The sequence below is a fragment of the Prunus persica genome, chromosome G7 (assembly GCF_000346465.2).
Source record: "Prunus persica cultivar Lovell chromosome G7, Prunus_persica_NCBIv2, whole genome shotgun sequence".
Lineage (NCBI taxonomy): Eukaryota > Viridiplantae > Streptophyta > Magnoliopsida > Rosales > Rosaceae > Prunus > Prunus persica.
The window spans coordinates 21,570,532-21,693,613 of NC_034015.1; the positions used below are offsets into that span (position 1 = coordinate 21,570,532).

Genomic DNA, 123,082 nt, shown 5'->3' on the forward strand with positions numbered 1-123,082 from the left:
ATAGTCATATGCCACAACATGTGCCCGATCCAAATTCCTCTTCATAGATTCAATAGGGTAACTCAACGATTCGAAAGCAGGCAAATAACGAACCGCCATTGTCAATATCAAGCGTGACTGATCACTAGAGTTTCTTGACTCAGAATTCACAGCAGCCCCTCACTCATCCAATAGCTTTCCCATGTTGATCATATCAGACGAATTTAACACACATTAGGCATCATCAGTACAATTAATTAATGATGAAAAACATGATTGGGAAGCTTTTAAATGCTTAGTTGAATACATACCTGCATCTGAAAGAGTCCAATTGACAATCGTTTTTGGAAAGCCAATCAGTGATCCCAGAATCCCGGGTGGCTATACTATTTTTTAGAATCATTAATAAAACATAGCCGCCCGGCGATACTATCTTTTTAAAAATCAGAAAACTAAGGTATAGCCGGGCGGCTGTACTATTTCAATATACAAAGGCCCCGAATAGAGAAACGTGTCAAAATATGTATAGCCGGGCGGCTATACTATTTTTCAAAAAACCCGGCATGGCCGGTCGGCTATACTATTTATAAAAAACACGCGTATAGCCGGGCGGCTATACTATATTTTTGAAAAAAAGAGGACCCGCCCAGCAGTAAGGAGCCCACGTGTCAAAATAAGTACCGCCGCCCGGCTCTGCCATTGTTTGGAATAAAACCGAGTACAGCCGTCCGGCTATACTATTTTTAAAAACAAAAATAGTAAAAACCAAGTTGTAAAAAAAAAAAGGGGAAAACCCGCTAGCGGATAGGCGGCCATGTGTCAAAATACGTATAGCCGCGAGGCTATACTATTTTTAGAAACATCAATAAAATCGAGCATAGCCGCATGGTAATACTATTTTTTCCAAAAAAACGTAGTATAGCCGTACGGCTATACTATTTATATAGAAAAAACGGAAAAACCGAGTTGGCCTAGGCGGGTCTGGGCGTCTGGGCCGGGCTTTAAATAAAACCTCACGCTGCCTCTCTCTCCTCTGAGCCGTCGCCTCCTTCGCTCTCTCCCTCCCTCCCTCCCTCTCTCTCTCTTTCTCTCACGACAGACGGCCACCACCAGGCCTCCACCCAAGACGACCACCACCGGGCCGCGACCTGCGACCCGCTCGACGCCCGCGACCTGCGGAGGGATATGGAGAGGACGTTGAGTTTCAGTCCGAGAACAAGAGAGTGTTGGAGAGGAGGATTTTCAGGGGTTGGATAAGATAAAAAGAGAACGGAGTTACTATCAGTGTTCGTTATCGCTAATTTAAACCAGAAACAAGCTGTCTATATATAAATTAATATACTGCATATAAGGCCATGGAGTGCGTTCTGAGGACAGAGTGGCTAGGCATAGGAGGACGCGACATTAAGAACATCCTCAAACATTAAGAATTCTCTGATTGAAAACTGCAGGCTGCAGCCTCTGGATGCAACAAATTCTAGCTTCCCAGACATTCACAATCCATACAAAAGTCAATTGAACTAATATAAAAATTGACATGTTTCTTCCAGAAATTCATCTGCATGCTATCCCATTAAGCCAACATTCGGCTCAGATATTTTAAAAAGGATATATATATATATATATAAATTAGATGCCTTAATGATTTTCAATTTGCATGATTATTTGCATGATTATTTAAAAGGATGATTTCTGAATGAAGATGTGAAAAATCGATGGTTTGGATTGTTGGAAAAAATTTGGCACCAAGTGTACTAGTTTTAGCCGTGCGGCTATACTATTTTGAAAAAATAGAAAAAAATCTGGTATAGCCGCGGGGCTATACTGTTTTGTAAGAAATATTAATAATATAGCCGCTCGGCTATACTATTTTAAAAAAATTCAGGAAAACCGAGTATAGCCCGCAAAATAAGTGTAGCCGCGCGGCTATACTATTGATATGCATAAAAAAGGACCTCATTGCGGTAGGTATAGCCGTTCGGCTATAATATGTTTTTAAAAAAAAAGCAGGAAAACTGAGTATAGCCGCTCGGCTAGACTATACATATAAATAAAGACCCGCCTTGCGAATAGAGGTCCACGTGTCAAAATCAGTATAGCTGCACGGCGATACGATTTTGAAAAACAGGAAAAACTGTGAAATTATGACTGCCGTCTGCAGGCTTTGCCTTCAACAATTCTAGCTTTTCGAAAGGAAAGTCAATCTAATTTGAACCAATAACAAATTGATATGTTTCTTACAGAGATTCTTCTGCGTGCTGTCCAATTAAGTCAATGATCGGCTTAGATACTTAATTAAAAGAAAAAAAAAGAAAAAAAAAAAAGAACCGGCTCAGATATGCATTTTGCCTCAGTAACAGCTACGTCTTTGTGGCGTGATCAACATTAGTGCTTTGTCTCTTACTTGTTCTAAACCCATCTTTCATGCTAGGACCAAGCACATCGAGTTGGATTATCACTTCGTGAGAGAAGGGAATTGGTCACTAGTAGTTGTAAATCTTTTCAAGTTCAATGTGTTTGTCCTCAAGATGAGATTGCAGATGTGTACTCAACAAGGCTCAAGACACAGTGCTTTTTTCGCTTCCACTCCCTTCAGCTTGAGGGGGAGCAGTGTAAGTAATATGTTTGTCTAAGATCTGTCCAAATAAGCCAACGAACGGCTTACATACTTGAGGTCAAAAAAGGACCGGCTCAGATACAAAAACTATATATAGTAGTACCTTGTTCTTCTTGTACAAAAATATAACTGCCAAGAGTGTATTTTCAGGGTAGGCTTGGGTTTTAAGAACATGTTCCTTCTTACTTGAAGAACTTTTTGGCTCTTCTTTTATATTTTGTTTCCTTGTCCAAGGAAGTGAAAAATGGGCTTGACTTGGTGCAGCTTGGAATTTTGGATTCAACAAGGCGCGCTGAAGCTTTGTAGCCCAATTTCGCAAATTATTTTTTTTCTCATCCACACAAAATTTCCCAAAATCATTCGTTCGTCCAGATTAAGAAAATAAGAATTCACGGCAACATGTTATTGTTTATTTGGCCTCATTAGCCTTATTGCAAGTAAGGTATTACATTTGCATATATAGATCTAATCCTCATTTTCTCATCCCCAAGTAGTTGAAGCTGCAAGAACAATAGTAAAAACATATGTAGTTAATACATCAGAACATCCATTTGTTAATATACAATAATTCCAATAGAGTTAAATATATTTCTACTTAGGATTTACCAACCTGTTTGAGAAAGAGCCCAGTTATTGTCGTCACCACTGACTTGCCATGAGAAGTAACCAAGAAGCCCCTTTTGCTTAGCATATGAAACCTTGGCAGAGATACTCTGTGTGTCGTCATAGCCAATCCATGTTGTCCCAGAGTAGCAGTAGTTTGTAACAACCGTCGCATTGTACACTGTCTGTGTCCCATTCTGGCTTATGAAGTCCAGTATGTCCTTGTAGTTTATGCTCCCATCTGTCCTAATAGCCGGTCCATCAGCCGGTCCATCAGCCGGAGCAAAAAGGCCATGCTCATCAGCATTCAGCAAACGCCATGCATACCCATAAAATGGAAGGCCCAGCGCTATCTTATCCGCACCCAAACCTGCCTCAACCCAAGATGTGATGCCAGCATCCCCATTAACCTGGCTAGCGGTTGCGTTGTATAATGCAGCCGGTGGTCCAGTTCTGTCTCTGCTTGAGTTCCAAGCAGAGCCATAGAAGTCATAAGCCATTACATTGATCCAGTCCAAACTGTTTGATATGGACTCAATGGGGTAATTTATGGTATAGTAATCTGCAGAGCGAAATACTGCAGCGGCTAAAAGCAATTCGGTGTTGCCAGATGTCTGGGACTCATTGGCCACAGCAGCTCGCAGCTCAGTGAGAAGGGTGCCAAAGTTGGTCATGTGAGTGGTGGTGTCCGGGTACTCCCAATCAAGGTCAATACCATGGAAGTTGTAGGACCTGGCTAAGTTAATGGAGGAGTCAATGAATGATTTTCGCCTGCTGGGTTGGCTTGCCATTGAAGCAAAGGTGTCTGCAATAGTATCATTGCCTCCTCCACCAATGGACAAGAGGGTTTTCACAGAAGGGTTTTTTTGTTGGACTGTTTGTGTGAAGCTCGAGAATTGGGCTGAGTTTGAGGAAGTAACGGTGACTTGGTAAGTATTGGGATCAAGATCAGCAAATGCACAGAAAAGATTAGTGAAAAGGCTGGAATCTATGCTGGATGCTGGAAATCCGCTGTCCCAATACCAGTAAGCGCCTTTAACCACAGTTTGGCCGGAAGAGACATTGAATTGGATAAGGAAAAGGAGGGTGGAAAGGAGAAATATTTGAAGGGTTTTGGTTTTCGAAGACATTGAAGCAAATTAAGGAGGAATGATCTTTGTTTGCTAGCTATGATTGATATGAAGATCAGCTTCTGCGAGCTATACATACATATAAATAAAAATAGTCGAATATTGAAGATCTGAACTTTGGAAGAGACTTCCATTGGAGACTTTTGCTGATTTATGTCTTGGTGATGACATATGTAGCTTGAAAGTTTAGATATATTGAAACTGATTGTGGTCTAAAATGTCAGCTTGAAATTATCCAAAAGTAAAGAAGGTAAGTGGATCTTTTAAGACAGATAAAATATTTATCTCTAGAAGCCATCCAATAGTAAATGCTGTTACTAGCAACTTCTCCCCTGTTCACATCTGGTTATTAGAGTAACTCAATCTAGGCCTTAGATTACTTTGCGCTTTGTGTGGAACCGTCAAGACCAGGTACACAACATACTAATTGGAGAAAGACTTTTCTACTTGTGATATTGATATGTCAACATCTGCTAACAACCTATAACTCGGTGAGAGAGACCCAATATTTTCATTTTATGGAGACAATTTCACCATTGACCGTAATTTCATTTATGATGCCAGCAAGTTTGGTGTACAGTTATGTGGAGATTATTACTTTACAATTCTTCTGTTGGTTGGATATGCAAAAAGTTGTCTTGATTGCTCAACACCCTTAATTTGTGCCTGTTGACTGGTAGTTTTTCAATGTCAACTCTACACTATATAATTCAGCGGTACGTCATGTCATGCGTAACAAGAATCGAATCTCTTCATCCTAAGAAGAAGAAGTGAAGTCTTAATGCATTTCTTTCTAAGTTCAGCCATCAGCCATCATCCATCTGCTCTAAAGCATCAGCTTCCTATCCATACTCCATGGTATTCAAATTTTCAAGTGTACTACTAGTCCTCCTTTTCTTCCATTTTCTTGTTGCTTTTAGACTGCAAAGCTCAGAGGCACAATCTTGGATCAAAGCAGCATACTGGTATTCTGGCAGTGAATTCCCCATTGCTGACATAAACTCTGCGCTTTTTACTCACCTTATTTACTCATTTGCCGGTCTTAATTCATCATCCTATGAGCTCTCCCTCTCCTCTGACTCTGAGGAGCAGGATCAGGTGCAGCACTACTCCACCTTCTCATCCACGGCCAAGCAAAAGAACCCATCAGTCACCACCCTCATCTCCATTGGGGGTGGAAACGCAGACTACTCAGTCTTTTCAACACTTGTCAGTAATTCTTCTCACAGAAAGACCTTCATTGATTCTTCAATAAAGATTGCAAGGCTTTATGGCTTCCAAGGCCTAGACCTTTGCTGGGTTTCAGCTAACACAAGCGCGGACATGACCAACATGGGAAATTTGTTTCAAGAGTGGCGAGCTGCTGTCAAATCTGAGGCTGCAAATTCTAGCCAGGCGCAGCTGATTTTGACAGCAGCCGTTCAATACAAACCAGATTTGGAGTCCTTTTCTTTTCCGGTTGAATCCATTCGGAACAACTTGAATTGGGTACATGTAATGGCCTATGACTATTATGGGCCTCAGTGGACTAATTTCACCGGCGCTCATGCAGCTCTGTATGATCCATCAAGTGATGCTAGCACAGATTATGGTATCAAGGCATGGATTGGTAAGGGATTATCTGCTTCCAAATTGGTTTTGGGCTTGCCTTTCTATGGCTATGCTTGGAAACTTGTGAATCCTAGGGACAATGGTATTGGTGCACCAGCAACAGGTCCAGCCATTACAGAGGATGGATCCATGAGCTACAAGGATATCAAGGGTTACATTCAGAGATATGGGGCTGATATAATCTACAATGCTACGTATGTAGTTAAGTACTGCATAATTGGATCATCTTGGATTGGTTTTGATGATGCTCAAGTTGTCAAAATAAAAGTTTCTTATGCTAAGGAGCAGAGTTTGCTTGGATACTTTGTCTGGCAGGTTTCCCATGATGACAACTGGGTGCTTTCTCTTGCAGCTGCAGGTAGGAATTGAAGCTCAATAATTATGCATGGTACTCCACTTGATGAACTCATTTTCTCTGCATATTCCACCATGACAAGTTAATTTCATTACTCCCATCCCATCTAACGAGATCAGATTGGTTATTGTTGATTGGTCACTTTACAAAAGAGAAAGTCTGCTAATGCAATACTTTAGTGTCTATTGAAGTTTCTTGTAAATAAAAGTCAGAAATTAAAGTATGAGCTGATATTGAAAACAGAAAATATGATTCGCTGTCAAAATTGCATTGCCTTCTCAGCCATTTAGCAGTCAAGAGAGGAGAATAAAATAATTGGTTTCTGCTGAAAATGAAATGAAGATAACCAATATAATTCCTTACTGCAAATTAATGAACAAGATACCCATATAAGTCACCGTCCAATAGAAGACTTGGAGTTTTACTTTGGAAAATTCAACCATCGCCTTATTTATATTTCCCCTGTAATGAAGGTTTGCTCATGCATTCTTCCCTAACTGTTACATTGAATTATATATGCTGATCACAGCTACAGCTCAAGAGCGTGCAAGCAGTGGACAAAAAAAGCGGCGACTTCTTATAATCATTTTGACTACAACAGCTTCAGTTGTTCTCATATTAGGCTCCGTCATGTGTTACTTCCGCATGAGAATGTTCAAGTCAAAAGGTATATAGCTTTATTCTTATTTTTGTTCGGCCTGAAAGTATTGAAGCATTAACTATTCACCTCTTTGAATATGTATTTTGGATTTTTGTATTATCTATAACTCTTTTTTTGAACGAACGTACTATCTATAACTATGGAGGAAGAATTGGATCTTAAAGCTCTTCTGCCAATTCTTTGGCAAAAGCAGCTAAAGAATCAGAATCCAGGGCAAATTATATAGCAGACCCAGCTGGAACTTTTAATAGCAATGTACCTAATCTGCAAGTCTTTGGCATTGCTGTAATTGAGGAGGCAACAGAAGGATTTTCAATTGAAAATAAGCTTGGAGAGGGTGGTTATGGTCCAGTTTATAAGGTAAACTTTTATAATGGGGCATATCATGGCACCAGCTTGTCCTCATTAAACATGCTAACCATGAGTGTCTACATAACTTGCTAGGGTGTATTGCCAAATGGACAAGAAATAGCTGTGAAAAAACTTTCAAAAGCTTCAACTCAAGGATTCGAGGAATTCAAGAACGAGGTCATGCTTACAGCAAAACTACAACACGTTAATCTTGTCAGGGTTTTGGGATTCTGCATCGAACACCATGAACAAATGCTGATTTATGAGTACATGCCAAAGAAAAGCTTGGATCTCTACCTCTTTGGTAAGTCAATATGAGATTTCGCTGCCTTCATGCAAAAGATGACAGTCCACTAGTTCCTGGTGGTTTCACTTCCTTGTGCCACACAGCTTTAAGCTGAACATAGTGTAAGCTTGTAAGGGATGTCCTATGGTGTCTCTACTATTCCATGCATTTTTTAGTATATTTCAATGCAGAACTGATAGGACAGCATATGTTTCAATGTAGATCCTATCAGAAGGTATCAACTAGATTGGAGAAAACGTGTTAGCATTATTGAAGGGGTTACTCAGGGACTTCTTTATCTCCAAGAATACTCAAGATTGACAATAATCCATCGAGATCTGAAAGCTAGCAACATTTTACTTGATGAGGAGATGAGGCCTAAGATCTCAGATTTTGGCATGGCTAGAATTTTCACAAAAGATGAACAAGAGGCAAACACAAGCCGGATCGTTGGAACATAGTAACTCTATTTCCTAATAAAGCTAATTTTTTAATTGAGCTGTCTATTATTGGATACTTTGGTAAGTAATCTTCTAAATCATTATGTGCAGTGGCTATGTACCTCCTGAATATGTTAAAAAAGGTCTATACTCCACGAAATCAGATGTTTATAGCTTTGGAGTTCTCCTTGTACAGATCATAAGTGGCAAGAAGAATGCCGCTTTCTATGGTCCAAATGAAGACTTAAACCTTCTAGAATACGTAAGTTACTTCAATAAGCACAGTTAGATCAGAATTAATATTTTCTTCAGCTTTGCTAAGAATTAAATCTTCACGTTTCAATTACATGGTGGGGAACATTCAATAATTTCAGGCATATGAACTTTGGAAAGAAGGCAAAGGGATGGAGTTTATGGATCCTTCACTTGATGATACACATTCATTATGTAAATTGATGAGATGCTTGCAGATTGCTCTCCTATGTGTTCAAGAAAAGGCAAATGATAGGCCTTCCATGTTGGAAATTTCTTCGATGCTACAGAGTGAAAATGCTGTAATGGAAAAACCGAAAATGCCAGCTTTTTCAAAAAGAAATGAAGACAAAGAAACTAATCCTGCACCGCGGCTAGAAGTGTGTTCCATTGATGATTCAACAATCTCAGAGGTTGTAGGCCGATGAGTGGTGGTATATGCTCAGTGCTTTGTAAAACAAATTTCAATCAGATTTTCAATTCTTTTTCCTTTTACTCTTAGGCATAACCGCTCTGCCACTAGTCAAACTATTCTTAGAATTTATTAGTCATGTATTTCCTAGTAAGTTATTAGGTGTATATTACATTAATGCAGTCTACTTACTACAAAGTTGGTAAGGGGAAGAGGTCCCTCGGGTCACACTACAATGTTGCAGTAGGTTTCTTTAGTTTAGGCATGAAGTGAACCAATTATGAGTTTGGGGTGGTTCTGTTCTGTTCATCTATGAGTCTACCAATGGAAGTTTATTATGTGCTGCGAGTTTTACTGATGTTTCTTTATCTACCAATGTAATTGTTTACTGTAAATGTAACCTGATTATGAAGAATAAGATACCCATAAAACCTGTCACCATCCAATACGAAAACTTGAACTTTTGTGTGGAAAATTCATTTATATTTCCCCTGCACTAGAAGGTTGGCAGCTCAATGTCAATACTAGAAAACAATGAGCTCACTCACACAACTTTATTAATTATTAACAAAAGAAACACACAGACAAACATCTTACTACAAACTTTACAAAGCGAGAGCTCCAGGCTAGCAGTACAATGAGTTGACAACTTCCAACATCTCTATGGCATCTCTATGCATATTATATTCTCACAGCTTACTGAGCTTTACACGTTTCACCTCTTAAAAAAGAAATTTTGATTTTTCTATTATCTGTACTATATGAATGCATGATGAAGCATTGCATCTTATTAAAGAATACAAATCGCCTCCGATTAGGCTAAATACAAATGGCACTACATCTTGATCTTCCTATTGATAGGAAAAGTAGCTAGTGTAGTGTCCCTAATATGCTCCCCATGCGCATTAAGCTGCAAACAAATTTGACATTCACATTAGGCATCAGTAAAGTACAATTAATTAACGATCAACTATATATACAAATACAAGAACACGAAAGGGGTTGTTCTCAATGTCATATATACCTGCTTGTGAAAGAGTCCAATTCACATCGATGCCAACATTCCATGCAAAGTAGCCAACTAGTCCCTTTTCTTTAGGGTATGAAACTTCGGTAGTGATACTCTGCGTATCATCATAACCAATCCAAGTTTTTCCAGTGTAGGAATAATCCATAACAAGTGTGGAATTAAACACAGTTGGTGCACCATTCTCAGTTATATATGCCTTGATCAGGTTGTAACCGGCTGACCTGTCCGGCGGCACTGCCATTCCTTCGGCTGGTGCATAAATACCATGCTGATTTGGGTCTGTTAGGTTCCATGCATAGCCATAAAATGGAAGGCCAAATGCAATTTTTTTTGGAGGCATACCTGCCTGAAGCCAAGCAGTGATCCCAGAATCCCCACTGATAGGACTGATTGGGTTGTACAGGGAAGCAGGGGGTCCTGTTACATTGGGAGACCAACTAGGGGCAAAAAAGCTATATGACATCATATTGATCCAGTCCAAGTTGTTTTTTATGGACTGAATGGGGTGCAACAATGAGTCGTAAGTTGCAGAGTAGTAGACCGCTGCCACTAGAAGCAATGGGGGCTTGCCAAATGTCTTGGTCATTGGTCACCCCGCCTCGCCACTCTGCAAGAAGGGTGCCAAAATTGGCCGTGGCTGGGAACTCCCAGTCAATGTCAAGGCCATGGAAGTTATAAGACCTGGAAATGTTTATGGAGGAATCGATGAATGTTTTGCGGGAGCTTGGTTGGCTAGCCATTGAAGCAAAAGCTGCCCTACTGGAAGCTGATGCTCCACCTATTGATAAAAGGGTTTTGACAAAAGGGTTTCTTTGTTGGACTGTGCGTGTGAAGTTGGAGAATTGGGGTTGGTCTTGAGGGGAAATGATGACTTGGTTGGTTTTGTACCAGTAACCTGCTTTAATAACATTGCCAGCTGCAGCTGCAGAAATAATGTGGACAAGTAAAAACAAGGAGGGCCAGAAGCAAAAAAATAATGATTGGGTTTTAGAATCCATTGAGACTGAGTTGTAGAATGATTTGCTGCAGCAGCTTGAGTGGCATCCTTTATAGCTGGATTCCTCTAGTATTCTAATGGCTAGACTCATAAGTTTGAACTTGAAATTAAGTTGATAGTCGTAAGAAATGAACCCACTAGTTCTATTAAACTAGACGGTTGATATACAAACTAAACTATAGGCGTTGAATTTAAAACATATATGCCACTGATATCTCATCTATCAAGCTGCCGGCCGTTGGTTTAACACAAAAGTATTTGTGTGGCCTGCCTGCGCGCGGACATTAGCAAAATTGCATGTATACAGTTTGAGGCTTTGCAACGTCTGCACAGAACTGATTAGTGAAGAAGACAAGTTAACATTCTCCTTGACCAATATTCTAACTGAGTCTCAGCAGCAGCATTAGGATTTCTTTTTGAACCAGGAATTAATTTGAATGGGTCGCTTTAGGCTTTGCATTAGAATGATAATTTAACAGGAAACAAGCTTTATATATTAGCAACATGTAATTAATATAATGACTGCCAACCGCCAAGAATGTATTTCAGAGCCCAGAATACAAAACAAAAAAGACTTTAGACAGAGGCCGCGGTTAAGTAACCATAATTAATAGTGACACTTAACCCAAGTATGTCCTCATCTGCAAAAGTACCAACTGGCAAAAACATCGAGGGTATTATTGGGTTTTCACGTTTCATTTGTGAGCTTATTTCTTTCTTCTCTTTCTTTATAGAAACAGAAAGAAACAAAGTGCCTTATCAAAAACAAAGAAAGAAACAAAGTGGAAATGAATAGCATACACGATGTGTTTTAATCTGAACCCTGTATGAAGTCTAGAATTGGCAGAAGAAGGGCTCCAGGAAAATTGTCTCTTGGCTTGCCATCGCTTTCGTGGCAAGACAAACTTTTCAAAGAATTTACATTTCACAAAAAGTTCGGTGGCAAAAGTGTTCCATTCCATGCCACGTTCGTCTTCTTCAACTTAATCCAGAGACTTGCTTGTGGCATATGATTACTCCATTTCACACACACCCTCCTCATCCTGCTGATTTATTATATTTAGAAAAGAAAAAAACAAGAGCTTGATTGATTGGTTTGGCTGCAATGCAATCTCCATTAATCTGTCTAGTCCAATATCATGATTTTCCTGCAAATGTAAACAAGGCAGCCATGCAGAGTTACGGCCAAACTGGGGCCGCCACTGTAAAATATCTGCTTAGATCACGTACGTACACGGAAGGTAAGTGGTCTCATATAAAGTATGTTAAGAATACACACAGTCCCACATTGGATACTTAACAAAATATAAAGTCTCATATAATAAATGGCTCCGCTCCTAATAACATCGAGACCCTCCACACCTTCTAAATAGGTGGTGAAGTTGGAGACAATATCGATGTTGAGTACTGATTATCATCTTCAATTATCTTCAATGTCTTAGCTTTCTTCTCTCTTTTTAATTAACTAGCTTTATATCCATGGGATCAAAAAACGTCACCCACCTTTTCCTCTTCATCTGCCTTATTTCGTCTCAGTTTTATTGTTGTTTCTCTGCACAAACTGGGATCAGAGCTGGTTACTGGTATGTCGATAGCGAGTCCCCGATACCTGACATAAACTCTGCCTTGTTCACTCATCTTATTTGTGCCTATGCTGATATAAATTCATCCACCTACCAGCTCTCCATCCCTTCCTCTCAGGAGCCATCCTTCTCCAGCTTCACCGGTATCGTCCAGCGCAAAAACCCATCAGTTATAACACTCCTGTCCATCTGGAATGGACTAGCTGCAACAAATCAATCAATTTTGGGGGAGAAAGCTAACTCTTCAGTCTTGTCCTCAATGGCCAGCAATCCTTCTAACAGAAAGTCTTTCATTGAATCTTCAATCAAAACAGCAAGGCTTTATGGCTTTCAAGGTATCGACTTGCTTTGGCTTTGGCCTAGGACAACCTCTGATATGATCAACATGGGAAAGCTATTGGATGAGTGGGGGGCTGCTGTGAATTCTGAGTCAAGAAACTCTAGTGATCAGTCACGCTTGATATTGACAATGGCGGTTCGTTATCTGCCTGCTTTCGAATCATTGAGTTACCCGATTGAATCTATGAAAAGGAATTTGGATTGGGCACATGTTGTGGCATATGACTATCATCTACCTGCTAAGGAGAATGTTACTGGTGCTCATGCTGCTTTATATGACCCGTCAAGCCATGTTAACACCAACTACGGTATAAAGCAATGGCTAAACAACTCATTTCCTGCTAGCAAACTGGTTTTGGGTTTGCCTTACCATGGCTATGCGTGGACACTTGTGAACCCCAAAGACAATAATGGAATTGGGGCACCTGCAGCCGGAAAAGCTGAGACGAAAGATGGATCCATGAGCTATAAATACATCAAGTGGTACATTAGAAGCTACGGAGCTCCCATAATGTATAATGCTACTTATGTTGTGAATTATTGTATCATAGGATCGAATTGGATTGGTTTTGATGATTTGGAAGCTGTCAGAACTAAGATTGCATATGTGAAGGAGAAGAAGCTACTTGGTACCAATGTGTTTCGAGTCACCAATGATGACAATTGGGCGCTTTCTCAGGCAGGTTGGCCAAAGTGATTTTTGATGCTATGTTGTTGACATGTCATAGAACTCAATTTTATATACTGAAGGAAGTTGAATTTTGACAGCAGGCTATCTGCCTAAATCAACTTATTTTCTAATGGAGATCCCTTTATTCTACTTCTAACTGGTTTAGTAAATGACAGTTCAAGAGGAAGAAAATGATCAAGAAAACAGGCGGCGGTTATTGCTTGTAGTTTTGCTTCCAATTACTTTGATCATAATCCTCATAGCCTTCGTGGTGTGTTACTTACAAAGAAAATTGTTGAAGACAAAAGGTGATTTTTCTCACTGTTGTTGTTTGTTTCGAATAGCAATTAGACAAAGATAAAACCTCTTTTCGAATTTACATCAAGAGTTTTGCATTTGCATTTTCACTTTTTATATTTTTTCCTTCTGGTTTCAGGGATGATTATTCGTGGGAATTCAAGGTCTACTAGTACATCAGATATTAACAGTGATCCACCAACTCTGCAAGCATTCAGTTTTTCGAATATCAAAGCAGCAACAAATAACTTCTCAAGTGAAAACAAGCTTGGAGAGGGAGGGTTTGGTCCTGTTTACATGGTAATATTTGCTACCTTATCTAACATAAGTTTACACTGTGGGAACTGGGATTTAAAACTTGTGGTTGTATGTGTGCCCTTGTGTATAATCTGCTGCTACTTTTAAAACAATGAGATGTATATCAATAAAAAACTCTTTCCCTGAACTACCCCATTCCTACTTTCCTGCTACCAAGAAAAGGGAACAAAAAAAACTTTAGGCTTAAAGCTGTGTCTATGATAATTGGCTACTAATTCCCCTCATGCTGAACCAAAAGCTTATCAACAACTGAAAGCAGAGTCACCTTCACCTCGTGTTAATTAAGTGGTACATTCTGGTGAACAGTGAGAGTGATACCATTTGTAGATTCATCTTTTGATCAGATATATATCTGGATTTTCTTTTTACTAAACCTTGCTAACTTAACTAACCATGGTTTTCTTCAATTTTTTCAAGGGTAAATTGCGAGGAGGACAGGAAATCGCAGTGAAAAGACTTTCGAAAACGTCAACTCAAGGACTTGAGGAATTTAGAAATGAGGTTACACTTACTGCAAGACTACAGCATGTAAATCTAGTTCGAGTTCTTGGATTTTGCACTGAGAAGGAAGAAAAAATGCTGATCTACGAGTACATGCCCAACAAAAGCTTGGACTTCTACCTTTTTGGTCTGTAATTTTTCATGCTTCCTGTTATGGTTGAGAGTGCAGGCTAGCATAACACAATACTTTTGCATTCTGTAAGTTTCAGTGGGTCTTAACATCTCCTCTAAGAGGTAAAGATGGGGGGGTTAAACTCATTGAAACTCTCCAAATAGTTAGACAAGCGTATTCTTGAGGAACACTAGTGTATATTAAGCTAAAAAAATCACTTGTTAAGCCATCTAAGCTTACGGTGCAGAAACCTGTTACTTTTAATTTGTCTGTCTCTTGCTCCTTCGCCTACCTCATTGGTCCTGAATTTGAAATCTTGCAGATCCTACCAGACGGTATCTTCTAGACTGGACAAAGCGTGTGCACATCATTGAAGGGGTTACCCAAGGACTCCTATATCTTCAAGAATACTCCAATTTTACAATTATTCACCGAGATCTGAAAGGTAGCAACATTTTACTTGACCATGAAATGAATGCTAAGATATCAGATTTTGGAATGGCTAAACTTTTCAGAAAAGATGGACTTGTAGCAAACACAAAGCGGATTGTTGGAACATAGTAAGTAAACTGCCTCTTTTTGGTTATTCACACACACATGATCATTTCCTTTAATACTACTTGTGGTATGCAATGCAGTGGCTATGTTCCTCCTGAATATGTAAAAAAAGGTATATACTCTACAAAGTACGACGTCTACAGCTTTGGGGTTCTACTTTTGCAAATGATTAGTGGAAGGAGGAGCACATGTTACTATGGTCCAAACGAAAGCTTGCACCTCTTGCAATATGTAAGTTCCATAGCTGTCTCTGATTCTATCACCAGTACTGGAAACTATTACTTAGATCTAAACTATATATGAAGTGACATTCAAACTCTTTCAGGCATATCTATCATGGAAAGAGGACAAAGGAAGGGAATTTATTGATCCATCACTGGATGATTCTTCTTCTTCTTGCAAATTATTGAGATGCTTGCAAGTGGCTCTATTATGTGTCCAGGAAAATCCAGAGGATAGGCCTACAATGTTGGAAGTTTATTCCATGCTCAAAACTGACATTGAACCCGTTCCTACTCCTACGAAGATGGCTTTCTCAGGACATGGAATTGTGGAAAACACATCAACACCGCAGCAAGGAAGTTGTTCAGTTAATGATGCACAAATTTCCGAATTGCAACCCCGATGAAATTGCAGGCTCAGAATAGGAGACATTAGTTTTTCATTTTCAGTGGTTGAGTTCTTAGGCTCAAGAATGTGGGTGGTCGTATATACTCTATGAAGTATACAAGATTTTAGCAACTTTGGATTCTTCATCTGGAGGCCTACATGTTCTAAACATTACAATATTTGGTTGAATTAAAAATTTGCAATTCCTGTGCAGAGAGAAGGGAGGGAACTGCTGAGGCAAGTCATTTGAACATTGAACTAGTGGTTAGGCTTAGACCAAGGGGAGGATATGCCAAATTTTTTGTTTTGTTTGTACGAAATTCTTTTATACAACAATAACAAAAACTGCAGGGAAAAAAATTCAAATCCAGCCTGCATTATTCCCAGACAAACGCAACTGAACATGAAAAACAACAGAATAACATGTCCACTCAGAGCCCCGTTCCAAAAGAAAACCACCACCAAATGAGAAGTATTAGCATTTTTGTCAGAAGTTAAAGGGGTAAGAAATGGCCTCTTCTAACAACAACCTTCATCATTGATTCATTGATTTCGACAGTTATAAAAATTAGTGACAGCAATTAAGTTAAGACAAGTGGTTTAAAGTAACAATATATGTTATGTAGTCGTTCTAAGGTTGGTTTTAAAAACCATTTGCTTGTGAAGCCTGTGTTGTTATGATTGGAGCTACTGCTTACTCGTGACTTCCCTGTCCAAGCATTGATCATCTCCACAAGCATACATTCTCTTGACCAATATTCTAACTGAGTCTCAGCAGCAGCACTGCAGCAGCATTAGGATTTCTTTTTTAACCAAGAATTAATTTGAAAGGGTCGCTTCTCGCATTAGACTTTACATTAGAATGATAATTTAACAGGAAACAAGCTTTTTATATTAGCAACATGGAATTAATATAATGACTGCCAACCGCCAAGAATGTATTTAAAGGCCGGTTTTAAGTAACCATAATTAATTAGTGACACTACCAGAAAATGGGCACAAGCCACGGTTCGTTTAGCCACAGTGAGCCGACTATATTCATTGGTGTTCTAATGGGCGCAATTACTGTATATATTAAAAACGGGATATAGAATATTAGGTCCAGGAAATCAACATTTCACATCGTCACACTCATAAATATTGGGCGCATATCTTTCGTGAGGCAAAGTTTTGTATGATTGTCAGAATATTAGGTTCCTTAACCGTAATGCAATTTGCTTTGACATTTAAGAAGAGAGAAAAAAGTTTGGTGGCAAAAGTTTTCCATGTCTCATCTTCAACTTTAATCTTTTATGCCAGAAAAAGAGGATCACTTTTCCTTGGGAATTTCTAGAGACTTATGGTAAAAGTATAACAATGTTGAGAAAATTAGAGTACACGACTCTAATATAGAATGGTTGGAGACAAAATAAGTAAATAGATTACTTGTATTAGACTCATAAAATATTTCAACAAGACAAGTCTCAAAGGAAAGATCAACTCTTACAAGCGCTCTTTCTCACTTTCTAATTTTCTAGAATTATCTTGCAAATTGATCCAAGTGTTGCTGACTTTACATAGTCGGTGAAGACTTCTCCACCTTTCTAGATTTCTCCAAATGAACAATATCATTTCAGTGAGTTGGGCATCTATTTACCTTGGGCTTGGTTAATGTGTTGGGATGGTAATGATGTTTTAAGAGGAACTCTAGCGAGGAGCCCAAGCCTGGGGTTGGGGGGAGCCCAAGCCAAAAAGTGAGTTCTAGCGGGCCACTTTTGCCCGGGCGGGGGTGGGTCCCACGAAGATGGGCTGGCCCGAAGGTAGCTCGAGCCTGGGGAGAGCTGATGTCAACGTGCGGTTCAAATTTTTTTTTACTGTTGGTGCGTGCATTGCACGCGCCAACAGTAAAAAAAAATTTGAACTCATATGCACTGACGTCAGCCCTGTGCTCCGCCAACGGCTAGAAGACACGTGTCGTCGTCTGGGCGCTCTGATCGCCTTCTTTCCTCCAATCCAACAGTTGGCCTTTTTTTGCTATAAAATTATGAAGAAAAAAAAAATTCAAAATTTTTTAAAAAAATACCAAAAAATTATGGATTTTATTTTTTTTCTCTATAAATACCAACCAATACTCTTCACTTTTAACACCAAATCCTCATACTTTTTCTTCTCCTTCAACTATTATTCACTTTCTACTCAATATTTTTTTCACTTTTAAGTTTTATTTTTCTTTATCATCTTATGGCTTCTTCTATCAAAACCAGAGGGGCATGGAGCATCATGGAAGATGTTTTGTTATGTGAGTGGTATGAGTTGAGCCTCTGGTTTTATAGAAAAATTTAGGCAGATAGAGATGACATGTGGGGCGATTTTATAGGGTGAAAATCTTGTCTGAAATTTGAAATTTGAAATTTATCTGAAATTTGAAACCGAAAATCTTATTCGAAAATTTTATCCGATTATGAGATATGAATTTTATAATAAATATTGACACGTACAAATCCAAAAATCTTATCCGAAAATATTATCCAAATTCATTGTTTATAAAAAAATTTGTGAAAAAAAAAAAATGAATAGTATTTGCCATTTGTCATGGCAACGGGTGAAAACACACATTGCTGTTTGCAAGGGCAGCCACTATTCACGTTATTAGTAGCTGCCCTAGCCCCCCCTTTGTCATGGCAAAGGGCAAATGGATGAAGTTGCTCTAATAAGTGTAGCTTGCGGCATCCTGATTTATGGTTAGAAAGAGAAGGAGGGCTTGAGTTTGAGCGATTGGTTTGGCTGGTGGATGGTGCGCTCGCTTAATCCAAATATTACGACATTAATTTGTCCAGTATGTATCATGGTCCATGGTGGGTGCTCATCGTTCACTTCACAAGAACTTAATGCAGAGGTTAGGCCGAACCTGCTTAGATCAAAGCCCTTGCACAATTACGTATAAGGAACGGTGGGTAAGTGGTCTCTCACTCTCATTTATTATTGAGGTTTTGCAAAATGGCACTGAAGATTTTGTTTCCACTGTCCACAAGACATGCTGCAAGTCACACTGAAAAATCTGCCCATATCCTGCACTGCACATGCTGATGATGTTGGAAAAAAAAGAAGGTATAATTGCTATATTTTACATAGAAATTTAGAAATAATCATTCAATTCATGCTTAGAAAATTAATGCATGTTGTTTTTCTTTTTTCGGCCGGGGCGGTCCACGAAAGGAACTTTTGGTCCTTCTTCTTTGGAGTGTGTGGCGGGCCACCACCAAGCCTCGAATTTGGGCTCGAATTGAATGTGAGTAGATGGATGTATTGCGCTTCTAACTACTGATCAAACGATTGATCGGCCAAGCAAGGAACCTCCTCTTGGCCTAGATTCTTTCACTTCCTCGGGCTCAAGGATAGTTAGGTTTCGTACGGATGATTTTGTGATTTTTAGGGTTTTAAGTAAAAATTATGCAATTAAATCAAATGTGCGTATAAACGTAAAGACAATAATTGAAATGCGATAAAATAAATCAAAGAGATAAATAAAGCAAGAACGAAATAAAAGCGATAAGAACGATAAAATAAAAAATAAACTTGAAATTAAACTTAATTGAAGTGCAATAACAATGAAAGGTAAAGCAATCGAAATAAACTTGAATTTAAATGACAAGAAATATAAATTGAACAACAATTTAAACGACAAGAAAGATATAAACTCACACTAGAAAAAGGAAGAACTCACTACACTAGGTGCTTGAAAAGTAAAATCCTAAGTCCAGGAAAAGAAAAGTGCGAGACGAAAGATAAGTTTGTTTGTATGATGTTGTGTGTCTTCTGCCTTCGTTTGGTGAGGTTTATATAGGGCTTCTGTCAGCCCATGGGCTGGCCATTGAATAGCCAAATGTCAACTCTTTTAAAACTCTTTCCTTGAATTCGTGGGATCACATTGGTGGAAATATTATGATTGCTTGATTCTCTCATGTTTTGGAATATGCTGAACTATCATCAATCTCCTTGATTTGTTTCCTTGTGAGGCCTCCATTCACATGCACATTGACCTCCAGAAATCTTGTGCGTGAATCCGTGGCTTGGGCCTTGACCTCCGAGATTTCATCTTGGCATCTGGTGGAACCTCGTGCCCCTTGAGTTTTTAGAATTCTAGAGTTGGCTGACCATCCGCCAAGGTGGGTGGTATGGGAGCTCCAAATATTTGGATGTTGGGCTTAGCCCTACGTTGGACTATATTCAAATATTTGAATATTGGGAACTCAGCGGACATACCTCCCGCTGAACTTCAACTTCCCTGACCCGACTTTACTTGCCCAAGTGTTGAGAGGAGGGCGCCAAGGTGCTCAAGGAGAAAATTCGCCCTAGCCCAACTTTTTGTAAGAGGAGTGGCCGACCAAGGTATTCAAGGAGTGCCCGGCCCAACTTTTTGAGAAGGAAGCATTCGGCCACTTTTGTAAGAATATGCCCGGCTACTTTTGCAAGGATATGCCCGACCACTTTTGCAAAGGGAAGCGCCCGACCATATTTTTGAAAAGGCACCACGACCTTTGAAGAAAACACATCGGCCGCATTTTTGAGAAGGCACCATAGCCTTTGAAGAAAAGACCTCGACCACCTTTTTGAGAAAGCACTTTGGCCGCTAGGAATTCTTTGGCCGCTAGGAATTCTCGGCCGCTAAAAATTCTTCGGCCTCTAGGAATTCTTCGGCCGCTAGGAATTCTTTGGTCGCTAAGAATTCTCGGCCGCTAGGAATTCTCGGCCGCTAGGAATTCTCCGGCCGCTAGGAATTCTCCGGCTATTAGGAATTCTTCTATCGCTAGGAATTCTGGGCCGCTAAGAATTCTTCCTTGGCAAATTGGGTGAATTTTGACCACCCCCAAACACATGCTTACAAACATACACAATGAAAAATCACATAATATGGATTAGAAGAACCTGAATAATTGAGTCGAGGCAAATGTTGGACACTTTGACCTTAAGACGAATTACGCCCCACACAGGTGCTTATGGTTACTAGCACTCACCTCCCAGGATACAACGACTCATGTCCTTGTGAAAGAAGCACTACAATTCACAAAGTACTCTTTGAACTAGATTATGTAGGAAACCCTCTCACAAACCATAATCATTGACTATACAAAGACTCTGAATTCAAATGGATAAACATTGACTGAATTAATTACCTTATTAATTTCAGGAAGACTACTCTATTTATAGATACTAAAGAACCCTTTCCAAAAGGGTCGTATGTCCTGGTATCTAAAGTTGGTCTCCCTAGCATGACCAACTCATGCATCCATTGAATAAACAGGTGCTTTGATACCTCTTCCTAGAAATTGACAAAGGACACCATGGTTAAATGAACTCTATTAATTTCCATTCAAATAGAAAAATTAATATTAGTTAATATTAAATTTCCAACAATGATGCCATGTATATATATATGTATTAGTACGTAGTAGTAGAAACTAGTCATCTTGTAAGAGGAAAAATCAAACTAGCTTTTTATGTCCATGTCCATGGGATCAAAAAATATCACTCCCCTTATCCTCTTCATCATCTTCCTTATTTCATCTCAATTTTATTCTTGTTCCTCCGCACAAACTTGGATCAGAGCTGGTTACTGGTACGCCGGTAGCGAGTCTCCCATACCTGACATCAACTCTGCCTTGTTCACTCATCTTATTTGTGCTTCTGCTGCTCTGAATTCCTCCACCTACCAGCTCTCCATCCCTTTCTCTCAAGAGCCATCCTTCTCCATCTTCACAGGTGTCGTCAAGCGCAAAAACCCATCAGTCATAACACTCCTATCCATCTGGAATGGACAAGCTGCAACAGCTCAATCAATTTTGGGTCAGAAAGTTAACTATTCAGTCTTGTCCTCAATGGTCAACAAACCTTCTAACAGAAAGTCTTTCATTGAGTCTTCAATCAAAACAGCAAGGCTTTATGGCTTCCAAGGTATAGACTTGCTTTGGCTTTGGCCAAACACAGCCTCTGATATGATCAACATGGCAAAATTATTCGATGAGTGGCGAGCTGCTGTGAATTCTGAGTCAAGAAACTCCAGTGATCAGTCACGGTTGATATTGACAATGGCCATTCGTTATTTGCCTGCTTTCGAATCGTTGAGTTACCCGATTGAATCTATGAAGAGGAACTTGGATTGGGCACATGTTATTGCATATGACTATCATCTGCCTTCTAAGGAGAATGTCACTGGTGCTCATGCTGCTTTATATGACCCGTCAAGCCATGTTAACACCGACTATGGTATAAAGCAATGGCTAAACAACTCATTTCCTGCTAGCAAACTGGTTTTGGGTTTGCCTTACCATGGCTATGCGTGGACACTTGTGCACCCCAAAGACAATAATGGAGTTGGGGCACCTGCAGCCGGCACAGCTGAGACGAAAGACGGATCCATGAGCTATACGTACATCAAGCGGTACATTCGAAGCTACAGAGCTCCCATGGTGTACAATGCTACTTATGTTGTGAACTATTGCATCATAGGGTCGAGTTGGATTGGTTTTGATGATGTGGAAGCTATCAGAACTAAGATTGCATATGTCAAGGAGAAGAAGCTACTTGGTACCAATGTGTTTCAAGTCACCAATGATGACGATTGGGCGCTTTCTCGGGCAGGTTGGCCAAAGTGATTTTTTATGCTTTGTTTTTGACATGGCATAAAACTCAATTTTATATCCTGAAGGAAGTTGAATTTTGACAGCAGGCTATCTGCATAAATCGACTTATTTTCTAATGGAGATCCATTTATTCTACTTCTAACTGGTTTAGTAAATGACAGTTCAAGAGGAAGAAAATGATCAAGAAAATAAGCGGCGGTTATTGCTTATAGTTTTGCTTCCAATTACTTTGATCATAATCCTCATAGCCTTCGTGGTGTGTTACGTACAAAGAAAATTGTTGAAGACAAAAGGTTATTTTTCTCACTGTTAGTGTTTGTTTCGAATAGCAATTAGACAAAGATAAATTCTCTTTTCAAATTTACATCAAGAGTTTTGCTATTGCATTTTCACCTTCTTTTTTTTCCTTCTGGTTTCAGGGATGATTATTTTTGGGAATTCAAGGTCTACTAGTACATCCGATCTTAACAGTGATCCTCCAACTCTGCAAGCATTCAGCTTTTCGAATATCAAAGCGGCAACAAATAACTTCTCAAGTGAAAACAAGCTTGGAGAGGGTGGGTTTGGTCCTGTATACATGGTAATATTTGCTACCTTATCTAACATAAGTTTACACTGTGGGAACTGGGATTTAAAACTTGTGGTTGTATGTGTGCCCTTGTGTATAATCTGCTGCTACTTTTAAAACAATGAGATGTATATCGATAAAAAAAATCTTTCCCTGAACTACCCCATTCCTACTTTCCTGCTACCAAGAAAAGGGAACAAAAAAACTTTAGGCTTAAAGCTGTGTCTATGATAATTGGCTACTAATTCCCCTCATGCTGAACCAAAAGCTTATCAACAACTGAAAGCAGAGTCACCCTCACCTTGTGTTAATTAAGTGATACATTCTGGTGAACAGTGAGAGTGATACCATTTGTATAGATTCATCTTTTGATCAGATATAAATCTGGATTTTCTTTTTACTAAACCATGCTAGCTTAACTAACGGTTTTCTTCAATTTTTCAAGGGTAAATTGCGAGGAGGACAGGAAATCGCAGTGAAAAGACTTTCGAAAACGTCAACTCAAGGACTTGAGGAATTTAAAAATGAGGTTACACTTACTGCAAGACTACAACATGTAAATCTAGTTCGAGTTCTTGGATTTTGCACTGAGAAGGAAGAAAAAATGCTGATCTACGAGTACATGCCCAACAAAAGCTTGGACTTCTACCTTTTTGGTCTGTAATTTTTCATGCTTCCTGTTACGGTTGAGAGTGCAGGCTAGCATAACACAATACTTTTGCATTCTGTAAGTTTCAGTGGGTCTTAACATCTCCTCTAAGAGGTAAACATGGGGGGTGTTAAACTCATTGAAACTCTCCAAATAGTTAGACAAGCATATTCTTGAGGACTGAACCAACACTAATGTATATTAAGCTAACAAAAATCACTTGTTAAGCCATCTAAGCTTATGGTGCAGAAACCTTGACTTTTAATTTGTCTCTCTTGCTCCTTTGCCTACCTCATTGGTCCTGAATTTGATATCTTGCAGATCCTACCAGACGGTATCTTCTAGACTGGACAAAGCATGTGCACATCATTGAAGGGGTTACCCAAGGACTCCTATATCTTCAAGAATACTCCAATTTTACAATTATTCACCGAGATCTGAAAGGTAGCAACATTTTACTTGACCACGAAATGAATGCTAAGATATCAGATTTTGGAATGGCTAAACTTTTCAGAAAAGATGAACTTGAAGCAAACACAAGCCGGATTGTTGGAACATAGTAAGTAAACTGCCTCTTTTTGGTTATTCACACACACATGCTCATATCCTCTAATACTTGTGGTGGTATGCAATGCAGTGGCTATGTTCCTCCTGAATATGTAAGAAAAGGTATATACTCTACGAAGTATGACGTCTACAGCTTTGGGGTTCTACTTTTACAAATGATTAGTGGAAGGAGGAGCACATGTTACTATGGTCCAAACGAAAGCTTACACCTCTTGCAATATGTAAGTTCCATAGCTGTCTATCATTCTATCACCACTAATGTAAACTATTACTTAGATCTAAACTATATATGAAGTAACTTTCAAACTATTTCAGGCATATCTATCATGGAAGGAGGACAAAGGAAGAGAATTTATTGATCCATCACTGGATGATTCTTCTTCTTCTTGTAAATTATCGAGATGCTTGCAAGTAGCTCTATTATGTGTCCAGGAAAATCCGGAGGATAGGCCTACAATGTTGGAAGTTTATTCCATGCTCAAAACTGATACTGAACCCATTCCCACTCCTACAAAGATGGCTTTCTCAGGAAATAGAAGTATGGAAAACATATCTACATCGCAGCAAGGAAGTTGTTCAGTTAATAATGCAGAAATTTCCGAGTTGCAACCCCGATGAAATTGCAGGCTCAGAATAGGAGACATTAGTTTTTCAATTTCAATGGTTGAGTTCTTAGGCTCAAGAATGTGGGTCGTCATATACTCTATGAAGTATACAAGATTTTAGCAACTTTGGATTCTTCATCTGGAGGCCTACATGCCGTAAACATTACAATATTTTGTTAAATTAAAAATTTGCAATTCATTTGCAGAGAGAAGGGAGGGAACTGGTGATGAGGAAGTCATTTGAACATTGAACTAGTGGTTAGGCTTAGACCAAGGGGAGGATACGCCAAATTTTTTGTTTTGTTTGTACGAAATTCTTTTATACAACAAAAACAAAAACTGCAGGAAAAAAAATTCATTGTGAGTTTATTTATTTTTATCTTTCTTTTAAGAAAAGCCTAGAATACACTATGTTTCTTTCCGAATGAAGTCCAGACTTGGCAGGAAAAGTATCTCTTGGCTTGCCATCGCTTAAGTGGGCAGACAAACTTTTCCAAGAATTCACATTTCACAAAAAGTTTGGTGGAAAAACTGTTCCATTCCATGCCACATCTTCTTCAACTTAATCTAATTATTGAGCTTTTGCAAAATGATACTGTCTACAGGACTTCTTTGAAGCTGTCTTTGACCAAAAACAAAGGGTGTGTGGATTTGAACTCAGCACAAGCTCTACGGGATTTTATTACCACACTGTAGGGACGCAATTAAACGTAGTTTACCTTCTTGACCTGGACAGACATAATCATATATTAGCTCCAAAACATGATTGGTTTAGTGTCAGTTGTTCTCACATTTCTATACTCTAGAAAGAAGATTTCAATTTGAATTTGGAGTCTGCTTTAGCAGATAACTGATGTTCAATAGTCATCTGCCCGCCCATATCCTGCACTGCACATGATGCGCCATGTATATGTATTAGCAGAAGCAATGATCGACAAACTGCTAGGCGGTAGGCGGGTGGCAGGACGGGGCCTAGCGCCTAGAGGAATAATAGGGCGCCTAGGCGTTTCTTTTTAAAAAAAAAAAAATTGTATTATAAATTATAAATTTATACCAAAATCATGCAAAATAAAAGGGTATATAAATTATAAAGTACCATAATTGATACTAGCCTCTCTGCACGCGCTTCCGCGCTTGCGAGAGGTTTTTTTAAAAAAATAAGTAAATTTATTTTAGAATTAAAAAAGATAATGAGTTAGTTGTGTTCCATAAAAATAGGATCCATTATCTGCCTTTTCTTTTTCTTTTAATTTTTTTAAATATGAAAAAGTGTGAATTTACCATATTATCCTCATTTAATTAATAATTTGAATTCTTAATGTTTGCATTAACCAAGGGCATTTTCTGGTATTTTGAATGTTTCACCATTCTCTGTCTTTTGCTTTATATATATAGATTAGCCCATTGGCACATGCTCACGCATGTGCCAATTGGTTTTTTTTATTTATTTTTAGAATTAAGAAAAGATAATATGAGTAGTTATGTTCCATAAAAATAGGACATATTATCTGATTTTGTTTTTAATTTTAATTTTAATTTTTTAATATAAAAAATTTAAATTTACTATATTATCCTCATTTAATTAATAATTTTAATTCTTAATATTTGAATTAACCAATAGCATTTTCTGGTATTTTGAATGTTTCACCATTCTCTGTCTTTTGCTTTATATATATAGATAAAACATGGGAAAAACCTAGGAGGCAACGGCTCAAAGGAGAGAGAGGCAGCGTGCTTGAAGTCCGGAAAAAGAAAATTTTTATAATTAAAAAAAAGGACACGACCCGCCTAGGCCTATTTTCGAACAGGGTCATCTTGTAGGAGGAAAATCAAACTAGCTTTATTTGCATGGGATCAAAAAACATCACCCACCTTTTCCTTTTCCTCTTCATCTTCCTTATCGTCTCAATTTTATTGTTGTTTCTCTGCACAAACTTGGATCAGAGCTGGTTACTGGTATGTCGCTAGCGAGTCCCGAATACCTGACATAAACTCTGCCTTGTTCACTCATCTTATTTGTGCTTCTGCTGATCTAAATTCCTCCACCTACCAGCTCTCCATCCCTTCCTCTTAGGAGACATCCTTCTCCAAATTCACCGGTGTCGTCATCAAGCGCAAAAACCCATCAGTCATAACACTCCCTGCAGCAAATCGATCAATTTTGTGTGAGAAAGCTAACACTCCCAATCAGTCATAATACTCGGTTTTTTCTGCTTTTTTAAAAATGGTATAGCCGATCGGCTATACCTGTTTGACACGTGGCGACCAACCGCAATAAGGGTTATTTTATACATATAAATAGTATAGCCGCCCGGCTATACTGGGTTTTGGGATTTCTTTGAAAAATAGTACAGCCGCCCGGCTATACTGGGTTTTGGGATTTCTTTAAAAATAGTACAGCCGCTCGGCTATACCCGGTCGGCAATACAGTTTTAGAAACGTGGGCCCCTAATCGCAAGGCGGGTCTTTTTTTTATTTATATAAATAGTATAGCCGAACGGCTATACTAGGTTTTTCTGAAATTTTGTTAAAATCGTATAGCCGGACGGCTATACTCTGTTTTAGTAATGTTTCTTACAAAATAGTATAGCCGAGCGGCTATACCCATTTGTTCTCTTCTTTTTTTTATAAATAGTATAGCCGCGCGGCTAAAACGAGTACACGTGGTGCCAAATTTTTTTCAACAATCCAAACCATCGATTTTTCACATCTTCATTTAGAGATCATCCTTGCAAAAAATCATTAAGGCATCTAATTGAGACCAACAAAATCAATGAACACGGTGTTTCAAGAAAGTACTTAGATTTCAATCATTTAATTGAGTTGTCAAATGATATCGGATTCAAGTAATTTTTTGTAAAGATAATCTTTGAATGGATATCTATAAAATAGACGGTTTGGATTAGTGAAATACAATGTGGAGTGAGCCCTATAAGAGTGTCCCTTAATGGAAGCTATATATATATATATATATCCTTTTTAAAATATCTGAGCCGGATGTTGGCTTAATGGGATAGCATGCAGATGAATTTCTGGAAGAAACATGTCAATTTTTATATTAGTTCAATTGACTTTTGTATGGATTGTGAATGTCTGGGAAGCTAGAATTTGTTGCATCCAGAGGCTGCAGCCTGCAGTTTTCAATCAGAGAATTCTTAATGTTTGAGGATGTTCTTAATGTCGCGTCCTCCTATGCCTAGCCACTCTGTCCTCAGAACGCACTCCATGGCCTTATATGCAGTATATTAATTTATATATAGACAGCTTGTTTCTGGTTTAATTAGTATATTCTACTCTAAAGTCTAAAATGAACCATTCTGATCTGATCAAATCCCAAGTGGTGTTAAATAAATAAAAAAGAATGTAAAGTTAACAGATGTCAGCCGACCAGTCAGCTTAGCCAATGCACGTTTGCACTTGATGCATGTTATACCTGACAGATAAGTATTCACGGAACAAAATAGAAGAAGAAGAAAAAAAAACTTATCAAAGTGAAACCAGCCGTTAGATTAGAATACAAGATAAATCCACCTATAAGAATTAAGCATATACCAATGGATTCTAAAAGCTTCAATTCAAGCTGCAGAAAATCATTGTAGAAGAACTCAATCAATGGGTTCTAAAACACAAATCACTACCTTTCTTCTTGGCCACCCTGTTTTCCCTTGTCCAAGCTGTTGCCCCAAATGGTACAGTTAAAGCAGGTTACTGGTCTAGTGGCATCCCATTTCCGGCTGATGCCAGATCATCATGGTATATTTGCACCAGCCAATGGAATGGCAGTACCGTCAGATGGCGCGCTAGGTATATTTGTACAGCTGTGACACCAACTGTGATCAATTCCACACTTGTTATGGACTATACCTTCTCTGGGAAGACTTGGATTGGTTATGATGATACGCAGAGTATCACTACCAAAGTCTCATATGCTAAGGGCAAGGGACTAGTTGGCTACTTTGCATGGAACTTTGGCCTCGATTTCAATTGGACTCTTTCACAAGCAGGCAGGTATATATTTATATGACACCAACCCTCTTTCATGTTCTATTAATTTTGTGCTAACTCCTCATGTGAGTGTTAAATTTGTTTGCAGCTTAATACGCTTGGGAAGCTTAGGGACGGACAACTTTTCCTGCCAGAAGATCATGTGATTTTACATCCTCCTCTCCACTGTAAAGACCAATTAGCTGATGCTACACTACTCAAAGCAGAAATGGCATGCCATTTGTATTCCTGATTTAGGCCAATTACCTAGAGAGAGAGAGTAAAATAAAATAAAATAAAGACCCGTTCCAACATTTTGTTTTGTTTTGTTTTTTAAATTAGCGATAACGAACACCGATAATAACTCCGTTCTCTTTTTATCTTATCCAACCCCTGAAAATCCTCCTCTCCATATCCCTCCAAGACTCTCTCGTTATCGGACTGAAACTCAACATCCTCTCCATATTTCTCTGCAGGTCGCGGCCCGGTGGTGGTCGTCGTGGGTGGAGGCCTGGTGGTGGTGGTCTGTCGTGAGAGAGAGAGAGAGAGAGAGAGAGCGAAGGAGGCGACGGCTCAGAGGAGAGAGAGGCAGTGTGAGGTTCTATTTAAAGCCTGCAAAAAAAACCTGACTCGCCCAGGCGCCCAGACCCGCCTAAGCCGATTTTTCGAAGACAGTTTTTGACAATAAACTAAAACTCAGTTTTTTGGTATACAAATAGTATAGCTGCCCGGCTATACTTGGTTTTATTGATGTTTCAAAAAAAATAGTATAGCCGCACGGCTATACCTATTTCGACACGTGGCCTTCTATCCGCTAGGATGGTTTCTTTTTTTAAAAAATAGTATAGCCGGACGGCTATACTCGGTTTTTCCTTTTTTTGCTTTTAAAAACAGTATAGCCGTTCGGCTATACTCTTTATTCGGTTTTATTCCAAAAATAGTATAGCCGACCGGCTGTACTTGTTTTGACACGTAGGCTCTTTAAAGATGGGCGGCCCCTTTTTAAAAAAAAAATATAGTATAGCCGTGCGGCTATACGTATGTTGATACGTGGCCCCTCTTCGATATGCGGTGGGCTCCTTGCTGCTGGACGGGACCTTTTTTTCTTTTAAAAAAAGTATAGCCGCGCGGCTATACGCGTGTTTTTTATAAATAGTATAGCCGCCTGGCTCTACCGGTTTTTCTGTTTTTTTTTAAAAATAGTATAGCGTCTCGGCTATAAGCATTTTGACACGTTTCGCTATGCAGGTCCTTTTTGTATATGTAAATAGTATAGCCGTCCGGCGATACTCTGCGTTATTCTGATTTTTTTAAAATAGTATAGCCGGGCGGCCATACTTATTTTGACACATGGCACCTAATCACTAGGTGGTCATCGCTTTTTTATTTAAAAATAGTATAGCCGCTCGGCTATACGCAGATGATTCTAAAAAATAGTATAGGCACCCGGGATTCTGGGATCACTGATTGGCTTCAGGCAGGTGTGCCTCCAAAAACGATTGCATTTTGCACCAGCCAGTGGAATGGCAGTACCACCGGATGGATCAGCGGGTTACAACCTAATCAAGGCATATATAGCTGAGAATGGTGCACCAACTGTGTTTAATTCTACACTTGTTATGGACTATTCCTATACTGGGAAGACTTGGATTGGTTATGATGATAGGCAGAGTATCACTACCAAAGTTTTGTATGCTAAGCGAAAAGGACTACTGGGATCCATGTCCATGTCAATTGGACTCTTTCAGATGCAGGTATGTATTCAACTAAGCATTTAAAAGCTTCCCAATCATGTTTTTCATCATTATTAATTGTACTGATGATGCCTAATGTGTGTTAAATTTGTTTGCAGCTTCATGCGCATGGGGAGCATAGGGCCACTACTTTTCCTACCAGAAGATGATGTGATTTGCTTTCTCCACAATCAGACCAAATGCTGATGCTAATTAGGCAGAAAGAAGACATTTCATTCATTTGGTATTCAGCCAAATCAGGCCAGTTACCTATTGTTCTCCATCAACAAACATATTAATGATAAAGTTGTAATCCCATTCGCATTTGTTTTTCTTTCTTCTTTTCCTTTTTTATGATAACGAGTAGTGGAAAATAGCAGAACATGGCTGAAAAATATCCTCGTGTGATGAGAAAATGATTTGAGATAGATCAACAATTACTTGAATGAGTTGGTTTTGCACTTGCATCAACTAGGTTGATATAATTCTGATTCTGAGCCCAAGATAGTTTGTTTAATTTAATATTTGATTTTGAATTTCCGGTGAAAACACGGCTAGGCTAGCGACATGCATTTTTTAAGTTGGAATCGAAGTCTACATGACATTAATGGAAGAATAAACAGAAATTGGAAATCTTATTGTTTATCTGGTCGATTAGTCTTATTGCAAGTAACAGCTCTATCTGGATACAGAGCGTGGGCTTATTTTATGTAATTAACCAACCCTAAAACGTAGATGTATCATATCAGCAGTAACTGTAATCTTTGTGCTCATCCCCATGTGCTTGAAGCTGCAAGAAGGAAAAACAAAAAAAATCATATAGTTAAATCAATCAACAGTAATTAGTGCCACTAAACAAATAGTTATCGTCTTGTTCAGCCAAAAACTACACAACCACATATTGTATTATTGAATTTAGAAGAATTAAATTCATATATATTATGCAAATTACTGGTGTTGTTACTAACCTGTTTGAGAAAGAGCCCAATTACTGTTGTCAGCACCAACATGCCACGCAAAGTAACCAAGAAGCCCTTTTGTTACCTTGGCATATGAAACCTTTGCAGAGATGCTCTGCGTATCATCATAACCAATCCATGTTGTTCCTGAGTAGCAATAGTTTGTAACAACCGTGGCATTGTACACTGTTTGTGCCCCATTCTGGCTTATGAAATTTCTTATTTGGTTGTAGCCTTGATCCCCGTATTGCCCTATAGCCGATCCATTAGCAGGAGCATAAAGGCCATGGTTATTCGCGTTCAATAAACGCCATGCGTAGCCATAAAAGGGAAGGCCTAGCACTATCTTTTTGGCAGCCAAACCTGCTTGAATCCAGGATGTGATACCAGCATTCCCGCTAACCTGACTGTTGTACAATGCTGCAGGTGGTCCGGTGTTGTTTGGGGACCAACCAGGGCCGTAGAAGTCATAAGCCATGACATTGATCCAGTCTAAACTGTTTGATATGGCCTGGAAGGGGTAATTTATGGTGTAGTAATCTGCAGAGCGAAAGACAGCGGCGGCTAAAAGCAAAGCAGTCTTGCCAGAGGCCTTGGACTCATTGGCCACGGCAGCTCGCCACTCGGTGAGAAGGCTGCCCAAGTTGGTCATCTCAGTGGTGGAGGATGGATATTCCCAGTCGAGGTCCAGGCCGTGGAAGTTGTAAGACCTTGCTAACGTGATGGAGGAGTTAATGAATGATTTGCGCCGGCTGGCTTGGCTGGCCATTGCCGCAAAGGTTGCTGGATTAGCATTTCCTCCGCCAATGGATAAGAGGGTTTTCACTGCAGGGTTGTTTTTTTGTACTGTTTGTGTGAAGCTTGAGAAGGGGGCTGAGTTTGAGGAAGAAACGGTGACTTGGTAAGTGTCGGAATTAAGATCAGCAAATGCGCAAAATAGATGAGTGAAAAGGCTGGAATTTATGCTGGAGGCTGGGAAGCCACTGTCAGGAAACCAGTAAGCGCCCTTAACCACAGTTTGGCCGGTTGAGAAGCTGAGTTGGGCAAGGAAAATGAGACCCGAAAGAAGGATCAATGGAAGTGTTAACTTGGAAGACATTGCAGCAAATGGATGAAAGAGGAAATGGTTCTTGCTTGCTGATTGTTATGACGATCTTTTATGTGTATATATACACACAACACAACACAAGATGATGCAAAGTTGCGTGTAAAATTATATATTGGACTTTGGACTTTGGACTTTGGACTTTGGAGAAAGAAAGTTGCATTAAGAGACTTTTGTGCGGTGCTATTGGCGTAGATTGCCAAACATATCAAGTTCTTGAGTTTTGACTAATTTTTGCCGATTGGTAATGACGTATGTAGTGTATAAACATCAAATACATTGGTAAGAAACTGATTCTTATCCACAATGTGAACATCTTTATTCATCCAAAAGTAGGAGTTAGAGGGATCTTAACTTATAAGATATAGTTGACATCTCCTAAGTTGCTATTTATAACCCTTATAAATTATAATGGCCTACTTGAAAGATTGGACTTTAGACTGGCATCCCTTCTGGTTAGGGAGGTCCAAAACCCAAATGTTGTAGTCCATGGTGCTATTATGTACACATTTGCTTCTTCTGCAAGGGGTTATAATTCAAGTGATTAGGATGTACCCCTTCTCCATTCAAAGTTCTACGTTCCTTCTTCAATATTACTTGTATTAAAAAAATTAAAATTAAAATTAAATAATTGCTTTTTCTTTTGTGTTTCTTTAAACATGTGAAAGTCCACCCCAAAAAAAAAAAGCACGTGAAGTACATGATAACGTGCACGTGCAGTATGTGCTCCTAATCGGTTGGACCCACAAATAAATCCAACGGTTCCAAAAGATTGCCGCTGCCACGTGAACGATCGATCTCACGGATTCAACAATTAAGTTGACGTTGGTACACGCGGGAGAGATAGCGAGACTAGACTCTAGAGAGGTAATGCTAAGCACGTTGGTACACGCTCCCACCGTGTGTTCTCCCTCCGGTTCGCCTCCCAACCCTTTGTCCAAGCACATCGCCACACGCGCCTCCATGGCCACCGCCTCAGCTCGTAGCTCAGCTCGAATAGCAATTGTCGGCGACGTCGTAAGGCTCTCTCTTTCTTTCTGTATGTGTGTGGATTTTTGAAACCGTGCCCTGGCCTGCTGATTCTTTTTATAGACAAATTCGTTTTGTTTGCTTCTCAAATTTCACCTTTTTATTATTATTTTGGCTTCTGAAGCATGATCAGTGGAATCTAGAAGAAGATACGAAGGCACTTGAACTGCTGCAGGTGTGCATTTCCCTCTATATTTTCTTCTACTGTAAAAGATATAATCTTTAGTTATTTGGGAGATAAATATATAGAGTAAATTTCGTGGTTAACTTTAGAAGGAGTTTGATTTTGATTTGCCTTGGCTTGGCTAAGGCTGTGCTGGAGTTATGTTTAGCTAAGCTTTTTAAGATGTATTAGCATTTGTTTGGCCAAGCTCGAGTTTGAGCTGAAATTTGAGGTTTCAGAGTCTTTTTACAAGTAGAAACTTTGAACTAAAATTGGACAGGATTTGTAGGTATTGAAAGTTTGTAGTTTGGGGCACTATTATACACGCCCGTCTGCAATCACGAGCAGCACTTGTTTGAATGCTTGAAATATAAGTTCTTTTTTGTTATTGATTTTGTGTTTCTTGTTGTAGTTATACACTTTTTTTTTTTACGTTTTTATCAAAAAGTTGTATTTCCTACAAAGAAATCTAATATGAGTTTATAACTTTATTGAACTGCAGCCCGATTTGGTTCTTTTTACAGGCAGGTTCCATTCTCCCTGACTATTCATCTACCTATTGTTTTTCGGTGCTTCTCACTTTCGATTTTCAGCTCCTTCACTTTCTTTTGTTTCCGCATTGGTTACTAAGCTACTTTAGCATATACAAAAGAGATCTCGGTTCATGGTTGACATCGCACCGGCACACACCACATTTGTCATTTGCATGTTTGATAAATTCATGACATGCCCTTAAGTGTTGTAAAGGTTAAGATAAATAAGTTATCAGAAAAAAACTAAATCAAATTTAGACACTTAGCCATCTGTGATCTAAATTGATTTCTTGTTTCTGCATTAGCGTAGTCGGTTATTTGTTTTATGTAAACCTATAGTTGGTCTGTTTTTGTTCAGGTGATTTTGGTGAAGAGAACGTTGAACTCGTTCAGAGCGTTGCAAAGCTCGGATTTGCTAAAGCAGTTATTCTGGGAAACCATGATGCCTGGCATACAAAACAGTTTTCTGGAAAGTAAGTTCTGGATAGTGTTTCCATATGTTTGAATAGTCTTTAATTCTTAATTCATGTAGTCACACAGCCTAGTATAGTCAAGCATGTAACTATTAATATGGTGAGTTTAGAGTGTACCTCAACTGATCTATCTATCCCTTCACTCCCGCCCCACCCCTATTCTGTCTGCCTCTGCATCATCAAGAATGTTGATGTAATTCTAATTCCGAGTTTATGATAATCTGGTTAATTTGATATTTTAATTTTGAATATCAGGAAAAAAGATGGCGTTCAACTTCAGCTAGAATGGTGAGCTTGTCTTATCTTCATGATTGTCAAACATTCTGAAATTACCATTTGTGTTACATCTTTTTTTATCAGTTATTACTTGTCATTCACATTAAAAGATAGTATTTTTCCTGTTATACTACATTTATATCAATTCAATGAATTCGCAGTTGCATACAGATGTCATGGTTGCCAATGAAATATTTTATTGTTTTAATTGTTTTTCCTTGTTTTGCAATGCGTTGAAAATGTTAGAGTGCAGAATGTATCCGACACAAGTTTTTCAATCATGCTCTTTATGATTTTCCTTTTAAAAACCAAATTCCCCAGAATTTGAGGATTCTTTTGCATACGCTAATGCCAACTATAGTATTCCAGTCCTTTTCATAGATTGGTGAAGATTGTGTCATATTGATTGGCTTTCAAAGTTAATTTCCAACTGCTTCCAGGGAACCAAAAGAAGCTCAAATTTGGTCAGAGGAGAGATTTTAGTTTGACATGAGATGATATCGCTAGTAAACCAGGCTGAAATGGACATTAATGAACAAAATCAGGTCAAACAGTTCCAACAGTCCTAAATGATGGAACGTTGGGTGACCGAATTATTTACATTTGGAAGGCCACATGTTATTCTTACGTTGTTGCAGCTGCAAGTTAATTGTGTTGTTAAGTGATAATACTTGTAATGCTCAGTCTTGGCGAGGAGCATGTAGCTTATCGGCGTTTGGACTTTCCTTTGGTAAAACTGAGCGTTGTTGGTGGGCGACCGTTTTCTTGTGGGGGACAGCAGTTGTTTCGGGCAAAGCTTCTGTCTGCGAGGTGTGTAATGGTTTTAGCAGCTGTTGATTAAACATGAAACTAGAGTTTTATCAATTTTCTTGGCCTCTTATCCAAAAATTGTAACCATTTTTCATGATACTATGTATGGGTCACATATATGATGGAAAATTCATCAGAAAAACATTGTGTTCTCCTCAATGATGGCCTAAATTATGTGTTGAAACAACCTTTTAGGTATGGGGTCCAAGACATGGATGGAAGTGCTAAGAGAATATGCAAAGCAGCTTTGGGTGCTCCAGAGGACCATTTAGTCATACTTCTTGCACATAATGGCCCCACAGGTTTATCAGTCTGCTCTGCTGAAATAAATCGTAATCTGGCATTTTAGGGAAATTTTGTTACTTCATGTAAATGCAAATTTCTGAGTTCACTATTTGTGCAGGTCTTGGTTCTAACTCGGATGACATATGCGGAAAAGATTGGGTGTATGGAGGCGGAGACCATGGTGACCCAGGTAATAATTAAGCTATTGACTCTACATTGGTGTGCATCTCTACGTTTAGGTTGCCAACCCCATAAAGGCATGATCCGAACTTCTTCAGTGAATCACTGAAAGGGTTTGTGTTATTTTTGTAAACTTAGTTTTACACGTTAAATTGATGTCACTTCCTACTGGGTCTTTTGGGTTGCTGCATGTGACTGGTGACTCGACGAATCTAAGAGTCTGGTTATGGAAAGGAGGCGAGTTACGTCCTTCGTGTGATTTGTTCATCTATATTAAGATGTAATAACATGAACACTTGTTCTTCTGGTGCAGATCTAGCACAAGCTCTGTCCCTCTTAAAAGAGACGGGAAAAATCTGTGGCCCATTGGTAGTGTTTGGTCACATGCATAAACAGCTAGCAGATGGAAATGGTCTTCGGAAAATGATAGTGGTTGGAGCTGACAACACTATATACCTGAATGGGGCCATTGTTCCGAGGGTTAAGAGACTAAATGATGAATTCGTGAATAAAGAACCCCATCTTTCAACACCAGAGTCCTGTGGCACCATCCGTGCCTTCACTATAGTGGAGATTGTGGACGGAGCAGTAGATAAAATTGTTGAAAGTTGGGTTTCAGTTGTCGGCGATAGGATCACATTGGAAGAGGAGCACATGTTATTCAACAGCGCCCATTAGATTTCTCTGGTTTTGATTTTAGTATTATCCATATTTGTATGTATGGAAGTAGGTTATCTGTCCACAATGTCCTGAGTTAAAGGAAAATAGTTGTTTAACACTGTTGGATGTATATGCTATTAGGTTTCCAAACAAAACAAATCAAGTTTGTATGAACATGAAACTCATTTCTATAAAATCTTACTTATGTCTCAATTTCATTAAAAATAATCAAAGCAAGCACAAGCACAGGAGCATTGGCATTCTATTGCTATTTAGTTTGCCAAACTTGATCAAATTCAATGTTGGATGATGTTGGTTGGCGCTCAATGACCTTTTCAGTCTGAGAGTTCCTCAACGTGCCAAAACTAGTTGTTCTTCCCAATGCAAGTAATGAAAAACTGACCTGTATGGATTTTACCTTTTGTGGACCCCTTGTGTTATAATTTCAGTAGATTATTGAGGGAGGCAAGGCAAATGTATGATGTGGTTGGTAAAGAATCTCAAGCCGTGCCTTTTGGTTGCCTGAGATAACCAATTTTTCGCTGATTTGATGGCCACCATTAGCAAAGGAACCTTTTGTTTCCCCTTTGATCTGTTAATCAAACTTAATTAACTTGAAAACTGATCAACCATTTCATAAATTTCCTCAATTTTGCAATTATTTCAAGCAAGTGATGGCACAGAACACAAATGATGCTCTTTCTTCTTTATTTTTTTCGTTTGTTTTCTTATCAACATCTTATTATTGCATTTCTCCCTTTTCCCTTTGCTTAGTGCACATTTTCCAAGCAATCTTTGCTTTATTGACCCAAATTTCTTTTCCTTGGTTAGTGCACAGAATTAAGACTTACCCTAAACCTTTGGCTGTACTATTCACTTTACTTATTGACTGTTATTGGTCCAAAATCACTCAATTACTCATAATTTGTCAACTTCAGTCCTAATCATAGTCAACTAACCATAGGGATTAACTTCAATGAGATGATAATTATCAAATTTGTAAAAGGAGGCCATATTATTGCGATATATAAATACATCTTTCAGTTCATTGATTTGGTCCCCCAAGCTTAAAGCACAAGGTCCCCTACTCTACTGCTAAAGGCCAGTCAACTCATTTCTTGATGACATCCCCCAGCTGGGCCATTTCAATTCAAAGAAACTATTATCATTGTGCAGAGCAGGACCCAGCAAAAAATAAGAAATACATTTATCTCATCTCAAACTCACAATTAAGTTATTAACCATTAATTTTTTTCTCTAAATGCTTTTAAAAATTCTGAAATTTCTATGTTTGATCTAAAGGTTTTTACTTTTTTTTTTTTTTTTTTGTTTATCTGGAAATACACAGAAGTAGCTATTATTGGACCTACTCCATAATCACCTAAAGCAAGTTTGCCCTGTGAATTGAAAATGGGAAAATTCCCCCTGACTAGTTTGCCTTGTACCAATCATTAGATTATAATAATTTCAAGAGTCAGTAATAACAACTACAATCCTAGCTGAATACACCCCTAAATCCCAAAATTTCCCAACTTTCCACTTGTGATCTTCCCCTGTTTAGGCAAATCAATTTAGACCCCAAAAAAAAAAAAAAGGCTTAACCAAACTGTGAACTGATTTTCTTTTAGATTTATAATAAAATGACAGATGTAACATATGCTCCTTTTTATATAATAATACACAGAAAAAATTTAGTTGCAAATTTGCAATGGGAATAACACCATTTTGATATTTCCGATCAATAATTCTATGTTACATAGAAATATTATTATATGTGTCATAACGTTATTAGTCGAGAATAACAAAAGAATGTTATTTCCGTTTCATAAAAGTCTTCCTCGATTCTGCATATATAGGTTATAATTCTAGGAACATAATTGATTTTGGATCTAAAACTAATAATAAGTGAGGAAAATGGGGGTTAAGTGGGTAATTTGGGTCAAAGCTTGTGGGGCGGGGCAGTTGTGAATTGACTGAATAAGAGAAAGGCAAACCAACCCAAGTGTCATATATTTTTTTGGCAAAACATTGGCTCAACAAAGCAAGCAAAATGAGGAATGTCAGACTCTGACATTTCTGCTCAACTTCTCCCTTTCTTCGAAGATCCTCGACAGTCTTTGACCGAATCTCGCCCGTCCATCCGTCCACTTCCTTGTGATCTTCCCCTTCCCTTGTTATTTCTCGAAGAAAAAACGTTTTTCTTTAATTATAAAATACATAAATACATAACCAATTTTTGGTCGAATAAATACATAATTAACCACGGTTTATATATCATGTATATAGAGATTTTGTTTTACCAAATAATTTAACATGAAACATTACTGACCTAAGTCATAAATATTTTTGCTTTTATTTAGGATTTATGGTTAATTCAGATGTGTTAATTTAATATATATTTTTCCTTACGTAAACAGTGATTATGAATAATCTAGTTTTGCAGCTGAAGGGTGAATAACTGAAAGTCATGAATTAATGATAATTATTTAATTTAATTATGTGAAAGTAGTGAATTCAACCGTCTTTATCAGTTTTTGAATTCAACCAATTTTCATTGATGTCCACAATTTATGTTGAGGGGCAAATATGACATTTGATATCTAGTTTTCCTGTCGAGAAGTTGTAACTTGTACATAACACATACATACGAATCACATCATCAACCAACCTCTTGTTTCTTGTTATTTACAAAATAACAACATACCTTTAAGTTATTCCCTTAGAGATAATAAAACTAAACTAAATTAAAGTATATACTTACAATAATAATAATCCTAATCATGATTCAAATTATTATTAATTATTAATTATTAATTATAATACGAGAGAGAGAGAGAGAGAGAGAGAGAGAGAGAGAGAGAGAGAGAAGAAGAAGAGAATACACGAGACAAGAGGAGATACAATAATAAGATGAAATGTGCGGATTCTGTGTTGAGATTCTCAGAGTGTTTCATCTTTGTTCCTCTCCAACAACATCATTTCCAGCTCACCCGCTTAGATCGGATCTATTTTCTGCCACCCCCCCCTGCCCTCCTCTTTCACCTTTAATTTCATCTGACGCCACCTGCTTTGCCTTTCCATCATCCCCAGTAAAAAAATTCACACAAACCAAAACCCCCACCCCACCCCTCAAAAAATTAAACACCAAAAAGAAACAAGGGAAACCCCATTATTGGTTTTGGCTTTTAATTTCATAATGAACAACAACAACACAACCAAGCTCAGATAAAAAGGATTAAAAAAACTCAACCCCCCCACCATTTTAGCCTGAGCTCTGTTTCATGCCTGAACCACATATCCCAATTGGTGATCTGTGTTAATGGGCAATGTAACGTCGGGTGTGGCTGCAAAGTTTGCATTTTTCCCTCCAGACCCACCCACCTATGATGTGCACAAAGACGACGGTGGTAAGCTTGTGTTCTCGGGAGTTACAGCTGACAAGAACATGGAAGTGCATTTGCTTGATACAAAAGCAGGGAACAAGATCGTTGCCACGTTTTGGAAGCACCCTTTTGCCAGGTTCACGCTTCTCTACTCGCATGGTAATGCTGCTGACTTGGGTCAGATGCACGAGCTCTTCATTGAGCTCAGGGCTCACCTGCGTGTCAATATTATGAGGTATTAATTATATTCTATTTCTCCTTCATTTTTCCCTTTTTTTTTCCTTCTTCTTCTTGTGTTGCTTTGCTTTTTGCTTGTTTTGGAAATCTATTCTGGATTTTGATGGGTCGGCTTGGTTTTTTATTAATCTGAAATGGGCCTTTTGGTTTTGGCCAATCTGTCATTTGCAAGGTAGTTTCTCCTTTTTTTGCTTACAAAAAAATATTGATTGAACACCCCTCATACAGTATCTTGAATTTGTTATTGGTTCCAAATTTTCAGTTTATTGATTATTTTCCTCGTTTTGTTTGGATTGATTTCTGAATTTGGATGAAATATGAACGGTCATGTGCTTGTTTCATTTGTTTCTCTGCATATCCGGGGATCATTTCAGCTTTTAAAGTTTGATTAATGGCAGGCTTAAAGCTGCCGGCATCATAATCTTTTCATGTTCGTTCCGTTTGGCGTGAGCCTGACTCCTTCAAAAAGAGACCAAACAGAAAATTATCTGTAATCCTAGTATTCTATTTGAAATTTCAACATGGGTTTTTCTGGTAAACAATGGAGGCGAGTACAAACTCATAGATACTTGTTTAAGCTTTAAATTTTTGATTGGTCATGGAGCTTTAAATTTTTAATTTCATTTTTTGGTGGGGTTTGGGAGTTGGAATGGATGCATAGGATGAGAATGTTACTGTGCCAGCATTTATTACGTACTTGAGAGTACATTATTTATTTATTATTTGTAAAATATGGTCAAGCAGCCAATGAGAATCTTTGAATGTAACATTTAAAAAAAAAGAGAAAAAAAGTCAGGAACTTTGAATGTAACACGCAGGCAGCTGATATGCTATGAGTTTTCTGATGCTCTGTGCTGCAGTAGTTATGAACCCTCCCGTATTATTTACGTCAGATATTTTTCTTTGTGGCAGCTATGACTATTCAGGATATGGAGCATCAGCTGGTAAGGTAAGTGTTAAGTAATCTATGAAGTTGGTTTGCACTAAAAGTTTCTCTTTGATTTGAAAGTTTAGTGCAGGCTCTGAAATATGACATTACAGAACTATAGGATTTATTTTATTTAAAATCTCAAATTTACATCCGTTTGTCAATCTATTGACCTGCATTGAATTGCAAACTCTATGACTGAAAAGTGTTAATGTTGGTAAATTTTTAGCCATCTGAGTTCAACACATATTATGACATAGAAGCTGTGTACGATTGTTTAAAGAACGACTACGAAATAAGACAAGAGGATTTGATACTGTATGGCCAATCTGTTGGAAGCGGACCAACACTGCACTTGGGTTCTCGCTTACAGAAACTGAGAGCCGTTGTTCTTCATAGTGCCATCCTGTCAGGCATACGAGTCTTGTATCCCGTCAAGTTGACGTTTTGGTTTGACATTTTCAAAGTAAGCTCTTCTTTGAATCTCTTATTCTGTTACAGAGCTCAGTTTATTGAACTTGTACTGAAAATCCCTCTGCAATATTTTCAGAATATAGACAAAATACGGCACGTCAACTGTACGGTTTTAGTTATACATGTAAGTAGTTATTCCCTTCACTTATTTTGTTTGAGTACCATTCTTTTAGAATTCAATGTATTTGTGTTGTGGTTCTATTGTTTTCTCCTCCCTCCTCACCTTTTTCTCAACTTCTGTTTGATGAAAAACATTAAAGAGTCGTAACTTAAGAATGAAAAGCTATTTTGTTATCAACTAAACTGAACAACATTTTTCTTTGGATTTGAATAAGTAAGTTTCATCTGTCCAAAAAGAAAGGAAGAAAGGAAGAAAAAATAAATAAATACTAGAGCTGGCTTAATTCATATGCTTTTGTTGCTTGTTTCCTCAACCAGACTAATGTCAGTTGCCATTTGGAAAGGACTGGTAAAAGATTCTTTTCTGGTAGTTCATAAAGAGGCCAGGAAGCCTGGAATTGATCCTACATGTGAAGTTTCCTTGTTAAATAATGGAAATTTGGATACAAAATAGTAAACTCCTACAGGAACTACCAAATATTACAATTATACGTATTTCACATTAATGGATACTTTTATAAAATGATTTTAAGAAGTGAAAAACTTATCAAAAACATTGTCATAGAGAAAGTAGATTTTATATCAGTATCAAGAACCTGTTGTGATTAGTGAAAGGAAAAATTACAGTTAGACACCTCCTTTGGATTTAATTCCTAACAAAAGGCTGTAACTTTAACAATTACAACAATTAATATGTGTAATCCTAAACATGCAATTGAAAGATCTTACACTTGTGGTTTTATTCAGATTCCCTTTGTTCTCGTATGAATGGTTGCTTCTGATTTGATTGATCGATATGCTGCCATTGGTGATGCATGTTTAAACGGACTATTTTGCAGGGAACAGATGATGAAATTGTTGATTGGTCCCATGGAAAGCGTTTATGGGAACTTTCCAAGGAAAAGTATGATCCCTTATGGGTCAAGGGTGGAGGCCACTGCAATCTCGAAACATATCCCGAGTACATTAAGCACTTACGCAAATTCATAAATGCAATGGAGAAACTTTCGCTCGCTAAACAAACGAAGAAACAACTCACTTCTAACCTAAGTATCACAGAAGTAAAACACAACAAGTGCTTGAGATTTGGAAAAAAATAGCTGGTTTTCTTGATATCAGTTGAGAAGTAGCGAATGGAAACAGATAGTTCCACTGCATTGTCACCCCGTCTACACGAATAGCTATGATTGCTTTGGCAGCAACGTAGCTATCCAGCCTGGTATTTTTCTTGGTAGAGGAACAGATAGGAGGAATCATACCTAGAATGTTTGATCCAGATCTAGTTCAGTTCAGATGACCATTTTTTGAGATGGGGAATGAACTTACATGTACAATTTCTAGAGGTTTGGTTCCTGATCTGGGGTTTCTTGTACAATTTAAAAAACTGAGCTCTATCTCTATGTAAAGAGACTATCATCAATTTCAGTTGAGAAAATACATGGGTTGCTTTGATTTACAATCCAAATCATCTGTTTTTTAAGTCTACATTCATAGATCATTCTTGTAAAAAATTACACAAATTGGAAACCGTTTCGACATCTAATTGTATCCTACAAAATAAATGAACATGGTGCTTCAAGAAAGTATTAAAATTTCAATAATTAAATTGAGTAGTCAAATGATATCAGATTCAAGTTATTTTTTTGTAGAGATGATCTTTAAATGAATATCTATAAAATAGATGGTTTGAATTAGTAAAATACAATATGAAATGGGTCATACAAGAGTGTCCCTCAATAGAAGCTCATTGTAATATATATATATATATATATATACATAGGGAGATTCTTCAATAAGTATTTTATGTTAAGGATTTGTAACATATTTCTAATATTGGCCATTGCATTCGTTAAATGTGTTGGTAGTTTTTTAAATGCAATCCAACGCCCAAAATTAAAAGTATATAACTAATTTTTAACTTAAATGCTTATTGGAGAATGTCCCTATACATATATAATTAGTTAGCTTTGATTTGACTTTTTCTCTTCAAAACAATTTTAATAAGCCTGCTGCATCAGTTGTTGTAGCATGTTTTATGCACTCAAGTACTAATAAGACATAAATAATTACTATTTAGACTTTGCTAAAGCTGAACCATGAAGGAAGGGTCAATCCAATAGTGGTAGCATATGGAAACTAGGAGAGGTGGAAGCATATATGTACTTTAAATGGCAGACCATATTAAAATAGCATGTTTCTCAAGTGGTTCTTGCATTGCACATCACTGATAAAAGAATTTGGGCTGCATTCTTAGAAAAAAAAATATATATATTTAAAAAATTAAAAAAGGTTGGTATCAAACAATTTGGCTATGTTCATGACCTCTTGTTCTTTTTTTTAGTCTCGAATTGGTTAATCGCTTTAAATTTAGTACATCGCATTGCATTTACATGTAGTCGCAGTTGTTGCAGCAGCTGCATTCTACTGAGATTGAACAAATGTTTGAAATGAATCAATTCCACATTATGAGGTTATTCATTTAGTCATTATTGTTATTATTATTAATATAACGAATACTCATTACTACTGATTGCTAATTTCTGAGTGAATGATATGATAGCCTTTTCCCAATTTAAACCCTAAATAAATAAAGTCAATGGGAAATTGAATAAATCCACTCCTTGAGCTCAGCTGCTCTGAGGTCACGTGACCTTTAACGCCAGAGGCCCGTAACCATCAAATCAACCATGTGAGCAGCGGAGCCCACATGAGCTTATGTAATTTTGATTCCTAATTTATTTATTCATGTACTCTCTCTCTCTCTCTCTCTCATATCCTGGGACCGACGTGTCGTATCTCGTGAAGGCTGCATTTCTTTCTGGTTCTGGTCTTCAGGGGTCCCTGGAATCTAAACCGGGTCCCACCGAGGACTCAGTCTCCCAATGAGAATCCGAAACGTGGCATCGTCCTAACACATACTGAGATGGCTTCGGTTGTGTGCTATTTTTTGGCACTTATTTAGATCAAAGTCTGAGACTCTCTTTCTGGAAATGTGAAATACACGCTCCTCCTAGTAATAAGTAATAAATAATAATACCCAATTATACGTTAATTATACTCCACCCTTTATTATGAACACAAAAATAGTGCCCCCGCGATACTCAAAGGAGGAAACACATTGTAAAATAAGAGCTATAATCACGCGCTTTTTAAAAACCAATTAGGAATTTTTGCGGGTAGATACAATTAATTTACCAAAAACAGAAAATTTAAGGATAATTTGCATTAAATGCCCAAGAAATTAGGGCACTCGGTATAGATGTGTCAAAGTAACCTATACAGAATGTCCTCTGACTTACCATAATAATACCCCAAATCCGACGGACCGTTTTACCCGCCATTTCCATTAGAAGCTTACTTATCAGAGGGGTTGCTGCTGCTAAAACCAGTAATAACCCTAAGATGCATTTCAAAAATTTCACTTTGACTGAACAAGATGCCAAAAAAAAACATTCATGAATTGGTGATTAAATATTAAATGCCAAAATGATAGGGTCCATTGACCTGTTATGGACATTATATACATATATATGTTACAAACAGAGAGATGAGATAAGAGGAAAGAGTTTATCTAATTAAAAAAAAGGGACACAGCTTGAGAGAGAAGACAAGCTTTGTATTATAAAATCCATTAAAGATAAAAGCTTGAAGACAAGGACGCAGAAGAGAGAGAAGAACAAACAATTCTGAAAGAGAGAGAGAGAGACTTTCACTTAAAATACTAAAAAGATTTCTGTTTTGTTGGGTTGAACTCTTCACTCTGTTCTTCTGGCCATCACCATCATTGTCCGTTTCTACAGCTTTTACTTCTACCCACATTCTCTCTCTCTAGCCACTCTCTTAGTTTTTTGTTTTTTATTTTTATCCGTCTCCATTTCTTCTTCTGGTTAATCTCTGTTTTCTCCTCACGCTCTTTAAAGTTGTTGATTCACTATGACTGTGAAGGCCCAGAGGGGAGGTTTGATTGGTGAGGATGGGGCTATGGACCGTTTCCCGGTGGGTATGCGTGTCCTGGCTGTTGACGACAATCCAATTTGTCTCAGATTATTGGAGGGGCTCCTTCAGAATTGCCAGTATCAAGGTTTGTTTCTTCTCCTCGTATCGTTTTTCCCTTGGAGGAATTTGCATTTAGTTTTCTTCAAGTTCTAGTCAATTTGTTCTAACAAATTGTGTGTGTGTGTGTGTGCGCGCGCGACTGTGAAGTATAATGTAAATTCCGTTCTTTAATTTTGAATTAGTTTGTTTATCTAGATATAAAAGAAGAAGTAGCTTGTTAAACTCAAACTATGCATAGTCTCGGGTAGAAAAACTATGCGAAGTCTTAATTTCCTGTTCATAAACTGTTTATTCAAGTTTTCGTCAGGCTCTTTCCACTGTTTTACTAAATGGGCTCTGAAAATATCCGCTTAAATCCAGTAGAGGTTAAAGTTTGGTACTGGAATCGTTTACGTGATTTCTGGTTTTTGCAGTTACTACGACCACTCAGGCAGTCGAGGCACTGCTAATGTTGAGGGAAAGCAGAAATAGGTTTGACCTGGTGATCACTGATGTAAGTATGCCAGACATGGATGGCTTTAAGCTACTTGAGCTCTTAGGGCTGGAAATGGACCTACCTGTGATTAGTAAGCATGAACTTATCCTGGATCCTCGGACATAAAATACAACTTTTTTACTCTTGTTAGAATTGGATTTAAGTGCAAGTGAAAAAAATAATTTGAGTTTTCTTTGGTATCTGTTACACTTCTGGCTTTTATTTTAATACTAAAAAACCTGCTTAGGCCCCATTTCAAGTTGAGCAGTAGATAGTGATTGTTGAAGAAGTGGGAGATGAATTGGTTACTAACATCATTTTTGTGTTGTAAAATGGTCCCAGTGTTGTCAGGACATAGTGATAAAGAGCTTGTAATGAAGGGAATCTCCCATGGTGCTTGTGACTATCTGTTGAAGCCTGTTCGAAAGGAAGAGCTCACGAATATCTGGCAACATGTAATCCGAAGAAAGAAGTTCGACTCCAAGGACCAAAACAAGTCGTCCAGTCAAGACAAGGCTTGCCATGAAACCGAAGGGGGACAGGGGGTTTCACCAGCAGGCAGCTCAGATCAGAATGGAAAATTCAATAGAAAAAGAAAGGACCAAAATGAAGATGAGGAAGAAGAATATGAAGATGATGAACATGAGAATGAGGACCCATCCACCCAAAAGAAGCCTCGGGTAGTTTGGTCGAAAGAGCTGCACGGAAAGTTTGTTGCAGCTGTACATCAGTTGGGACTTGAAAGTGAGTCATCTGCTCCAGAGAAGTGATGTGTTGCTTTTGTTATACAGATTATCTTCTTGACTAATGTTTCTTCCCCCTTCTTCCTTAATCTATATGCAGGGGCTGTTCCTAAGAAAATTCTTGACCTGATGAATGTTCAAGGACTCACGAGGGAAAATGTGGCCAGCCATCTGCAGGTACATATTTCCTTTGCCTTACTTTTAGAATAACTTTACTACCATGTAACTTTGCTGCAAGAATTCTGGAATTCAAAATCAAATATTTTTTTCGACCCAGGAATAATCTGTATTTTCATATACATGTGATTTAATAATATATGTATATAAATGCGATGTTGTAATCACCATCAAACACTTAGCATGAAATATCTGGAAACAACTCAAGGAATCATTCTAGTGAGAGAAGTGATTGCGATAATGTTCTATTCTAGCTATTCTTTAATATTTTAACACTATGACTTCTTTTGGGCTTGTCAGAAAACTAGGTTTTGCAACCACGCTTATGCTCTCACTTTGTGTTGCAGAAATATAGGCTCTGCCTCAAAAGACTCAGCAGTACTGCAACCCAACAAGCTAGCATGGTTGCTGCTTTTGGGGGGAAAGATTCCTCTTACATCCGCATGGGTGCACTAGATGGATTTGGAGATCTACGGTCCTTAGCTGGATCACGAAGACTCTCAAATGCCACTTTATCACCATACGCACCAGGTGGGATGCTTGGTAGATTAAACTCCCCGGCTGGTTTGAGCATACGAGGAATTACTTCTTCTGGTCTGGTCCAACCTGGTCACTCCCAAAACTTGAGCAACTCTATTAGTAATCTTGTAAAGCTCCAGCCAGCTCTGCCTGCAAACCAAAGTCCAAATTTGTATGAATCAATTCCAACATCATTAGAACTCAATCAATTGCAGCAGGGCAAACATACTGCTCACATTGGAGAGTCCAGTCCCAATAATGATCCAACAAGTTATTCAGTACCCTCTAGCTTTCCAGACACAAGTGTGTCTGTTAGCTCAATTCATTCTGATTCCATTACTTCAAGCAATCCTTTGATATTACACAGGAATCCACAACAAGCATTTGGTATGGGAGTATTTGGAAATCGGTCTTCTCTTAGTTTGGCTTCATTGAATCCAGAATCTTTTGACATTGGAATCTCCTCCAATTTTCTGGATGACAATCGATGTAGTGAAAGTTGGCAGGTTGCAGTTCAGTTATCTAAGTTTCCATCGAATGATTTGCCAATGAGCGAGCCTTTCGATCATGGTCAATTGCATGCGAATAACTTGGGTCTTTCTTCTACCAGGCCTCAAATTGGGAACAGTCCAAATGATTTTTCGTCTTTAAGTGTTCTTCCAGGTCCTGCTGAGGAATTAAGAGGAAATGTGTGGAACCAAGAAGGCTTGATTGGAGATGTTGTGCCAACCATGGATTGCACACCAAAGCAAAGGTGGGAAGAACATAAGCGAGATTACAAGCACAACTTGAATCTAACTTTCAGTGCCACAAATCCCACGGTTTCTGCTAATGTTATTGTGAGTCCCCTAAGCCAGAGTTTGGACCAAAGTGATGCAGTCTGCAGTAAAAAGATGAATTCATCTTTATTTGACCAGTTAAATGGGGCCACTCCAACTGTCATGCAGCTCAGTGAGGTTGAGAAATCTGCCATGGGAACAAAGATGAAGCCCAGTGAGGACTACCTGTGGGAGCAAACAAAGTCGCATGATGGTTTAGTTCAAAATAGTTATGAATCGTTGAATGATATCATGGGTGCGATAATGAAAGGGGTATGATTAAAAAACTGCTTATAACAAGGCCGTTCCATTATTGATTTGTTCTCTTATTTTGGCAAAGTCATATTGAAGTGGGTATTAGATCTTATATCCTTATTGATATATGCAATATCGTTTTTCCTTTGTTGAGAAAGGATTAAGATAGGCCATGTTGGAGTTAAAAAGAAGATCTCATTTTTGACAGTAGAAGCTCTATAATTTGATGTTGAATATGGTCTAGTCTATACATTGCATTATGTCTTGCATCTTGTCTAGAATTAATGTATCTATTTTGATTCATGGAAGTCTGTTAAATAAGCAGTAATTTACATGGCACAAATTTTGAAAGGCGCATTTATTTTAGTAGTAATAGATTTGGTCTATTTTCGTTTATTTTTTTTCCTCTCTATGTATCATTATGTGGTAGAGGAATTGCTGGAGAGTGGAGAATGTCTAAATATGCAGACTGTATATAGAGATATAACCTAAATTACGTTTTTGTGCTTGTTTAAGTGTCGTGTCCTATCCATATTAACATGTTCTGTTTTGTGTTTGCTTTGGGAAGTTGAATAATTACTATTTATCTCATTATAGAAAGAATACCTGGTTTCTGTTACACCTTATTTTCAGTGTCTCTTATCTGTCTTGTATATTTGTACTTTTTATTTCTCCTCCTCTTCAACAGTATATAATATGAAGACTGTTGTACAGGGACAAAACGAGAATATGCTAATGGATGGAGAGTTTTGGATTTGATGCTTAGTCTCTAGGATCATGTATATGATCAGCCTACACTAGTGCTAATTCCTGCCGGAGATAATGGTGGCAGCATCGCCGCAGTTTACTCCTGCTCTATGAGAAACTTGTATCATTATGTAATTTCTTCATCTCTCTCGTGTAGTTTTTCTTCCCATCTTCTACTCATGTTCTGTTGCCAACTTTAATGTCCTTGCAAGTTGCAAACAGCAAACTCGCATCTTTTCAGTTCTTTCTTCTGTTTGGAGTAATGGGCTAATGGCATAATAAGTTGTCAACTTTCTGTATATCATTTTTTCATATTTTCTTCCTTGTTTCCTTTTACAATTATTTACGATGAAATAACGGACTCTTTAGCTTTATGATTGTTAAATATCTTACTGTTTTTGGGGCCTTTCTTGTTGATACTTGGTCAAATCTGCACTTGCCCATTTAATAAGGAACCCGAAAATGAGATTCTGGTTGCAATGGAAAGCGACGCTCAAAGGTTCCATTATTTTTCTTGTTTTGGCATAGGAATGGTGAGGTTTCTAAAATATAACATTTGCCAGGTGGTCCCTGCCTCTACAGTATCAAATAACAAGTTCTGGATGAAGAAGATAAAAGAACTTGAAAATTTCCAAAATAGAATTAAATTCCTAATTTTCATTCTCTTTTCAGCGTCACTTTTGAAAGCAAATAGAACATTAAACATCTCAAATCAACAAACACAAATGATTTCTGTGATGGCTGCCGCGGTTGACATAGGAGAGACCCAACTTAAGCATTTGATTCAGTCTAGCTCGGTGAGCTGAGCTCTCCTTTCTGCAGCTCTCTTCCTAATAAATATTCCCCACCTTAAAGCGGCTTTGAGCTTAAGCCATCCAACTACAGCCTTTCCTGAGCTCTTTGCTTGCTCCTTCCTGAATGACTGGCCTATCTGAGGCTCATACTGTACACTGTAATTGTAACAAGCTTCATCAGAAGCACCAAAACCCGCTCCTGCTCCTACACCGACTCCCATACTAAATGTCTTGAGCAGTCTTTGCATGTCATCACTCTCCAACATCTCTGAACTCCTGAAACGGATTTCATCAGCCACGAAATCTTCCAATCCACTCACGTTGTTTGGCCGTGACCAATCTCCTGAAAAATGTGAACCTCCAACTGGCATGTAACCCATGCTGCCAGATAATGCTGCTGGTTCTGGGTTATTAAATTTAATCAATGCTGTTTGATCGGACCTCACAAATGGAAATTCAATGTACTGAGGGACTGATGGGTGGTTATTTTCTGTTTGGAACTGTTCGCCGAATTGAGAGGTATACTGCTGCATATTCTGAGTAGCTGCAGAATGGTTGTCTATAGCATAATTGTTGTGGTCGGCCAGAGTCACAGGTGCAGCTGAGGCTTTCGTAACCTTTTTGTTGCTGACAAGAGAGTGTAAGACTTTTCCATCATATTCTATGACTTGATGCCAATTATCATATGCTCTCTTCACCAGAGAATCCACTGAAACCTGCATGTAGAGCTCCAAATGGGTGAGCTATGTTTGAAGAGATAAGTAATTATCACAGCATTTCCCAATAGTTAAAAACATCCAACCTTCTGACTCTGGGTAAGCGACTCCAAAGGAAGAAACTGCCCATCAGCAATAAGGCCTCTGAGCTCATAAATATGGTTGAAAACAACACCAGTGCTGTGAGTTTGATCAGTGTAGTAAACATAGAGCTTCCCACCCAAGACACAAGTTTTTGCATGCTCCACTGTATTTTCCCACATCCTATTGGACATCCCACTCCCAAGCATCTATATTTTGAAATTTAGAAGTAAGAATACCAGAAAAGCAAGGGAGAAGGGTGTTTAAATATAAATGCAAGAGATGCTTACGCTTCTTAATTTCTGTGGGTCCTTGACAAGAAGGCGAAGAAAGTCTTCAACAGTTACAATCTCAGCCTTAATCAGTTTTTTGTGCAGAGCTCCATCCTTTGCTATTCTATCCAATCTCCAAACTTCGTCATGCAAAGCCGGTGGGTAGTGTTTCTTGTACACTACAAATGGCAGAAACAGTGACTTCATTAAGACAAGCTTTAAAGGTATTTTGTAATACATATAAAGGAATAACGGCATATCAGACTCAAGGTACACTAACCAAAATGTATGACACTGCAAGTTAGGAAGATATATGCAAGAATCCAAAATGACCAAGAAGTTTATGTCATCAATCCTAATAATGACGAGAGGAATGCATTCTGAGTCTGATCAACTAATACTGGGTTATGCTCTCTGCCCCAGGCAGACATAGTGGCTCCTGGACCCCCTAACTTGATTAGCATATGTACTGCAGACTGTTCTATCATAAGTAAATGCTAAAATGACAAACTTCAGAAAACTCACATTCTCCCCTGTGATCTTTAACAGAAAAAGCATCTGTTTTAGCCTCACAAATACGAATGCCCTCACAATATCCAGGGGAAATCTTAACACCAAGCCTGAATTTCCTGCTCCTTGTCCAGCTAGAATTGTCAGTGAAGGTAAGATCTCCAAGAGTACCTACCCCTTCCTTGAGAGTAATTTGTAGATCCCCTGTCAAAAGTGGCCTTTTCCCCTCACGTTCCTTTACTTCATGGTTTTCAAAGTGTTCTTTGGTCCAAATATCATCAGCTTCCTCATTAAAGTCACCTTCCAACACCACAACATTCAGTTTTGCAGCTGATTCAGGCCCTGTTTGCAAAACAGTGCCTGTGCTGTGGTCTAGCAAGACAACATGAATTGCTGCTCCTTGCTCTCCTTCAACCTTTGCACCTGTGAACAGATGAGGAGGCATTCTTGTTTTGAATTGTAGTTGCAGAGTTCTTCCTTCTGGGCCCTGTATTCTTGGTGGTGGAGACCTGCAGTATTTTGGAAAGTGCAAACAATGAATTTGATACGGCTTCCCACCCCAACCTTCCAACCAACACACCATTACAGAGAAAGAAAGAAACAAAACATGATAATTTACGAAAATCTGAAGAAGAAAGCATAACATCTGCTTTAAATATTTTTAAATTCTAATTAGAACCGTAGTCTAGGACTCTCAAAATGAACCAAGGAGACAATATTATGGTTGAAACAAACCTTCCAGCCAGTTCAGCATGGTCTAACTTTGTCAAAGCACGCTCCACTTCTTCACTAACCTGTTACTCAAAAAGAATTTCAGAATGATCAAAAGGATGCTAACTTACTGCAAACAATGCACGGTTTTACATATGACTGAAGGCAATGTTTTGAAGAAAGTATAGCCAGGAAATACTACGTGTCACAGATTTTTTTCGGCATTATCGATGGCAGGATACTAACAACTTAATGTGCTTTCTTTGTTTAAATTAGTGGGAAAAGTAAAACACACGGAAAGCCATACTAGGCAGAAAGTGACTTTGCAGGAAAAATAAAAATGAAATGCTATAATTCATTGTTTTGGAAAGGTGGGAAAGGGAAGAAAACAATGATTTGCTATCCCAGAAGGGACTGATCATTATCTGAGTGCAGCTAGTTTCAACGTCAACTCTACTCTAATATGCGAAGAGTGACAATCTGACTCACAATTCTGCGGAGAAGAGGCTCCAAAGATGAGCAAAGTCTTTGCAAGCTATCTACCTTCAAAGATTCAACAATTACACTGCAAATAATGAACTGTATAAACAATAGTCTTTAAAGAAAATGATATTGAACGCTTGCATAGAGATTGTTCAACAGGGGAGTGTAAATGCAAAATAAGTCAGCCTAAACATTCTTACAATTGAATTAGCACCTACCCTTTAATTAGCAGAAACAAGTCATAAAATCCAAATATCAAAGTAGGAAATAAAAACCTTGCCAAAGCGGGCAATCTCTGCTTCTTTGGCTCTGGCGAGTGGCCTTCTTCTGCATCATCATCCAATTCCACGCCCTCTTCATACCCTCTCTTCTCCACCCTCATGCTTCCTGAACTTTCCATTTCAGAAACTTATCCAACCCTAGCCGCTATAACTCTTTAAAAAATACTTCCCAAACTTGGAAACCCAAGATGGATCAAAGTATATCCACGTATACAGTCACAGAAGCTTCATAGACTGAAGAACTCAATCAAAACCTATTAAGCGTCAAGTTTTCAGACCCCAAACGACAATTATGTTTTTTTTGGTTTTCCTCCCTGATCTAGGTATTAATTGAAAAGATGTATTTGTTGAGTTTTTGGTGGATCTACATCGTTTTCTTTCCTACTTTTATATTATATTTGATCTAAAAAAGATTATAATAATGGGTTTGCATGTTAAAATATTATTGCCCCTTAAAATAATTCAACGTCATAGCCTCACAGCTGGGGTTGGATGTGCCTTGTGAGTGCATGAACGTTGAAAGTCCGTCCGAACCGCGTCATTTGGTGCAACTTTTGGATTTGTGATATATTATATATTAATATTTATATATGTATCAGTCCTTATATATGTATCAGTCCTTTGACCATCATTATGTTTTGTGTGTGTTGTGTGGAAGGATAAACATCATGCAACAAATGGCGGTGAGGCAGTGAGAGCCGTTGATTACTTGATTTTGCGTAAAGATGGATGAGGAAGTCAATGGCTTGCTGTCAGTGTCACCTGCGCCGACAGAAAAGACCATTTATGAGTTCACTGCGAAACACATGTTCAAGTAATTTGAGGTTTCCTTTGGTTTTGCTAATAGCTGTGGAACCCATGTTCTTGGCATATTGTGTCGAGTCCAAAATTTCTTCACCTTCAAGATTTTGTTTTGTTTGCTCAAATATAATTGATGACTTGAGTGGCTTGAGTAGTCATAACACTTGATGCTGACATATGATATGCAAGTATATTCTCAAACACCACTTTATTCATCAAGAAAGTATAACTTGGGATGAGATTGCTTTTCCATTCATTTATGTGATGTACATACAGGAGTAATCTGTAATAAGAATTCAACTCCTTATTTTGATTCCCATTACGAATTAGTAAACATTGATTCCCATTACGGATTAGTAAACATGTTAGCATATTCTCAAACATTAGTTTTCTGTGATCTATGGAGGCCACCAAAACCCTTGCATTAATTAATGCACTGGCAGATTGTAAACATCATCTCATTGTAGTAAAATGGGAAAAGGGATCCTTAACATTTTGTTTATGAAGTAAAATCTGATATCTATATGCCATTTGTGGGCAATACAAGTACAACTACATTTGGAAGAGAGAGAGAGAGAGAGAGAGAAAAGAGGGATCATTTTTGCTGTAACAGGGGAAGGAACAATCCAGGCAATTTTGCTTGGTTGTATGTATAAATACCGCAGAGAAAGACGAATCAGTAGTTGAACTGAACCGAACAACTTGCAATCCGGTTTTACAAACTATAGCCCTTCCCAACCCATTTGACGGGCTCGTCTTTCCCACAACAAAGTCACCTTTCTCTCCTTGATAAACAATGCCTGAGCACGCTCTCTTGCCTCCTCACAAGTTTCTGTTGCAGCATTGCACTTTTCTGCTTCTTTCTGGTACTGAGAAGCCACCCTCTTTGCTTCAGCAAATGTGATGTTCATGTGTCGGGTGTGCTCTGCAGCAACAGCCTCTTGCAACTTCAATTCCTCTGTTAAAAGGTCCACAAACTGCTTCTCCATTTCCTGCTTGAGATCTGGGTCATTACTTCCACAATCTGTTCATCAACAAAAATAATTACAGACCCATGTACCTATACATAGTTCGCAATAAACAACTGGGGAAGGCATTTCCCAGAAGCAGTGGATGAAAGCTTATAATGGCTATTAAATATTTGTTAACAGGTTCTACTGACCTTGTTGCCAAGCTAATACTAATGAATGTAATAAAGGAAAAGGATAACACAATGAGTTGAACGATAGGATGCATTCTAACCTGTGACTGAGAGATTGGCCAATCCTGCAAAAGAATAACAAAAACCAAACCATGACATATGTTATTATAGGAGTAAAAATGAACTCTCAGATTACAATAATTGAAAGAAGATAGGGAAATCGATAGCAAAATCTCAGATTTTGCATGCAGTTTAACAGCAGCAATAGATTTTCCCAGATTCAATATACACAAATCAATACTCATTGCTAGCATATTTGAGAATCATTATATGTTGAAACGAGACTTTCCAGCTCCCAGGAGTAAAATCCGAAACATGGTTAACAATGTCTGAGTGCAGAACTGGTTTATGTTGCCACAAAATGAGCACATTGTGGATTCATAAACTCAGATCAGAAAGACTTCATACACCCCATAGCAATTTTAAAGAGTGCACATATGATATGCAGGTAGTGCTGTATTTCCTTTCAAGCACCATAGGATAACAGAATAAAGACACAGTATAACAGTGCACGTAAAGACAAAACAAGGCAAGATCTCAACTTTACTCAAAACTCAATCAAACAAGAATTACCCAACAAAAGAGAACAGCTCGGGAAAAAAACAATAACACCAGATCAATGCCACAAACCCATCAAAAGGGAAATTATAATTTCACTCTATTCAGCTTAAAATCAGACACAATAAGAAAAAAAAAAAAAAAAAGTAAATCTAAACCTGAATTGGGTTCCACTGCCCACATATATTCCCAACACATAGGCAGCTCCAAATCAAAAATTAGCAATAAGAAGGATTTAAACCCCAAATTGATGACATGGGTAACCATAAGTTTCATTCCAATCAAGAAAAAATCACACTTTCAAAAGAACCCAGAAACGAAACATAAGAAATCAGAAATCAAAGCGACAAGAAACCCATATTGAGAAAGGAGAGGGAGAGTGATACCAGGAGCAATCTTGAGAAGGGACAAAGGAGGAGGGCAATCACAGTTGCAGGTAGGGCAAGAAGTTTTAGAATCCCCCAACCTTATACTCTTCTTGAACCTCCAATACAAGGCCGGACCACATACCCCCAATGCTGAAACTACTGCAAACACCACCAAACAACATCTCAAACAAGTAGCAGATCGCCTTGACATCTCTCTCTCTCTCTCTCTCTCTCTCTATTTGTTTTTCCTTTGTTAGTGTGTCACTGTATTTGGGGAAAGCGAGATCTAACTTGGAATCTATGACTGCTAGTTTTGTTAAAGCAAAACTGTAATTTGAAGAAGTCAGTGGCTCCCCATTAATGAGCTGTAATCATGAAAAATAATGATACAGTGGCAGAGGTGTTAAGTTTAGTTTGGTAAAGAACCTCTGTTTTTCACTCTAGTCAAAGCAATTATTACAAGATCTAGTGTAACTGTATGAGTGAACGAAAGCAACACATATTCTTTAACTTCTTAATTCTTATAAAAAAAAACCTTAGATTTCGTCCAAAATTAAAAAAAAAAACTTAGATAATGCGGGCCTGTTGTAAGCTTTTCCTTTGTGGGCTTTTAGTCTCTCGGACTTTCATGATGAAAGATTATTTCACCCAGTCCAGAAACCAAACTTGTGTTGAATTGCATGTGTTCAGAACCAGGCCCATGCGTAAGGTTGAGGTCTTTCCATCCTCCATGGAGAAACGGCAGTGAGTATGGGCCGATCACTAATTACATTTCCTATCGATTGATCTTTTTTTTCTTTCTTTTTTTTTCTTTTTTTGGGAGATAATTGATCACTTGATCTTATCAGTTACAAGGATACAACGCATGTGTGGTCCATGATTTAAGAAGTGACTGGGGCTCGAGATTTGACGCCCTTTGTGTCAACCCCACTCCTTTGATTTTGATATTTGATCTACAATTCTTGGTTTCACAAGGCAATGACAATGACAGCTTAATGCTTCTTAGCAAGATTGCTTTTCTTTCAAGCTACTACCACAAGTTGCTTTTTCTTCCTCCCCAAGCTTGATGTTGTCTTCAAATCAAAACAGAAATTTCTACCTCCATATTTCCGGAAGGGGAAAGGGAAAAACAAAACCCGACCGCAATGTGTGGCAAGTTCAACCATTCACGCCCTACACGTGTAAGGCCGAGAAAGCCCCACGTCGCTCATTTAAGTTTTTGGCCCCAAACAAAAGCCATTAAGCTGGAGCCACCTCCACACCTTATCAACAGGCCACAAACATAATAAAACCCCCAAAAACTCTCCCATTCTGGTCACTCCACTTTCTCGAAGCCTAGAAACCATAAGAAACAATGGCGAAGAAAACCATGGATGTGGTGAAGGGTCTGGATTTGCAGAGGTACATGGGGCGCTGGTACGAGATAGCCTCATTTCCGTCAAGGTTTCAGCCCAAGAACGGAGAGAACACGAGGGCTACCTACACTCTGAGAGATGATGGGACTGTGAACGTGCTCAATGAGACTTGGTCTGATGGAAAAAGAAGCTCCATAGAGGGCACTGCATACAAGGCCGACCCCTCCAGCGAAGAGGCCAAACTCAAAGTGAAATTCTACGTTCCTCCATTTTTGCCCATCATCCCTGTTGTTGGTGATTACTGGGTTTTGTTTATTGATGAGGATTATCAGTATGCTTTGATTGGCCAGCCTAGCAGGAATTACCTTTGGGTAATTTTTTTATTTTATTAAAATTACCTTTGGAGATTTGTTGTGCTTTGTCTGTATTTGGATTTAACTTTTCTTCTTTTTGCTTTTTGGGGGTTGGGGAATTTGATCAGATATTAAGCAGGCAGCCTCGTCTTGATGATGAAATTTACAACCAGCTAGTTCAAAGGGCCAAGGATGAGGAATATGATGTTAGCAAACTCCACAAGACACCGCAGAGTGAGACTCCACCGGAAGGAGAAGAAGGCCCCAAAGACACCAAGGGCATCTGGTGGTTCAAATCCCTCCTGGGAAAGTAGACAGTTTCTGATAGCAATAGCATATTTGGGGTTTGAGGATGTGTAGGTATTTGTAATAAGAAACACTAAAAACCCATTTTGGCAACATCAGTCAAGACTAGGGGGTGTCGTTTGTTAATTTGTGTATGTTTTAGTAGTTGTTTGTTGTAGAGTCGAGACTGTTTCTGTGTGTATGCGATGAACTCTGAAGAAGCCAATTAGTATTGAAAAAATTCCTTCTGTTTGGTCCTATGTAATTTGTACCTGTGGATTTTGAATGATATTTTGATGAGATCACTCTTTACTTAAAATTTTCTGTCGGTTTGATTTTTATGAGCTTCTGCAAGGTAGGAGGACAAAAAGGAAGGTACATCTCTTGAGAGAGTCGTCTTTTTCCGTTCGTTCTTATCAACATTTTATCCGTATGGAGGACCATGTCGACACGTATCTATCTCTGGTCACATGGATATTTGTTCGGTGGAGCCGAGGCCGAGGCAAATCAGGACGATATAGAGATTCTGACAGGATCTTAATCACTTGATCACTTGAAATGCGACCAGATCAACATCATAACAGCGCCCTCGTCCTGCAATGGACTTTCAGTCATCCAAGTAGAACTCATCATCCATAAACATTCTGGACCTTTCACTTATGTGCGATATAACTCAGAATTCTTTTCTATCCTCCAAAATCTGAAAGCAATGACATATATATTTTATAAAATTGTAATGAGAATATCACATACACCCAGGCAGATGCGCAAACTCGTGTTTCCAAACAGAAACAATATTTAATGCTATAATAGCAGGAGACCTCTATAAATATTTGGTTTCCCTTCTTTGATACCTAGGAAAATGAGGAAAATCCACACAATTCTACCAAGCAAACAATTGACAAATGTTATGAACATATTACAATCATCAAATTGTAATCCATCAACTTCAGCACCATATCAAGGGATTGTCATTGCAGGATTGCTACTCGCCTCAGAAGCTTACAATATGGTACAACACTGATTGGCCTGTTTTGCCTGCTTGTAGAACATCTGTTTCAAAAACCACCGTCATCATCTTCTCACATTAAAAACAAACTTTAATTCCAAATTTCAAGAGGCAAATATTGTGGTTTAACATATTTTTGTTTGCATCGGGAATCACAAATCCATAATCTCTTCCTCACCAAATAATTAAAAAGAACAATGGAAAAAAAAAGGTTGTAATCAGTCATGATATGTGTGTGTTCCACACCCAAGACAGATTGGCAAAAACAAATTATAGTGTGTGTTCCACACCCAAGACAGATTGGCAAAAACAAATTATAATACATGAACCTAATCTTCAAACTAAGGCAAAATTAAGTGGGATCTTCCTAGCATCATGTCGTTGGGCAATAATGGTATTTTTCCAATGTTAAACAACGATGCCTTCCCATGATTGGCAGTGTATCTCAGTGCTATTTAACACCATAATATTTGTGGCAGGCAAAATAACATATTGCATTATCTCACACCTAGACACACCAAAAAGTTGTGTTCTATCAACTTATCTTGATATTGAAAGATCCCAAAGCCCTTGACATCACATTTCAAATTATAGGTAATTAACATGACACGGGCTTACACACATATGAAGATCAAATGTACTATGAGAGAGTGTGCAGTGGCAAATTCATAGTCGTTCACAATAATTGTCTGTACCTGCGATGCTGCACTAAGATCTGAACTCTTCTCAACTAAACTGTCAAGTCTCTCACCTCGTGCAAGCACACTATCAATGGTCTTATGCTGAACCAAGGAAAGAAACAACAAATAAGCCGGGTGAGAAATGTAGGAGATGACCAATAAGCAACGGCATATACTGAACAAAGATAAATTTATAACACAAAAGATATCTCCAACTCATTTCAGGAAAAAAATTTCAGCAGATAAGGCCCATGAGGGTATTCAGTTGAAGATCTTCTTTTGGCCATCACTAAACAAAACAAATATGCCAAGTTGGAGGTTCCACTTAAATGCAAAAGAATATTTACAACAAACAAACAGACGTACTGAATCCACCAATAAAAAGTTTATAAAAACAGACACGACAAAAATATGTTGAACAAAATGTAACTGAAATAGTGCACTATACTCACAAGGATAATTTTTGTTTCATCTAATTCCCTCTGAATTTTCAACAACTTATCAGCCTCTGCAGGGTCCTGAAAATTGAAAATAAAGAAAGAAGAAAGCAGCTTCAGTTATAACTCATGAAACTTCATCTGTTTTGTCGATTCAGAAAACATAATCTTGATTAACCATATGTTGCCTTATGACTCCAGATAAACAAACGAGGGCAACAACAGATTAACAGACACACCTGGAACTTGGTCAGGGCCTCACCCAAATAGGGCCATGTTTGTGTGCTGTCCTGTTGTGCAGTCCTCCAAGAATCACCAAATTTTTTCTGATATTCATCTAGCACCTGCCAATCGCAGGAATCAATCAGATATTTGATGAGACAAACATGAAACAAGCTTGGAGCACTATATTTAAGGTAGTCCATGAAACCAATTATGCAAAAACCTCAGGCACAACTAATTACAAATCAAAGCCAATTGGATCTCAATTTCTCACTAGGGTACCACTTAAGCTGAAGCAACTAGCCATCACAAAAATATGGGAAGCAAGGTATGGCAAATGAAGGGATTATTCAAAGTATGAATACACTTATGCTCCTAGAAAAGGTACATATTGTGTTACCTGGTTGAGCAAAGAAAATGCACTTCGGACAGGATAGTGGTCATCCATGAAGCCCAGCGCACAAAGACCATTGCTGTTGTAAGCATGCACCTTATACTCTATGAAGAAACAACACAAAGAAATTCAGAGTTTATAAAAGCATACTGAAACTCCGACAAAAGATAAACAAGAAGAACAAGAACTTAAATGAGCGTCTAAGAAACACATTCAAAATTATAACAGTAATAACCCTGAGAGCAAGACAATCTGTGCCCTATGTTTTAGTGACCTTATTTACAGAAATTTCTAGTAAAAACGTGCCAACAAGCTCCAATAAACAATTGCATCTGATGCCGAATGAAATTGGGGCAATGCAAATTCAAGCCTCAAATTCTATAATCACCACAAAAGTCTACAGAAAACCCGAAATTTGCAATTGCAACAAAATTCTGTAACCCTAAATCCAGGGAAAAAATATACAAACAAACAATATCACACAAAGACAAGAGAGTTGAAAACTCCGGAAAACCGAGATCCCAAATCAAACCAGATTAATCAGCTAAGGATTTAAAACGCAAGTTAGAATGATCAGAGCTTTCATCAAATTGGGAAAAATTATTAATATCGTATATAGCGCATAGAACACCTAAAGAGTTGAAAACAAAAGTGACTGCAAGGGGGATCCGCGAAAAATAGGGGACCCGAACCGAAAGAAATAACGGACCTTCATGCTTGACGGACTGACGTTGTCCGGATGGGGTCCGTTTGGCAACGGTGCGACCGACGAAGACGATGAACTCCTTGACGCTGGACCTCTGGAAGTAGCCGAAGTGACTGGTATCGGAGGCGTTGGCCAGAATGATCGGGTCGGATTCGTCCGGGTTGCACTTGAGGACCAGCAAGGCCGTGATCTTCATCTTTCTTCTCTGTTTCTCTGATTCTCTGTCCCTCTGTTACTCTGTATAAAAGATCTATTGGGGTTCGGAGGCTTCTTGTCACAGAGAGTCTGAAGTCTGGTGTTTGATTTGGGGATTCGGATCGTGGAGAGGTGAAGAAAGGGAAAGTAAAGAATTGTGTTCTAGCAAGAAACGGGTAGGGATCCAGTGCATTTAAAGAATCTTTGGATACGGTGCAATTAGGTCGGCATCGCCGTGCACTTGTATGACTTAATATAAGCCTTATCCTTTTCCTCAAACAAACCCCTAAATTATTTATTTTTTTAGAAAATATACTTTATTAAAAAAAAATAAACACTATAAGAATGTATAAAAAAAAATTTAAATTTAAATTTATAATATGTATGCCTTATACTTTTGCTTTGCTCCCCACACCATGCTCCATATAAAATCCAACTCATTTGGACCGCCTTTAAATCAATTCCTTATTCCCATGGCCAACAATTTTTAATTCCTTATGCTTTTTAGAAATTTAAATTCCATATGCTTTTATAAAATTTTGAATTCCTTATGCTCATCTAAAGATATATCTCTTTATGGTTAACGGGTCTAGTCCATTAAAAATTAGCATTAATTTGCAGACTAGTGATCTTAAATTCAAACCCTTATAAGACCATAGTAGTTTGAGCGAGAATCCATCTCTCTAACAGCTTAGACTATTACTTTCTCTTTATAAGAAATGCTAATCTTCGTTACATTTTACATTAGAAGTGTATATAATGTATATAGTTATTTACAAGTGTGACCGCTTTATCTTGATAGTAATTATAGCCATTTTTAAAATCAATTAAGAGGAATTTAAATCGCAAACCTAGTACAACATTGAAAATATAAGTAACACTGATACAAGATCAGAAGCACATTGGGCCTAAGAGGGGCACATGCCTCCTCCCAAACCAATTCCCTTGTTTTTCATTTGTTATTTTATATATATACTTAATGGAGTCTAGTTACAAAATTGCTCTCAAAACAAGAATCTCATATCCCTCTTTATTCTTTTCTCACTTATTATGGAGAATAATTTTTTTTTAAACTCTCTTTCATCCCTTAACACGTGTTCTTCTCTCTATCTCTCTCTCTCTTCTCTCTCTCTCTCTCTCTCTCTCTCTCTCTCTCTCTCTCTCTCAAATTTCCTATAAATATTATAATGAGTTATTATTGAAATATGAAATGAAACAAACTAATGAAATAGAGTTTTGTGACAAGTTAGACTCCCAAAAAGAAAAAAGATACTTGACTTGTCTAAGGTGCCCTACTGTCAACAACTCATGGTTCGCCTGTATATGAAGGTTTAGTACTTGTAGTTAGACAATGACAGTAATCCTGTTAGAGGACTCAAATTTGAAAAAAAAAATCCCCTTAATTTTGACTTGTGCTCTTATATATTTGTTAATTAAAGGTCCATATTGTTGTTGCTCGCATGATCGATAACACACTTGCAAGAAAATGGGATAACATTGTTTTGCTATTTCCAGTCAATAACGCTATGATACGTGTGATAACTTTTTCACATGTCATATCGTTATTCGCCAAAAATAGCAAACTAGTGATATCCCGTTACAACCAAGTTTTTTTACACGCGATTGGATAATTGTGAAAGACAGTGTTAGGTGTAACTGGTTATCCTATTGAAGATTACTCCCGTTAGATCTTAACCATTATGGCATTATGAATGAATGAATTCAATTTGGTTTTATAACAAACTTCTGAAACAATAGTGAAGCAGCAGTAGAATATCTGGAACTGGAATTCATGCAAACCGTGTCTGAAACGCCTAATTATAGAAAAGCGGGGGTTTCAAAAAACCGTTAAGGCTTTTAAGGTTACAGATGCCTGGTTTCCCGCGAAAGAAATACAAAGCCAACTCCATCAGTCTACAAAAATAGTAAATACAGGAATTGACCCAAAAACTAAAAACGGTTCTCCTTTAATAGTTATTCCTGGGCTGCTATTAATGCGAGAAATCTGTGCGGAGTAAATTGGTAAAAAAGGAAAGAAGAGCCCCTGTTGGGCTTAAGGCTTTTGTTGATGCCTTTGGGGGTAAATTAAATTCATCATCTCACACCTTTTTTTTTTCCCTTTGCCCCCCCCCTACCCCCCCTACCACCACTTCTTTTTCTTCTCCATCACATTCCCTTGATAGTTTTCAAGAAACTTGACAGGGAGTGCCTGATTCCTCCAGAAGTAAGTTCTTTTGGGTTTCTTCTAATTTTCTCTTCTTTTTTTTCTTCTTTCAATGTTGTTTATGTTAAGAAAAGATCATCTGTTTGAGGCAGGCATTCTCTAAACTTTAATTAAGACAATAAATATTTTTTTGTTCTGTTTGATGATATGAATTCTCACCTACGAATTCAATTAGGAAAAATGTGAACATATAAACACACATATTCGACAATCTCTTTCTCTCTGTTTTGTTTTTCCTATTATGTTCTGCATTTGATAAACTAACTGTTGGAATCTGCAACAGAGTCAGAAGAGATGATCAGGTGTTTGCTTTTCATATCCTTGTTGATCCACGCAACTTTAGCAGCGAAAGCACCAAATGCAGCAGCGGAAGCACCAAATGCAGGACAGAAGGCCCCTGCGGGGTCTCCAACGAAGAAATGGCTGACTTTAAATGGTAATAACACCTTTTTGTTTACTATTTGGAGCTAACGAATTGGCCATTTCAAAACGAAAACGAAAACAAAATCAATAAAAGAATTCTTCAACCAAAAGTTGATCTACGCTGCAAAAAAGAAAAAAGAAAAAAGAAAAAAAAGGGCAAGAAATTGGGCTTCTCAGAAGTTTCATTTGAGTGAATAAGGCCAATCTCAAGAAATAATTTGATAACTTGATATTAACTGAACCGAATTATGAGAGGAAACAACAAGGTTTCTTCAACATTTGCAGGAATGTCTAAACGTCTTTGACTTCTATGTTAACTATAACTAGTATCAAGTCAGTGTAATGACTTTCTGCAACTCATGATTTTACCTGCAGGACAAGAGCCCCTCGTTATAGCTCGTGGCGGGTTTTCGGGACTTTTTCCTGAATCCAGCACCTATGCGATTGACATGGCAAAGTCTCAAAGTTTGCCAGGGTACGCTTTCTTCTGCAATCTGCAGTTAACGAAAGATAGCGTTGGAATATGCCTGTCGAACATTCTGCTTGATAATACAACAACTATATCTATGTTCTACCCTAAAGACCAAAAGACTTACAATGTGAATGGGAAGGATATTCGTGGCTGGTTTGCTTTGGATTTTACAGCTGATCAGCTGTTAAACAATGTATCACGTAAGTTACTAATCAAGTAGACAACAACATTTATGGGTTAAGGTGACTAGTAATCATGCTTCGTTTTCTTGTGTTGTTCAATTCTTTTACAGTGACTCAAAACATTTTTTCCCGACCAAGTTACTTCGATGGTACTCTGCCAATAGCTACTGTTGAGGATGCTTTAGGAATTAAACCAGACAAATTCTGGCTGAACGTTCCGGTATCTCCGTATCCCTTTCTATACCACCAATGAGTTATTTTTGTAGAGTTGTTCTTCATCAGTCATAAATCATTTTCATTTTCATAATAAATGGTTTTGGTGTTTGGTTTGCTGTCTGTGGCATACAGTATGATACATTTTATAGCCAACACAAAATCAGTATGGCATCATTTGTTGAAAAGGTAATCAGATTTCCGTCTATGAATTATATCTCATCTCCTGAGATTGGTTTCTTGAAAACCGTAAGTGCAAAAGTGAACAAAGGGAGGACAAAGCTCATCTTCCAGTTCCTAGATCCTGAAGAAACTGAACCCACAACCAAACAAAAGTACAGCGCACTTGTGAAGAATCTTGAGATGATCAAGTCAGTTGCCGCTGGAATCCTTGTCCCAAAAGAATACATATGGCCGGTCAATAAGAACAACTATTTGGAGGCTGCCACTACACTCGTGACTGAGGCTCACAAACAAGGGCTAGAAGTACATGCTTCTGGTTTCGCAAATGACATCGTGCTCCCTTATAATTACAGTTTTGATCCAACAGCTGAGTACCTGCAGTTTGTAGATCAGCCAAACTTTTCTGTTGATGGGGTGCTTACAGATTTCCCTCCTACCGCATCCGAAACCATCGGTGAGATATCAGCCTTTACTTATCTTTCATTCAATTTAATAGCACCTACTTGACAGACATTCATTTCACAAAACAAATGTTGGATTTCTGCCCCAATTAACCTGCCAATGCTTTCCTGGTGCAGCATGCTTTGCACAGAACAATAATAGTACCAAGCCTAAAAAAGGTAAGAATATTCTAGTAACTTTTGTACGCCAACAGTTGTGTTGTGAATCCTGTAATATTGTTGTTAGGAAGTTTCTTATAGAATTTTTGACTTTGCAGGACTTCCTTTGATCATAACAAGAAATGGAGCAAGTGGGACCTATCCTGGCTGCACAGACCTTGCTTATAAGCAAGCAGTAGATGATGGGGCTGACATAATAGATTGCTCAGTTCAACTGTCAAGTGATGGAGTTGCCTTCTGCTTAGATACCATAGACCTCAACTCAGGCACTAATGCATTATCTCAGTTCATGACCAAGAGTGAGACTATCCCTGAACTTCAAGCAGAAGCTGGAGTCTTCTCATTCCAGCTCTCATGGCATGAGATTCAGAGCTTGAAACGTAAGCTTCTTTACTTCAAAATCTGATATTGCTAGTAAGTAGCAAGCTTCTGAAAATCCCACCCCATCCCGTTAACGGTTCATCTTGGCTCTTTTTATTTCAGCTCAAATACAAAGCCCGTACGGAACTAAGGAAAAAGTATATAGAAACCCAGCTAACAAGGACGTGGGTAAACTGGTGACCCTCTCTGACTTCCTGGAGTTTTCTAAGACAAAGGCAGTTACTGGAATCTTGATAAACATTGAGGCAAGACTTTTAATAGTTTCAGTCATTTTGATTCTCAAACTCTTCTTATTATATATTCATTTTTGCTGAAAGTTAACGATGTTGTGGGATGAATTGTCAGAATGCTGCGTACCTAGCATCAAAGGCAGGTCTGGACATTGTGAAAACTGTAACCTCTGCCTTGAGCAATGCCACATTTGACAAGCAATCCACTCAGCAAGTGTTGATCAAATCAGATGACACTTCAGTGCTGTCCAAGTTCAAAGATGTGAAAACATACAGAAGGGTGCTCAACATTAAGGAGAAAATAAGTGATGCAACCAAGGCATCCGTGGATGAGATCAAGAAGTTTGCAGACGCAGTAACTGTCACCAAAGATTCCATTGTCAAAATCAGTGATTACTTCATTTCGGGGAAAACGAACGTTGTCAAGGAAATGAAGGCCGCAAACATCTCAGTGTATGTCCATTGGCTGAAGAATGAGTTCGTCAGTCTCATGTTTGATTATTTCTCCGACCCCATCATAGAGATTGCATCATATGTTCTAGACTACCAAGTTGATGGCATCGTCACCGATTTCCCAGCAACTGCTAACAAATATATGAGTAAGTATTATTGGTATAGTAGTGTTATTTTTCTGTTTAGTTACCTAATAAAACCACCCTCACAACAAGTTTTGACATGAACTTGCAGGGTGCCCATGTAATGATATGGACCCCAAAGCCAATATCCCATATCCCATTTTACCAGTGGAACCTGGTTCTTTGCTGGGTTTGGTAGTCCCCGAGGCATTGTCACCAGCACAAGCCCCAAGCCCAGCTCTTCAAGCTTCCAATGTCGCTGACCCCCCCCTTCCTGAAGTGGTGAAGAAAAGCGACACCAGCCCACCACCCTCCAGCAGTAGCTCTGATTCAACTGATTCCGGCTCCAAATCGACACCTGCTCCTGGATCTCCTGAAAAGTCAAGTGCTTTCGCAAATGCTGCCAATCTTTGTCTTTCCTTAGTTGCCATAGTGGTTCTCGCTTTGCTGGCAAATTAAGTAACCTTGGCCTTGAGCTTCTAAGATTACGTGAGTCTGTAATATACTTGCATAATTTATATAGTATAGTAAATATCGCAAATTAGACAGATTTATTCTGACTAGTTAAATTTATATCAATTCAATTATGTTGTTTTCAAGATTCCATTCAATTCATACCTACCAGTCAATCAACTCAAACCAACAACACTAATCTGATTTTTTTCATTAACCATATCCCTTACCCTTATTAAGATCAACTTGATATCAAGTAAAGGTCAAAATTTTATTACATCATTGGATCAGGTTGAGCATTTAACATGGTAAAAGGTATAAACTTCTACCAAGGGTTATGGGTCGCTCGCTCTTAATTTTCCAAGCAAAATTTAAAAATAAAAATAAAAACAGGGGAAAAATAATAATATTCGATCAAATATGGAAATCAATGAAGAGACAACGAGGCTCAGATTCGCCTTTTTTCAGACAAAAGAGGAAGGAAACGCAGCCTTCCATGGCTGCGACCACGGGCGCCACCTGTGGATGAAAGGACAGAATAGTCATTTTCACCGACAGATCAACCGGGTCGCCCCGCCAAGGAAACCGGGTCACCATTTCCACGGTCTGGTTTTACAGAAGCTATAAATATCATCACCGCCTCTTGACTTTCGGTAACTATTACAGAGAGAGAGAGAGAGAGTGAGAAAAGAAGAAGAAGAAGAAGAAGATGATGATGATGATGAGGAAGAGGGAGAGAGAGAGAGGGCTGTTTGGTTGCATCGCATGTAACATAAGGTTGGGTGAAAATCATCGGCTCCGCTGACATTCAGAGAGGGGGCAACCAACCCTCAGGAACACCCCAAACGGCCTCCCTGAGAGCAAAGCCTCATTCTTAAACTAATGAGCCTTAAACCCTAACCCTCTGCTGCCTCAGGCCTATTTTATAATGCTCCGGACTTGAGGGAAGGGTATTTTGGTCAGTCTGGTATCATGAAACTTTCTGAGACACGAGATATTTGGACTCAATTTGTCTTTGGGTTTTCATAATTTTAACTTGAGAAGAAGTTGCAAAACAGTGCTATTTCTGTTATATACAAAATTTTCTCCTTATTTTACCTACTTATTTGGCCCCTATTTTGGATAATATAGATTAAGTTGGGTATTTGTTATTTCTTTTTAAATTTCAGATTCGTCCCGTCTTGTAACCGAAAGAAAAAAGTTGGTAACTGGTATGAGAGTCCAGAATTTAACATGCATAATAAATATGCAAAAACGTTTTGTTACCATTAACTATAGAAATCGGAAGTCCATAATTTGCATTTGGCAATGGCTTAGAATCTTCTACTGAACACCACTAACAGGACTTCTCAATCTCATAATCTCAATGACAAAATTTTTTCCTTGTCCATTGAAATTCAAAAATCCGAACGATCAAGCATATCTACCAGAGTCATCCTCCTTGGGAACCTAGGTGGCAGCCTCAAATACATGGCATCTTCAATCTCAATTGGCTGATGTGTTGCCACAATCACAATTCCACCTTTCTTCCTATGCTCTGCAATGATATATTCAAGCAACTTCAGCCCCTCAGTGTCCAAAGCAACAGAAGGCTCATCAAGCAACCAGATTGGCCTATCCATTGCCAGCAACCTCGCGAGCTGCAGCCTTTTCCGCTGCCCCATAGACAGCATTCTTGCTTTCTCCTTTGCCAGTCTCCCAAGCCCCATCAGCTCCAAAGCTGGCATTGAATTCCCCTGCTTGCCTTCAAGAACTTCAAACCACTGAACATTGTCCAGAACTGTGAACTTCTCCTTCACAGCATCTTTAAGGGAGAGCCAGTTAAGTTGAAGCTTGTACTGGTGGAAAACACCTGAATCTGTGATGTCATGGCCGTTCCACAGGACCTGACCAGCTGAAGGACGAGAAAATCCAGCCAACATACGCAGGAAGGTAGTCTTGCCTGAGCCATTAGTGCCCATCAGTACAAGTGCTCCACCATCATGAATGGAGGCATTTACATGTCTCAAGATTTGTTGGGCATTCCTCATGCAAGAGACATTGTCGAGAAGGAGACGGGGAAGCGGGGGCTTTCTGAGAGACATCAGGGTCTATGAAACAGGAAAACTGCAGCTAATGCTAGACTATCAAAGAACTTTTGAAGTGTTTATTATCTGCAGTTGATGTTCAAGTGTTTATTATAGCTGTAATCAGAAAATTTCTCTAAGAAAGTTAAGGAAAATAAGGAGAGGAGAGTTATACTTGGAATCAACGGATGAAGCAAAAGAACATGTTGAAAATCAAAACTCAAGGTTTAATTTTTCTCTGAACAAAACTAAAATCAAACTGTAATTGCATCAGGAGGAACGGAGCAAATTTGAATGCAATGCAGTATCGTCATAGAAAGTTTTAACCCAAATGAAAAGAAGAAAATCCATTGCAAACTTTCCTGAACGATTTGATTACTATATCGTCTGAATAAAATGCAAAAATCAAGAGAAACGCGATCCACATATGGATTGGCATAACAAAACACAAGCATCTGGGTATTATCCATAATCATGCAGACAGATTCACTGGGAAAACAAATAAAAACACATCAGAATTCTCATTGAATCAAACACAAACAGAGGCAAACAAGACAGACTGAAGCACAATATGTTATCTAATTAAATAGAAAAGTTAATTGAATAATTAAATTTCATAAAGTCACACAATTTTGCAAAATTAAACAAAGCGGCGAGGTCAAAAAGGGTTTTTATTTTTATTTTATTTTTATTTTTATTTGAATAATAAAAACCCCATTTGGGATTGATGTTCATATTGGGTATGACAGTAACGGATTCAAAAAGTCAAAAGAGCCAAGCAGATGTGAGGCAGACGCTGATGAAAAGGAAGAGCAGCTGGTGCAAGCAGAAGGAAAAATTGAACTCAAATCAACTCAACCTATAACTTTCATTTTGTAATATTTTTCACACTTCTTTCTGCCAGAAAGAAAGTAAACAATTCCATGAAAAACTAAAGAAACTAAAAAGGATGACTTACCGGCGATAGCTCAGTGAGTCAGTGCTGGCGAAACAGTCACAGATGGGGATTCATTTTATCTAATTACCATTTGAACACCAGCCAGAGATCATGAATTCGAAAGAGGAAAATCAAAGTTACAGAGAATGTGCAATACCCAGAAACCAAAACACATTAAAATTGCAAAAACTTATCAAAGAATAAGACTTTATACTATTAAGTGAGAAGTGAAACCTGGTTGCTGGAGCGTCAAGGTAAGCTTCGTCGTGAGTGAGATCAGATGCGACGATAAGTAATTGTAAAGAAAGAAGGGAGGGAGAGAGCTGAAAACAAATGGGGTCTGATTTGAGTTTGGGTTAATTTGGGTGGTATGGCTATCGGGTGGGTCTCTCTAGTTGGGTAATATCCATTTAACTTTTTCACCAAAAAATACTTCTATAATCTTTTGGGCTTTTTTTGTTTAATTGCACTTTACTTTTTCACAAAAAAATAAATACAATTTATTTCCTATTCTCTCGTTGATAAATTTAACAAGTTATGATTTGATGTGATACTGGTCTTGGTCATAAATTTTTCATCTTTTTTTGTTTGTTTAATAACTAGCGATTAGCATTTTTCTCTGTGCTGTGATTTTTTTATTTTTTTATTTTTTTATAGAATCTCTGTGCCTACGATTCAAAATTATGATATTTTTTTCTGTAATCGCTATTTTTTAACAACCTGGGTTTCCATTAATCTGCTTAGTACTAAAGCGAGGCGATAGAGTATATGTGAAAAAGCAAAGAAAAAGGAGGAGGAGGCGGCTTATAGAAAGCAGAAATTGTAAAGGAGACTTCAATAGAATAGTAATGAAAGGAAAGAAATTGCAATTGTCATTCGGCCTGCCGTTTACAAAAGGCACATTACATATTTATAGTTGCAAACAAGGAAACCTAGATGATTGGTCCTCTTGAACACAATTTACATGATCTCCTTACCCCTCTGATGGAGTACAGATTTATGCACAACTTCCCCACCTGAGCTAACAAAGTAGGTTACCTGCAGCCCAAAATAAGGAAAGAACAAATGTATCAAACATGATAAACAAGGGATACCTTTTTAATAAAATAAAGCTGTAATGAAACAGCACAAGAAATGAATACCCACAATCTCTAGTGTGCTGACTCTATGAAGAAGAAACCCATCCTCCATTTGGCCCGTGTTCCCAAGGTAGCTCAGGCTGTGTCGTCGGACACTGCTAGCACAACCCTGCGCACTTAAGTATGCATTCTGGAGAATAACATGTATTGGTGAGGAGAGGACTTGGGAGTCAGATTTGGCATTTTAATTGGAATCGGTGCAGAAATAAGGTATTAGTGAATACCAAAAAAAAAAAAATCTTACCACTTCAAATTTCATAAAAATAAGTTGTAGAGACTCAAAAACTTTCTTTGCTCCCATTCCCTCCTCACCATCTTCACAAATAGCCAATGGGTGGAATCCAACGACTATGCGCCTATATGGCAATACAAGCCAGTTAGACATTGGAAGATTAGTTATCACTTTCTGAAAAAAAAAAATCTCAAGGAGCGAGGCTAATTGGAAACCCATTCTTAAAGTCATATCTTCTATACTGCAGAAATTCCAGTTCATGTAAGCATCAGAATGAAAACCAAAATTTTAGAGTTGGATTGCAAAAATAACAGCTTCAAAACAGAAACAATATGAGTCATGAAATATCAATTATCAGAAAACACCAAAATTGAAAGAACATTTCACAATTTCTTCAAGCTTTTTTGTGTTTTTAAGATATTGCTAGCACATAAGATCAGAAAAGCCAAGAACATAAATCAACTACAAATAGCAGGGCCAAACAACTAATTAATTTTACCAGTTACTACTGGTTGCTTCTAGTGTCCTTTTCAGCCAATGTAACTGATTGTTTCCGAACCCACCTAATGATCCGGTGCCCTTCACGTTGAAAATAAGTTCAAGTAAGAAAGTAGAACAAAAAGCTACATATATACAGCAACCGTGTATAAATATATAAATAGATGATAATATACATATATATATATATATATATATCAACCCTTGGATGAACTGCCAGTCAAGAAAAGAAGGAAATCTATACAGGACATCTTTATATGACTTGAAGAAAAAAATAAAGATAAAAAAAACTCCTAAGTCATTAAACAGACAAACAGCTTAGAAAGCTTACACAAAATAGGATCGGATAGATAAAATTGAAAAACAAAATAGTACATACCTGTAACAATCCAGTATCCACCACAATGACATCTAAGGTTTTCTCGTAAGGTAAATTGATCTTCTTTTGGAAGTAACCTCCTCCGTGTCTTTCTGAAACTCTAGTGGTGTACCTACAAGTGCTACTATTCATGCCTTAACCAGGAAAAAATAAACAACAGTGCAAACAGCATAGCTGAACCTCAGACTCGGCAATAAGAACATTATATTAGATTAATGTACCCAATTCAAAGAATATTACATAGAGGATAGCATACCAGGGAAGTTTCAGTGATGAGAAAAGCAGGGTACCCTGTAAAAGAATATATCCACCATTGTTACCAACAGTTGAAAGGAACAACTTCTAGTCTTCAACAATTGTAATCTATCAACTTTATCCATTTTGTTGAAGTACATAGTGTTAAGAGTATGTAGATCTAGGATTGTGACAAGTGTCACTTAGTCATTGACTGATGCAGACTAGAAGTTGGTCCTTTGAATCAGAAAGAGCCTTATAAAGCTTAACTCTCTGTATTGTATGGTAATCTGAGAAATAATACATAAAAGTTCATCTTCTTCTTAATTGTCTCTCTATTTCAGTTTCGTTAACATGGTATCAAGAGCCAACAGAGAGTTAAGCTTTATAAGGCTCTAACTGATTACAACAGCTTACTAACTAATTCTAACATCAGTCAATGACTAAGTAACACTTGTCACAATCCTAGATCTACATACTCTAACACATAGAATATACCTCCATTTATGATTAATCCCATCATATTAAGATTCTTAAAAGATCCTTCTTCCATGTTGAGAGATACATACTTACAATAATCAAGCAGAATGGTGGCTTTGCAGCTCAAATGTTTTGAGGAAAAAAACAACCTTACATTCTGCATGAGCGGATCATCTTTCCCAAGATCACTAATGTCCACCACGAACTTTGCCTTGTACTTCTTTACCACCTTCTCCATCTTTATCAACAAGAAGAACCACAATTAATCCAGGGAAAATATTGTCAAGGCCCTCACAACTCTGCTCACTTAAAGTAATCAAAGGAAAAAGTGGAAACAAGATTCCTCTGCAAACAATATCATAGTACTACTCCCACAGAAACAGAGGTAACTATCCGGCCATTCAGCTGAGCCTTTCATTTAGCACCAAAACAAAACCACACATGTATAACGTAGATTATTTCCTTCAAGTTTCCCCATATTTCCTAACATTAACAACAATCATATCCGCCAAGATAGCATTAGGGGAGATAAAAATCTTCGCTTTATAGAATATAGGCCAAATTCCTTACTTTGATTATTCAAGAAGCATTATAACTTAAGAAACTGACCTGTTTGAGAAGATGGGTCTGTTGATTGAGAGGTCTGAAGCCCCCTCCAACGCTAATAAAGTAAAGATCAAGGGGTCTCGTCCCATTTGTACCATGGTACATAGGCTTCTGAGGCTGACCCAGTTGAAAAGCAAGGTAGAGACTAAAGCACAAACATGCCTGCGCCACCAAAGTAGGAACCCAAGAGGGTTTTTCCATTCGATAACAATCTCACTCACTGCCTCTCTTTCTGCTCGGTAAGATTAAGCTAGTACAGATCTGAATATTGTTGATGAACCTGCACTGCACATGATGTGCACGCACTTCACTGTGAGTCTCGGGAAAACCACACAAAATGACTTGATTTTGAGGGTATATATATTCCATTTCCATTTATTTTCAGCATCTAAAGTTTATCCTATGCTATATTGATGCTGACATATACTCCATTATTCATTATTGATGATGAACACGTCTTAAGATTCTGTGAAGGTTCCAACCTAAGAAGTTTCGATGATGAACACGTCTTAAGATGATGTGAGATTTGAGAAGTTTCGTCTGTGTCTCGGTATTATTTATTAAAGAGCATCTACAATCATGTTATTTATTTTTTAGTTAAAATTTAGCTAAAAATATATAAAAGTTATTTTAGAAACTTTTTATAAAATTTGAACTCTAATCATATTTCCTAGTTTAGAGAGTCATAAATACCATAATTATTTTTTAATTCAATATAATTGGTCCATCTCTATACAAAATAATATAAAAAAATAATTTACATTAATTAAAAGTTTAAAATATGCATAAAACAAAGCAACATTAAATTATAGGGAACCATCAGGAGTTCTTTTTCTCTCCTTAGATTTAGGATCTCTTAGAACATCAATAATCATGCTCTCTATTTTTTAGTTAAAATTTAGCTAAAAACACTATAAAGCTATTTTAGGAGCTCTTTATAAAATTTCAACTTCAACCATACTCCCTAGTTTAAAGAGTCATAAATATTTTTAATAAATTTTAATTCAAATTTTGAATAAAGTGTAGACACAAAAGCAATAATAAAAAATAGTTGGCATTAAATAAATACTTAAAATAATATTAAATATAGAAGCATTTAATTATACGGAGTCATTAGGAGTACTTTCTCTCTCCTCAGATTTAGGAGCTCATAGAGCTCTCCATATTTTAGGAGCTGAATAGGAAGCATAGTTGGAGGTGGGTTTTTCAATTCCTCCCTAAATTTTAGCTAAGGAGGTGGTTTAGAGAGCCCATTGTGGATGCTCTTAAGTATCTCCAGCTGATATGTCAAATTGTCACATGGACATAAAATGACAAAAATTGAATGTTAAAATTCCTCCAATCGAATAGTCAAATCCTACATGAATTTGAAGATTAGAAGAGATATATCAAAAATAACATATCAAAAAGCTTGATGTCAAATATTATTTTAATATTTTTTTAGTCATGAACCCCACTATCATTTACTCTCTTTTAAAACTTTATGTATCATATGAGCCCCATTGTTTTTAAAAATATAATAAAATAATATGGTATTGGTTGGGCATTGCGGGTGGAGTTCAATTTTTTTAGAAGTATCAAATTGTCATATAAGCAATCAAATTCAAATTTGATATCTCCATTAGAAGTTTCCATATTTTAAGAGATGGATAGGAAGTATAGTTAAAGTTGTATTTTTTCAATTTATCTAAAAATGTGATTTAAAGAACCCATTGGAGATGCTCTATCCATTATCATCCTAAACAATTTCACAGCGTTCCTAAAATACTAGGTCGGGTCATCCTTAGTTGTTAGGGTCCCACGTAAAACCAATGGGTTTCCAAGCGAGGTTCTTTCTTTTTTGGTCAATCGTCAAAGTACTTTTGTGAAAGAAAAAAAATATTCCCCCTTCTTTTTGGGTGCTAAGGAGGGCTTTTGTGAAGTTTTTAGCCTAGAACTTAGGACACATGACCCATTTTGATTCGAACTCAGAACGACAAAACAGTGAAGGGCAATCCAAATCACCAATTGCAGCATCAATTTAACATTCAAAAACGATGAACATATAAAGAAAAACCAAGCAAAGGATCCGAATCCTATATGTATATATGGAACAGATGGTGACACAAAAGGAAGAATAACAGTGCTCCTTCATGCAACTAACACAGAAGCACTGGGACACCATAACACGTACAAGAAGAGATTTATGTAATTTAGAATAATACTACTAATTATTCCTTTTTCTATTGTTCAATTAACTTTCTACTAATCCGTTGTTCTTAAAACTCACTTGTTCCAAAAATACAAATGGGTTTCAAATGTCGTGTGTTTCAAGCTCACCACCAGTTCTCTGTTTCTTTTAACCAAAAAGAGAAAAAGGGGTAAAAGAATTTGATCAGGATACAGTATACAGATATAAGTTCTAATTCATTTCACCATCACCGATGAAGTCGTCATCTCCAAACATATTGGAAAAGCTTCTCTCGTGTCAATTGGCTCCTCACTCATTTTCTTCTGCCTTGAAGCTTCTCGCCTGTATCAAGTTCTTGCGTTGCATCCCATGGCGCAAGGCTTCTACATAGATCCAATGAACAGCATTTGCCGGGTCCGATCGATGTCCCTCGAATCAGGCCAAGATTATACCTGAGCAACAAAATTAAGAATAGTTGCTAAAAGCAGTCCTGCGCCACATCAGTGGCCAGTTCAAAGTTACTATCACCAGTATATACAAAAGAAAACATTGATAAGTATGCTGTGGCAGCACGGTTACAAGATTATATTACTGCAGTGCAGAGGTACATGGCCTTCTAGGGAACCCTACAAAAACCATTTCAAAACAAGCTGAATGATTGCACTGCAAAGGGAGTTGGGATGCATAACTTCCCTCGTGCCACAGAAATTCAGCCAACTAACCTAAGTTCCTTAATGTTGGATTCAGTTGCTGATCCACCTTCTTTTCCTAGCTGGCCGCTCTGGTTTAATCTCAGATTCCACAGGAGTCTCACTATTGGTGGTAGGCAGCACTTCACTCTCCAACTTTTTGATTGTTGCTGCTTCTTTTTCACTTGGCATTGGAAGCCTGAAACGCTCACTTCTTTTCTTCAACTTCTCAACTGTGTCCAGGTGCCGGTCCTCCAATGGTTTTGTGTCTGCATCCACTTGTTTGGTGTCTGCATCCTTAATATCCTGATCACCGGCATCTTTCTCCTCAACCAATGAATGTTGATTATCAACAGCCTCAACTGGTTTGGAAGATTCTTCTGGAAGTTTACTGGCATCTGAGGATCCTCTGTTGTGGCTCCTATCAAGCTCTTTCAACTTTAACGATGATTTACTGTTGATACTGAAATCCCTCTCCTTATGGCTCGTCCAGCGTTCCAATTTGGAGCGCCCCCTTCTTAAATCCTGTTGTTCATCATCAGAGGAAGCATCTTCCTTATGCCTTTTGGAAGAGTGACGGTGCTGTGGGATTCCCTCACCAGTTCCTTGCACACGGGTACCTTTCAAGCCCTAAAGGGGCAAAAGAAGCAATAATGAGAAAAAAGCCCACCCCAGGAGGAAACATTCTTCATCAATAAACTAGGGTCAAGTACAAAGGACAAAAAGTGATGATGAATAACAAGCACAGCTCTGCACGAAAATTCCTGGATTAGTCGGTAAGTTGTCAACTAGTAAATATAAATGTTGTTCCATTTGTTATTGTTCTATCCAACTGCAATATGCAGGAGCTCACTTCCGTTTTCCCTCACATAATGTGGGTCAGTCATCCCCTTCAGTACGGCCCTACACTGATTGAACCACAAGTTGAATGGAGAAAGATAGCACGAGCAAACTCAAATGCAGCTAAAGCATGATTATTAGTCTCAGCAAAGTGTACCAAATCATTGAATATGTGATCACTGCTGACCCTGCACATACATGTTATTTGGGCGAAAATTCCATGAACAGAAGCTACCACTAATTAGGATAAGACAAGTATACAATCTTCTGATTTTAGCACTTGTAAAGAAAGGAGGAAATGAAAAGCTGAACCCACACTCCAGCTGTGAAACATAAAGAGAATAGGTCCACACCAGTGAAAGTCTATTTTGCAGATGCTCAGTGTGGAGTATCCATTTGATATCAGAATTCCATTGTTATGACAAAGAAAAAGAATGGGATTTTATTAGAACTGTCATCCGAAATCAAGCTTGCATCCTATATACATTATTTTTCAAGGAAGAAAAAATATACAAGAATTAAAAGATAAAAACAACAAACAAATTAAACAAGAGAACTGATGTCAAGAAGTGAACATACCATCTCCTTACTGTGACCACTTTGATCTTCTTGATGTCTCTTGGAAGTAACTGTAGTGCTGTTATCAGCAATCTCAGATTCTTTATTCTTCCTTGTATTATCTTTAGGTCTTCTATCATGGAGCTTTTGGTTGTCAGCACGTTCATTACGAGTACTTGATCTCTCCTTTCCAGATCTCTTCTCATCATTATTTAATTGATTTCCACGTCCATAAACATCCTCACGCCCCCTATGATTCGAGCTTTCTTCCTCAACCCTATCCCTCCTTTTAGATGGTTCACTGTGTCTCACAGTGTCTTTATATTGGTGCTCCTTATCAGAGCCTTTGCTTTCATCCTTTGCCCTAGTATGGCCCACCCATGCTTTGTCTTCTGCACCACGCCCACCCCTTATAGAAGCTCGTCCTTCATCTCTTTCCCGCTTGGGTATATTTTCCTCATGGGATTGTTTAACCCTATGCCACTCCTCCCTTTCTCTTTGCCTATCACCTCTCTCCCTCTGCAACCAGCTTTCATCTTTGTGCCTGACAGAGTGTGGATCATCAAGATTATCTCTAACTCTCTGCTGGTCATCTCTCTTACGCTGATCCAAAATTTCATCCCTTTCACGCTTTCGGCGACTGGCACTTTCTCTGTGGCCATGCACAAAATCTTCTTTATCTATATGGTCTCTCCTCATATATTCCTCATCTTTCCTTCTCTTGCCGTGGTAATCATCTATACCCTTCAAACTACCTTCTCTTTCCCTGGGTCGTGAGCCAACATCCTTATCATGATAAACCCTATAGCTGCCATTATCTAACTGTTTTCTTGACTGAAGATGTTCATCTTTGTCACTCCGCTCACTTTCTCGAGCCTTACTCCTGTGCCTGGATCCCATTTCATCACCACGCTCTCTCTTCCTTGTTTCTTCAGTTCTAATCCTTCTGCCATAAGGTTCATCATCTCTCCGTTGCCATGGCCCGTCAAGATTGTCCCTTTCCTTTCGCCTATGAAGCCCATCATTTTTCAATTGCAATGGATGAGCCGAGCTAGTATCCCAGTCCCTATAAGGATAAGAGCCCTCCCGCCCTTTTACTACCGTGTGACTTCTATCTGGTTCCTGTCTACCATCACGGTTTTTCCTTTGGAACCCTTGTTCATTTTCATTAAGGTGCCTCTTGATGCCCCCCATGTGTGTTGAACGTCCTTGAATGACTTCCTCCTCAACCCCATCCCTCCACTTCTGATAATCCTTGCTGCTTCCAGATCTAGCTTTGCTGTTGTCACTACTTCTTGCAGCCTTTGAGTCCTCGCCATCATCAAGTTCTTCATCAGCAGATTGTTCAACTCTTGAACTTAATTTTTTATGCTTTGGAGGCCCATCTTGCAGTTCATCATTTACAGTAACCGTAGCCATTTCCTCCTTTTCCATTCCAGAGCTTCCATCAGCCAGCACAGGCTCATCTTGGTCACTATCTCTACACTCAACACTTGACTCGTGGGCACCCCTATTTGTGACAGGAGATGATATCTGCGGACTACGTTTACCATCCATGCTTTCCACTGATTCTTCCTTCTGGTTGTCAAGAAATTTTTTATCCCTTGTATTCCGGCTAGGAGTCACACGAGGAGATCTGTCCCGTGCTCTTCCCTGTGTTCCCCTGTATTAATAATGAGAGAGTTAAAAGGCATTCATGAAGTTTGTACTCTAATCTATTTAAGTTCATATTTATAAATGCACCATAAAATCAAGCAAACAAACTATGCTCCCGCACTCTGTACTGAAAACGAGTTTCTCATTATTAACCCTGTCCTGGAGTTCTCAATATGGGTGGCAATTTTCAACATAACAATCCCAGTACCTTTCCTCAAAAGTGGAACCAAAACTTCCACCAGGATAACTAGGAGTCTCTCCCCCCGAACCCGTGTATGGGACTGGCGCTTCTGGAGGGAAGGGCAAGATTCCTTCTTCTTCTGGTATGCTATCATGGAATGGAATTTTTCTTCCAACCGGCTCCCTCTTTCGGTCGTTATAAGAGGCGGGAAAACCATCAAAATACACACTATCAACCTGCGCGAGGTCTCCTTCACCAACAGCACTTCTACCAAAATCCTCTCTTGGGCGATCATTTTCAGTTTTCTCTGGGATACCATTTCCTGCAGAGGAATCATCATCTAAAGAATCCTGCAAGACAATCTGTTTACAGAACAGCCAGCAGTTAACTTATATTGCCTAGCCAAAAATAAGAAATGAACACACAATGATGGGTTCAATACACTAACAGATTACTACCTCAATAATTGCATCTGAATCACGAATTCGAGGTGGTCGGGTATCAATGGAGGGGAGACGCTCACCATAACCACCTTCGACCTGTATTGCTCTTCCAGTTGGCTGTCAAGAAATTTATTCAACCATGGAGTTAGGAAACGAGCATGAGCTCCAAAACTAACATAACCATTCATCAGGTCAACAAGAGATAGCATTATCAATGCAATTGTACAAGATGCGCAGATCAAGAATATAGATAACAGGAAATACAAGATCTGTGAGATAGCAAAACTTAGGGCAAGATACTGTCTTTATAGAAAGAAAAGAAGTTCAAAAATGAAACCACCTATACATACTATAGGTGGATACATACTATAGGTGGACGCAGACGAGCAGATCCTTTCACTAAATCACTTTGCCCAACATCTGACTTTCCAGGATTTGCATTTTCAGCAGGAAAATCATGAATGCCAGTTGCTGCTGCTAATTCTGGGGGTAGATCTGGATCATACTCCTGTGATGAACACAGGAAAAGGCAAACTTTCCTTTTTCACATTTCACCAACATATGGTTGCAAAGAATAAATACTTAAAAACTCAAATAGCCAATACATTTTCTTGAGGTCCATAATCACCTCATTACCTGTTCTGTTCGTCCACTTTCGTAAACACGAATTTTGCTTTGCATAGTGGACTCCAAGCGAAGCTGTTCCTGCAAATTTAAAATATAGGGGCAGTTACAGCATTCCCTTATACAAAGACAATATGCTATAGGGTTTGATTGTTACCAGCTGTTTGCAATAATCCTTCCAGCTTTCTTCATTTAAGCCAAAGTTGAAGAAGTCTGATGTATCAACGCCAGGATATTTCCAAGGTTTTTCCTCAAAACCATCAATGTCAACATCAAATATGGTTCTGGAAAACACAAGCAAATTCAAGAAACAATAATGAGAAAAACCAACTTTCAACTACCAAATGATTACACGACACTTAAAATAATAGAAGACTGATGTCAGCTCCAGAGAGCGCGCACACACAAACTCCATCACCCATTGCACTTTAGCAATTTATAAATAAAGAAGAACATGTAATCACTTCAGCATGATTTTTCACATATCATATGCAGTAGTAAAAACTAAACAATATCTTCTAACCCAAAAAAAAAAAAGAGAAGAAAACATGACAGTACGGCACTATCACGAGTGCCAGTAAAAAAATAAACAATCCAGTTCCCCATGCATCTTGATATCTTAAAATCATGAATATTACTTGTGCGAAGGAAGCGTGAACTCCAGTCCACCGCCGAAACCGCGACCGCCCATATTGTTGCCCCAGCCAGGCATACCAAAGCCTGAATGAAAATTCTTCTGCAGTGGAGTAGCATTTTTTAATCCGGTTGGTCTCCAGTCACCTCTACCTCGACCAGCTACAGGACCCACATTTACAAGCGGACGAACTTGACCTGGGACTCCTCCAGGGCTAGAAGTAGCTGGTCCAGTCATTGGCACAGCACCTGGTCTTACATACTGCATAAGAAGAAACAGTTTTTAGGTATAGAAGTAGAGCATTCAAAAAAATTACCAAATAACAAAATAATAACATCCAAACTGTTCCTTAAGTTGCTTACGAGAAACAAAATCAGAAATGAGATATGGTAGAAGAGTGAATCAACAGCCAGCCACGTGTAGCCTTGGCTCTTTGGAAAAATAGGGGCTGAGGGTAGTGAAGACCTATTATAAAACTACTTTTTAGGAAAGGGGGAACACCCATGCTGGGGTTCTCCAAATGAGAGCAGAACGCAACATAAACAATGGGACCTGTACTAAAGCTAACAGTTTCCCAACTGGGAAGATTCACCACAATTGACTGTTAAGGCATTTAGAACAAAAGAATCATGAAGATTCATTAGCACTAAGCGATGCACTCAAAAGATAACTTTACAAAGATATGAATCGCAGAAAATGATGAAAACTCGCATGCAGTAAAACTGGTGACTTAACCTGTGAAGCAATTTAAGCTAAGCTCAGAAAGTTGTAGCTAGTTTGCATCCTTCAAAATTGTATAGGTTAAGTACAGACAATGATTTCTCAGTTATTTTAAGGGCAAAATATAACATGCATTGACAATCCAGTGCCACCTATCTAGTACGGTCTCAACAACTTGCACAATTACTAGGCTACTAGCATTTTCCAGAGTTTCAAGCAATATGCTTTATTCGGAAATGAAGTGTTTCAGTATGTACTTGTCCATAGAATAATAATGTGCAAAATAGCTTAATAACTGCACCTTCTACTGCAGCAAGATTGGAAAGGACATAGGCTAGAGTGCAATGAAGCCATGCTACATAAAAATTTATTGTGGTATATCAATTGCAACAACTTTGGAAGTGAGAGTAATTGTTCTTATGGAGATTCAGAGCCCGTTAACAATATGTCAGCCTAGTTAATTCTAATCCTCAATTATAAAGCTCTGTAGTAAATGTGCCTCAGGCCTCTCTGTAGTTAATGTGACTCAGAGAGGCAACGCCGATTAATCCACCGAGTAGAATCTAAATTCTTCATATCATCATTACAATGTAATACAAATGATAATCAAAGATTTATGACGGTGAACAAATCTGAGGATTGGAAATTGTGAAGGTTTGTCAAATATTTAGGTGTGTTCTCAAACACATCATCATTGCTCAATAAATTGCCTGTTGTAGCAATATTACTCGAGAAGAGTACATAAATAGCACGTTTACTACTGTTCCTCAATAAGTATCACCTAAGCCTAGGTAGAAAGAAATGTAGTTACTGTCTGGAGTAAGGAAAAATCAATTTCATAGCATTTAATATATATGTGTCTCCCCCTTTTCTATTTCGATCAGTGAAGATCTTCTGCACACTCCAAACTCCAAAACCCTTCTATCAGAGGACAATCTAGACAGCTGAAAGGCAAAGGCATCTACTTGGTATTGGGGGAAAAAATCTTAACACAGTGCACTTCATCAAGAAGGTAATGCCCAGCTTATTTAAATTAAATTACTCAATAGACACAATCGGAGAAAAAATAACATATATGATTCTGTATTTTGAGCAATTCCACTCTCTGTAGTGACTTCCATTCAAATTTTCAGGTACCATCGATTCAAGTAAATCCCACAATTCTGAAACATATTCAAATTATTAATTTTCACTTCACTGATAATCAACTACATACTCACATTGTACAATCATTACAAAGCATAATTTACAATTCTAATCTCTCATCAAAGAAGGGGACATCACAAGACCCCAGATACAAAAAGTTCCCTACATTAATCAACATATTAACAAAACTAAACTAACCTTAAACTGAGAATGAAATGGATGATACCCATGATTGCTATACCCAACTTTGGGGGGTGCAACCACGCTGCCACCGCCAACAGCCTTCCCGGCTTCACCCATCTCCTTTCTCTCACCTTCAGCCGCCTGTGCGCCGTCTTCACCCCACTCTTGCTCTTCCATCGGTTGGTTCAGCTCACCATCAGCCACAATAACGAGCCCGTCTTCATCGTCGTCGTCGTCGCCGCCTTCAGCGTTGCCACCTATTCCGCCTCTCTCCATAGCCATAGGCCCGTGGTCGTTATCATTCAACACTATCTGCAAATCGTCCTCGCTGTCGTCACTGTCCCAATCATCTTCGCCTCTCTCGCCTTCCTTTCTAGAAACTTCCGGGTTTCCTATATTGACCGCGGAATCATTCACCGGCAAGGTTTCCGATAGCCCTGGAATCACCGGGTCCAAACCCATATCATCAGTTTCATTGTTATCCTCCTCGATGTCGAAATTGACATCCTTGTCCATCAAATCCACAGTTTTACCACCGATATTAGAATCCACGGAATCGACTTTTGGTAATTCAACACCCTTATCCTCCAAACCCCTAGACCCAACTGCTGAATCCGCATCTTTAGTCGAATTGGCGGGGACAGAGTCGGCGGGAGCTAGGGTTTGGGTATTTGGTGGGTGGGGAAGAGAAGGATTAGAGTGAGGAGCTGCATATAGGATCTCGTCCTCTTCGTTACGGAGGTTGAGATCGATCGGACGGTGAGGTTGGGGTGCAGTGGAGGGTTGGTGGGGCTGCGGCGCAGAAGATGATTGGGACGATTCAAAGGGTCTAAGAACGTCTGTGTAGAGATCTCCGAATTCGTCATCGTCTTCCATCTAAAGGACGGAGCTTGAGAGAGAGAGAGAGAGGGAGAGAGAGAGGAAGTGTGTGTGTGTGTGTGTGTGTGTGTGTGTGTGAGAGAGAGAGAGAGAGAGAGAGAGAGAGAGAGAGAGAGGGTTTTGAGGTCTGCAAGACTGCAAGAGCCAAAGAGTGAAGCAATGGCCAATGTGTAAAACTTAAAATGGTGCTTCTTATGTGTTTTCCCCAGTTTACATTCCAAATTTCTTTCTTAAATTCCAATATCCAAAATGTATTTATTAATTATTATTATTATTATTTAGGTGATATAAAATTATAAGCTCCTAATTTTGGGTTTCTCTTTCCACTTTTGCTTACGGGAATGGGTAAAACATGACATGGGCTGCCAATTGAGATGTCCTCTGTTGTTGATGGGTTAAAAGACTTGACTTGAGAGCGCTGTTGTTGTGCCACTTTTGGGTTGGCTACTTGGGTTGAACAAGCTTTCGTTGGTGTGTGTTGTAACTTGTAACTTGTGTTGGGTTAATAACCAACGCTTTTCCTTTTTCTTTTCTTGTCTTCTTTTCCTTTTTTTTTTGCCTGAACAAAAGATCCTCCCTTGGCCTATTGTTGAAAAGGCATTGAATTTTCACCAAAAGAAAGAGGCATTGTAAATTGTAAAACAATACTATAAAAAATAAATAAATAAAAACTAACTTATTCCATCATTGCATTCGGGATTTGATTTTTATGCAACATTTTTAATTTTAAAAAAACCATTAAAGCTTGAGCATGCCTTCTCATTTTCACCATTTAATACTGAATATCCAATTCCAAAAAATAAAATCCAAATTTAAGACAAACCAGCTAGGCCTCAAACTTTTCTGGCATAAGTTTCATGGTACTTATTTTTATTCTACACATTCTTTTGTCACCAATAGCTAGTCTGATATTATATTGTTTGGTTTTTTCCCCCATATAGCAATATATATATAACAATGTCCCCATAGATGAAAAATAATAACAATGTCCTTGTTTGGTAGGTAAGATAAGGAGTATGATTGGATTAGCGTAATTCAATTTCATGTTTGGTGTTAAAAACGAAAGTGAATGGGATAACTAATAATTTTATTATGTGTTTTTTTAAAGATAATTGTCTTATCAATAAGGTGGGATACATAATCTAGCTATTCAAATCCCTTGATATCGGACTCAAGTTTTGAGAGTCTACAAACACTCATGACACTAGTGCCAATAAATGATATATATATATATATATATATATATGTAGTCAGTCCCTTTATATTGAGGGACACCATTTAGGGTAGCGTACAAATTTTTTTCCAACAATTGAAACTATCTATTTATACATCCAATGGTGTCCTACAAAAATCAATGAACAAGATGTTTCAATAAAGTACTAAAATTTCAATAATTTAATTCAGTGGTCAAATGATATTGTATTAAAGTGATTTTTTGAAGAGATGAACTTCGAATGAATATATACAAAATAGACGGTTTGGATTAATGAAATACAATGTATGATCAGTCATACAAGGATGTCCCTCAATCGAAGCTCATTATATATATATATATATATACTATTGATACAAGCGATATCATAAACCACAATGGGAGGATATCATACTCGCATACACACACTACCAAGGTGTCATGGAGGTTTAAACCTAAGACCAATAAAAAATACAAATTCTATCCAATCCAATATAATACAATTCAATCATAGTCACCAAACAATAAGGAAAAACAAATAACACTCATAAAAATAATATCGGAGAATATTAAAAAGTAAATAATGTTGAGACACATAAAAATTAGAGATATTTAGTCATATACTCATTCTTAGCATTATGTTATGAGTTTTTGTAAATGAATTTTTGATGTGTTTCTAAAGTACATTTTATATAAGATTTTTATATAATTTGGACTTCTATATTTGGTATAACAGTGAATCTCCCTAAAAAATTAAAATTTTAAAAAAACTGCCGGTCCAGACCGGCACAAAGAGGAGCGAGTCGAGTGAAAATACTGAATACAGAAGTGAGTTGCAGTGTGTAAAAGTTGTGCTTCCGAAATCGGATCTGCATCACCACCACCATCTCTGTATTCTTCGAAATTCTTGAAATAGAAGAAGAAAAAGGAAGAGGTGGATAAGAATGATTGGGGTTGGGAAGATCAAGCAGTACTCTAATGTCCTCGACAAACCCCTCAGCAAGGGCAAACAAGAGGTCCTCTCTCTCTATCTCTAGTTTATTCAGTTTTCATTATTTCATGCATTTTATCTGGAACCAAACTGGGTTTCACATCCTTATTGCATCGCTATGACATGCTTGATCAGATTACCTTAATCCTCACTAAATGGCTGCATTTTGTGGGATCTCTGTATGTTGGTACTGGGATTTAGGAAAGAAAAGTTATAATCCTTAATTAAATGTTTAAATTTCATTCATTTCGAACTGTTATGCTGCAAATTTATACTCAACTGACCTTTATCCGAGTTCTGAGCACCTGGGTCTTTTCCTTTATCGAATTTTAGGATAGATTGTGATTTGGGCAATTTGATCCGGGTTAAATATTTACTTGGTTGCCCATTTTTGCTTTTGATTTTTGTTCCAGGTCAGTTTGAGTGCGTTTGCATTCTTGTTTTCGGAGCTTGTGCAGTACAACCAGACACAGGTTGACAACATTGCCGAGTTAGAACGAAGGTGATTCAAATTACTATCATAAGTACATGTACATTCGAATTTGGTTATTATAAGGCTTCTGTTAGGTTCCTTAAGTTATAAATGGTTCTACGACATGTTCTAAGCTGTGGGCTTACACTTTCATCTGAAATGAACTTCTGAGTTTGATTAGGTTAGCTGGTTATGCAACTCTTGGCTGGTAATTGAGTAATGAAAAGATTATTGCTCAGAATCGTTTGGTTTACTAGTATTGCCAGTTTCTTCTGCAACCTAAAAAAAAGGGGCCAGAGATGGAATTGGAAAATGGAAGTGAAACAGTATGAAAAAGAAGATCTTGAGATTTGGTGTGATAGAAACAATTAGCAAAGACAATTTCTTTCCTTTTAGCTCTTCATCGACTTCTCTTGAAATTCTAATATATGTTTGGAACCATAGTTCAATAATGCTTTATGTAAATTGAGCAGGCTGGAGGATGCAGGATATGCTGTTGGGGCTCGAGTTCTGGAGCTTCTTTGCCATAGGGATAAGGTAGGAATTGTTATTGAACAGAAATATCCCTAGATTTAAGTTTTTATAATCACAATATCAAGAGACCCTTACTTCATTTTGGGAGTAAGTAGGGATGGCAATTGGGTACCCATCTATTCTGGCTATAACTCTAATAAGGTTTTCACCACCACCACCACCACCATCACCTCCACAGGGTTATAGCCAAAATAAATAGGTACCCAATTGCCATCCCCAGTAAGTGAGAAATAAGAGGCAGATATCAGTGTTTCTGGTTTATGGGATATTCTCTATCTATAAGTTTCTCAGTGAATATCATGCTGGTTATTTCACAATCAATACTCAGTACCAAGAATAGGTATCTTCTCCATTTGTCTATGTTGTTTCAGCCTGGATGCATGAACATGTGAGGCATCCATCTCTTCGTTTAAGTTGGCAAGTTCCCACTTATTGAGTGTTTGGAGCTAACGATTACTGGATATGTTGTTTTAGTCTCTGTACACTTTGGATACATAATGACACAATTGGATTCTTTGAATATACTGCTAGTTCATAGTTAGAAACCCAATTTACTTAACGTAGCAAATGCTTTCAGTTGTGGTTATAAACTAATTTCTAGGTGGAAGAAGAAATTGTACTTAAGGATTAATGCGGTGTGCTCATCTTCTTGGAATTGTAGTATGACACTGTTATCCTGATGTTTTGGAACCTAGAACTTTAATGGTCCAAATTCATAACAAACTATATGTGTTTGTGGATTTGGAAATAATCTTTTTATTGAGTTTGACTCAAATGCTATATTGATGGTTCTTTTCTGCCACAGGGAAACAGAAGGGAGACAAGGTTATTGGGTATCCTGTCTTTTGTGCATAGCACTGTGTGGAAGGTGTTATTTGGAAAGGTTAGTGCTTTTGCTTTGCCTTCTTTTATCTTTTCCATGTTTAGGGGAGCTTAATGGCTGAAATACAACACTATGTACTTATCCTTGGGAACTATGTTAACTGCTTCCCGGTGCCTGAAAATTAGGTAGCCGATTCCCTTGAGAAAGGCACTGAACATGAAGATGAGTACATGATTAGTGAGAAGGAGCTCCTTGTGAACCGGTAACTGTTTCTGCAGTAATGATAGTTTATACCTCTTGCTGTTACAATTAGCTGGATCCATAGGTTTTGGTTATCTGTTGCTTAGGGTTTGGTTATCCAGCTAATACACAATTTTTGGGTTGTAGATTTATTTCGATTCCAAAAGACATGGGAACCTTTAATTGTGGAGCATTTGTTGCTGGAATTGTAAGGGTAAGTTCCATGGTACTTTCTTGCTTGTTAGTTGATTTATATGGTGCTTATAAGGTCTGATTGGCATTGCCTTCTCCTATGAAGGGTGTTTTGGACGGTGCTGGTTTTCCAGCTGTAGTAACAGCTCATTTTGTACCAGTGGAGGGTCAGCAACGGCCTCGAACAACCATTTTGATAAAATTTGCTGAAGAGGTGACTGATTATTATTTACATTAATCTTTCATACACAGGCAGATGGGTGTTTATTTACCATGTTATTCTTGTAAACGGCAAAGAATGAATTTTCAGTTAATGGGAGTGAGTACACTTGCAAATTATACACATCCATGGTTCACCTGCCTGTGTATTTGAAAGTCCACTATGCTAGATTTCGTGTTTCATTTTAGTCTTTGTATTATAATCTTGTCTGTTTGTTTTCCCTCTGCAAGGTACTACGAAGAGAAGCAAGGTTAGGTTGACGCTCATGGCAAGACTATCCCATTATATTTTACCCAGTGCCTCTCCATAGTACAATGAAGAAGGTTGAAGCTTACAGCTGCATTGTCAAGCTAATGAAATTTCCACCTCTAAACTTATCAATCAGACTTGTGGCAATTCAAATTCCCACATTGGTTAATTCACTTTGTAAGCTATGGCTCGATGCTGATTTGAAAGTAGCTACTATTGTAAGTGTGGTTCATCTAAACAGGGAAAGGAAAAGAAAAACAGTTTATTTTCTGCGAATTCTGTTGTTTATAGGAACTCGAATGACTGTTGGCCTTGTCTTGAAAGAAGCCTCTTTTTATCCTCAAAATGGTTAACAAACCACGTCTCGTTGAAAACTTTTTTAATTTTTGGGTTTATCATATGGTTTTTTTTTATAGAACTTTCCCTATTGAGAGGGGTTATAATATACTAAACTCACACATACAACATAACTAAGACTCAAATTACTTCAAACTACTACACTAGTGTATCAATTTGCTCACAAGGGGGCTTAGGCACTAGGTTGAAAACTTTTTGAGTTATATTTGTTTTGAGTATAAGCGATCGTGAAAGGGGTTTATGCAAATATTTATTGGGTGCTTGAATGTTTCGAACTTCTGCCCACTTAGGTGGAAGTGGATGACTCAACCAACTAATAAGTTACCCGCTGGCTTTTGAATTATATATATTTTTTAGGACACCATTATTTTTGGTCAAGAAAGAAACTTGATGAAAAAGAAGAAACAACCAATCTCACAACCTAATAATATATCCATATCCATAAGGGTAATGCTATGTTTACCACATAAATCTACCATATTTTAATACCATCTTACATGACAGCTGATGTGGACAATCACTTCATTAAAATTATATTAGTTTTTTTTTTAAGGAGATAATATTTTATATATTTTTCTTTAGTTAAATTTTTTTATAAAAAAAACTAAACCCCACTGAATTAGAGACCATTTTTTCACACGTCTCTCTGCCTCCCTCAATTCTTTCTCTCCCTCCTTCCTCTCCTCCCCATCGCAGTGCTTCGCCGGACTTCTGCCACCGCTCTACCAGACTTCTGACTCTGTTCCTCCGCTCTACTCCTTCCTCCACGGTTATAGGTTAGTAAACCTTCGTTATAACATTCTTTTTCTGTTTAGCTTACCTTGTTTTTGTTTGGATTAAAAAAACACCAAAAAAAACTCAAATCAGATGTAGATGCAAACACAGTAAAGAAATCCATCAGAAAATTAAACAAATTCATACCCATCCAGAAAATTAAAAAAGTAAAACTCATTCATCCACACCTTATGAATTCCAGTCCTGATTTAAGCAAAGAAAAGAAGGCTTTTATTCCAAAACGACATGAAAACCCATCTCTCTTTTACCAACAAAACAAAACCCCAAAATTTTGACAGCAAATTAATCAAACTTTCCTGAGAAACTCTCCCCATCTTGGACGTCGACGGTCGACCCATCGACCCATCAGTTTTTACTTGTCAAACCCAAGACGAGCCATTCATTCTCGCACCTTTCACTTCTGCTTCTGGTATGATATGATTTCTTCGACTGAATTGAATGTGTGGGTTTTGCTCTCTATGAATTTTGAGAATATATGGGTTTTTTTTTTTAAAAAAAAACTTAATAATTTATATGTAGTGTAAGGGACGAGAGAAAGAGAGAAGAAGAATGAATAAGGGGGGAGGTGCAGCGTCAGGTGGCGGATTGGGCGGTGGGGGAAGTGGGCCCACTGCGGCTGCGGCGGCAGCAGCAGCTCAGAAGCAGAAGGCATTGCTGCAGAGAGTGGAGACGGACATCGCCAACATCGTCGACAATTTCAGCTCCCTCGTCAACGTCTCCAGGGTCACATACACTCTCTCTCTCTCTCTCTCTCTCTCTCTCTCTCTCTCTCTCTCTCTAAATTGAACCAAAATTTCTGACAATGGGGAATGCCAACCAACCTTATTAATGCTTGTAGGTGAACGATCCTCCTGTTAGAAACTCTCAAGAAGCTTTCATGATGGAGATGCGTGCAGCTAGAATGGTCAAGCCTTTTCCTTTCCTTCCTGCTTTCTGATTTATTTTTATTTCATTTTGTTTTAGATCCTAAACCCTATTCAATTCAAGCAAGTATAATTGTTAAACTTTATCACTTTGAGTTTGATCTTATTAATTTGCTTCATAAACTTACAACTCAGAAATCAGAAATGTTTTGTTAAATAAACAGAGGAGGTCTATGTATGCGATGTGAAAGATGCCCCAATTTCGTAATCTGTGTTTCATCAATCAATTTGCTTAGAGATTCACAAAAGGAGTGGCTACTCTGCTCTTGTTAATTGATGAGTTAGGATCATGTTTGTGGTGACTGTTTGCTATTCAGTTTACTCTTGTCTGGCCTTATCAAATGAGCTCCACTTTAAGTTTACTGCAAGCTTGCTTTATATGTTTCCTAGTTGGTTACTGAGTTGTTTGGTCGTTCGCTTTTCATCTATGATCACAGGTTCAGGCAGCTGATTCTCTGCTCAAGTTGGTGTCAGAACTCAAGCAGACGGCAATCTTTTCGGGATTTGCCTCCCTTAATGACCATGTAGAGCAAAGAATAGTGGAGTTCAACCAGCAGGCTGAGAAGACCGACCAGATGTTGGCTAGAATCGGAGAGGAGGCGGCTGCTAGCCTCAAGGAGCTTGAATCCCATTACTATTCATCTGCACTGAGGACTAGTGAAAACTTGCAGCCATGAGCTTGACAGTAATTTAAACTAGACATTAGTTTGGTGATTGTTTCTTGAATCATGTATACACAGGCAGAAACAATGTACTTGTACGATGCAAACAGATTTTCATTCATCAAATATTTTTTATTCACCCTGAATAGAATTCATTTTTGGTTGTCTTTTCAAGCCTCAAATCTCAGAGGAATGTGATATTTAAAGCAATGACGACATGCCAGTTGATAACTCTTAACAGAAACCATGTGCCAACGAAATGCAAATCCAAGTCAACAAGCAAACGTATTAGTCATAAACCATTGGCAGAATAGCATCACTAATGCTTCAAGGACCATAAACTTTCAGTATGATTTATTATAAACACAAAATACCTTGAGGACTTGATGGAATGGAAGCGAATAAGGCAGCCAGCCAAATAGTAAAAGGCAGTTTTAAGAGAATGAGATGTCTCACATAATTACTACTGCCAAAGGCCTGCTAACTCCTCCTATTCTGATGAAGGACGCTTAAAAAGCCAGAAACAATCCCTGTGTGCCGGTGGGCGAGGAAACTCTTGCAAGAGATCCATGATGTGAATTGCAGAAGAAAAGACACTAAACTGACATTATTATCTTTTCCATTTCAAGCTTTGCAAGTTTTATAACACACAACAAAGTACAGCAGGGCTCCATTTTATTCTTAAAAACTTGAAAGAAAAGGGGAAGCAATTTAGGAAAGAACAAGGTCTCATCTCATGAGCACTAACAGTACAATTCACTTTCCTTTTTGGGTCCAGTAATCTCCAAAAAACAAAGAACGAGTGAAATTGGAAGATAAACATTGAGGAAAACTGTCAGTTTTCAATTAACACTATGCTGCTGCTCAGCAGCAGCAGAATGTGCAAACCCTAAGAAAGACCACGGAACTTCAATCATAGCTCATTCTAGCAATGGCTGCTATTCAACATCTAGAAGAAGAAATAGAAGGAGAATATATAACAGAATATGATGAAATCGCAACAGGCACACGCATGTAGTCTACCAAATCATTTTTTTATTTATTAATATTTCCAGTCTTTTCTTTTTTCAATGAGAATTATATCCATTCTCAACACCAAGACCATATAAAACACCAGCATATTTGTCAGGATTCCCACTAAAGAAAGTCTCTTTCAGTTTCATGAACGTACAACTAGTCAGCAAACTATCAGAACCAGCTTGGTGGCAAATACCAATTCTCTCCACATCTAGCAGCTCCGCCAGCTTGTTCAACCCACCATGAAGGCTGTTGCAGAACCTCATGAGATGCTTGATATCATAAATTGTAGGAAAATACACCTTGATCATATCAAAGAACCCCATCTGTGTGTCCGGAAGGGTTTCGCCTTTAAGAAGCTTGAGCAAGTACCCGAAATCATAGCCACTGTGGAATGTCACCCAAACCACGTTTTCATTCAGCACAACACCGGATGTCATCAGTAGCTGGCTGAACCTAACAGCATCAACACCCTTCTCGTTGTTCTTCTTGAAATCCATACCGCTCTGTGACAATAACTCTATGGAGTCATTGGCATACACATCCTCATTAGGGTTGAAGTCGCGGAAATTGAATTGCCACACACAGTGCTTGTCAGTTTCACAGGTGGGAAGGTTCCCGTTCTCATCAGTAAATGTGAGACCCAACTGAATTAACTTCAAGAGGTCCACATTGGCCTTAAGGGTTTGATAATTATAATCAAAACTGTTCTTGAAAGTGCCTATGGGCCGCAAAACGATACCTGGAAACTCTGTATCCATAGCTATATAAGGGTAATCGTCTACAATCTTACGAATCAATTCGAACTCCTTCTCAAGATTATCGTTCCAAACTTCCCTAATGTGAATTGAATCGCTTTTCGTCAACAAAGACATTTTATTTTCGCAGGAGCAACACAAATTTATGCAAATAACAAGACCAAGAAGAGCAAAAACCATAAATCTGCAAACGAAACCAAGAAAACCAAAACCCATATCTCAAAATTCATACTGAGCAAAATCCACATATCGAAACCTAGAAAAGAAAAGCAGAAATCAAAGGTACGATACTTACCTCAATAATCAAGGACTATGAAATTCTCGTTTTCGGTTTGATAAATGATGCGCCGAGGTATAATGGGTTGGAACAAGATGAGGATTTTCTCCGAGAAATCAATGCGTTTCTCGGGAAAATTTGGGGGTTTTGGGTGTGAAAACGAGGGTTTTGTTGGAAAAGAGAGAAGGGTTTTTATAGAAGAGGGATGAGAGTCTAAAAATAAAGACTTTGTTTTACGTCGTTTTGTGATAAAGCGCTGTAAGCCTTCCTTGCTTATACATTGTAACAGCGAGGAATAGCTAAGTGAGGTCAGGGAGAACGAACTGGTGCGTTACTTATGAGTTGGTGCTTATGTATACAAAACCTAGTATTTTCTTTACCCATTTTGTCCTCCTTTTTTTCATTTTGTTTACCTTTTAATTATTTTTCTTTTTATCTTTTGTCTTTTATATTTTCCAACAAATAACTATGCTTCTGTTATTTGTTAAAATTGGACATGTAAACCAGCATTGCAGTGGTGGTTGAAGATGCTGAGACTTCAGTTTCCATTGAACTTCAATTTGGTTTTGGGAGTTCATCATTGAGTAAGCATTCGTCTTATCAAACTTTCAATGTTTAGTTAAGATATATGTTATTACTTTACAAAAATCATGGCATTCAAGTTTTCATGTTTATGTACCAACTGGCTATTATTCAAGTTTCCACTTCTCAATGTTGAAGAAGAAAACTTTTATACGGTCCAGTAAATTCAGTTGGGTAGAATATCTGTTTAGTATAAGTGTTTTAACGAAGAAACCTTTTATTGGTAGCAACAGATGAAAGGTAGTTCAAATCTCAATTAAAAGCATTTGGATTTTCTTTCCCCCTGTCCATCTATTTTCATTTCTCACAGAACATAAAACCTACTTGAGAAGCACAAGAGAAGATAACCCACATCCAAACAAACCTGCACCAATCATCTTCAATCATCTTCACTGCATATTATACTTTTACAGTGACATACAACATGAACAATCTCTAAGCAACACATCACTTTTTTAAGAATTGACAAACTTTGTGTATCCTTGATTGAGAAACACCTTTAAATACTGTGCAAACTAAACCAGCAGGTAGATACTGACATGTTCTCAAAAACCTAATCAGGAATGCTGCACCACTCACCCACACACATTCAAAGTCAGCTTTATTCTCACCGATCACTATATTTTATAGCTATTAGCAAGCCTTCCCTCAGAGCAACGAACAGCCCACAATAAGTTTTGCAGCTGAGACTATAGGGAACTCAATTCCAGGCTCCTCCCAAGTTTCAACAGCCCAACAGCTCAATCAAAAACAATCAAGGGAACATGATATGGAGGTTCTCAACAACCCACAGCTCACAAACATCACTTTGTGGTGTGGAACCAAAGGTGCAAAGTGGTCTGGAACAGCTCAGGTACTCTGCAAGTTTTAAACGTTTTGTTCACAAATCTACCACGACTTCAAATTTCGGTAAATAAAACTATACAACTCAGGCAACTGTCACTATGATATTACAAACGTCAAATCGTTAAATACTACACAAAGCATAAGTGAAGAACGACCGCCAATATGAAAAACATGCACAAAAAAAGGGTTTCAAAAATGTAAAAATATGAAAGTATGCACCCTCTTATTTTATTAGTGTTAATGTTGCAAGTAAAACTTGTTTGGTTGAAGCATCAACATCAAAAACCCTATCTTCACAACTGATATTGTACATCAAGGAATTATGCTTGCTACCAAGCAGCAAGACAGCCAATGAGAGTTTATAACAAGCCAAAGTTTCCTATTAAAGATCAACTTCAAATTACAACAAAATAGGAATCAATAAAAACTGAAAATTCACATTAAAAATATGAGACAGTATTGCATTCTCTTCGACCTTACCATCAACTAGTTTCTACCGAGTGGGAGAGATCTACAAGAATATGTTTCCTTGAACTCCGACTTCCTTGACGACGTGAAGATAGACGCATACACTTCCTTAGTAGCATTAGGCGGGGCTATATCCACAGCCTTGAACCTCTTTGCCGCACCATTACTCACACCCTTCACATTATCCCCACCATTCACAACCTTCCCATGTACCTCGACATTTGCTGATGCCTTCTCCACAGCCTTAACATCAATGCCATGCTTGGTACCGCTCAACCGCGAGGCCTCAAAACCCATACCCTCTTCTCCATTCAGAGTAGCATCCCCATTTTTCGTCTTCTTCATCTTTTTCACTCTCCCTTTCGCCTTCTCGGCCTCCATTCTATCTCTCAACGCCGCAACTTCCTCTTCGTTTCCGTTAATCACAATCTTATCCGCCTCAGAAAATCCAGCATGACAAACAAGGCAAGTGGAGGATTTTACCTCCTTTAAAGCCTTTGCACTGAGTACATGTCCACAAGTTTTCAATGCCAAAAACTTACACTTACCGTTAAACTCCACTCCAGAAATAGGGCATTGAAACCGCGGCCCCGCGGCACTCGATCGGCGATTGGATTCAGTTCCAGGAATTGGGGAAAAATGAACAGTGATCATGTCCTTCAAGCCCTTTATGTGCCCAAAGGCCTTGGGCACCTTCTTGCCCAACAAGGCCTCCACAAGAGGCTCCTTGTTAAACACATTCCCAAGAAAATCCACCACGCACGGTTCCTTCAAGGGCTCGTTGGAGAGCGAGCAATTGAGCCACTTCGACAGCCTCTGCTCATTTGGATCAACCTTATCGGGCTTCTTCTCAGCATACATCTTGAGGTAACAGTCGCGGGACTCGGCCCCCGTGGCCCCGCCATCGCCGCCACCTCCGCAAGCTCTAATACGTAAAACGAGGGTAGAAAGAGGGGTAATTTGGGAATCGAGAAGTGGAGTGGAGTCGTTCAGGGGTTTACCATTGAGGGTGAAGTAAAGCGATGGCAGGGTATGGGAGAAAATAGAGAGCTTGAGGTGACGGAGAGTTGGGGTCTGAGTTGGGGCTAGGGTTATGGTTTGGGTCGGAATTTGGAGGTCTGGAGATTGGAGGAAGATTTGGAAATTGTGAAGTTTGGGATGCATCGTGTTTCTGGTTTTTCTACGGACTATGAAATCAGGGTTTCAGGGTTTCAAGGTTGAAGCTTGGGAGGGAAATTGCGGAAATTGGAACTAGGATTACAATGGATTTGGGAATTTGGGGATTTATACTTTTGGTTGAAGCTTGGGTCGGTGACGCTATTGTCTTCTTTGTTTTTCTTTTGATTAGAAAAAGGGTGATGCTATTTAAAAGAAGAAGAAAAACGATTATGCGTCTTTGCTTATTTTTTGTATTTATATTTATTTGCTAAAAAGATTACAAAACCTCCAAAATACTTTTATCCGAAAAGAATTTCAAAAACCTTCATATAAGAATTTAAAAAAAAAATAGAATTTCGAAAAAAGGATACAATTATAACAATTCATGTATTTGGTTTAGCCAACGGAATTTAGCCTAGTGGGAAAGGATCTTGACTTGCATATTAGAAGTCTCAGGTTTGAATCCCCATGGCATCATAATTTTGTGTGTGTGTGAAAATTCCTCTTCCCCTCTAATTTAGACTATCACTTGTACTCAAATAAAAAAATGTATTTGGTTTAGCCTTAATGTCCTTGTCAAAATTATTTTGACTTGTATGCTAAGATGTTAAGAGGGTATAACTTTTAATGTATTTCATATTTCAACCACAAAATAAAGGATGGTTAGCAACCAATTATCTTAGCAAACTATGTTAATAATTTTTATTTCAAAATAGTTTTTTTTTCTTTTTTAGAAAAAAAAAAAAAAAAAACTTTCAGCTTAATTTAGCTCTAATTTATTTCTCATGTTAATAATTTTGTTTAACTTACATTTTTTTAATTGAAACTATATAATATGTTACTAATTCGTAATCAAAATCAAAATAAGAAGTTGTATTTTGATTATGGATTAATGTTATGTTACTTCATATAAATGAAATAAAATGTAAGTGGGCTTACACAAAATTAGGTACTCAATTGTTGATTTTGGAGGAATTTGGCTCTTGAGTGGGATGTGGTATTCTAATTCATGAAGAACTAGCCTATTTGGATTGTAGATGAATGATAATTTAGTAAATAACTTACAAGGAATCAGAATCAATACTATTCCTACCCTGATTCCATATAGTTGAGTAAACATCTTAAATGGGAATCCAAATTTTGACGACTCCACAATTCAATTCATCATCACCTTGATTACAAATTAGTAAACATGCTATAAAGTTATACACTATAATTCTATTTTTTTAACCATGATTTATCAATAAACTTGTTATTATATTAGTTTTTTTTCCTTCAAAAGTTAAGAAGAGGGAGGGAGAAAGCTGTTTTTCCAGTTTATTAGTCCCAAAGTATGGAGAAAAACTATCATGCAACGGGGATAACACTTTTTTTGCTATCTTCGACTAATAATGGAATGACATGTAGGATATTTTTTTCACATGTCATTGTGTTATTAGTTGAGGATAGCAAAATAGTGCTATCCCTGTTTCATGTAAGTTTTTTTCCAAAGTATAAGTATCATGAGGGTTTTAAATTGGGAGCATGTAAGGATGACAAAAATCCTCTTAGGGACGGGTCCCTGACCCTAATGGGGGAAGATTAAGGGCTAAATGGGTATCGGGTACGAGGATCCCCGACAGGTATGGGGAGAGGATGGTATTGACGTTCCCATCCCCGAACCCGACCCGAAAATATATATGTTTATATTTAAATAAATAAATAAATAAATAAATAATTATAATATTTATATTTAACCATAAGTTAACTTCCCTCTCCTAATTCTTCCTAATTTTCTATGGAATTTCATATTGATGTGATTTTGAATAGTTGAGTTGATTTTTATAGTTAATTTGGATGTGTTGAATGATAATTTAATATGAAACTTAATGTTAAAATGTATGATGAATATTTTTTTATGCAAAAAAATAGGGGATTCGGGGCGGGTATGGGGGATAGTCTCCCGACGGGAATAGGGACAGGGATTCCCCGAAACCTAATAAAAGGGGATGGGTTCGAGGACGGGGGCGGGAATGGGGATGGTATTGTCATACCCGGCCCTTACCCGACCCGTTGCCATCCCTAGGAGCACGCCAACAACCTAGGTCAATTCAACTAATACATGATAGGTTATATTAGTATTTTTTTGGATTATGTTTATTTTTATGTCACATTCCGGGATCGGCTCCGCCGTAGCACGATCTTGTCCGCTTTGGGGCCCCCTCTCTGCTCGCAAGATTTTGTTTCTGGGAACTCACGAGCAACTTCTCAGTGGGTCACCCATCCTGGAATTGCTCTAGTCCCCAACTCGCTTAATTTCGGAGTTCCCATGACTCAGAAGCCAGTGAGCTCCCAAAAGGCCTCGTGCTAGATGGAGACGGGCATGTACATATAATGCACATCACCCCCTCTCCGTTGGTTGATGTGGGATGTTATATTTTAGCCAACTTGTAATATTACATAATTATATTTTAAGACTGAAAACAAACTCCAACCAAAAGAAAAAAGAAAAATCCTGGAAAAACAAAAAGAAATATATACTCAAAAGGAAAAAGGGGGAAAAGGGTAGTATAGTCATTTGAAAGTAGGGTTTTTAGGGTTCATCTATGTTCTCGTGTGAGTTATAAGAACGACCCCGTCGGCCTCATTCGCTTCTCTTGCAGCAAATAGCAGTGCGGCTCTTAGATCTGTACCTCACCACAACCTCCACCATCATCAAGGTCAGCACTTATCTCTCTGTGCATCTGATTACATTTTCCTCTTATTTAACTTCTACAACTACGTTTCGGTTTAGAAGTTCTGTGTGGCCGCTGATAATTTTAATTGAAAAATGAAAAAGAAGAAAAGATGAATGGGGCATTAATAATTGTCTAAAATCTGAAACTGGCTTGAAGGCATTTTGCATTCTGTGATTTTTCTTGAAAGCTACAAAATTGCTTCTGGAAATTCCAAGTAACATTTCATGTCCGAGGATTTTTGCAGTAGAGTTAACATCTTCTGTGTGTTTGTATAACTGTTAATATCTTTTGTTGTCTGTTTTTGACGTGGGCACCAAATTTGACTTGGTATTATTGTGCATCATCGGCGTGTAAAGTTCACTTTAGTAAACTAACCATGCTCAAAGGCTCTATCTAATTCTTTAAGATTCTCTAGTTATTCCTTAACAAGTCAGAACTACTAGTGTTATATTTTTGTAGGTTTTTATTGCTATAAGACTTGTTTAGGTTTCAGTGTTGGAGCTTGCAAGTCTGGTAATTTTATCTTTTGCCGAAATTTTTTATATGGCTGACATCTGTTTTGTTATTTTCTTGTAACCAGGGCCTCTAATTTCAACAAACAAGCACAATGTCAGGGTATGTAGATATTTCTTTTTCCAATTCTCCATACTCATTTTCACTGTCCATATGGAATATTTATTTTAAAGGAGGGTGCGAGTATTTTTAGAGATCAAAGTGCGATCCTGATTACTTGGCCTGAGAAGTAGCCAAAATTTATCTTTTTTACTGGTAAACTGCCTTTCAAAAATTTGATACATATCAAAATGAGGGTACATCTTATTGGTCTAGACCTGTGTGGTTTGGATCCAGATTTGCAGAATGTGTGGCAAACCGCTGAATTATAGTTGTGTGCCTCTAGGGACCTTTTGTTTTGGACTGTGGGAGTATGTAATGGATGAGTGAGTGAAGGCTTACTTTAGTTAATTATGTTTTAGAATGTGTGTTTTTTGATACTAGGATCTGTGCACTTGTTCTGCATTTTATGCTGTATGTCCTATAGAAGGAAAATTAAGAAGCCCTTGCAAGTTGTCTTTTATGATATCTTCTTTGGTCCCTTAATATTTCACTTACTGGATAGTGCTTCAGTATTCTTTTTTTTTTTCTTTTTTTTTTCTGTTGTGATTTCCTTAGGATTTATTTGGTTTGCATGTGTATGTCTATGTCAAGTCAATTTATTGCTTGTACAGAGAAGAAGAAGTTGTTGTTGCTGCTGAGCCTGCTGCTGCTGCTGCTGTTCCAGCTCTAGGTGAGCCCATGGACCTTTTGACAGCATTGCAACTTGTGCTGAGAAAGTCGTTGGCTCATGGTGGGCTCACACGTGGACTCCACGAAGGTGCAAAGGTCATCGAGAAGCACGCTGCACAGCTCTGTGTGTTAGCTGAGGACTGTGATCAGGCCGATTATGTCAAGCTGGTCAAGGCGCTATGTGCTGACCATAATGTTAAATTGATATCAATTCCTAGTGCTAAAACTCTTGGAGAATGGTCTGGTGTAAGTGAAAAATCAATTGACATAAAGCAGTTTTGTTAGTTTTAGTTCTTGCCTAAAAGTACTTATTTGCTGATGTTAATTATTTAGCTTGTTCGGGTGTTTTCCTCTCTCTCTCTATTGCTCCTTTTGCCCTCCTTCTCCATAGCTCCATAATTAATCCACTTGTTTTTATGCATATGCAATTATCTTCACTTAGTAACAATTCCATTTAGAGGGTATTTATTTACCAATAAATAAAAAATGTCTGTCGATTTGCTTATCATCTGATCAGATCTGTCGTGGGTGGGGGGGACTGGGTAGTTGGTCATCTTCAAACTCTGTTTCCCTGTATCGATTTCCCTTTGGGCACATTAATTCTTTTTCTTTCTGATAATGCTCATGTTCTTTTTTCAACTTATGTTAATTTTAAACATTCTTCTCACAGCTTTGTAAGATTGATTCAGAGGGAAAGGCTAGAAAGGTTGTTGGTTGCTCTTGCGTTGTTGTGAAGGTATGTAAACATTTATTTGTGTGCTTTTCTGTTGTTGTCTCTTGAACCTATGTTGCTGACAAATATGGGTCAGACAAATGAATCCATCAAAATTTTAGTGATTCACTAAATTAGATCAATGATTTTGTGTTTCTATCCATTTACTTTTGTTTCGATGAGTTTCTTAATAACTTTATTATTCTGTCAATTTGGCTTAGGGAAGGTTTGTATTTATCCACCATACATGCTTTTATCACATGCTAAATTGGATTATTCTTCGTATGGTTTTTGTTTCCTAATCATATTGTCTATTGTTTTGCAGGATTATGGGGAAGATACAGAAGGCCTTCATGTTGTTCAGGAGTACGTGAAGTCCCATTAAACTAGAAGATATTGGAGAGTCAGCCCCATTTTGATTTGGGGGTGATGTTCTTTAGGTAGTCTAAGCCTTTTTTAATATTGGTTATGATATCATCAGTGGCATGTCCAAACTTATAGAAGTGGAATTGAGTAACTGTGGTCGCTGATTTTCGGAACATGATGATTTGTTTGTCTTAACCTATCCTTGAATTGAAATGAAGTAATTTTTGGTGTGGTTTCATTAGTGATTTGCATGTTTTTTCTTTTGGGTTTCTCGTTAACCATGCAAATGGGGCATTTCAAATGACGAGGATCACGCTATGATTGTATGACATGCTTTTCAAGAAATTTGAGGTTCAGACACTATATGGTTAAAAATCTTTAGCAGCAGCCCTTTAATCTCTGAACAGAGACCAGACCATGATGTGGAAACTCATCATTCTCAGCCGCAGGCTTGGTGATAAAAACAGTTGGCATCATCCTGTTTTTATTTTTATTTTTTCTAATTATCTTTGGGACAATTTAAGTGAAATCTACCAGGCTATGCAGTAGTGGTCCATAAAGGGCGGTGCAATGTGTCCTCAAGCCTCTGGTTGAACCTGCACCAGGAATACCTGTGAACCACATTATAGCTTTCAACGACCCTTTATCCAATGAAGAAGAAAAAGACTGGCTTTTGCAAGTTGCCACGACCCATAAGCGGCCTAAAACTGAAAGCTGGAGGGTCCACTTGGGGTTTTAACTCAAAAAAAGGTTTCGGCCGTCCTCTTACTGACAAACCCATTCGTTTCTGGAGTCTCCTTCTTCTCCCATTCTTGCATTGCATGTGAAAAACTATAAGGAACTCCAAACCCAAGCAAATAGTAGGGATAAGATGCCCATAAAGAAAGGATAAAGTGATCAAAATAAAGTTTGGAGGCTTCTACAATACAAGCCTAAAACCACAGTTTTTGGCTCCGGATTCTCGTTCTTTTGTGCTCTTTTCAACAGATATTTTTTTGCTACAATATATTTGTTTAATTATAAACAAATTCTCATGCAACTCTTCAATTCCATCGAGTCTGCAAAAGGAAACTACGTTGGACAGATGATTCCGATTGCCGAACACGTTGAAAATATGCACACAACGTTATTGTCAAATGCCAGTGCAATGTGAAGCTGCATGCGCTCTCTCTCTCATTCTGTATGAATGAAGAGTGAGAGGAGGAGGAAAAAACAAAACATTAATTGTGAATATCGATCCTCCAGAAACCAGGGAGTTGGTGGTTCAGTTGAGGCCAATTTAAGCTCTCCGTAAAACACGTCCCATCCAACAAGTTGTAGTTTACCAAGTTATACATATATCTACTAACTCCGATCATTTAGGTTGCAGTTAGCTTACTACACCTAATCTTAAGCCAAAGACAGCCTTTCATTTTTTTCATTTTTTTATTTTACTTTTTATTTTTCGGTTTCAAGACATGTTTTAAGTTTGGAGCATTCAAGAATAATAGAATGTCCCAGCTTTTCTGCAGTTTTCATGCTTTAGAATCAAAAGGCTTACTTCATTTCAGTCTTAATCAGCAGCAGGTTTTACTCTTTACACTCTCATTCTCTTCTACTTCTCTCTCTCTCTGGCTTTGCTTTATTTGGCCCTCCTTCGTCATTATGGCTATAATCATGGATTATTCAGTGAATATATGGTTGGTTATATTTAGAAATCTGAAAGAGTGCAAGCTTCATGCATGCACATATATATAAAAATTCTCTTATGCGGACATTCATACGCGGACGTCATGTATTTTCTACTACCCATCCCTGCTTTTCTCTCTGTTTACAATGGCATCCGCGTTCGAACATTCGGATGAGAGAATATATATATATATATATACATTTTGATTTTTCTTTTGTTTTGTTATATGAAGCGATCTAATCAATTTCTTAATGTTTAATTTTATTTTTCCCTTTCATAATTTTAACTAATATAGGTAGGTGGCAACCGTGGTGTACCTACTTCATATATGGCCAACCACAGTGTCCTTCGAATTAGCTCATGCAAAGCCAACTCAGGTAGCCGTCAAGCTCCTACTCATCTGCATCATAGATAATTTTTCACAAGTTGCAAACAAACAACTTCATGCATGCGTGCATTTCGAAGTAGATGCAACAGCTCTTGCTTGTCTTTCATTTTCTTAAAATTACAAATTCAAACACACTTTGCTTCATCAGTGAAAATCAAACTCAAAATCTCCTCCTTATTTAACACTGTTGTTAACATGGAGGATGGTGGCTGTGAAACTTTTATAGGAGCTCCCCAAAAGCTGTACTAAAACTTTGGACGTATATCGGTTTAAATGGTAGGCAACCTAAAAGTTTAGCCATTTTGGTGAAAATTCTTAAAGGGAAAAATGATTGTGTAGCTTATAAGTGTTCTAAAGTCTCAATTTTTTTTTTAGTTTGTATATATGCGCGGACAGCACGCGGCTAACTAAAATTTTGAGTTTTTTTTTAACCGTCTGATATTAAAAAAACAGAGAGTTGCCACAAAGGAAGATGTGCACGAAGTAAAAGCTTACTTGTCAACCTTTGAACCACCTAACCGACTTCCTCCTCTGTCCCATTTAACTGGACAAGGCGTGGCTCACCTTCCCCTTATATAAACACCCTTACAAATCCCACCAAACCACAACCCAAAAACCAAACTACTTATCACCCACACACTCCCTCACTCCCTCATCCTCCACTGCTCTACATACGCCTCTCTTTTGCTGCCTTGCACAGTCCAAAAAGAGGCTGTCATACGCTCAAGTTGAGCAATTCTTGTGTTGGGTTCTTTGTTGTTTGAGCTCTAATCTTTGTCAGCCATGGCTGGTACTGGATTGTTTTCAGAGATATTGGATGGAGAGGCTTACAAGTACTACGCTGATGGAGAGTGGAAGAAATCATCTTCTGGGAAACTCGTTCCCATCATCAACCCAACTACAAGAAAGGTTCACTACAAGGTTCAAGGTGATCATCTGTCATTTTTATTAATCATCATTTTCATGTCGTGGTTTTTAATTTTGCATGGTTGCTCTGTTTTCTCTGTTTCGTTTTACAAAATTACAACTACCCTTTGTTTGGTTGTCACAGCTTGTACACAAGAAGAGGTCAACAAGGTTATGGAAACTGCGAAAATTGCACAGAAGTCGTGGGCAAAGACTCCACTCTGGAAGCGAGCTGAGCTTCTTCATAAAGCTGCTTCTATCCTGAAAGAGTACAAAACTCCAATTGCAGAATCCCTTGTTAAAGAAATTGCTAAACCTGCTAAAGATGCAGTTACAGAGGTGTATAACTTGTTCTGTTTTTGCACACAAACTAAATGCGTTTCTGTTTGATTTTCCATGAAATTGATATGGGAATCTTGGGTTTTATGAAGGTTGTGAGGTCTGGGGATTTGGTGTCTTACTGTGCTGAAGAAGGGGTTAGGATTCTGGGAGAAGGGAAGTTCTTGGTGTCTGATAGTTTTCCTGGAAATGACAGAACAAAGTACTGCCTCACTTCCAAGGTATCTTTACTTTCAATTCAACTGCTTATTCTTGTTAATTTCTCCTTTTACTGTTGAATTCATGAGTTTCTCCCGGAAATATGCATGAAAAGCTTGATTTGATGATGTAAGCATTAAGCCTATGGAAAAAAGGAAAGATTATGTCAGCCTAAAACAAATTTCCACCAGAAATTGTTGGTGTCTGTAACTTCCAACTGTCGGTGATAAATAATTCTCAGTAGGCCTGAGCTCAGAACTCATTAAACTAATTCTTATCTTTTGAAAAGGAGCTGCTATCCTTTGTGTCAGATTTCGTCCGATGCTTGTGACAGATTGAAGAGGTGAGAAACTAACACACACTGTCTTCTGAAACCATCTAAGCGATTTTTCTCCCTTTTGTTTCCTTCGCCAACCACCATACTTCTATTATTTGCTTTAATTCTCAGCAGTTGCAGCTACTTTTTCTCAATTTCTTTCGTCACGTTGTCATAAATTCTACTAACTGTAATTGCTATCTTTATCCACTCTCACCCTGCTAATCAGGGGCGGTCCAACACCTAGGGCAAGATAGGCTGCTGCCTACCCTAAAATTTTCAAAAATAAAAAATACTCATATAGAATAGGCCAACCCAAGTGAAACATAGAAACCAATGCCCACCCATGTGAAACATACAAACCAATGCCCACCCTAAACCCACGTGAAACATACAAACCAATGCCCACCCCAAAAAGTAAGCCATATGTATGCATAACCTAAAATTTCTCCTCTTTAATTATCTTCTCTTTAATTTCCTACCCCAAAATTTTAAGATTTTGTCTATGACAACATTGAATTTAATATATTCTAAATAGGTTAGAAGTTATGTGTTCTAATCTATTCTAGAGTTTACTTAAAGAATGAATTATAATTTGCTGACTTTGTTGAAATTAATTAGGTCTTTGATTTTTGGAATTTTGTTGAGATGTTTGATTTGATATTTGTATTTTTGAGATGTTTTGATTTGTTATTGGTATGTTAATGTTTGATTAAAGGCATTGATGTTATTATGAGAATTTATTTGATTTTTTTGTTGGGATGTTGGATTAAATAGGTTATCTTTTGTTAAGTCAGATCACAATTCGAACCCCAAGAATAAAGAATTTGTTGGAAATTTTTTTTTAAGAAAAAGAATAGTTTTTTTTTTTGACTACTTTTATTTATGTATAGAGATGCATTTGAGAGTAAGGCTCATTATGTCCTCCTACTAGGTGTATATTTTTATGTTTATTAATGAGATTCACTCATAACCTCGAGTTTTTAATGTAAGTTTCGCCCAGTTGGATTTCAAATCCTGGATCCGCCACTGCTGCTAATTATCACAACGCACGTCTACCTTAACCGTCTACTCTTTATTCAAATTGATACAATTTTGAAAGGTCTCATCATTATCCTTATTTATGATAAGTTTTATTGAATGCAACTGTATTTTGATTGCAGATTCCACTTGGTGTGGTTTTAGCCATTCCACCATTTAACTATCCTGTCAACCTTGCTGTCTCAAAAATTGCTCCTGCACTCATTGCTGGAAACTCCCTTGTGCTGAAGCCTCCAACTCAGGTATTGCCAGTCTATGGAATTACACTTTGGTCCAGCAGTTTTTACTTGATCGTAGGACATTGTGTTTGAGACTGAGTAATTCGCCAATCCTTCTTGATCACACACATAACTTCTCACTAGTAGTATGATGAAAAACCAGAAAGGTGGAAGCTGGCCTTTATTTTCGAACTATGTAAATTCCTGCAAAAATGTATTTTTAAGAAGAGAACAGCATTAAAAAACTGTGTCTAAAACACTCGACGAAAATATTGTTTCATGATCTGAAAGACTGAATCATACCCCTAACTTTCTTCTAGGGTGCTGTTTCTTGCCTTCATATGGTTCATTGCTTTCACTTGGCTGGTTTTCCCAAAGGCCTTATTAGTTGTGTCACTGGGAAAGGATCTGAGATCGGCGACTTCCTTACCATGCATCCTGGAGTGAGTTGTATAAGGTAATCCCAGATTATTTTCTTTTGATGCTGCAATAGACTCCCTTTCCTTCGTCTTGATATATCGTTACTTACTGATGAATCCCGGTTTCTCAGCTTCACTGGTGGTGATACTGGTATTGCAATTTCAAAAAAGGCAGGCATGATCCCTCTTCAGATGGAGTTGGGGGGTAAAGATGCCTGCATTGTGCTTGAAGATGCCGACCTAGATTTGGTGGCAGCAAACATTATAAAGGGAGGCTTTTCTTACAGGTGAAGGAAATTAATTATGTATCTTATGCTTGTATAAGGCACCACCAGAGTAGCAATTACATAGTCTAATTCTTTCCGCCGCAATCTTTAGTACTCAACTAATGAGATATCTTTCTGACACGCTTGGTACTCACATTTGTAACAGTGGTCAAAGGTGTACTGCTGTTAAGGTTGTCTTGGTGATGGAATCCGTTGCTGATGCCCTTGTCGAGAAAGTGAACAAAAGGGTGGCAAAACTAACTGTTGGACCACCAGAGGAGAACTCTGATATCACTCCAGTTGTTTCAGAATCATCAGCGAATTTTATCGAAGGGTTAGTTGTGGATGCAAAACAGAAAGGAGCAACATTTTGCCAGGAGTACAAGAGAGATGGCAACCTTATCTGGCCTTTGTTGTTAGATAACGTCAGGCCTGATATGAGAATTGCATGGGAAGAGCCATTTGGTCCAGTTTTGCCAGTTATTAGGATTACTTCTGTAGAAGAAGGAATCCACCATTGCAATGCCAGCAATTTTGGACTCCAGGTAACATTTTTTTGGGTCTCTCCACTTGCATACCGTGATGTCTTATGCGTACCGACAATGATGTTTTCCTCTGCCATAGTTGAAGTATACAGTTAACCTCTCTCTCCCCAATAAAATATTGACTCACACATGACATGGGTAAAATACAGGGCTGTGTGTTCACAAAGGACATCAACAAGGCCATTTTGATTGGTGATGCAATGGAGACGGGAACGGTTCAAATAAACTCTGCACCTGCTCGTGGACCGGATCATTTTCCGTTTCAGGTGAATCTTTAAAATTCCAGAAAATTAATTAGTTTACTTTATTTGACGGCCACCATTTCCTTCCAAGAAAAGACCGCCATTTCCTTCCAAGAAAAGACCACCATCTTGGTGAATACTTATGAATGATATGTATTGACAGGGTATAAAGGACAGTGGCATTGGGTCACAAGGAATCACCAACAGCATCAACATGATGACCAAGATCAAGACGACTGTGATCAACTTGCCAACACCTTCTTACAGCATGGGTTAGTGTTCATAAAGAATCGATAGTTGCAACAGCTACTAAATATGGGAGCAGATTAGTAAAATGTTGTGAGTGGAATTTTAGGCTGCAGACTATAAGAAATGTGACTTGTTCAGCAAATGGAGTTGAGAAAGGAGAATAATGGGGCTGCATCTGCATCATTTGTTACCAGATGTTTATTTAGTACTTGCAAGAACTTAGGCTTCTCTTGTGTACCAATTAGCTTATGTTATTAGCCCATGAATTTGGAAGCTTTGTTAATAAGATCTGAGGTACTTGTACTACTTTTTAGTTTGATAATTAAGCATCATTACATATCTTATCTTAGCTATAAAAATGGTGTTTTGATTCTTGCGTGGTGCCTTGGGCCTGCCTTAAGCCTTGCCCTTGATGACAAGTCAATGCTCGTGCGTAGCTGTGTTAAGCATTTGATTAGCTACACAATTATATCCTAATTCATAAACTTATCTCTGTCATTTTCACTGATACAAAACTAACTAATTTGAAATGCTATCTGGTAAGTAAATCTGGATGGAAAAGCACTTAGGCCCATTGTGATTGGTTAATGAAATGCATGCTTAGATTAGGTATAGACTTTTTGGTAGCTGATTAACCAAAAGATGAAATGCATGCTTCCCCCCTCCCTTCCCCCCATCCCCCCATCCTAGGGGTGGAATATGCTCATTCATGTTCTTGTTGTTTAATTAGACATGAGACATCTAAAGACTTCAAATATTTTAAGAACAAGTTTCTCAAGTTGACTTGAATATATAAATATATTAAAGAGGTCAGAGAGGTTGCCATGAATGAATGCATGAGTTGAAAACTGATCTGAAGCCTCTTTCTCACCTTCTTCCTGGGTTAATTAGAAACAGATAGGCATGTATGCAACCTGGAAACAGACAGGCTTCAATCCAACCAATGCTGCCTGCACTTGCACTGCATCATAATAAACCATGCACAGTCAGTCTCCCCCCACCCACTCTCCAAAACAAAAAATATAAATTAAAAAAAAAGGAAGAAGAAAAAAAGTGAAGAATAAGGAAGATTGCATTTGAAATTTGAGATGCCAAATCGAATTCCTAATTATCTACCAGATCAAATCAAAGTTGGCTTAGAATTCCGTTTGCGGGTGATTTGAGTGATTGATAGAAGGGAGTTGGAATATAATTTAGCATATAGACATAGAGGAAAAAAAAGATACATGCTTTTGCATTGTCTGAAAAATGAAGAGGTGCTATAATATCTCGTCAAGAGATTTAATTGGATACACTTATTTGTTTTGCTGGAAGTATCTGTATGACACCATCATAATTAAGCCCAAAGAGTGCTTATTATTGTGATTTAGAATGGGCTTGGCACGAAGATAATCATGTTTAATGATTTGGTTTAGGGATTGGGTTGAGAGATTATGTGTGAGGTGTAAAGACAGGCTAGAAAAGTGGGGATGTGATTGGAGCAAGACAAGGACATATACCTACATCTTTTCTTTTGGCCTTGTGCAATTGGGATTTGTAGGACAAATTAGGAGGAGCATTCATTTACAAAACCCATTTGAAATGTCAAGTCTTTCTGTGAATCAAGTAATTCATTCTCCATTACGAAAACGAACAAATAATGTCTTGTTAATTATGCTCAAGTGGGGAACAAATCATGTCTTGTAATTTTTGAACCGCATAATCAATTTTTTTATATTGGGATTCCTTTAGCAGGGCAGGGAGCCCGGGAGGGTTCGGCAACATACAATGAATATCGGGTCAAATTAACAACTAAGATTGCATCCCTAGATGAGAGGCCACGACAATCACAGCATATCACTGCTTTTGATCTCCCTGTTCAATCCACTGGTCGTGCTTTCAGCAAACAAAGCTTGAGCTTTTTTATTTTAGTGGTTGAAATTCCAAAACCCAATTATTTTAATAAAATAAAAATATGTAACCATTCCATTGGGTAATCTTTCTTTGCACATTGTCATTGTTTTGAATTCTGATGTGAATCTTCCACACGTCATATTGGGATTTATACAGTTATGTTTCTGCTCTTTTTTTATTGTGTGTGAGTGTGACTCCAAGGTATTCACTATTAAATGCATATGGAAAATGGTGCATCCTTTTAAGATTTCTCATCTCTCACATTATTTGTGCTAACAGTACATTATTTTATGAGCTCTGAAGTGTTTTTTTTTTTTTTCTTCTTGCAGAAACAATAAAGATTTATTAATACAAAATACTCAGAACGCATCCTTAAAGGAGGTTCTTGCAACACAAAAAATATAAAAAATATAAACAAAAATGACAAGATAATGAAAACAAATATACAACTTGAAACCCAACTCACTTGGACTTACAAATGAAGTTATGGATTCATTTTATTTCTTTTTACTCCATACGATTCACTATGTTGAACTTGACATGAACGACATGAATGGCGTTGCGCATACGATTCATTTTATTTTTTGTATTTTGTTTATAAAAGTAGGAAAAAGAAAAAAAGAAGATAAAAAAACGAAAGAAGAGAAGGCGACGCGCATACGCAGCACAATTGATGTGGTGGATGTGGTGGTCTCAGATATACATAAACTAGTCGAGTCTCCCACCAGTGTCTCTGACCAAATGCCAAAGCCCAAAAAGCCAAAGGCCCTCCTCAGAACAGACGAAGCGAGCCCCACCCACCCCACGCACAGACAGAGTCACGAACGATTCACAACAATCACACCCAAACAACACAAACAAAAACAAACAGACAACCTCAGTCTCTCTTCGACTTTTTCTATTTAATATCTCTCTCTCTCTCCCTCCAAACGGAAGCCCAAGGTTTTTCTTTTCTTCTCAATTCTCATCATCCAAACACACCAACCCAAAATCGCCATTCTCAAATGCTTTCTTCTTTCTCTCCTCCCCCTCCAATAATTCCACTCTAAACCACCCCCCCAATATTTTAATTCATCTTCCTCTTCCTCTAATTTGACTTCCCAAACCCCCAATCATTTCTCTCTCTATCTCCATTAATCTAACCATATATATATATATATATGCAGCCTTGTAGCAAAGAAATGCAAGATATGAACTCCCTCTTAAACTCTTCACCTTCCTCCCAACTCTCTCTCCAAGACCACCACCGCCACCTTCAACTTCAACCTCAACAACAATCTCACTCTCACTCCCATTCTCATTCAAGGCCACACCTCCATAACTCTCACTCTCAGATGCATCCTCAAATTCCTTCCCCCTCCCCCGCTCACTTCGACTCCGCTTCCCACGACGACTTCCTCGAGCAAATGCTCTCCACCCTCGGCCCCTCGTCCTGCTCCTGGGCCGACGACACGCCGCCCTCCAACTCCGACAATGTCGTCTTCACTTACGACGACTCCGCCAACCTCGCCACCAAGTTCCGCAGCCAGCAGATCAGCGCCGGAGCCGGTGCCTCCAAATCCGCTTCCACCTCCGCCGCTGCTGCCGCCGCCATGATGCTCCAGCACCAGCTCATGATGTCCAGATCAACGTCCGCCGACTCTGGCTTCGTTCCCATGGCCTTGTCTTTGGGCAACGGAGACTTTGACCGCTCCAACAACGACGTCGTCGAGGGTTCCTCCTCCTTTAAATCTCCCAATCCTGTGGTGAGTTATTGTCAAACTTACTTAATTAATTATCGCCTCCCCTCTCCTCTGCTCTCGTCTCCTTCCTGTATATAATCTGAATTCGCCAATCAACACCGACGGTATAAATGTAAATTAGAAAGAAGAAAAAAGTAGTGTGAACTGCTGGGGTGGCGATAATATTATATTATAATAATTTTTACAGGGAGGTGAGGGGGCTTCTTCTGTTCAAGCCCTGTTCAATGGGTTCTCTGGATCACTGCATGGGGGGGCTACTACTCAGTCTCCCAATCAGCATTTTCACCAACCTCAGGCCTGCCCTCCCGCTCTATTTTCTTCTATTTATTCAATTATTATGATCTATTGGCTTCTGTGGCAGTGATTAGTAGATTGATTTTGTCGTCCATGATACAGGGAGGCTCGCTGCAGGCACAGAACTATGGAGGTCCAGGGGCGGCGATGAACCAAGGTCCGGCGAGTGGCTCGGGTGGGGGCGGGGGTGCACCCGCACAAGCCAGACCCAGAGTCAGGGCGAGGAGAGGCCAAGCCACTGACCCACACAGCATCGCTGAAAGAGTACGTTGGGTTGTTTCTTGGTTTGTTTGTAATTTGTTGTGATCTGACTGAAACATATGTGGTGGTGCTGTTGCAGTTACGGAGAGAGAGAATCGCAGAGAGAATGAAGGCTCTGCAGGAGCTGGTTCCCAATGCGAACAAGGTGAATTAATTAATTACTTGTCAAATGAATAGTTTAGTTATTTATGGGCTAGTATCAATATTCCTTTAATTAAATATTTGTTGAAGCTGTTCAGTTGACAGTTCCCATTTCCCGAGTGGGACACCTCCGGTTCTGGGTTCTGTAAACTGACGCTCAGTCAGATTGCAATTCATTTTTCTTCCTGTGGGGAGGGAGAAGGGGAGGAGAGAGGCATCACAGTGAACACGTGTCACGCATATAATAGGGAAGGGATTGCATCACAAAGTCATGTTCCCGTACACTTCCTTTGTTTTTTGTTTTTTGTTTTTTGTTTTTGTTTTTTGTTTTTGGTTTTTTGTTTTTTGTTTTTTGTTTTTGTTTTTGTTTTTTGTTTTTTGTTTTTGTTTTTGTTTTTTGTTTTTTGTTTTTTATTTTTTGTTTTTTGTTTTTAAAAAAAGAGGAAAAATATTGAATCATCCTTCCGTGTGTATTTGAAAACAAGCTGAAGAAAAGAAATAATAAAAAAAAGAGAAGAAAAAGAGAAGGTCCCGAGCCGTACTCCGGCACGAACTTGAGGGCGAATGGGTTAGGCATAGTTAGTTATACTTGCATTCTTGTATAATATTTTGACCAAAGAAAAAAAGTATTATTATTTAATGGTGTTATATTGTACTAGCAAGCCATACTTACTGGACCGCAACTAAATAAGTTTAGCATATTTTTATATTTTATATATATATAATAGATTTGAGATTCTAGGATGCAATAATCTAATGAATTTGGGTTTTGGAATGACAGACAGACAAAGCTTCAATGTTGGATGAAATCATCGATTATGTCAAATTCCTCCAGCTCCAAGTCAAGGTACTCTTCTTCTTTATGTTTTTTCCTTTCTGGAGCTGAGCCTGAGTTCATTATTTCTTAATTAAAGAAAAAGAAAGATTCCCTAGTTGACATTGTTTGCTGGATTAGATAATGATAATGAAATAATGGATTTCTAAGTAGAATTTTGGAATGGTAATGGGTGTGAATTTGTTATGTTTACACAACATGTAGGTTCTGAGCATGAGCAGGTTGGGCGGTGCAGCTGCTGTTGCTCCTCTTGTTGCTGATGTGTCCTCTGAGGTAAATTAAAATGAAGAAACCCTTTTTATCATAGCAAGGACTGGACCCAAAGAAAAACCCATGTACATTACATTTACATATGATGCTTTCCACATAAAGAAGAAAGAGAATGGAAAATCTGTTTAGCTGTTGTTGTTGTTGATGATGAAAAAGAAGAACCAATCCACCATTCACATTTCCCTGATTTCACCTACCCAAAGGAAGGAAAGTACCCAGCTAGCCAACTCAAAAACTCAAAGCCCCAAACTTTCCATCACTACAAAACGACAAAACAAAAGCAGCACGCGTGCCCGCTTTCTCAGATTCCACCTCTCTCTCTCTCTCCCCCTCACTTTTCAAACCTACAGACAGAGAGAGAGAGAGAGAGAGAGAGAGAGAGAGAGAGCTCTTTCTTTCTCTTTCGGCTTTGTATTGTATCCTTTCCCTTTCACACTGAAAAAAAAAAAAAAACCCAAAAATAATAGTTTAATGTTTTGGTCGTTCCTGTAGGGAGGCGGTGACTGTATCCAGGCCAGTGCCAATGGCGGGACCCGCGGCCGGAGTTCTAACGGCAACCAAACGGCCTCCTCATCTAACGACAACAGCATGACGGTCACGGAGCACCAAGTTGCCAAGCTGATGGAGGAAGACATGGGATCCGCCATGCAGTACCTCCAGGGCAAGGGTTTATGCCTCATGCCAATTTCCTTGGCAACCGCCATCTCCACTGCCACGTGTCACACCAGGAACCCCCTCATCCACAACAACAACAACAACAACAACAATAATAATAATGCGGTCATGGCATCCAACGGTGGCGAAGGGCCCTCCTCTCCCAGCATGTCCGTGTTGACCGTCCAGTCAGCCACGATGGGTAACGGTGGGGTCGACGGTTCCGTTAAAGACGCGACCTCCGTCTCCAAGCCCTGAATCGTTAAGTGTCGTCGAGTGAGAGTGACCGACCGACCCAACCTATTGGCTTTTAGTTTTTACTTTATTTTTAGGCGACAAATGAACACACATAGTGACGTGGGACTCTCTTCCAAGGCCGTGTGTGTAATCTAAAGTCTACGAAAATAAGGCCTCACGACGACGCCGTATTTGCGAAGACTTTGGGTAAAGCTAACTGACAGCAGCAGAAGCATAAATCCTTTTCTTTTGGTAAAAGAGATTTAGGGGTTTCTGTATTTTAATTTTACTTTAATGTTGCTTTTTCATGGTATTTGAATTTGTTTTATATTTGCAAGTTGGTTGGCTGGCTGGCTGGCTGGTTGGCTGCCAGTGGCCCAGCAGTGCCGATGATTGTACTACTACTACTACTACTAATGCGAGCATGTTTATCTTGAAAATCACAATCATGTTATTATGAAATGATTAGAATTTTAATAACGATGAGGGAATTATTAAGGATAAAAAAAAGGTGTCTATTATCTAAGCTAAGTTTGTTTTGTGGGTTTTGGGTTGTTGGCTTGGATTATATTTTTGGTCAACTGAGTGTCTTATTATAGTTTTCGACAAGGAGAAGGCCCTAAGTATTGTTATTATTAAGGATTAATAAAGAAAAAGGGCGGGGGTTGATTTGATGAATTGTCACTTGACTTGTTGTAGGAAAAAATGACAACAAAATGGCAAAAATATGTTGTTTGTTTATTATCGGTAGCTGAGAAAGAACAAACCGAACCATCCGTGAGCTTTAATTTTGTTTTGTTTAAGTGTTAGTTGGAGTAGTGTGTTGGATGTTAGGTTGAAGTTGAAGAAAGCAATATACGAATGAATATCAAATTGTTGTGTGTTCCCTTTATATATATATAAGTTGGGTGAAATGGGAATGGAACACATACAAAACCTAAATCGCTCCTCCGTCCATGAAGGTTAGGCAACCTACTAACTTAGACTCGGATTTTAACCCAAACCAATGCTTGCTTAATTTGTTGTAATTATCAAATTGTAATACAAAAGCATATAGTTATATATAGGCGACACTGCCACAGGAGGAGGAAAGAGTTGCGTTTGGGTAATGAACGAAAGTACATGAAAGCCTTTGCTCTTCTGTTTTTTGGGGTCAAACAAAAGTATATGATACTTGAGGTCAGGCTAGCATTCTGTGCGCTGATGATTCAAAGCGTGCGAATAACACGACGCCGTATTGCCATTGTTGTCGTGCGGGTGGATCCCACAGTACCAAACCAAACATATATATGCTGACGTAAGGCCTACGTTCATCCAGCTCCAAGTTCCAACCATGTAAATTGTAAATTGTAAATTGTAAATTGTAATGTAACAACTCCCCCAACTCATAATCTCAAATTAAAATGTCATTCATAACAATAATAAAACTAAAAAAGAAAAAACCCTTCATCAGCAGAGCATCAAGTTTGAATCCCTCTCCCCCTTTAAGATATTGATTCATATGAATGAATCTGGTAATGAGAGAGACAGAGGCGGCACAAGTGATTTGAAGGTTTGATCTTCTTCCGAGATCTCCTCAAATATGAAATTGAATGATGCACATGGATCATGGATCATGCAATCCACTACTTAATGCCACTTCATCATTCGCACATTGACCCTCCAATACTAAATACTATTATTATTATTATTATTATTCCCTCAGAGCCCATAACTCCATCCACTAAGACTAAGCCAGTCAAACAGATTGCAATATATGTTTTTTGAGAGTGCTATTTCAGACTGCTAGTTTCAGTGTTCAGACTTGAGTAACAACAACACAGGGGTGTTCATTAATTCAAATAAAGCTGTATGCAAATCAGAAAGCAATCACATTGAAAATTATTGTTGCATTCTTGCACAAGTTTTAGTGGTTTCTTTTCAAGACTAACTCAAAACTCTTTCCCTTTCTCTCTACCTTCCTCCACAGAAATGCAATTGCAGTGCATAAGATACATGTACATGCAATTAAGGCAAGGAACAGAAAAAATAATAAAACAACTTAAAAGACTGACATGAAATGAAACCCTGATGATATAATATTTAAATCTGTCCGACCATTAGCTAGAAATGCAATCTAATTCCACACCCAACCCATCAATTTGATTAGTTGAACAAGTTAACAAAACGGTCTAATTGGTTTGGTTATGCGGTTGATAGTCCTTAGTATGAGTTGTAGGTTCCTTTCCTTTATAGCTAGCTGGTTCTAGAGAAAAAGGTGGAAAAATTACCCAGCATTCAAGTCAAACTGGGTTGTCAACCAACCAGTTTGAATCCATCGTGCAGTAAATTGCTCTTCAGCTGTCAGCTCCTATTCGGTTGTCCTCTTCATCATCGCACTAAGTTTTAGGGTACATTCTGAGAAAATGCCATAACATATAATGGACAGCTAATTCACAGTGTGAAAGTCAGTTCAATGGATTGTGAAAAATGGTGCCTCACAGTGTGAACTCATATCAGAACTTCCATAACAAAAGTTAACGTAAATAAGCTTCAGATTTGGCAGGAGAAAACAGAAATTTTTAACCTCTCAAGTGGTCATATCTAATATATATATATATATATATATATATACTCTTTTTTTTTTTTGAAAGGAGACGAAATTTTATTGCAAAGAAGATAACAAAGGGTACAGCAAAAACAAGTGGTCAAGGAGGCCACACAGAACGGTAGAAAAACAGCGTTCCAATCTAGGAGGATAAGTTGAAAATTTATCCCACTGAACTCAGAGGACGTTGAGGCCCAGAGGGATGCCCAATGTCTGATTCTGTCCCATAACTGAGCACTATCGTTCTAATTTATTCTCGAAAGTTCTTCTATTTCTCTCTCCCCAGAGTCCAGACAACCCAAAACACTGCCATGATCGCGCAGTACCCCAACACCACCCCCTTCCTCTTTCCTCCAAAAAAGTTCAAACGAGCTCCCAGCATCCCACTATCAATATCAAAAGCTAATACCCTCCTCAACTCTTTCAACTATATCTGTAGAGCATCTATACACGACACAACACCTCATTATGAGCTATCTATCTCAATTCTTCAGTATGCAAACCAAAATATACATGTCCACAAGACAAACGCCAAGCAATTTTATCTAGCAACGAAGGTAGCTCAGCTGGATAAGAGATCATTTTCCACCTTAGCTTGTTTCGATCATTTGGAATAGTCGAACAATTTTACAGAGTCTACTGCGAAAGCATATACCAAGGAGAAAACAATTTCACAAAGATGCACACGGTCTTATAGGCTACAGCAACACATATATGAACCAACTCCACAAAGCTTTACCACCAGGTCCATGACTAGCTTGGAATCAGAACAATGGCATTGACAACACTTCATTCTTGCAATTGCCTAGATGTCTTAGGTGTGTCAAGACCATCAAACTTATGAAGAATAGTAGATATATAACAACTATAGTGAGCATTCAGATTGATATAATAAAATTTTACCAGAAACATCTTGTCAGATAGACACACCTTTCTTTTCCAGTGCTTCTTATTCAAGCAAGCACAAATACACACCTAAAGACTCACAACTTTCTAACATTGTACCACCTCTGCAAGCCTTAAAACCATTATAGATCTCTCCCGCTGACTAATGAAGCACTCAGTAACTCACCAGGATGATTCCTTCATTCTTCAGGGGCCAAGTCAAGCCTTATACCCCTGCCAAAATCGATAAAGGTTCCATTCACTTCGATTATTTTTTACAAGAGTTTCTCGTAAATCCATTTTTCTAAATTTTAATGTTAAAAGCAATCCTACTCCCACCCAAGTATTCCTAGTATAGTTACAACATAACAGCAAGGAGTCAAAATTAATGCATAGAATCATAGCAGTATTGTGATAAAATAAAAGTGCAAATGTATGTAGTAATCTTAAAGCATAGACATTCCATCCATGAAAATAAGATCAGAAAGTGATACTACAGTTTTTCTTCATATGAAATCTTTAACCATCAGAAGTAAGCTTTAGGCAATTAATTCTATATCTCGCTATTGCTGAAGCCTGTACAACTACAAATCACCAAAGCCAATACGAGCAACAACATTTTAAGCTAACCCATCAAAACCAAAAGTTTAACTACTTGTGGTAGGCTTGAAAGTGTAAGGCTGTGGAAGTGACAACGGACCTCTCCTCGAATCTTTATCATCCAAAAGCCTCTTCAGACTCTTGTTCTTGCAGTAGAGAGCATCAAAATGCTTAACCTACACCATCAAAAACCCCTGCGATTAGATACAAACAAATAAATAAACCCAAGAAACTAAAACTAAAACTACATTAATTATGGTCCAAGAAACCCAAAAAGGTAAAATGGAGATTGAGACTTGAGAATGAGGATTTTACCCAAGAAGCACGGCAGTGATTGACAAACTCCTCCCTCGAAGCTTTGCACTCAGCTGGGTACAACAGCCCCTTGGAAGCGATTTCAGTCTGTTTTTTGTCCGATTCTTTCTCCAAACACGCATAGAAAGCGTCTCGAGCCTTTTCAAATACACACAATTGCAGATTATACCCCCAATTTCAATCCACAGCATGCACATTTACGTTTACAAAAAAACAAAACAAACAAAAAAATAACGGATAGAGAGAAAATAAAATAGGACCTTATAGCAAGCTTGTCTGGAACTAGAGAGTACGTCAGTGTGAATCTCATCCGGGCTTCGTGCCGCGTAAGCTTCCGTGGCCATGGCTTCGATTCGAATTCGAAAGCAAGGAAAACAAACCTCTGCTTTTGTTGAGTTGCTGTGAAATCGGTGACTGCAATGCAACAAACGGAGTGTGAAAGGGGAAGTTTGCGTTTGCGTTTGCGTTTGCGTTTGGGTTTGGGTTTGTATGTACGAACAAGACTGAATGGGTTTGGTCCAGTCCAACCCACCAAGTGGGCCTCTCTTATCTTTGTATATAAGCCTGATTGATTGTAAATTATTAAAATTCAACTGTATAAATTTTTCTTAATAATGATCAAATATTGAAAAGATTTTTTTTTAAGAGAGAGAGAGAGAGAGATAGAGAGAGAGGGGACTGCCGAGTGGGAGAAACTGGAAGGAATTGTAGAACAAGTTTTTTTTCTTGGCTCTTACACATCACGTGATCAAATAAGTTGTTTTAATATCAGTGTCACATTTTGGATTGGCTCTTCCGTGGGCATAGCACTATATTATTCTTTTTGGGCCACATACCCTCACGATTTTGTTTCTGGGAACTCACAAACTCACGAGCAACTTCTCAGTAGGTCTGGAGGTGGGCATGTATATATAAGGCACATCACCCTCTTTCCGTTGGTCGATGTGAGATGTTACAATCAGAATTAGGGTGAAGTCAGAAGTAGGAGAGAAACTCTCATGTAACGGGAATAACATTTTTTGCTATTTTTGACCAATAACGCAATGATACGTAAGATAATTTTTTCACGTATCATTGTGTTATTGGGCGGGAATATCAAAATAGTGTTATCCTTGTTACATGTAAGTTTTTTCCCAGAAGTAGGAGTTGGTTTTCAAAGTTAACATATCGAATCAGAATCAAGGGATTCCAATTCAAATAATAATAAAAAAATATAATGAAAATAATTTTCCAATTTCATTTCAACAAATTTTGGAATTTCAACATCCATTCATATTTGGAAAACTTGGAATTTTCGAAAATTACATATTTCGGAATTTTTTTGGAAAATGTTAAAAAATAGTTGAACATTTAAAACATATCCAATGGTTTGAAAGGTTAAAATTGGCTCTACATTGAAAAATTATATTAAAAAAACTCAAACAATTATTTGTCGGAATTGATTTAGACTCGCTAAAATAAAAAATTGGAATCTGTCCAAATCGAAATTTCCAATTCAACTTGCACCCATAGTTAGAAGGGATGTGACTTTAGATGTTAATGTATGAAACACCCACAACCAACCACCGCTCAATGTAGATATCCAACTCTAAATCCTTATGGTATGTTTACTTATTATTAGAAAAAAGAAAGTCGTGAATTCGTGAAACTTGGTAATTACGGAATAAGAAATTAGAATCACATCAACTACTCCTTCTAGTTGATATGATTCCACATTTTGAGGATATTTGATTACACATTTTACACATGAAACTCATATAATATTTTTGATTACTTATATATAAGTCAATGCATGAAAAGTACGAAATTGAAATCATTCAAGCACTCATTATGATTCATGTGTTAGTATATATAGAATAAGAAAAAAATGTAATTATTTTGATAGCCATGCCATAATTTATTCTGCAAAAGAAAATTAACATATAAACCAGAAAGAGAAACAAACAGAAATTTGAGGGGAAAAAAAGAAAGAAAAAGGGAAAGCAGATGAATGAAAAATGTAAACATGGTAAATTGGGTTTAGCTAGGAAACCAGTGGAAATGGATTTCTGATCTCTAACTCCTGTTGGTCGCCGTGCGTTAGTATTAATTTGGAATTGGTACTAGATCCTCCATCATCTGTCTTACTCTGTCTCTGTCTGTCTCTATCTCTATCCCTATATCTATCTCCATGTCTCTAGAGACTCTCCTCTTACGTATATGGCTGGCCACCTGTATACAAATATAATAAAAG

The 123,082-nt window shown here is 38.2% G+C and overlaps 23 protein-coding genes and 1 pseudogene across 39 annotated transcripts; 13 read left to right on the forward strand and 11 right to left on the reverse strand.

Annotated features, from left to right (window-relative positions):
• On the reverse strand, positions 2,943-4,576 carry LOC18770379 (chitotriosidase-1). Its single transcript, XM_007202903.2, has 2 exons — positions 3,207-4,576; positions 2,943-3,096 (listed from the first exon to the last, which is right to left on the reverse strand). Exons 1-2 carry the CDS (start codon positions 4,327-4,329, stop codon positions 3,077-3,079), a joined length of 1,143 nt encoding a protein of 380 aa, XP_007202965.1. The 5' UTR covers positions 4,330-4,576; the 3' UTR covers positions 2,943-3,076.
• Positions 5,060-9,055, forward strand: LOC18769998 (cysteine-rich receptor-like protein kinase 19). 2 transcript variants are annotated; one of them, XM_020568370.1, is made up of 7 exons: positions 5,060-6,298; positions 6,825-6,962; positions 7,150-7,316; positions 7,401-7,611; positions 7,816-8,053; positions 8,145-8,295; positions 8,408-9,055. In XM_020568370.1, exons 1-7 carry the CDS (start codon positions 5,185-5,187, stop codon positions 8,711-8,713), a joined length of 2,325 nt encoding a protein of 774 aa, XP_020423959.1. In that variant the 5' UTR covers positions 5,060-5,184; the 3' UTR covers positions 8,714-9,055. The 2 variants fall into 2 exon arrangements, with proteins under 2 accessions (XP_020423959.1, XP_020423960.1); XM_020568371.1 differs by having other exon boundaries at positions 6,831-6,962.
• LOC18771180 lies at positions 9,603-10,725 on the reverse strand (annotated as a pseudogene).
• Positions 12,027-16,103, forward strand: LOC18771058 (cysteine-rich receptor-like protein kinase 19). The gene is made up of 7 exons (XM_020568372.1): positions 12,027-13,329; positions 13,493-13,624; positions 13,753-13,913; positions 14,349-14,559; positions 14,867-15,104; positions 15,183-15,333; positions 15,428-16,103. The coding sequence occupies exons 1-7, from the start codon at positions 12,204-12,206 to the stop codon at positions 15,728-15,730; spliced, it is 2,322 nt and encodes a 773-aa protein (XP_020423961.1). The 5' UTR covers positions 12,027-12,203; the 3' UTR covers positions 15,731-16,103.
• On the forward strand, positions 21,174-24,828 carry LOC18771644 (G-type lectin S-receptor-like serine/threonine-protein kinase At1g11410). The gene is made up of 7 exons (XM_020568369.1): positions 21,174-22,329; positions 22,493-22,624; positions 22,751-22,911; positions 23,345-23,555; positions 23,870-24,107; positions 24,186-24,336; positions 24,431-24,828. The coding sequence occupies exons 1-7, from the start codon at positions 21,189-21,191 to the stop codon at positions 24,731-24,733; spliced, it is 2,337 nt and encodes a 778-aa protein (XP_020423958.1). The 5' UTR covers positions 21,174-21,188; the 3' UTR covers positions 24,734-24,828.
• Positions 31,018-32,543, reverse strand: LOC18771643 (chitotriosidase-1). Its single transcript, XM_007202018.2, has 2 exons — positions 31,406-32,543; positions 31,018-31,227 (listed from the first exon to the last, which is right to left on the reverse strand). Exons 1-2 carry the CDS (start codon positions 32,493-32,495, stop codon positions 31,208-31,210), a joined length of 1,110 nt encoding a protein of 369 aa, XP_007202080.1. The 5' UTR covers positions 32,496-32,543; the 3' UTR covers positions 31,018-31,207.
• LOC18769164 lies at positions 33,353-37,138 on the forward strand. Its single transcript, XM_007202255.2, has 9 exons — positions 33,353-33,518; positions 33,655-33,705; positions 34,196-34,217; positions 34,585-34,699; positions 34,955-34,987; positions 35,660-35,785; positions 35,981-36,087; positions 36,189-36,260; positions 36,564-37,138. Exons 1-9 carry the CDS (start codon positions 33,372-33,374, stop codon positions 36,926-36,928), a joined length of 1,038 nt encoding a protein of 345 aa, XP_007202317.1. The 5' UTR covers positions 33,353-33,371; the 3' UTR covers positions 36,929-37,138.
• Positions 39,748-43,508, forward strand: LOC18769391 (protein ABHD17C). Its single transcript, XM_007202333.2, has 5 exons — positions 39,748-40,528; positions 41,443-41,479; positions 41,688-41,924; positions 42,009-42,056; positions 42,892-43,508. The coding sequence occupies exons 1-5, from the start codon at positions 40,230-40,232 to the stop codon at positions 43,150-43,152; spliced, it is 882 nt and encodes a 293-aa protein (XP_007202395.1). The 5' UTR covers positions 39,748-40,229; the 3' UTR covers positions 43,153-43,508.
• Positions 45,655-50,216, forward strand: LOC18769462 (two-component response regulator ARR12). The gene is made up of 6 exons (XM_007204804.2): positions 45,655-46,133; positions 46,522-46,674; positions 46,926-47,327; positions 47,427-47,503; positions 47,851-49,113; positions 49,810-50,216. The coding sequence occupies exons 1-6, from the start codon at positions 45,986-45,988 to the stop codon at positions 49,852-49,854; spliced, it is 2,088 nt and encodes a 695-aa protein (XP_007204866.2). The 5' UTR covers positions 45,655-45,985; the 3' UTR covers positions 49,855-50,216.
• Positions 50,460-54,077, reverse strand: LOC18771866 (calmodulin-binding protein 60 E). Of its 3 annotated transcripts, none has more exons than XM_020568010.1 (7): positions 53,628-54,077; positions 53,416-53,491; positions 52,951-53,009; positions 52,231-52,724; positions 51,724-51,884; positions 51,439-51,642; positions 50,460-51,352 (listed from the first exon to the last, which is right to left on the reverse strand). In XM_020568010.1, the coding sequence occupies exons 1-7, from the start codon at positions 53,807-53,809 to the stop codon at positions 50,627-50,629; spliced, it is 1,902 nt and encodes a 633-aa protein (XP_020423599.1). In that variant the 5' UTR covers positions 53,810-54,077; the 3' UTR covers positions 50,460-50,626. The 3 variants fall into 3 exon arrangements, with proteins under 3 accessions (XP_020423599.1, XP_007203768.1, XP_020423600.1); XM_007203706.2 differs by having other exon boundaries at positions 53,685-54,075; XM_020568011.1 differs by lacking the exon at positions 53,416-53,491 and having other exon boundaries at positions 53,685-53,770.
• LOC18770799 lies at positions 54,929-57,016 on the reverse strand. Its single transcript, XM_007202601.2, has 3 exons — positions 56,637-57,016; positions 55,734-55,757; positions 54,929-55,515 (listed from the first exon to the last, which is right to left on the reverse strand). The coding sequence occupies exons 1-3, from the start codon at positions 56,827-56,829 to the stop codon at positions 55,214-55,216; spliced, it is 519 nt and encodes a 172-aa protein (XP_007202663.1). The 5' UTR covers positions 56,830-57,016; the 3' UTR covers positions 54,929-55,213.
• Positions 57,697-58,930, forward strand: LOC18769708 (temperature-induced lipocalin-1). The gene is made up of 2 exons (XM_007202572.2): positions 57,697-58,344; positions 58,455-58,930. The coding sequence occupies exons 1-2, from the start codon at positions 57,973-57,975 to the stop codon at positions 58,638-58,640; spliced, it is 558 nt and encodes a 185-aa protein (XP_007202634.1). The 5' UTR covers positions 57,697-57,972; the 3' UTR covers positions 58,641-58,930.
• LOC18769681 (VAMP-like protein YKT61) lies at positions 59,294-62,469 on the reverse strand. Its single transcript, XM_007202541.2, has 6 exons — positions 62,063-62,469; positions 61,360-61,457; positions 60,977-61,081; positions 60,753-60,818; positions 60,316-60,402; positions 59,294-59,664 (listed from the first exon to the last, which is right to left on the reverse strand). The coding sequence occupies exons 1-6, from the start codon at positions 62,253-62,255 to the stop codon at positions 59,614-59,616; spliced, it is 600 nt and encodes a 199-aa protein (XP_007202603.1). The 5' UTR covers positions 62,256-62,469; the 3' UTR covers positions 59,294-59,613.
• On the forward strand, positions 64,387-68,305 carry LOC18769651 (glycerophosphodiester phosphodiesterase GDPDL7). The gene is made up of 10 exons (XM_007201875.2): positions 64,387-64,478; positions 64,762-64,914; positions 65,277-65,573; positions 65,666-65,775; positions 65,904-66,405; positions 66,530-66,571; positions 66,670-66,951; positions 67,055-67,197; positions 67,298-67,781; positions 67,870-68,305. Exons 2-10 carry the CDS (start codon positions 64,773-64,775, stop codon positions 68,214-68,216), a joined length of 2,349 nt encoding a protein of 782 aa, XP_007201937.1. The 5' UTR covers positions 64,387-64,478; positions 64,762-64,772; the 3' UTR covers positions 68,217-68,305.
• On the reverse strand, positions 69,438-75,222 carry LOC18769589 (ABC transporter I family member 1). Of its 10 annotated transcripts, XM_020568016.1 has the most exons (10): positions 74,785-75,222; positions 74,269-74,413; positions 73,462-73,752; positions 73,084-73,163; positions 72,597-72,708; positions 72,360-72,482; positions 71,448-72,251; positions 71,235-71,293; positions 70,452-70,765; positions 69,438-70,363 (listed from the first exon to the last, which is right to left on the reverse strand). In XM_020568016.1, exon 10 carries the CDS (start codon positions 70,292-70,294, stop codon positions 69,608-69,610), a length of 687 nt encoding a protein of 228 aa, XP_020423605.1. In that variant the 5' UTR covers positions 70,295-70,363; positions 70,452-70,765; positions 71,235-71,293; positions 71,448-72,251; positions 72,360-72,482; positions 72,597-72,708; positions 73,084-73,163; positions 73,462-73,752; positions 74,269-74,413; positions 74,785-75,222; the 3' UTR covers positions 69,438-69,607. The 10 variants fall into 10 exon arrangements, with proteins under 10 accessions (XP_020423605.1, XP_020423603.1, XP_020423607.1 ...); XM_020568014.1 differs by lacking the exon at positions 70,452-70,765; XM_020568018.1 differs by having other exon boundaries at positions 69,438-70,765; positions 74,265-74,413; positions 74,785-74,819.
• LOC18769501 (FIP1[V]-like protein) lies at positions 76,844-85,701 on the reverse strand. 2 transcript variants are annotated; one of them, XM_020568013.1, is made up of 10 exons: positions 84,641-85,701; positions 82,581-82,837; positions 82,100-82,226; positions 81,955-82,023; positions 81,686-81,826; positions 81,334-81,435; positions 80,903-81,237; positions 79,060-80,701; positions 77,674-78,270; positions 76,844-77,403 (listed from the first exon to the last, which is right to left on the reverse strand). In XM_020568013.1, exons 1-9 carry the CDS (start codon positions 85,499-85,501, stop codon positions 77,695-77,697), a joined length of 4,110 nt encoding a protein of 1,369 aa, XP_020423602.1. In that variant the 5' UTR covers positions 85,502-85,701; the 3' UTR covers positions 76,844-77,403; positions 77,674-77,694. The 2 variants fall into 2 exon arrangements, with proteins under 2 accessions (XP_020423602.1, XP_007204683.1); XM_007204621.2 differs by having other exon boundaries at positions 76,846-78,270.
• LOC18771690 (trafficking protein particle complex subunit 5) lies at positions 87,445-90,777 on the forward strand. The gene is made up of 8 exons (XM_007204845.2): positions 87,445-87,712; positions 88,101-88,189; positions 88,633-88,696; positions 89,499-89,576; positions 89,702-89,778; positions 89,904-89,970; positions 90,055-90,162; positions 90,399-90,777. The coding sequence occupies exons 1-8, from the start codon at positions 87,641-87,643 to the stop codon at positions 90,426-90,428; spliced, it is 585 nt and encodes a 194-aa protein (XP_007204907.1). The 5' UTR covers positions 87,445-87,640; the 3' UTR covers positions 90,429-90,777.
• On the forward strand, positions 91,375-93,321 carry LOC18771907 (mediator of RNA polymerase II transcription subunit 22a). 2 transcript variants are annotated; one of them, XM_007202632.2, is made up of 4 exons: positions 91,375-91,550; positions 92,089-92,292; positions 92,408-92,473; positions 92,930-93,321. In XM_007202632.2, exons 2-4 carry the CDS (start codon positions 92,119-92,121, stop codon positions 93,167-93,169), a joined length of 480 nt encoding a protein of 159 aa, XP_007202694.1. In that variant the 5' UTR covers positions 91,375-91,550; positions 92,089-92,118; the 3' UTR covers positions 93,170-93,321. The 2 variants fall into 2 exon arrangements, with proteins under 2 accessions (XP_007202694.1, XP_020424361.1); XM_020568772.1 differs by lacking the exon at positions 91,375-91,550 and adding an exon at positions 91,557-91,978 and having other exon boundaries at positions 92,930-93,299.
• Positions 93,850-95,817, reverse strand: LOC18769737 (probable CCR4-associated factor 1 homolog 7). The gene is made up of 2 exons (XM_007202324.2): positions 95,225-95,817; positions 93,850-95,113 (listed from the first exon to the last, which is right to left on the reverse strand). The coding sequence occupies exon 2, from the start codon at positions 95,107-95,109 to the stop codon at positions 94,222-94,224; it is 888 nt and encodes a 295-aa protein (XP_007202386.1). The 5' UTR covers positions 95,110-95,113; positions 95,225-95,817; the 3' UTR covers positions 93,850-94,221.
• Positions 96,033-98,474, reverse strand: LOC18769454 (protein RTF2 homolog). Its single transcript, XM_007204338.2, has 2 exons — positions 97,115-98,474; positions 96,033-96,646 (listed from the first exon to the last, which is right to left on the reverse strand). Exon 1 carries the CDS (start codon positions 98,264-98,266, stop codon positions 97,121-97,123), a length of 1,146 nt encoding a protein of 381 aa, XP_007204400.1. The 5' UTR covers positions 98,267-98,474; the 3' UTR covers positions 96,033-96,646; positions 97,115-97,120.
• On the forward strand, positions 100,840-103,580 carry LOC18771413 (40S ribosomal protein S12). Its single transcript, XM_007202667.2, has 5 exons — positions 100,840-100,959; positions 101,558-101,592; positions 102,204-102,507; positions 102,932-102,997; positions 103,299-103,580. The coding sequence occupies exons 2-5, from the start codon at positions 101,585-101,587 to the stop codon at positions 103,356-103,358; spliced, it is 438 nt and encodes a 145-aa protein (XP_007202729.1). The 5' UTR covers positions 100,840-100,959; positions 101,558-101,584; the 3' UTR covers positions 103,359-103,580.
• Positions 105,831-110,489, forward strand: LOC18769767 (NADP-dependent glyceraldehyde-3-phosphate dehydrogenase). The gene is made up of 9 exons (XM_007203809.2): positions 105,831-106,324; positions 106,448-106,641; positions 106,734-106,862; positions 108,319-108,438; positions 108,735-108,871; positions 108,965-109,120; positions 109,266-109,644; positions 109,794-109,910; positions 110,050-110,489. Exons 1-9 carry the CDS (start codon positions 106,180-106,182, stop codon positions 110,161-110,163), a joined length of 1,491 nt encoding a protein of 496 aa, XP_007203871.1. The 5' UTR covers positions 105,831-106,179; the 3' UTR covers positions 110,164-110,489.
• LOC18770899 (transcription factor bHLH66) lies at positions 112,604-116,972 on the forward strand. 2 transcript variants are annotated; one of them, XM_020568546.1, is made up of 7 exons: positions 112,605-113,773; positions 113,958-114,065; positions 114,167-114,328; positions 114,405-114,470; positions 115,248-115,313; positions 115,506-115,574; positions 116,064-116,972. In XM_020568546.1, exons 1-7 carry the CDS (start codon positions 113,189-113,191, stop codon positions 116,481-116,483), a joined length of 1,476 nt encoding a protein of 491 aa, XP_020424135.1. In that variant the 5' UTR covers positions 112,605-113,188; the 3' UTR covers positions 116,484-116,972. The 2 variants fall into 2 exon arrangements, with proteins under 2 accessions (XP_020424137.1, XP_020424135.1); XM_020568548.1 differs by lacking the exon at positions 113,958-114,065 and having other exon boundaries at positions 112,604-113,773.
• LOC18771348 (cytochrome c oxidase assembly factor 6) lies at positions 119,888-121,410 on the reverse strand. Of its 2 annotated transcripts, XM_020567642.1 has the most exons (4): positions 121,110-121,315; positions 120,850-120,987; positions 120,635-120,710; positions 119,888-120,168 (listed from the first exon to the last, which is right to left on the reverse strand). In XM_020567642.1, exons 1-4 carry the CDS (start codon positions 121,191-121,193, stop codon positions 120,161-120,163), a joined length of 306 nt encoding a protein of 101 aa, XP_020423231.1. In that variant the 5' UTR covers positions 121,194-121,315; the 3' UTR covers positions 119,888-120,160. The 2 variants fall into 2 exon arrangements, with proteins under 2 accessions (XP_020423231.1, XP_007203472.1); XM_007203410.2 differs by lacking the exon at positions 119,888-120,168 and having other exon boundaries at positions 120,324-120,710; positions 121,110-121,410.

Excerpts from the sequence above, each read along its gene's own strand:
- LOC18770379 (XM_007202903.2), bottom strand. The coding sequence starts at position 4,329 with ATGTCTTCGAAAACCAAAACCCTTCAAATATTTCTCCTTTCCACCCTC. Across the intron at positions 3,097-3,206 it reads CTGGGCTCTTTCTCAAACAG|CTTCAACTACTTGGGGATGA; the intron begins GTTGGTAAATCC and ends TTGTTCTTGCAG.
- LOC18769998 (XM_020568370.1), top strand. The coding sequence starts at position 5,185 with ATGGTATTCAAATTTTCAAGTGTACTACTAGTCCTCCTTTTCTTCCAT. Across the intron at positions 6,299-6,824 it reads GCTTTCTCTTGCAGCTGCAG|CTACAGCTCAAGAGCGTGCA; the intron begins GTAGGAATTGAA and ends TGCTGATCACAG. Across the intron at positions 7,612-7,815 it reads CTTGGATCTCTACCTCTTTG|ATCCTATCAGAAGGTATCAA; the intron begins GTAAGTCAATAT and ends GTTTCAATGTAG.
- LOC18771058 (XM_020568372.1), top strand. The coding sequence starts at position 12,204 with ATGGGATCAAAAAACGTCACCCACCTTTTCCTCTTCATCTGCCTTATT. Across the intron at positions 14,560-14,866 it reads CTTGGACTTCTACCTTTTTG|ATCCTACCAGACGGTATCTT; the intron begins GTCTGTAATTTT and ends GAAATCTTGCAG. Across the intron at positions 15,334-15,427 it reads GCTTGCACCTCTTGCAATAT|GCATATCTATCATGGAAAGA; the intron begins GTAAGTTCCATA and ends AAACTCTTTCAG.
- LOC18771644 (XM_020568369.1), top strand. The coding sequence starts at position 21,189 with ATGTCCATGTCCATGGGATCAAAAAATATCACTCCCCTTATCCTCTTC. Across the intron at positions 22,625-22,750 it reads AAAATTGTTGAAGACAAAAG|GGATGATTATTTTTGGGAAT; the intron begins GTTATTTTTCTC and ends TTCTGGTTTCAG. Across the intron at positions 24,337-24,430 it reads GCTTACACCTCTTGCAATAT|GCATATCTATCATGGAAGGA; the intron begins GTAAGTTCCATA and ends AAACTATTTCAG.
- LOC18771643 (XM_007202018.2), bottom strand. The coding sequence starts at position 32,495 with ATGTCTTCCAAGTTAACACTTCCATTGATCCTTCTTTCGGGTCTCATT. Across the intron at positions 31,228-31,405 it reads TTGGGCTCTTTCTCAAACAG|CTTCAAGCACATGGGGATGA; the intron begins GTTAGTAACAAC and ends TCCTTCTTGCAG.
- LOC18769164 (XM_007202255.2), top strand. The coding sequence starts at position 33,372 with ATGCTAAGCACGTTGGTACACGCTCCCACCGTGTGTTCTCCCTCCGGT. Across the intron at positions 34,988-35,659 it reads GTTCAACTTCAGCTAGAATG|TCTTGGCGAGGAGCATGTAG; the intron begins GTGAGCTTGTCT and ends TGTAATGCTCAG. Across the intron at positions 36,088-36,188 it reads TGCACATAATGGCCCCACAG|GTCTTGGTTCTAACTCGGAT; the intron begins GTTTATCAGTCT and ends CTATTTGTGCAG.
- LOC18769391 (XM_007202333.2), top strand. The coding sequence starts at position 40,230 with ATGGGCAATGTAACGTCGGGTGTGGCTGCAAAGTTTGCATTTTTCCCT. Across the intron at positions 40,529-41,442 it reads CTGCGTGTCAATATTATGAG|CTATGACTATTCAGGATATG; the intron begins GTATTAATTATA and ends TCTTTGTGGCAG. Across the intron at positions 41,925-42,008 it reads TTTGGTTTGACATTTTCAAA|AATATAGACAAAATACGGCA; the intron begins GTAAGCTCTTCT and ends CAATATTTTCAG.
- LOC18769462 (XM_007204804.2), top strand. The coding sequence starts at position 45,986 with ATGACTGTGAAGGCCCAGAGGGGAGGTTTGATTGGTGAGGATGGGGCT. Across the intron at positions 46,134-46,521 it reads TCAGAATTGCCAGTATCAAG|TTACTACGACCACTCAGGCA; the intron begins GTTTGTTTCTTC and ends TGGTTTTTGCAG. Across the intron at positions 47,504-47,850 it reads ATGTGGCCAGCCATCTGCAG|AAATATAGGCTCTGCCTCAA; the intron begins GTACATATTTCC and ends TTTGTGTTGCAG.
- LOC18771866 (XM_020568010.1), bottom strand. The coding sequence starts at position 53,809 with ATGGAAAGTTCAGGAAGCATGAGGGTGGAGAAGAGAGGGTATGAAGAG. Across the intron at positions 53,010-53,415 it reads AGCCTCTTCTCCGCAGAATT|GTTAGTGAAGAAGTGGAGCG; the intron begins GTGAGTCAGATT and ends TTTGAGTAACAG. Across the intron at positions 52,725-52,950 it reads CATGCTGAACTGGCTGGAAG|GTCTCCACCACCAAGAATAC; the intron begins GTTTGTTTCAAC and ends AAAATACTGCAG.
- LOC18770799 (XM_007202601.2), bottom strand. The coding sequence starts at position 56,829 with ATGTCAAGGCGATCTGCTACTTGTTTGAGATGTTGTTTGGTGGTGTTT. Across the intron at positions 55,758-56,636 it reads CCTTCTCAAGATTGCTCCTG|GATTGGCCAATCTCTCAGTC; the intron begins GTATCACTCTCC and ends ATTCTTTTGCAG. Across the intron at positions 55,516-55,733 it reads GGCCAATCTCTCAGTCACAG|ATTGTGGAAGTAATGACCCA; the intron begins GTTAGAATGCAT and ends GTTGATGAACAG.
- LOC18769708 (XM_007202572.2), top strand. The coding sequence starts at position 57,973 with ATGGCGAAGAAAACCATGGATGTGGTGAAGGGTCTGGATTTGCAGAGG. Across the intron at positions 58,345-58,454 it reads CTAGCAGGAATTACCTTTGG|ATATTAAGCAGGCAGCCTCG; the intron begins GTAATTTTTTTA and ends GAATTTGATCAG.
- LOC18769681 (XM_007202541.2), bottom strand. The coding sequence starts at position 62,255 with ATGAAGATCACGGCCTTGCTGGTCCTCAAGTGCAACCCGGACGAATCC. Across the intron at positions 61,458-62,062 it reads TCAGTCCGTCAAGCATGAAG|AGTATAAGGTGCATGCTTAC; the intron begins GTCCGTTATTTC and ends GTTTCTTCATAG. Across the intron at positions 60,403-60,752 it reads ATGAAACAAAAATTATCCTT|CATAAGACCATTGATAGTGT; the intron begins GTGAGTATAGTG and ends TCCTTGGTTCAG.
- LOC18769651 (XM_007201875.2), top strand. The coding sequence starts at position 64,773 with ATGATCAGGTGTTTGCTTTTCATATCCTTGTTGATCCACGCAACTTTA. Across the intron at positions 65,776-65,903 it reads AATTCTGGCTGAACGTTCCG|TATGATACATTTTATAGCCA; the intron begins GTATCTCCGTAT and ends TGTGGCATACAG. Across the intron at positions 67,198-67,297 it reads GAATCTTGATAAACATTGAG|AATGCTGCGTACCTAGCATC; the intron begins GCAAGACTTTTA and ends ATGAATTGTCAG.
- LOC18769589 (XM_007202374.2), bottom strand. The coding sequence starts at position 74,982 with ATGGAAAAACCCTCTTGGGTTCCTACTTTGGTGGCGCAGGCATGTTTG. Across the intron at positions 73,753-74,329 it reads ATGATCCGCTCATGCAGAAT|GGTACCCTGCTTTTCTCATC; the intron begins GTAAGGTTGTTT and ends ATTCTTTTACAG. Across the intron at positions 73,164-73,461 it reads TGGATACTGGATTGTTACAG|GGCACCGGATCATTAGGTGG; the intron begins GTATGTACTATT and ends TTCAACGTGAAG.
- LOC18769501 (XM_020568013.1), bottom strand. The coding sequence starts at position 85,501 with ATGGAAGACGATGACGAATTCGGAGATCTCTACACAGACGTTCTTAGA. Across the intron at positions 81,827-81,954 it reads AAAGTGGACGAACAGAACAG|GAGTATGATCCAGATCTACC; the intron begins GTAATGAGGTGA and ends TGTTCATCACAG. Across the intron at positions 78,271-79,059 it reads GTGGTCACAGTAAGGAGATG|GGCTTGAAAGGTACCCGTGT; the intron begins GTATGTTCACTT and ends TTGCCCCTTTAG.
- LOC18771690 (XM_007204845.2), top strand. The coding sequence starts at position 87,641 with ATGATTGGGGTTGGGAAGATCAAGCAGTACTCTAATGTCCTCGACAAA. Across the intron at positions 87,713-88,100 it reads TCAGCAAGGGCAAACAAGAG|GTCAGTTTGAGTGCGTTTGC; the intron begins GTCCTCTCTCTC and ends TTTTTGTTCCAG. Across the intron at positions 88,697-89,498 it reads TTCTTTGCCATAGGGATAAG|GGAAACAGAAGGGAGACAAG; the intron begins GTAGGAATTGTT and ends TTTCTGCCACAG.
- LOC18771907 (XM_007202632.2), top strand. The coding sequence starts at position 92,119 with ATGAATAAGGGGGGAGGTGCAGCGTCAGGTGGCGGATTGGGCGGTGGG. Across the intron at positions 92,293-92,407 it reads CCCTCGTCAACGTCTCCAGG|GTGAACGATCCTCCTGTTAG; the intron begins GTCACATACACT and ends TAATGCTTGTAG. Across the intron at positions 92,474-92,929 it reads AGATGCGTGCAGCTAGAATG|GTTCAGGCAGCTGATTCTCT; the intron begins GTCAAGCCTTTT and ends CTATGATCACAG.
- LOC18769737 (XM_007202324.2), bottom strand. The coding sequence starts at position 95,109 with ATGGTTTTTGCTCTTCTTGGTCTTGTTATTTGCATAAATTTGTGTTGC.
- LOC18769454 (XM_007204338.2), bottom strand. The coding sequence starts at position 98,266 with ATGCATCCCAAACTTCACAATTTCCAAATCTTCCTCCAATCTCCAGAC.
- LOC18771413 (XM_007202667.2), top strand. Across the intron at positions 102,508-102,931 it reads CTCTTGGAGAATGGTCTGGT|CTTTGTAAGATTGATTCAGA; the intron begins GTAAGTGAAAAA and ends TTCTTCTCACAG. Across the intron at positions 102,998-103,298 it reads GCTCTTGCGTTGTTGTGAAG|GATTATGGGGAAGATACAGA; the intron begins GTATGTAAACAT and ends ATTGTTTTGCAG.
- LOC18769767 (XM_007203809.2), top strand. The coding sequence starts at position 106,180 with ATGGCTGGTACTGGATTGTTTTCAGAGATATTGGATGGAGAGGCTTAC. Across the intron at positions 109,121-109,265 it reads AAGGGAGGCTTTTCTTACAG|TGGTCAAAGGTGTACTGCTG; the intron begins GTGAAGGAAATT and ends CATTTGTAACAG. Across the intron at positions 109,911-110,049 it reads CGGATCATTTTCCGTTTCAG|GGTATAAAGGACAGTGGCAT; the intron begins GTGAATCTTTAA and ends ATGTATTGACAG.
- LOC18770899 (XM_020568546.1), top strand. The coding sequence starts at position 113,189 with ATGCAGCCTTGTAGCAAAGAAATGCAAGATATGAACTCCCTCTTAAAC. Across the intron at positions 114,471-115,247 it reads TGGTTCCCAATGCGAACAAG|ACAGACAAAGCTTCAATGTT; the intron begins GTGAATTAATTA and ends TTGGAATGACAG. Across the intron at positions 115,575-116,063 it reads TTGCTGATGTGTCCTCTGAG|GGAGGCGGTGACTGTATCCA; the intron begins GTAAATTAAAAT and ends TCGTTCCTGTAG.
- LOC18771348 (XM_007203410.2), bottom strand. The coding sequence starts at position 121,193 with ATGGCCACGGAAGCTTACGCGGCACGAAGCCCGGATGAGATTCACACT. Across the intron at positions 120,988-121,109 it reads CCAGACAAGCTTGCTATAAG|GCTCGAGACGCTTTCTATGC; the intron begins GTCCTATTTTAT and ends GTATTTGAAAAG. Across the intron at positions 120,711-120,849 it reads ATCACTGCCGTGCTTCTTGG|GTTAAGCATTTTGATGCTCT; the intron begins GTAAAATCCTCA and ends TTGATGGTGTAG.